This window comes from Cavia porcellus, unplaced genomic scaffold (genome assembly GCF_034190915.1).
Source record: "Cavia porcellus strain 051 isolate PalLab524CR breed Dunkin Hartley unplaced genomic scaffold, mCavPor4.1 scaffold_23, whole genome shotgun sequence".
NCBI lineage: Eukaryota > Metazoa > Chordata > Mammalia > Rodentia > Caviidae > Cavia > Cavia porcellus.
The window spans coordinates 62,007,993-62,135,356 of NW_026947506.1; the positions used below are offsets into that span (position 1 = coordinate 62,007,993).

General features: G+C 41.6%; 1 protein-coding gene across 7 annotated transcripts; it reads right to left on the reverse strand.

Moving 5' to 3' along the window:
* Nucleotides 1-678: 678 nt before the first annotated feature.
* Nucleotides 679-97,026, reverse strand: Gtf2i (general transcription factor IIi). Of its 7 annotated transcripts, none has more exons than XM_013149316.2 (35): nucleotides 96,864-97,026; nucleotides 71,082-71,185; nucleotides 68,882-69,020; nucleotides 65,867-66,001; nucleotides 64,482-64,665; nucleotides 64,307-64,335; nucleotides 56,652-56,706; nucleotides 56,335-56,378; nucleotides 54,218-54,295; nucleotides 46,379-46,435; nucleotides 44,453-44,509; nucleotides 42,594-42,656; nucleotides 34,643-34,753; nucleotides 33,482-33,547; nucleotides 30,169-30,352; nucleotides 27,171-27,229; nucleotides 26,386-26,457; nucleotides 23,334-23,517; nucleotides 22,156-22,214; nucleotides 20,519-20,590; nucleotides 18,957-19,140; nucleotides 18,178-18,236; nucleotides 17,696-17,770; nucleotides 12,483-12,584; nucleotides 11,125-11,190; nucleotides 10,664-10,847; nucleotides 9,337-9,392; nucleotides 8,767-8,847; nucleotides 8,126-8,209; nucleotides 7,631-7,814; nucleotides 5,840-5,868; nucleotides 4,229-4,270; nucleotides 2,920-2,961; nucleotides 2,598-2,672; nucleotides 679-1,788 (listed from the first exon to the last, which is right to left on the reverse strand). In XM_013149316.2, exons 2-34 carry the CDS (start codon nucleotides 71,178-71,180, stop codon nucleotides 2,614-2,616), a joined length of 2,994 nt encoding a protein of 997 aa, XP_013004770.1. In that variant the 5' UTR covers nucleotides 71,181-71,185; nucleotides 96,864-97,026; the 3' UTR covers nucleotides 679-1,788; nucleotides 2,598-2,613. The 7 variants fall into 7 exon arrangements, with proteins under 7 accessions (XP_013004770.1, XP_003461229.2, XP_013004768.1 ...); XM_003461181.4 differs by having other exon boundaries at nucleotides 46,379-46,438; XM_013149314.3 differs by having other exon boundaries at nucleotides 46,379-46,438; nucleotides 96,721-96,866.
* Nucleotides 97,027-127,364: the final 30,338 nt, after the last annotated feature.

Genomic DNA, 127,364 nt, shown 5'->3' on the forward strand with positions numbered 1-127,364 from the left:
CACGATTCTGAAACCTTTACAAAGTTACTGTGTGCCAGTGAGTCACAATGCAGGGGGAAATGCTTAAAAACAGCCATGAAAGCCAGGCATGGTGGTACATGCCTGTCACCCCAGCATTCTGAGAAGCTGAGGCAGGAGGATCTCAAATTTGAGTTTGGGCCAGACCATTTAAGTCACTTAGTGAAACTCCACCTCAAATACAAAAAAATATAAGCAACACAAAAAGGTGTGGGGATACAGGTCAGGGTGCAGGGCTGGGTTCAACAGCACCAATCCCATAAGTGGCAGCTGGGAGGTGTAGCTGAGGGTGCTGCAGCAGTGCCTGTTTTGGGGCCTGTGAAACACTCTGGAGCAGCTCCCTTACCTCCCACCCACCCTGCCGAGCAGGCTGCAAGCCAGCAGCACAGTGGGAGGCTACTCCTGCCCCCTAACAGGCCAAGCGTGGCAAGGGTGAACTTGCCGGGCTGTGCGCCACGGGTGGGGTTCTGAAGGAGAGTGCAGTGAGCTGCTCACCCCCACTTCTGCTGGCTGAGTGGTGGCTGTGGCACAAAACCCTAACACTGTAGTGTAAGTGGCATGGGCCTCATAGGCTCCAGCAGCACCAACCCAGCCCTTCACCCCCTCCGGGCCCCACCAAACTCCCCAGACATGCATGAAGACACATTGGAAAGAAAGGAGTTAGTGTGTGAAAGGCATGGATGGATTTTATTTGTTACCCTATATCTACAATTTGAGGTAAAATATAAGCAACACATAAAAATGCCTATTTCTGCTACCATGTAATATAATTCTCCATTGTGAATATCGTGATAAAGCTAATGGAAACTCTATGCCATCACATACTCTAGCTTTGACAGCTGGATTTACAACTCTTATTGTCTGTGAAGTCTCCACACAGGTAAGATTCTCCTACAAAGGTGTAGAATATCAAGGGTGCAGGATTAAGCTTACTGACCCCTCGCTCCCCACCCTAGTGCCTCAGTGTTACAAGCAGAATTAGAAAGTAACGATGGCAGTGAACCCCTCGGACCCGAGCCAAGCCAGAAGAGCATCCAGAGAACCTGTGCACCCTTGTCATGGATGGTGGCCATGGGCATCTGCATCCTTGATGGCCCAGATATTCACACCTGACCTCCAACCTCTGGGCCACATTGCATTTCAGGTGGATGCAAAGGCCACGCAAAAGAGGCTCTTGGCATCGTTCATCATCCAGAACCCGCGCTGCGATATTGACTGCGTTGTTAGGTGATTCAGAAGGCTTCTCTTTTAATTATGGTAAAAGAACAGATGAATCATGATAGACAGCTTAGGAAAAGTTTAGTCAAATATACAGATACTAACTCTTCAGTCAGTCATTAAGGAGAGCTGTGAACAAAGGATAATTTAAATGATTTTTCAAATAGAAAAACTAAAGAACTGACTGTCACAGAAATCTTCTTGGTTGCAGAAGCTGAGATGTTCCAGTAGGAGCTATCTTCACACGATGGGAAAATACACCATAGCTGAAGGTTCTGCAGAACACGTAAAAAATCTGCTGAGATTCTTCCCTGTCATCTTTCCAGCACTGCTGTAAAATCCTTTAATATATTCCAAAGGAAGCCAGCCACTCTCAATCTACAGTCACTCTGCTCTTTAATTCAATTCACAGAACTGCTGAAAAAGTAGACATTTCTATCTAAAAGTAGAAAAAAAGGTTTGTATAGAAGGTATTTCTGTTATACAAGTATATTACACAGCTTGGGGCAGTAACAGGTCCGAAAAGCTCTTCTCAACCACTGATACTTTAAGCTAAAACAGGAGAGAAAACAAACAAGCAAGCAGACAGGTTAATCTGACTCTAGAAATTTCACTATCATGTATCACAACCTGAAACTCCAATTTCTGACAATAATTACTTGAGTCAAAATATATTCACGAAATGATACGAACCTCAAGCACATGAATTGACATTGACAAATTACAACAAATGTCACTTTTTAAGAAGACCTGTCATGATATATTCTCGACAGAGCCCACCCAAGTCTAGCACTGTCACATAACTACCCTGAAGTATTAACCTACGAGGCTTGGGGATAGCCATGGGGACTGATTCAGCTTCCCGACTGTCTAGGGGACCCCACTAGCCTTCTTGGTAAGAAGCTGGTGGCACATGCCTGCAGTTGCAACACTCAGGCAGCTGACATAGGAGGATCACCTGGAGTTTGAGGCCAGCTTGGGTTACATATCAGTTTGAGGCCAGCCTACAGTTCCCAGTGAGACCCATCTCAAAACACCAGTAACAAAAAGTAGGCCAGGCTCATGGTGTCTGAATAATAGGCCTCAACTTATGATTCCACAAGCAACATGGACCATGGGCCTGTGGCTCAGCCAGACCCCACCAATCCTGCGAGGGGAGAGACGTCAGACAGCAATGGTGTCAACTCCAACTCAGGGAATTCCAGTGGATGGGGTGGGGAGCCAAGTTTAGCCTACAGAGTGTTTTCCTTTTAAGGCAGAGGTGCATTGGAGACAGTCTTGAGCTACGGAGAATATCCCCCAGTGCTTCAACACATGGGATCCAAAGGAACACAACAGGGAGGGGACACAAGGCCATTTACCCTGGCGGGGAGAGGTCTACCACGTGGGGTCTGGTTCTTGCTTGATCTGCGAGCTTCCCTCTGTCTCTTTAATTTCTATCAGGAGAAACCAAAGAGTGGCAATTAGTTAATGAATGCAAAGCTGCTTGATCTCAAGTCCATTTGTACCTCACACATGGGACCAACGTCTTCAGCCCGCTCCTTAGAGCATATACACCCACAACCCCCATGCACCCAGTGACACGCCCTGCCTAGGTGGCACAACAGTCACTTGGCTGCTTTGGCATGGTCAGGAGTAACCTGAGCAGGGCGCACGCTTTCTCAGCAGCAGTGCTTAGCTCACCTTCTGTTGGTGGCACTTCCAGCTGGGTAGACTCTGCTGACTCTGAGGAGAAGCACACAGATACTCACTCAGTGCTGTCATTCACAGAACAGAGAGGAGAAAGCCCTGGCTCTGTCCACACATCACGAGCCAAGATGAAACAAAAGAGGCTCCAGCCATGGTCACTCAGCGCTGTAGCCCAGGCCTACTCTTCTTCTTCTTCCCTCTGTGATGACTGTACACGGTACACAGCTGAAAGCTTTTCTGGTACCGGGAATGAGCTTACCACCTCGCACATGTCAGGCAGGCACTTGTGCCACTGAGCTAAATCCCTGGCCCAACACCTCAAGTATTTTTTTTTTTTTTTTTTTTTGTCTTTTTGAGACAGAGTCTCACTATGCAATTTAGGCTGGCCTTGAACTCACAGCAATCCTCCTGCCTCAGCCTTCTGAGTGCTGGGATTATAGGCATGTGCCTGACTTCACAGCTAAAGCTTTATCTTTTTCCTTTTTATCGGTACCAGGGATCGAACCCACGACTGCCTGCTTGCAAGGCAGGCGCTTATGCCGCTGAGCTAAATCCCCAGCCCCACAGCTAAAGCTTTAAACAGCAACTTCTCTCTTCTCTGGTGCCTCACAGCGCTACTGTGGTGCCACATCCCAGGCCTAAGCAGAAAACCTCACAGAGCTGTCCAAAGAAAGCAAGAGGCTCCTGTTTGTAAAAAAATTTTTTCCCTGTTCTTAAGGAATCTTGTTTATTTGGTAACAGGAATTGAACTTACAACTTTGCACTTGCCAGGCATGGGCTCTGTTGCTCAGCTATATTCTTGGTCAAGGAATTTTATTTTTATTTAATTATTTTTTTGAGACAGGGTCTTACTATGTAATTCAGATTGGCCTGGACTCACTATGTAGCCCAGGCTGGCCTTGAACTCACAGCAATCCTCCTGCCTCAGCATCCTGAGTGCTGGGATATAGGCATGCACTACAACACACAGCTTTTAAGAAATTTTAAAATCTATAATGCATACATGCCTGCCTAATACAACCTGGCTCACTGATTCACAGCAACCACTGGAAAGTGAGGACATCAGGAATAGAGTAAGAAGATGATCTTTTTACTCTGGTACTTCATTCTACTCACTTAGATCCCAGGCTTCCTGACAGGACAGCTGTTAGAACCTGTAGCTCATGTTTATGTGCACTTTAAAGGTTTTTTCACGCAGGTGTCAAGGAAACCAGCCCTGTGTTGTGTTCATGGACGCTGTGTGGTGGTGAAGCCCCATGATTACCATGCAAATGTGGCTCTGTTTCCTTCTGTGTCCACTCACCTTGTATCACTGGGCCTTCTGACTCATTCTGATCAACCAACTCTGAAAATAAAGCAGTAAATTCAGGCAACAACTCAGTGACACCAATCCACTTGGCTACTCTCATGACCTAGCATTGCCTATTTTCCTTGTAATGATAATGAACAAAACTTAAAGGTGCTGGTGTTTCCCATACCTCATCACTAATTTCAGTGATTACCATGAAACTCTGCCAGAGAAGACCACACAAAGATGAGGACAAAATTACACTGTAAAAATACAATCAATGTTTTTGGAAAAAATACATTTTTTTGAGATAAATTGAAATTTATAAAAATGGATTCAAAGAAAAAATTACGACATTTCTTTAAATGTCAAAGGTTGTTGTGTGATTAAAGCTGAATGTTGGAAAGACAAGGGCAACACTTTGGTGCGAAGTCAGTTTCCCTTCAGTCACTGACCTTAGCCAGCACCAACACACTTGCCAGATCAGGAGGCCAGAGGTAGGGACACAGCTCAGCAGCATGAGCCCTGCCCGCCAAGTGTGAAGGTCATGAGTTTGATCTCCATACCAAAAAAAAGGAGGTGAACTGAAACACAACCTCACAGCTTGCAGTACGAGCAAGTGAACACACATTCTGACAAAGTGCGCCTGGAAACCTGGACGGGGGTGCCTAACTAAGCCAGCGCAGAAGATGGGCACAGCTGCAAAGCATCAAGGGCAGCAGGAAGCAGGCCAGGCCTTGGGCACTCAAGGTAGGTGAATCGGGACTCTGCGGACGGACCGGCACTGGGACGTGGAAAAGACACAGCAGGTGGCACAGATGGACCTGCTAGACTTATAACACCAATTTTAACCAGAAAAAAAGACCAAGATGCTAAGAGCATTATAAAAGCAAGAATTGTCAGTTGTGTATATATTGAACAGTAAAGTTAACAGGACAACTATACAATATACTGACATAATTGAGTCTCATCCAACTACACCTTAAAAGTGACATAAGCATGAGGGAACTAGAACACGTGACATCTGCTTACTGAACAGCACATGGAAGCCCAACATGTGCTGGACACTGAAGTTAGCAGACAAAGCTACATTATTTGGAATGTCCCACTCATAGTGTCATTCCAGTGTTGTGATCACCTGACAGATGAAATGATAGTAAGAATAATAATCATAATGATAAACACAGACTGTATCTTCTGAACACCTACTATAGGCCAATATCGTTCTAAAGTACAGATTTGCAAATTTTCTTTTCTCATGAAGTCAATTAGTAAGTATTTTCAGTCTCTGCTGCAACTTCTCCATTCTGCCAGAAAGACATGGCAGGGTTTCAATAAAACTTTATTCATAAACACCAGCTAGGACCTTGCTAATCTGTTAAGATTATTTACAGGTAATAAGTAGCTCATTTAAAATGCTGCAAAACCCTCAAAGTAAGTACTGCTATTATGGTTTTATAACTGAGTAAACGGGGTAAGAAAACCAACTAGGAAGTGGCTACAACAGGTCCTCTGCACATTAACAAGCTACACTCTGGAAGCTGCACTGTCCACACATACACACTTATACACTCATACCCCAGGAGCAGAGAACAGAACAAAATCCGTGTTTCATGAAATACTCACGGTTATTAATCACAAGTCCTGGAAATGGTCTAAAGAGAAAAACAAATGATTAACAGTTTTTTATTTTTTTGTCTGAGACAAGAGTTTCACTATATAGGTCAGACTAGCCTCAAACTTGCAGCGACCTTTCTGCCTCGTCTGCCAACTGACGGGATTACAGGTGTGTGGCACCATGTCCAGCCAGTTTATTTTTAATCTTAAGAATATGTGCTCAAAAAAAAAAAAAAAAAAAAAAAAAAAAGAGTATGTGCTCATGCAACTGATGCTTAGCCAGCCGTGGTGGTCCATGTCCATAATCATAGCATTCCAGAGGCTGAGGTAGAAAGACTGTTCTAAGTTCAAGACCAGCCTGGGCTACATAGTGAATTTAAGGTCTGCCTGACCTACAGAATGAGACCCTGTTTCCAAAAAATAAAAATGGCAAGCTAACAGCACTGGTATGATGGAAGAAAATAACAAGGATAAACTGGAACCAGTCAAGGCAAGCGTCCCTTCTGTGAACAGTACTTATTGAGTGCAGTTTCTCCTAACATTGGCAGAGGGCAGTATAACCACAGCAGTCTCTTACTTCTTCTTCTTCTTTTTTTTTTTTTTTTTTTTTTTTGTCTTTTTCGTTTTTATCAGTACCGGGGATCGAACTCATGACTGCCTGCTTGCAAGGCAGGCGCTTATGCGGCTGAGCTAAATCCCCAGCCCCCTCTTCTTTTTCCTTTTTTATTGGTACTGGGGATTGAACTCACGACTGCCTGCTTGTAAGGCAGGTACTTATGCCGCCGAGCTAAATTCCCAGCCCCAACCATAGCAGTCTCAAAGGGCTGAAGGTCATCAGTGGCTGACCTGGGATCACAACTAACATGAAATCCACAATATGACGTCAGAGGCAGGCTGGTAACATTCACTTATAAACTGACAGTTAATATTCTAGGATTTGCAGGCCCTACTATTTTTCCCCCCACTGTAGTACCATGTTTTTAATTCTTTTGGGAAGATACGCAGAAGGGGAATAGCTGGGTTGAATGGGAACTCTAATACCATTTTGGGGAATCTCCACATTGATTTCCACAGTGGTTGCACCAGCCTACACTCCCACCAATAGTGCAGAAGGGTTCTTTTTCCCGTATCCCCTCCAGCACTTATCGGTTGATTTCTCTATAGCCATTCTTTCTGAGGTGAGATGGAATTGCACCTTGAATGACCAGTGATGTTGACTTGTTTTTTTGATGTTGACTTTTTTCATGTATTTGCTGTTTGTATTTCTTCATCTGAGAAGTGTGTATGCATCTCAGAGGCCCATTTTTGGATTTGGTCTTTAAATCTGGGAGGACTGATTTTTTTGAACTTTGTATATGTTCTAGACAGTAATCCTCTGCAGGTTCTGCTAGGTCCAACTATTTCTGCCCAACTACTCAAACTGTCCACTACAATGAAAAGGCAGACATGGATGATATGCAAAGCTGGATAGAACTGTTTCACTAAGTCTATAAAAACAGGTGACACAGAGACCAGATTCAGTCACAGCCAATGATGTGTCAACACTTGGCCTATTACAAGTCAGCTCAGGGGTACATTGCAGTGGCAAGCACTTGTCTAGCCTGTGTGAGGCATTGGTTTTGACCCTCAATATCATAGGAGAAAACTTCACCTTGGGCAGGAGACGCACTGTCACCATGAGTAGACCAGGGTCTCTATTGTTTCACTGCTCAGTGAACTCGACCTGGAGACTTCCCAACTGTACTGTCCAAGGGGACTCAGCCTCCTGGTTTCAGATCTGCTCTTGCTGACTACGCTCACCTAATGACTGTGAACTTGATAAACTCAGCAGAATCTAAGATCCTTCTCATGGAGCTTATTTCCAGGTAACTGGGGGCTTTGAATGACACCCCAGGAGGCATGCCGTCCACCACGACACATCCAGGGTTGATTGTGATTTTCCTGTAGGGGACTTTCACCGGAAAACCCATTCCGATAGCTTCACCTACAGAGAGACAAAGGGGACAGAAGCAGAGTAACCTGCACCTTAACAAGCATGGAAAAGTACAAGACTGTTTCTGCTACTAACCAGGTCTGTGCATACCAAACAAACGCAAATGTGCAGTGTTCATTTTTATACTGACCATCAACAGAGTAACACATTTAATACTTTCCTATTAAAGGCATGTAGCACAAACACATTTAATAAGTTTTTTTTCCATATGAGGATCACAATTACTGAACAGTCTACCGAATGGATCTTATTAAAACCAAGTCTTGCTTATCGTAACTGAACTTGGCTACCATGATACTCACCAAACTTCCGACTGAAGAGGTCATTCACTTGTTCTCTTAGTTGCCTTGCTTTTTCAACTTTTGACAATCTTTCATTATCGTCATCTAAAAATAGTTAAGAATAAGCCAGAATCTTAGCAACACACTTCGACTTTCAAGTCAGTTGTCATGAGATTTAAGTCAAACCCTTTGGAGTCTAAGCATCTGGACTACTCAAATAGAAAGCAGTTCAACATGGTCCCACTAGTGTGAACCATGCATGGATACATGCATGATGGGCCATCAGGTGGCTTGTATCACTAGTGCAGAAATGGATCTGATCACTTGTCAGTTTTTTTTACTAACTAAAGTAATGAAAAGCTGCCTGATGAGACAGACATGCATGTACCAGTGGTTCAAGAGAGCAGTGAGACACATGACTTACAGTCCTGTCATGAATGTCACAGTTACACTCCACCTGAAAACGGTACCCTATTTGTATCATAAAGACCTCCTCTTACTATTTGCTGTTTCACAGAGGCTTTTGAAGGACCACTAGGCCCTGGGGTGCTTAGCTGTGCTGCATGTGTGCAAGACCAGAGCCATACCACTGATCTGCACTGGCAAAGTCTCAGAGGGCTGAAGAGACTCCACAAGCTCTGATGAAGGCAGGGAAGCCATACCTGGAATTGTTACTTGAATGATGTTAAGATCTTCAACACCTGATGCAGTAGTATTAACACTGGGTGATGAGTTTATTTTTCCTTAAACAGAAACGGAAGATTAGCACATAAGAGAGACACAAACAGTCAAAGCCTTCACTAGTAAAAACTGGAGGCAATGTGCTTGCAGTCCACGCTTTCAGGGATACTTCTTTTCATGGTATGTTTCATATTCAGCTCAAGGGTTAAGCTTTCTGAAAGACTATTTCACCGCCTTCTGCCTTCTTGTGGGATGCAGTGGTATATCACACCTACTGGTGTACCACACCAATGACTGAGTGTCTTTGTCTGGAGGTTTCAGCACAGCAGGGAAGCATAGGGCTCCTCCTGGACAAGGTCACCTGTCTTGGTGGAGCACGCAGCTTCAAGAGGGCTGCACAGGTGTTAATGCAGGGCCAACAACACAGTGAAACTGTGACAGCCATATTGCCCTCACTTCGAATTACTGAAGAACTACAGACTGCAAAGCAGACAAACACCCCCACCCCCCACCCCAGGAATGAGTCTCCCTCCCAGCCTAAGGACACTTACTGGGAGGGCTCTTAGAGGAGGTGCTCTCCTTGATTGCAGTCTCAAACATTTCAGGCCTGTCAATGACAAGAGAGAACATGCACATGCCAGCCTGGAAGACCCCCTGCTGCCTCCAGTTAAACCAGCAAGGTCCAAGAACTGAAACAGGGCTGGGGAGTAGCTCTGGTAAAGTGCTTGTACCGCCCACACACCATCTCTAGTATCTTCACAACACAAAAATAAGACCCCTGGGCTGGGGATTTAGCTCAGTGGCTTAGGCGCTTCCCTGGGAAACATACCGTTATAAATTCAATCCCTGGTACCAAAAAAAAAAAAAAAAAAAAAAAAAAAAAAAAAAAAAAAAAGACTTCCCCAAAGCGCCCAACACCAAATATACACTCAGTTCTTTAGAAGAAACACCATTATACAAAGAACCCATCCAAAAACATGTAACAGCTGTGCTTGTGGCATCATCCTGGCCCTTCTTCAGATCCCCCCTCCAGCCAGGCTCATTTCCCTGCCTCTTCTTCCCACATCAAGGACCTGTCCTTAGGACTCGGAGCTGGGGTGGAGGACAGAGACAGCAAACACCCCTGCATATAGCCCTCCACGGCCGGGTACTCAGTACTGTGCCCCACCTTCTCTGCAGGAAGCGCAGTCTCAAGCTGACAGCAAACCTTTCTGATCCTGCCTCGAGGACAGTGAGCCAGGCAATGTCAGTTTCCTTTGTGTGACACAAGCCTGGGACAACTCAAAAGTATGCACCACACCTAGTAAATGAACCCTGAAATTCATATCAATTAATTTCAAGTAGCTGTTTCCCATCAATATGTCTCAATAACTATAATCATTCCCACTTGTTCCAATCACCAACCTAATTCTATCCCAGATGTTCAGGCAAATACGGAGAGCTGGAGAAACCAAAGGCCTTTAGGAAATGTGGTCAATGCTAAGACTTCAATAGCATGAACCGGTGCAAGTGTAATGGGGTGGTGGCATTAGATCTTGCGACATGAAGTTACCTCTCTGATGTGGTAGCGCCAGCCCCTTTCCACTTCTAACTCACTAAGCTTGCAGCATGTGGGTGGCACATGCCTGTGACTCTAGTTACCCAGAAGGCTAAGGAAGGAGGATGCGTGTCTTTGGCTGGCCTGAAAAGGAAAAGCTTGGGGTGCTCAGTGTGGAACACTTACATCACATCTAAGGCCCTGGGGTTAACTCTTATTATTGGGCAAAGGGCAGCTACACAAAGAGAAGGGTGGTCTTCGGCAGCTACTTGATCTATGCCTAGCCCTGGAGTCCCCAAGTCTCTGGCTGGGCCACTCCCACAACCCCCTACTGTCCTTACTTTTTAATGATGAACTTGATTTTGGCCTTGTTCCGGAGGATCTTCTCCAGCCTCGGGATGCCAAAAGTGGAGGGCCTGCGGAACGGCACCCCCTCAGGCAGGCCTTCCACGTAGAAATCTTCTGGGAAGGACTCAAACAATGCAAATGGCACCTTCACAGCTTGCTTAAGGCCAAGAGCTTCCCCTGTAAGACATACACCGCATCTGTTTCTGCCACAACACTGAGAAAACATTGCAGGTTTAAAAGTGCATTATAAAAAAAAACCTTAAAATAACAAACTCCCAAACTAAAAATGCATTTGAAATAATTTTTCAGCACTTTAAGAAATGATTCTGGTGCCCAAGAAAACACGAGGAACTGAAGTCCCAAACCTGCACGTTTTCAATGACAGTAACATTACAATGTTAACTCCCTTTCTTCTATGTACAAAGAGCTATCTTATTATTTCAAATAAACCTACCACATTTTTCATTGAAAAGATTTTCAACTTTCTGTTTCAGGTCCGTGATTTTGGCATTCCAGGCCTCTGCATTTTTATAAAAGACAGAACAGTTAAAACTGTAATACCAGTATATGCTCACAGGTAGGAATCTTTCACTGTTTACTGTGCAACTTTACGAAGTACAAAATAAAAAATGCATACACGTTTAATGTGGCAACGTTGCCACGTGGGTTGGCAACCACTGATCCTGGCGTACAATTGAACTGTTTAGTTCTTTTACTAATACAGCACATTGGCTGTAAGTAAATAACATCTGAATGACCCAATGCCCCCCCCCCCCAGTTACACTGTCTATTATGTGCTGGGTATGGTTAAAAGTACATTAGATGACTAATATTTGCAATCTTTATATAACCCTGATGGAGAAAGCAATGCTGCCCCCATATGGCACATAAGAAATGATGGCAAAGACAGCTTCCCACTACTTTTTTTTAGCGCATTTAAGCATTTTGAATTACTCAAGGGTTTTTTTTTGTCTTTTTGAGACAGCATCTTGCTATATGCAATTCAAGCTGGTCTTAACTCACTTTGTAGCCCAGGGTAGCCTCAAACTGACAGCAATCCCCCTGCCTCTGTCTCCTGAGTGCTGGGATTACAGGCATATGCCATCATGCCCAGTTGAGCCACTAAGTTTGAAATGTTATCTTTATCTTTATTTTATTTATTTACTTATTTATTCTTTGATACTGGGGATTGAACTCACAACCTTGTGTGTGCCAAGCAGGCATTTAAGCCGCTGAGCTAAACCCCCAGCCAAGTTTGAAATTTTTAAAAATTATACCAGCCAGTAGAAATGCTATAACATTATTCTTTTTTTTTGTCTTTTTCTTTTTTATCGGTACCAGGGATCAAACTCATGACTGCCTGCTTGCAAGGCAGGTGCTTATGCCACTGAGCTAAATCCCCAGGCCCAACATTATTCTTATTATTAATGAACAGATCTGTGCTCAGGCCTCACTCTCAAAGGTATGATGCATCAGGCAATCTGCTCTGTGGTCTGTTCCTGTCATCTCTGACCAACAATGACTCAGCAAACAGGAATTATTCACTGGTAAAAATAAAGCATTAATTTCCTTTATTCAAAATTCTGAAATTAAGCCAGACATGGTGGTACATGCCTGTAATCCTAGCACTCAGGAGACTGAAACAGGAGGACCACTACAAGTTTGAGGCCAGCCTGGGCTACACGGCACAACTGTCTCAAAAAAAAAAAAAAAAAACGTACAAACATCCCCCTCCAACCCACCAAACCAAAACATATACACAGACAAAGCCCCCACTATTCTGAAATTAATAAGTCCAAAAGAGACATTTACCAAAGGAAAACTCTCTCCCTCGAGGCTTGAAGGGAACATTAGAACCGTTAGTCTGCGTAGGAGTTCGAACAGTAGAGGTTTGAGGATTATTGTTATTAGGGCCTAAGAAAAATGGAAAGAGAGAAAGTGTGATCAGCACGTGTTTGTTCTGGGTTAAGTACTATTTCCGCATTCTCTAGAATAAACACTGTGGGTCCAGCACACAAGGAAACACCAAGCTCAGTGCATTTCCTGCTCACCCCCACAGTGCTCCGGCCATGTTTCTATGTTCCCTCCTGCCTACGCCATTTGGTCTCTGAAGACGGTGCCTGATGAAGCTGAGATACCACAGGGACCCTGTAAAGCCTCCTGATCTTTCAGGCACCAATGTCTGCTTAGATGTCTTCCTTTAGCCCTGGATATAACACAACTTTAGGTACTATTATCTCTACTACGAAGCTTCCCTTTCGACTGTCCAGCAGTTTTTTTTTGAATTTTTAGTACAACTTAGAAATAATGTCACAGATATCAGTTATTTCCTATTAAATGAAAATGAGTGTTCCATTTATCCACAAAAAACCCAGACCACGAATCTTTACAGAGGAGGACATCCATTTGTGATATGATATGACTTCTATCCAAAGAGAGCTTTGAATGATTGATTGATTGATTGATTGAGACAGGGTATGCAGTTTTGGTTGGCTTTGAATTCACAGTGTAGCCCAGGCTGGCCTCAAACTTGCAGCCATTTTCCTGCCTCAGCCTCCTGAGTGTTGGGATTGCAGATATGTACCACCACACCTGGCAAGCTATTTTTTAAAAGCTATTAAGCAAAAATAGCTGGATGTAGTAGCACATGTCTGTAGTCCCACCTAATGGACAGGCTGACACAGAACAGCTTGAGCCCAGGAGTTTGAGATCAGCGTGGGAAATACAATGACACTTCATCTATTAAAAAAAAGGGTCAAGATAATAGAAAAATAAACATTAAATTTCATCTGCACTCTCTGGTGTACAGTCAACATTCTCAGGATGGATCCTAAAATGTTAAATTTCATAATCTGCAGCAATGTTTGTAGATTCTGAGCTTTTGTTTCAATTACTTCCTGCAAGCTGTCCAGTACCTATGAGTGTGTTTGTACAACAGTTTTTGCTTGATGACTAATTTTTACAGAAATCTATTAATAGCTGGCCACGATAGTACATAATAGTGGCCACCGTTGCAAGCACTTTCTGGGTAGTAAAGAATTATACTGTACCACAGAGAAGAAGAGCACAGGGTTATGCAACATGGGACCAAATATCCAGCTGGTTAGCAGCAGATCTGGGATACCAACCTTCCAAGTCTGGCTTCTCAGTACAGTCAAAAACCTGCTTTCATCGATCTGAGCAAGAGGTAGAAAAAACAGAGCCCACAATTCCCTATAAAACATTAAAATCAACATCCTAGTCTTTAATCAGCCCAACACTCTTGACTAAAAAGCAATGATAGCAAGTGTGTCTGGGTGGGCCAGCCCAAGTGGCTTACACCCCGGTGCTATGTGTTGACATGCAGAATGCCAGTGTCTCATAGCAGTTCCGTAACATGTCACTAAAGTTATCTGACAATCCCTGCTCACACCCCAAGCTCATGATGCAACCTCTTGGCAAAACATGGGCAAGGCAGGAAGAGCAGCTGGCCAGGCAGCACCACTGGCCTGACTGCTCCTATCTAAACAGTTAACTGGCACTCCGGATCACCTAAGCAGGAAAGGACCACACACCCAGGAAAACAGCTAAAGTGACGATAATGCAAGTTTCAAGTACCACGAGGGTGTACCAACCCCAATGGCAGTGTAAAATGGTACAAGCGCTTGGGAGTTCTGTTGGGTGGCTTCTGAGAAAGCCCAAACCTCAGCATTCCTACTCCTCATTATCCACTCTCCTGAGGAGAGAGGCAAATGCGGCACTTTGCGCACAAAATCTCAGCATCTTCATTTGTCATAGCATGGAGATATACACAGGCAGGAGCCCATTAATATTGTGGGTTTACAAGTGAATATATAAGCGAGATGTGAATACATACACTAGACTACTACACAATAAAACAGAAACATTAAAATACGCGACAAAGATACACCCACAAATATATGGCTTGAAAGCACCCCAGGAACAGGGCCCTGAGGCTGTGGGCTGCCAGGTGTGGTCTGGGGACAAAGCCCTTCAGGGGGCCAGCATAAGCTCGTTCTGTGTAAGCCACTTCTGCTTCACAGAAGTTTCATTTCAAAGAGATAATAAACCAGCTGCACAACATGATGCACACCTGATAATATCAGTAAGGAGCAAACAGCTGTCACTCTTGCCACTGAACTTTTGACAGAAAGTCCTACACTGGGGCATGGCTTTTGGTTACTCAAAACACCTTACAAACACTAACGACAGTATTTCTGGTTTTTGACACAAGACAGTTGGACAGTATCTTAATTAGCTTCCCAGGCCCAGGGGCTGAGACAGCAACAGTCAGGTCCTGGGAAGCCGTGCTATGCCCGGCTACAGCAGGAGGAGCCCTACTGCAAGCACTGGCCTGGCTGAGAGCCACCAGCTGGGCACAGAAGGCTGGTGGACTGTCCATTCGCCCAGCCCTCACCTAAAATACACAGAAGACTCAAGTGTTCAGAATGAGGATTTCATTTTAAGAATGTTATTTATTAATTTTTTTTACAATTTAATAAATGGTCTAGCATGACAAATGAGTTTTACTGCCAAATGTAGGAAGATCACTACTATCTTATTTCCCTTGCTTATTCTGCTACAAAGCAAGAGAAGCTATGTATATTTCATTCTGGTTAACATACTTATTTGTGTTTAATAATCAAGTCATCAAATAGAATTGAGAAATGTCTACATAAAAACACAAACATGAATTTCATACTAAATTATTCACTGATGTTTCTTTTGGTACCAGAAATTCAACTCACAACCTCAAACTTGCCAGGCAGGCACTTATGCTACTGGGCTAAATCCCTGGCCCTCACTGATAGTCATTAAAAGTATGAACAAAGCCAACACAGTAGCACATGCCTGCAGTCCTAGCTGGCTATCCAGGAGGCTGAGGCAGGAGGATCACTTCATGACAAGAGTTTGAAATACTGTAGTCTTTTTTTGGGTCTTTTTCGTTTTTATCGGTACCAGGGATGGAACTCATGACTGCCTGCTTGCAAGGCAGGCGCTTATGCCACTGAGCTAAATCCCCAGCCCCTGAAATACTGTAGTCTTTTTTTTTTAATCTTTTAATTGGTACCGGGGATCGAACTCACGACCGTCTCCTTGCAAGGCAGGTGCTTATGCCGCTGAGCTACCAATGACAAGACAAATACCCAGCCCCAATGACAAGAGCCTGGGAAGTACAGCAAGATCCAGCCTCAAACAAAATGCTGGAATGACCAAAAAGTGGTATGTAGATTAGCAAAATGTGTAATCATATAATGGAATGCAATTCATCAATGAAAATGAACAGGTATAAGTCATCAGTGACTATTATTTAAAACAATGACAATAACAACGACAACAACACACAGTAAAAACTGTGTTGGTGGAGATGTGGAAAAATGCATGGTGGTGGGAACATAAAGTGATATAGTTGCTACGGAAAACACTATGGTAATCTCTTGAAAAATTAAGCAAAGCATCATCAAATGACGCAGGTCTTCTGGCTATAGGCTCAAAAGATCTGAAAGTAGGAGCTGAAATTTTTGCACCTGCATTCACAGAAGCATTATTAATGTATTTTTATATGTGTCAACTGTTTATTTCTGGAATGTTCCATGTACTACTTTTTGAAATGTGGCTAAAGTTGTAGGAAGCAAGGCTGCGAGGCAAAATCAGTGCACAAGGACAGACAACAGGAGGACTGCGACCCAGGGACGCACACACAAGCCAGAGCCCCTGAAGCTCAGCCCACTCCACTGACTCCTGAATCCTGAAACCGTCGTTGGTCAATTCAGCTCTTAACACTTGGTTTTTTCACCTGTGAAATGAAAGTGCTGGGCTCCATAGTGTCCTTAGATTCTTTTCCCAACCACATAAATACAGATTTGCACCTTGCACACCTTCAACACTCAATACCCTGAGCAGAGTATTTCTAAATGGCAAGTTACAAGGTGAATGACCATCTTCATTTTCTGAAGCCACAGGAATTAAAACACTTTTCTCTGTTCTATTTTACAGAATCACAAACTGAAGAACATAAAGTTTAAATAATTTCCCTAGGTGGTGGAACCCAGATCTGAATCTAATCACTTAGGTCTCAAAACCTATACTTTATTAATTTTTTTTTTTTTTTAAACCAAGAGACTCAAGCAAAAATTTGGTCTGTACAGTATTGTTTTTCTTTCAGGACAAAAGATACTAATGCAAAAGATATTAAGATTCTAAATTAAAATCTCAGTATTCAAGTTTAATGTTGGAGGACATCACAAGAACCACTTTATTTATTTAGAATTGCAAATAGAATTCAGGACCTCATGCTTGCCAGGCAGGAGCTGTGCCACTGAGCTAAATCCATGGTCCCCGTGGCAGGAACCACTTTAACCCAAGCTGTTGTCTAAATGATTTCTAAACATTCTTTCCTGATGAAAGTATGAAAAAGGAAATAATCCCACATTATCCTCCAGTCCCTTATATTATTATTAAAAAAGAAAACCAAGTATCAAGGTAGTCTAGGGAATTTGGATGTAAGCAATAGTCCAGGAAGATAACACAGCTTGGGAGGTCTATGATTGAATAGAGCATGGGAAATGGGTGCTGGAGAAGGAAAAGGTTTCTGTCATCACTATGATGGGATTCAAGATAGTTCCGTTATTCATTTGTTGTAGTGGAGACAATAAATGGAATAAGTAAGCATTTGGTATACCAGATAATGGTGACATGCTAGGAAGGTGAGAAGGAGGCGTTTTCATGCTGGGAGTGACAATTCTAGAATGTCCAGGGAAGCCACCCCGAGAAACAATCTCAACATAGGAAAGAAAAACATTTTAGGGATTATCTTGAAAGACTGTAACATGATCTATGATCATCATCTGAGCCGTTTTTCAAAGTTTTAATTATAAACATTTAAGAAGTTGGCTTTATCACAGGATGCTGTTTATGTATAAAGTTAGTTTTGTACATCATTTGCCTAACACTATACCTTGTAACCTCCCATAACCATATCATAACCAAGGAGCCATCAGCGACGCACCCAGAACTGGACTTACCTTCCACAGTCACCTCAATTTCAGGGACCTTGGAGTTACTCCCAGGGCTTCGGGGCCTTTTTGGGGACTGCAATGCTAGAAAAGAAACCCCTAATTATTTTTGCATTTTGCTTAAAAAAAAAAAAAAAAACAACTACATAAGGGAATGCTTTATAAAAGCAGAGTATTAAAATTCATACAGTTTGGCTCTTTTCAAAGAAACCTGAAGAATTAAACTGGTAGTGTAATCCTCCACATGAGTCTCAACAAAGCTGTGGAAACATGAATGAAGGAGGATTGCAAACGTGAAATTTTCAATGAAATGTTAAGAAAGAAAAGAGAAGAGAAAGAAAAAAAGCTTCATTAAATAAAATAGTTTAAAAAGCAAAGAAACAAAACAAAAGCCCCACAAAGATAATGGCCAATGATTCAGTATGATAGGTAATGTTGACAGTCTTTCAATGCACTGAAGCATAATAAAGAAAACTTACATAATCTCTTACCTTTAGTGTTAATTTTACTAGCCATGCCAGGAGGCAAGTAAGAGACAACAAGCTCGGGTCTAGGAAGAAAAACCACAAATAAGTATTATAATGGTCAGTGCAACAGTGAACTACACAGCTAGTACAATGATCATGACCAATGCTTTGAAAATAGAAAACTAAATACCAGTTTAGTTTTATTCTGCAGAGAGGTAAATAAAAAACTACTTATACTCAGTTATTCATAAACTGAACAGGAGCAACGAACAGATAAAAAATCAGCATTTTGTGCTGGAAGTGGTAACATATGTTTGCACTCTGGGAGGCGCGGAGACCAGAGGATTGGAAATTCAAGCTTAGCCTGGGTAACTTAGGCAGACTCTGTCTCCACATGTAAAGGGGAGAGAGAGTGTCTATACTAGGAATAGTTCAGGGTGAAGGCTTTAGGCTTGGTCCCTAGTACTGAGTGGTGACAAAGCCAGCATTCTGAACTGTGTTCAGGCACCTAAACAGCACAGCGAGGCAGTTCTTTCTCTCCTTATAGTGATCCAGAAGTGAACTGCAGAACCAAGTCAAAACTGGATACTAGCTCTGAGCTAGACTTTCCTATCAAGGACAAAAATCATCTCTCTTATTCAGATAAAAAATTTAAGTGAAAAATACAACTTTATTAATTCTAGAAATGAATACAGTAGCCATCAGAACCTTTTCCCCCTCCTTTTTGGCAGTACTGGAGGTTTAACTCTGGGTTTAGACAAGTGTTCTAACCACCAAGCAACTCCCTCAGCCATAGAACTTACTTTTTCACCACAAACTTGATTTTATTGCTCCCACGAACAATCCTTTCTAGACGTGGAATTCCAAACCAGGTGGGGCTTCGAAAGGGAATCCCTTCTGGCAAGCCTTCCACATAGAGGAACTCAGGATTTGACTCAAACACGGGATATGGGACTTTCACTGCTTCTGTGAGGCCAAGGGCCTGGGCTGAAAAGAAGAGAACACAATTTTGTCAATGTACTCTCAAATATGCTGCACATGGGTTCCTTACCATCTAGAAGTCACACAATGCTGAAGCCAACTTGCTTATTAGGACACTGTGAAAAATCTAAAAGGTCAGAAAAAGAAAAGGTGCCAGGAGGAACATTTGAACAGTTTAATTCCCAAGTACAGCTCCCTCTCTGTGGGAGGTAAGGAGAAGGGAGTCTAACTGGCCTCCTCTGTGAGCACGAATGAAAAAGGCAGCAGGTGTACTTCTTTGGCAGCACACAACGGGACAGCGCGGCAGGGTCTGGGGAGTCAGCACGGCTGACATCAGGCCGCGTACTCGGCCATCACTAGCAGATGAATCCTGTGTTACTTTTTTTTTAAATCTTGTGTTACTGTAATTGTGTGTATCACATTTTAGGGAATAAAAGCAGAATGAGCTAGACACCTGGGATTTCTTTGTCCACCAGACGCGAGCCTTCCTGCTAAACTAAATCTCTGTCTGTCCTCCTTGTTCACCCCAGAGTCAGGGTGACAAAGTAGCAGGACAAAGTCCCTGAAAGTGGCACCTGGGTGGGTAAAGACCCAAGTGGGCTGGCTCCCCATGGACGACATCTGGGCAGGGATTCAGCACTGGTATATTCCGGTTTGGTACAAACCATTCAGCCTCTTGGCTGTCTCTGGGTGCTAGTCTGCTACTTTAAAGCTGCATTTAAGCAGAACTCATTAAGACAAGAGGCTGAGGATTGAAGATGCCTGATCAAAGATACAAAAGGTCAACCCCAGGCACTAAAGTTGCTGACAGGATGCCCTGGGAAGCTGCCTGCACACCCCACTCTGCACTTCCTCAGTCCCCTCAGTCAGGACAGATGCAATCCTGCTGCTCAGTTTCCTCAGAACCCTGCTCAGAACAACACACCAAGAAGCTGTGGTTACAAATTGCAGCTGAAACAAATAATGCAACCTATGGGCCACACTGATGTTAGCCAGGTTAAAAGCACAAACATTGGGTCTGAGATGCGTCCCAACGCTTCCCTTTCCTCTCCCACTACAAGAGAAAACTGAAGGCAAGAGAAATAGAGGAAATGGTTTGGTTTCTAAACAGTAAGTTTAGTAGGAGAAAAAAAATAAAAATCACTTTCTGGGGCGCCTTCCTGGTTCAGGCCCCAAACTTTTACAGTTCATTCACAACACAGCCTTTGTTTTTTGAGACGGGGTCTCACTATGCAGTTCAGGCTGGCCTTGAATTCAGTATGTAGCCCAGGCTGGCCTCAAACTTACTGCAATCTTCCTGCCTCAGCCTCCCAAGTGCTAGGATTACAGGCATGTACCACTTGCTTGTTTTTAAACCAAGACATAATCACTATATTTTACGTACCAAATTTCAAATTAAAAATCTCTTCCACTTGCTTCCGTAGCTTGGTAATTCTGACATTCCAGTCTTCTTTGACTAGAAAGCAAAAAACAAATCTAATGATGTTATGTGGTGTATTGGCACAAATAAAAAGCAGATTCCATTCAGAGACCAGAAGGTAGATATTCTCCTTTCCAGTCATGTTCTTAGTTTATTTTGTTTAAAAATAATAATCTGGGTGGTAAAGAATGATGTGTTAACTATCAGAACTGCAGGGAGAATTCAAATTTAAATTCACACTGTAGATAAAGAACTTGTTCGTGTATGAAAATGCTCAAAACTAGTGGGGTTCTCATATTCCCCGGGAGGTCCGTCAGGACAGCAGCTCTAAGAGGCCAAGGGCTCCCACACCAGATTCCCTGACAATAGCCTTCTTTTCATTTGCTTTCTACAGAGGCACCTTTTTGGTCCACTTGTTCTATCTTCTTCCGATCAGTCATGTGCCTAGAAATTCACACAAAACAACTTCACCAATCAAAGTAAGTTTTCCCATAAGAAATACAGTATCCCTCAACCACTCCTCATGCCGCAACACACAGACTCCCTCTGGCATGCTGGCAGATCTTCACTAAGGGCTGCAGGCTTGGTGTTTCTGGACGTACCACAACCCCAACCTACACTCTAATTCACCTTGGTATTCAAAGATGGACCAACTACACCAATTTAACAGCACCTAATGCATAGTTGAGATTTAGGTTCTCTTCTACCTTGAAGGCAATGGCCATCTAGATATATACAGGCTGCCTGACAACACACATCCCTAAAGTTGTGGCAAAGCTACAAACTGTGGTCACATTTTCTTTTGAGATCTCATTCTGAGTGTACCATTATATAGTTCAGGCTGGCCTTGAACTCATGGCAAATTCTCCTGTTTCAGCTTCTTTATAGGTGTAGGCCACCCAGCATGGTCACATTTTCTGACTCTGTTCAAATGGTAAACAAAACAATGGCACACCTAAGAGTTCAAATAGCCCATTCATTCAACTGGGAGACTACAGTTATTTACGTTGGGCTGCAACATCAACATAAAGAGGAGTTATTTGCCATTTTAACAACAGAACTCATAACTAAGTGCTAAAGTGTTTGATCTGATGTGGAAAGTTATTTAAACCATAGGTAAGGGGCAGGGGGTAAAATGTGGCTATCGGGAATAAGTATGCTGTGAGTGTAAAGTACACACATACTGTCAAAGAATAAAACCGAAGACAGATGGTACAACAGTCCACTGTATATGAATCATGACCACAGGGTGACATGTACAAATAGCTTTCTACAGAGCTTAAAGACAAGTAGGGCTTGTGCTTGTTTTGTGGACAGCTTGGTCTCAATGCAGAGCGGTAGCCGTCTACAGACTGTGGTCTGCTTACGGAGATAATGAGTTGACTCTACTGAGCTTCCTTAAGAGTATTTGGGAAGAAGCTGCAGGAAGGAAGAATTCCACACACATAATTGGGGGTGAGGGGACTTTATAGGAAATCAAACTTGGGACCATACACTTGCCAAGCAGGTGCTATGCCACTGAGCTATATCCTCAGTCCCAAATTATTAAATTTTTAAGAAAATTAAATCAAAGGAAAGGAAACAATTTCACCCCATCCTACCTGGTGTGTTTGTCCTTGGTTGAGTAACTTCAGTTGTGCTGTGAGTCAGAAGTTCTGGTCTGAAAAGTGAAGCGGGTATTAGCAACAGAGCACTTAGGAACAACTTAAAGCCCTTTCCCACATAGCCACACATTGTTAACTACTTCTAAATATGGCCCAGGATCCCTTCCTTTGCAGTAAAAATAAAACCATTTTGGTGACTATCTGGAAAATAGCAGTTTTTACATACTCTGGTGGGATTACATGGGTGTTTTCTGGTTACATGTGTAAAACAGTTACCTTTTCCTCCAAACCAACTCAATTTTATGCATATATGACAGCAGGGCCCCACTATGTGGGTCCAGGCCAGTATCAAACTTGCTGTGTAACCTGGGCTGACCTCAAATGCATGACCCTCCTGTTGCAGCCTGCCTCGTACTGGGATTAAAGGTATGCTTGGCCCAATTTCTAAATCTTACCATAATAGCTAGAAATAAAAATAGCTAACTAGCTAAGTCACCTTCAACACTTCCTCTATTTTGCAGCCTTCAGCCCCCACCACAATACAAACACAGCACCATCAGCGGGCAAGACCAGGCCTGGTCTTCGGCATTCCTGTGACCACAATGGGAGCCTCTATCCCTGTCCTGCACCCAGGCCATCTGTGCTGCTGGCCTTCCTTCTGAAACGCAACCTTCAATGACTGTCCCAGCATCTGCTCCCGGGCCTCTGACTGCAAGACACTGTTTTTGTCAGTGCCATATTTGGCACCTAAGTTTGAGTCCTAATTTCCACCAGGCCACACCCCCACAGCATCCTGGACCCTGGTCCAGGGAAGGTGAACGTGCAGGCACGTTCAGCTCCTGCAGGTATACTGAAATGATCCCCTGCCCAAGCCAGCCCTGTCCTCTACTGTGTGCACACCTGCACAGTTAGGTCACCCAGCCCTTTCCCCTGAAAATACTCAACAGCACTACACTGCACTAAGCTTTGGCTGAAGCATCTCAAGGACAGGTTCCCACGGACTCAATACTGTGTATCTCCCACTTGCACTGAGCCAAAGTCTGCCAACAAGTCTAGGTGGACTGCTGAGACTTAAAATCCAAAGAGAAGTCCTGTGGAAAGGGAGCGAAAGGCCTGTCTTCATGAAATTAATCTTCAGGAAAGACATTAATTGTTTCTACACATGATTATCTTACCTTTTAATAACAAATTTGATTCGATTGCCCACTTGAATGATTTTTTCCAGCCTTGGGATTCCATACCACGAGGGACTTCGGAAAGGAATGTTTTCTGGTAGTCCTTCCACATACAGATCATTGGGATGGGCCTCAAATTTTTGGTATGGAACAGCCTTGGCTTCTGTGCTCCCCAAGGCCTCAGCTGAAGATCAAAGCAATTTGGGAGGCTAAGTCTATACTAAAATTATGCTTTTATACATTTCAAAGCAAGGCACACAGCAATTTTTTAAAATATTGAAAACACATTTAGTAATTATTGAAAGAATTTGATCTATAAAGATTAAGCATTTTTCAGTATCGGAGGAAAGGAAAGGTGGATGTGGGGCACGCACCTGTAGATCCCTTGGGGGTAATGTGTGCCCAGAAATGGATGAGGCCAGGCTGGGCAAACCAGTGCGACCACATCCCCATCCAAAAAAGGAACAGAAGGAAATTGTGACAGGTGGTAGAGAACATCACATAAATCCTATTTCAGGCATTTGGAAGCAGACTTCAGACATTGTGATGTGCCTGGTCCTCTTCTAGGCTGCTGAGCTCTAACCCAATTTGGGCTCTGTCCTCCTCTGCCCTGCACTTTCTTCTGCAGGGCTGGGGCTGGGAAATGTGACCTTCCGCAGGCTAGAGAAGGTCTGTATGAGCTACACCCCCAGCCCAGGATTCCTAAATTCTACTTTCTTACTCATGAGAAGGCCAAAATTAGCCAGTTTTTCTAAGAGTAAACTAACAGCTCCTTCCTTCAGTAGAAAGCTATCTTGCTCCTCAAAAAAATCACCATGAGCACTAGTAGGTACAAAGCTCAATTTGAGAACCAAACACAAGAGCACAGCTGATGGCTGCTCACACAGATCCTCTTTATTTAGCCTGTTGTCCCCTGTAAAGATGTCACTGTGACAGGTCTAATGAGTTCTCAGAGGATTATATTAACAGTTTAGTGTTAAAAGCATCATGAGAAACAGTAGGTACATGGATTATACAGAAAGCACAACTCAAAGACTAAGTCAATAGCACGCAAGGTGCCCTAAAAGTGGGTCCTGAAGACCTGGCAGCCTACAGCTCTCTTGAACACAAGGAACAGTATAAGAAGATTTGGCTTCATGAAGGAAACCAGAATCACAGCTCTGTGGTCCTCACAGGGATCTGTTCCAGCCACAGTCCCACCTTCCACTGTAGCCTTCCTTGCCAGGCCAGCTTGAGGCACTTCTGTGCTCTTTCAGAGTTCTAATTTGATGAAGGTCAACCTATGTTACATGATCAACATGCTCAGATTTCTGCTGGCTTGAAAAACATCTTTAGGAAACGGATTCCTACAATAAGTATGTGTTGAGCTCCTACTTGAGCCCACGCAGAGGGCCAAGCAGTAACCAGACTGTGCCAATGGGCTTCGGCTTGAAAGGGGCACTTGGGAGAACTTCTGTAATGTGGTAACATTTATGGGGATATAGTGAGAGCATTATACAAGCAATGTCGCAGTATAACAGTCCCAGCAAAGGTACAAACTCAGATTGATAACGGCACAGGTACATGATGGTCATAGTTGGCACAGGGTACACACAAGGGGCAGAGAAACAACGTGATGTTAGAAGGCAGGGCAACCTGTGCATCTGTGTCATTGAGGGCCAGATCAGGGACTGTGGCATTTACCAAGTACAGTGAGAGCCGTTACACACTGCAACAGGGCAGAATAAGTTTCATTCTACAGTTCTATGAGAGCCTCTGGCAGCACTGTAGGCCTGGCTTGGACTGCAGTCATAGCATTGAAGAAGAGGTAGGAGTTGGGAGTGTACTGTAAATGCAGAATCAGCAAGCCTTCCAAGACTGCATATGAGAAAATAAACCACTGGGTAGGTCAAGGGTCACTGGGAGAGAAACATGCCAGAGAGGGAAATCAAAAACACCTAAGGACATGTGAAACCTGATGAGTTATCAGATGAGCAAATATAAAGGTCTTCCATTAGGGCAAGTTTTCTGAGCCAGTAACTTAAGGATTGATGTCACCACAGCCAACATATTATTGTGTTCATACAGGATGGAGTGAGCATGCAAAGAAAGAAAAAGAGGGCTGTGGGCCAAAATCTGTGCAAGTGCTCTTAACCCTAACCAGTGAATTAAGGAGAGATAAAACCAATAGACTGAATCTGAGATAAGCATGAGGCAGAAAAGCCAAGGAACAGCTAACTGGACGACTTACTGAGAAGCAGAAGAGAACGACTATGACTTTTGCAATTATGAACCAAACCCGTGTATTTTATGTTTTGGAAGACCTTAAGCAGTGAGATAGGCTGGGGTGCAGCTCACAGTAAAGAAGGTGTTTTGTATGCAGGAAATTCTGTGGCTGACCCTACTACAGGGATCAGGTCAGGAACTAGGTCCCTGTTGCTTTTTGGGGTAGCCAGTGGAGAATGTGCGTGTGTATAGGCAAAGAGGTGGCCCGCTCCTTTCCTTCCAGGGCAGTAAGGCCCAAAGACAAGAGGATTCCCAGCTGCAAAGGACCACAGCTGTGTAACTGGGAATGCACAGTAGTCAGGGCTGGCAGAGGCCTGGCCTAGCATGCACAAGACATGGGTTGCAGCCCCAGCACTGCCAAAAAAGAGAACAAAACATCTCAGTAAAACCCACTTCAAGTTTCATTATTCTCTCCCCTTCTATATAGGATTAAACTTGGTAAACTCTTTTTTTCTGGGACTAGGGATCAAACTCACAACCTCACATTTGCCAAGCAGGTGCTTATGCCACTGAGCTAAATCCCCAGCTCCTGTAAATAAATTCTTATTAAAAAGTAGTATAACAAACCTGGACAAGAATCGTACTTAGTTTATTTGCTTTCCACAGGTAAAAAAAATTTAAAAAATAAAAATAAAAATTTTTTGGGGGGTTCTGGAGATCAAACTCACAACCTCATGCTTACCAGGCAAGCACTTGAACTGCTGAGCTAAACCCTGGACCCTCAAAATTTTTAAAATATTACATTACTCTGAAATACAATTGAGTTACACGGAAAAAGCAGACTTACCAAATTTTTTGCAGAAAAGCTGATCTACCATCTTTCTTAACTTAGTAATTCTGGCATACCACTCTTCCTTCACTGTAATAACAAAGAAATTTTCAATTTGATTGCTTTAAGCACCTAGATTATTAAACATTATAAAAAAAGCAAAAAGAAGTATTACTTTCCCTTTTTGCGACTAAAATTGTTCCTAAGATTTCACAATTGTTTTTATTACTAAAACAATTCTGACACTGAACAAAAAAAGAACAAAGATAATTCAAAGCTCAGTTTGCTAAAGGACAGCTAGTAGGCAATTTCTGCAATGAAAATTTAGTGCCATGATACTATTGGTAATTCTTCCACGATATCAAATACAAATATAATGTGATTTCCTATGTCCCCTTCCCATCCCACTCCAGAGCAAACAAGCAAATAAATGGCATTTGTATTTTCTTCAAAAACATCTCACAAGAAAAAAGGCTGCATGTTCTACAAAGTAGAGCTCAGTGTATCTTACAAGCACATACATACACAAAACACATTTACTGAATGATTATTCAATACATTAATGCAGTCAGACAATGACCTGTTTAATATACTTAGAAAACAGTACTTTTAAGTTCTATTTTGAAATGTGATGTTGATATTTATAATAGGCTACTAAAAAGAAAAAGTTTATTATTTCAGAGCACTAGGTAGAATTCTGCAAATGTGTATTTTCAGTATATTATGTAATTAGTACAGACATGACTTCATATAAAAGGGTTCTGTGTAAGTGGAAAGGTTGAGACTTAAGACTGGAGGCCTACCTCCTGAAGCTGGCTTGTCAAGCTGTAAATCTTCACGTGTTGAGTTCAGAAGTTCGTGTCTGTAGGTGACAGTAAAGCACTCAATATTCATCAGGCAAAACTTAACAAAGTGGTAACCACTGGTACATATTTAATACTCAGCCACCAAGGTGGGTATTTAAGAGATAGAAAACCTAGTCTTTTGAGCACAATTAACATGTTTGTGACAGGACTTTAATCTGTAACCCTTGCTACCAATCAGCTTGAACTACCCTCCAAGCCAGGTGGCTTGTTTACTGATTTTATTAGTAAAAAGACCAAGTAAAAGTGATTAGATCCTGATGAAACTTAATTTCATCAGGTTTCTACAGAGTAACACAACAGTGACAATTGAAAACTGCCACAGAAGTTGTATCACACAACATGTGTTCTCACAGCAAAAGAGGTAATTTTACAAACTAAAAGTATCTGAAGTGCATTCTAAGTTTTAATCAAGGCCCTTCAATTTCATATTACATTTGAAGACTACTATGTCTTCTATATATCTATAAGCTCTGGAAGATTTTTTTTTTTTTAAATTTTTAACTTTTTATCGGTACCAGGGATCAAACTCACGACCGCCTGCTTGCAAGGCAGGTGCTTATGCCTCTGAGCTAAATCCCCAGCCCCGCTCTGGAAGAATTCTAAATCTATTTTAAATTTATATTTGTAGAGCATGTTGTTTTTTCATAATATCTAAGCAGTCCACAAAACATATTAATAAACCACAAAATCTGTGCAAGTGAACTTACAACTCCATCACTCTCTCTAATTTCTGTTGCCCACCCTTCTTTGGGGGCAGGGCAAGGGCAGCCAGGACTATATCACCTTCCTAAAGATGTCAGAAACAGATATGGGATCCCACTTGTGAGATGCACACTATTTGAATAGTACTAGTGGGCTATAAAATAAAGCCTCTGCAAAATACAATTAAAAGTAATGCTTTACTGATACGAAGATTACAAAAGCCTTCATAAATATTTAAATATCCACTAACTGATATGTTTTTAAGATTATCAAACAAGGACAAAACCTGCAAAACGCTGTTTTCTCTGAGACAGTGTGAGCATTCTTGGGGGCTGGGGTCACAGGATATGTTTATGGCTCTAGGCCAAGGCCAAGCAGCCTTCAGAAACCTGTCTGTCTGTGACCCAGCTTCGTGGCGGACTGCCCATCACTTTCCCTTCGGCAACCCTGGGGAGATGCCAGAGCCTCAAGGTACAGACTAAGCACATGTTCTGCCACTGAGCTGCACCTCTGGCATTCGATACCCCCTCTTGTCCATCTCTGAACCCTAGGTCCATAACACTGTGGGTGCATCGTACATTAAGAGTGACTCTAGAAACAGAGGTCATCCAGCTGTTACCAATCAGGAGCATGGGTCCTCTGCCACAGGTATTCTAGTTAAGACTGACCAGAAATTTCAATTTTGATAGGAGTTTTCACGTTTTTAAGCATTAAAACAGGTGAAAAGAAAAGCTACCAATAGGAGAAGTTTAGGAAAGTGCATCCACAGTAGTGGGGCAGTGCTAATTCGGCAACTTGCAGGTACAAACCAACTGGTATTCTCTAGAATCTGCAAGTGCCTGGCTCATTTCTTATGGCAGCTCCCATCTCTAGCACTCAGACACCTCATGGTTCCTCCGTAAAGGTGTGTGTGCCATGTACAGCTGTATGCACCAGTAGCCCCACTCCTCAGGAAGCCTAAGGCAGAGGCACAGCTTTACCCCAGGAGGATGGGGCAAGCCTGGACAACATGGAGACCTCATTTCAAAAAAGCCAAAAACTAGGAAGGTATTTGTTCTGTTATGGGGTGGTGGTGGTGTGTGTCTGTTGGGGGTCAAATCTGAATCCTCATGCAAGCTGAATCCATACTCTACCATGAGGTGGCCCTTAGAGTCCTAAAATGTATTTGTTTCCTTACTAAAGTGTAAGAAAACATTGTAACAACCAAATTGGGCAAAATCCTAGGAAATCAACCTTCAATTAACACAGATACAGGCAATCTACAAACTAATTTAAAGGATAACAGGTTTAAAAATTAATTCAATGAAAACAGTCAATAATATAGAATTAAAAACTCAAAAAGGAGGGGGCAGGGATTTAGCTCAGTGGTGTAAGTACCTGTCTGGCAAGTGCTAGCTCATGAGTTCAATCCCCAGTACCAAAAGGGGAGGGAGCAGAATTAAAAACTCACAATTACCCTAATATAAATACTTGCCAGCTTATAAAAAGAACAAATGAATTTTTAAAGCATCTCATTTTCTCTAGAAAAGGAGCAGACGTTTGGTGGGGATTTTTTGTCTTTTTGAGATAGGGTCTCACTATGCCATTCAGGCTGGCCTTGAGCTCACTTTGTACTCAAGCTGGTCTAGAACTCCCAACAATCTCCCTGCCTCAGCCTCCTGAGCACACAGATTACAGGCGTGCGCCACCATGCCCAGTTCTGAAATTTGGTTTATTCCATTTCTTTTTGTTGACAGATACCAAAACACAGGCAAGAGCCCAAATAGTAAACAGGTGCTCTGTACAATGCTGCCTTTAATCCTCAGTACTACCAAGAAAAAAAAAATTCAGACTAAAAACCCCAAGAAAATGACACTTCTTTAACGTATGGAGCAGAAAACTTTAAAGGAAAACTAGCGGCTGGGGATTTAGCCCAGTGGCATAAGTGCTTGCCTTGTAAGCATGTGGTCGTGAGTTCAATCCCTGGTAGTGACTAAAAAAAACAAACAAAAAAGTGAAGGAAAACTAGCGAGTCCCACAGGCCCATCGGATACAGGTAAGTGTTCACGTGTTAGAAGCCACCTGTGGCAGGTCTGACACAACATGATACACAAATTACAATGAGGAAAATAAAAACATAGTAACTCACACTTTAAAATATAGCCCTAGGGACCGATGAATGTTTACTGACTAAAAAAAATGCACTGATCAGAACAAAGACAAGAAGAGCTCAGTAGGAGCCCATCGGCCTTACTTCTTAATCACAAAACGAATCCTTTCCTTTGCAAGCAATATTCTCTCAAGGCGAGGAATCCCATATGTAGATGGTCTTCTAAAAGGAATTCCTTCTGGAAGTCCTTCAACATAAAGATCTTCCACATGAGACTGGAAAAGAGGGTATGGGATCGTCACCGGACCTTTGGCTTTTATAGCTTGAGCTTTAAGGATAAAAAGAGAAAGCGATTATCATTAAAAGACAAAAGTCTGAGCACATTTACATTGCTTTCATCTTTACTCCTGACTCTGTAATTGAATCAGAAGAAAAAATAACACAAGATGCTACAAGAGCACCAAGGACAGCACTGCTCTGTTTACTTAAACCTACAGTAAATAATACACTCATCTAAAGCAGCGTAGACAGAAGCTAAACACTAGTGAAATCTGAAATCATATTATCAAGAAAAACATACCACTAATTCATATTATATATAAAATACAAGGGTAATATTTTAAAAATACAAATATTAGTATAATCTTTATTGGATTTGTCAAAGGATCTCCCTTAACAAAAGAAGATGATTTTCTTGACTGGCAAAATTCAACAGTAGCATAATGCAAACAGGCATAAAATGACACAGACCAGGACATATGAACAATCAAAAATACTGAGTATATGGCCAGATATGGTGGTAAGCACCTGTAATCCCGGCATTTGGTGGGTCAAGGCATGAGAATCTCTGTGAGTTCGAGGCCAGCTGCAATATGAAGTGAAATTCAAGGCCAGCCTGAACTGTACAGCAAAACTCTGTCTTTATAAAAACAAAAATAACAACAACAAAAAACCCTTAGTGTGCCCTCCCAAAGGAAAAAAAAATTTTTGGTTGGTATTTTGCGTAAAATTCACTTGGTTAAGTAGTAATACATTATTTGTAATTACTTCACATGTACACCACTACACATTTATATGGAGTTAGGATTTAAAAACCTTCCTTTGCTGATAAACTAAATTGGAATATCACTGTTTCAACATTACAGTGGAAATATCTTCCACTAAGGAAAGTAACATTACAGCTGCTTTGAAATTACAAAACATGAAAATTATCAAAACTTATAGAAACTAGTAAACATTTTTATTTGTCAAACAATCTATACTCACAACAAAAGCCATAAAATGTTGGCTTCACTTTATAAGAAGCACAAATTTATAAAACTGTTGTAATACTATTTTATTCAGAATACTACTAAACTTAAGACTAAGAAATATAAACAGTAAGCATTTACTATGTATTTATAAGCCAAACATCATATGAATCACTTTATCATCAAATCTTCAGAATTTATGACCGTTTCACAAAAACAGTACAGCACAGTGGTACATCATGAGAGGAAAAAAAGGTTCAAAGAGGAAGGACATGACCATTTGCTCCCAGTGATCCTTTATTTCCTGTTTTTATTTTCAAGTTTTGAGACAGACTCCTGCTATGTAGGGGAGAGGCTGGCCTTTAACGCATTCTGTAGCCCAAACTAATCAAGTTTTTGATCCTCGTGATTTTGTCTCCCAAGTGGACTACAGGTGTGTGTCACCATTCCCAGCTCAGCCCTGTGATCTTATCAGTATGTTATAGTGCTATCATCTGGGATAGTATGTGATTTTTTTTCCTTTGAAACAGAACAACTAAGCCAGGCATGGCACTGCAAGCCTGTAATCCCACTGTCTCAAATTCCAGGCCAGCCTGGGCTACACAGTGAATCCTTTGTCCCAAAATAACCAAAAAACAAAATGATCAATGGAAAGCACAGGCAAAGCTGGGGGTGGTGGTGCATGCCTGTAATCCCAGGGAGACTTGGGAGACTGAAGCAGGATTGCCTCAAGGTTAAGGCCAGCCTAACTACGTACTGAAACCTTATCTCAAAAAGACCAAACCAAACCAATGGAAAGAGGAAAGGAAAAAAAAGAAAGGAAGGGGAGTAGGAGGGAGAAGGAAGAGAAGGAAGAGGAGAAGAAGATGCACAAGCACAAGCACACACCAAAAAAAGTAAACTAATGAGAAGTTGAAAGAATACTAATAGAATCTAAAAATATGGAAAAATGAGTAATTTATTCTAATCGTAGATTTTCAACGAGGGATAAAGTTATTATCTATGGTAATGAAACAGATGGTACATGAAAACCTGCTAGTTTGTAGAACTAATATATACTAAAAGAAATGAAGAAAAAAAGAAATGAGGGGCTGGGGATTTAGCTCAGCGGCATAAGCACCTGCCTTGCAAGCAGGCAGTCATGAGTTCGATTGTTGGTACTGATAAAAAGGAAAAAGACAAAAAAAAAAAAAAAAAAAATGAAGGAAGGAAGGAAAGGAGGGAGGGAAAGAAGTGGATAGACAGTTGACTGACGATGGGGCCTGGGACAGCCCCTGGAACAGTGCTCTGACAAAAGCACTGGTGGAAGATCCACAGCATGTTTTTGTTATCCTTGAAAGCTTAAGTTTGTTGCCACTGGCCAACGGCAGCTGACTTTGAATAAACAAGAATAAACAACGCCACTGCAGTTTGTCAGGTTGAAATACCTCACTTAAAAAAAACTGAAAAGTGCATGACAGCTCTACAATAGTTTCATTTACAAGCAAAAATTCTGCATACTGAGCCCAGCCTGATAGCCAGCTACTCAAAGAGGCCAAAATAGGAAGACGCCTGCACACAGGAGTTCGAGGCCAGCCTGGGCAACGCAGGAGCTCCGGTCTTGGAAACCTGAGTTGTACAGAACTGTTCAGAATGCCAGGTCACTGCAGAGTCAGCTCAACAAAGAAGGCAAGACGTAATGGTTTTCAATGATTGCTGGTATTTTTAGATAAGTGTTTTTTATCATTGGGTGCTAATAAGTTGTTACTTATGTCATTGTGAAGATCAGCTATAGGACAGAATAGAAAAAAGGGTAAAAAATTTAAAATTTAACTTAAACTCAGGGTTGTATATCAAGAGTAGTATACCAACAGTAATAAGGGCATCTCAATAATGAATTTAAACAGCAGATTAAGAGAAACTACTAAGAATCTTCAAGTGAATCTCCAATGTTCAAATTTGCAATAAATATGTAACACATCTCAAAATATGCTCACTCTAAGTTTTTTTTTTAATGCTTTATTTTTTTGACAACTATTAGAAAGACAGCTTTCCTTCAGGTTGTGTTAATCTGGCAACTGTAACACCTCTAACACACATCATGAAGGACCCAATTCTCTGGCAGATCTGTACTTGCTCACATTCGCCCCTCCCCAGTAAGAAGTAGTAATTCCCATTGCTTAAATGCTTATGAATGGCGAGTGAAAAATTCTCCAGCTTACACATACCGTATTTCCTTTCAAACAACTCTTCAACTTGTTTACGTAGATCAGTAATTCGAGCATTCCATTTTTCTGCAAATGGAGAGGACAGTTAATTCTCAGTAGAGAAATCCTGTGTGGGGCACTAACATGTTCTCCAGTGGCCCTACTTCTAATGTGGCTTGCTTTTTCCCAGCGCTCCAAATCTATCTGACCAGTTTTAATCCACACAACTTCACTGCTTTTCCCTTTTTAATGGTTACAACTGTTTCCATGGGAAATTCTGAGATGTTTTGTTTATATTCAAATCATTTCACATTGACTACCTCTTTTTAAACTTTTCATTTTCCTAAAGCAAAACAGAGAAAAGACAGTCAAATTAAACACTGCAAAAAAGTGGCAACCTGAAACCCTAGCACGTGGGAGGCTGAGGCAGGAGGCTAAGTTTGAGACCAGCCTGGGCAATTTAAGAGCAACCCATTTGAAAATCAAACGACTGGAGATATAGCTCAGTGTGAAAACCCCAGATTCAATCCCCAGTATCATTAAAAAAAAAGTGGCAACAAAAAGAGGTGGGTTTCCAGGGGTCATTTAGTTAGGAGGCCTCCTATAATGTTCTAGCTGTGAGGAAGTAAGGACATACAGCAGTAACTGGTAGAAGGACACTGGAAAATATGAGCATGTGCCAACTCGGGTCTGCACAAACACAACTGAGATCAGCAGCTGAGCCTGTAGGCAGGCAGAATACCCAACTAAGATGAAAATGCCATCAAGTGGTGACCACTGCCAGCATGCACAAGACCCTGCGTTCAATCCCCAGCATCACGAGAAACAAAGAAATCAAGAAAGAAGTCCCACTTATTCAAATTATTCTATTTTGGCCATTATTGGATATATTATCAACTAACGGTTTAAATAGCTGGTAGTCACTTAAAAATGAAAATCAGTTTGTGAAACAGGTCAAATAAAAAAGACAATGCTAAGAAAAATGCCTGAATTACTAATCCACTGGCAGCAATTTAGCACTTTGCATTTCGTTAGAATCAGAAGATACAGAGGTTTAGGCTTCCATTTAGTAGACCCATTCCTTCCGGCAGCATCCACTGCACTGGCCCAGTTACAGCGCAGAGCAAGGGTCCACGTGGCTTCTCACACCACAGTTCACCAGAGGGGGCGCCGCGCACGCACCGAAGTTGAACTCTCGCACTTTCCGCTTCCCGGCATTTGCAGGCTCCGCGACTGGGGGCTGCGGCGGCTCACTGCTCTTTGGTCTCTTGGTAGGTGGAGAATAATCATCATCTTGAGAAAGAAAACCGTCATTACTGGAGGACAGGGTGAGTGACTGATCACTGCAGGCACTATCCAGCACCCTTGCTGCAGCCATGCTGCAGCTTTCCTACTCGTTTTGTGTGAACATGAATGCACTCTGCAGGTTTTCTTTTGTTCTGTTTTTGTTTGTTTCTATTTATTTTTGGAGACAGGGTCTCACACTGTGTACTGTGGGCCTGTCTTGAGGTCACAGCAATCCTCCTGCCTCAGCCTCCCAAATGGTGGGATTGCTGCCATACCTGCCTTGCTTTTTAAAAAAATCATTATAAATTTCTTCCACCCCTCAAAAAGATCTCTCAAATAGCTGAGTCAAATTTCATTATTTTCTTTCTTTCTTTCTTTCTTTTTTTTAGTTTTTTTTTTTTCTGGTACCGGGGGATTGAACTCACGACCACCTGCTTGCAAGGCAGGTGTTTATGCCACTGAGCTAAATCCCCAGCCCAAATTTTATTATTTTCAATAAAAATTTAATCAAGACAGCTGCCTAAAATTATACAAGTATATAAGAAGAGTAAGTTGGGTGTACCAGTATACTGAGGAGGGTGAGACAGAAGAATCGTGAGTGCACGGCCTGCTGGGGTCGCACAGTGAATGTGAGGCCAGCCTGGACCACACAGTGAGACCCTGTCTCTACCAAACTAAATGAAAGAAGGATGAAGTAAAGCTTGCATGGAAAAACACTTAACCTTACACAAAATTTGAATGTATATAAATGACGTTGCGTATCTGTACCAAGCATTTTAATAATACAAAAACACCATGTACATATATTTCTTCCTTTCAAGGCACTTCTCAAAGTTCTTTAACTTTCCTGTGGATGAGGGGCCTATCAGCTCTGCTATGATCTTCAATCTACCTAACAGAATTAAAGATACATGGTAGCTTTTCTTGAGCCCTCACCATCTTCTTATTCCTTAAAAATGTCAAATAACACATTAACCAAGAGTTCCACTCAAATATCACCTGTAAATCATCCAGAATATCCTTTAGAGGAATCATAAGTACAGAGTTGAAAATAACTGCGGTTGCAGACCACAGCAAGGACAAAGGCCCTCTGAATGCAGGAAGGCCTGGCTGGTCATTTCCCCAGCTCTGTGCTGATGTCCCAGGACCCAGGTCCCATCTGACAGTGGGACATGAACACCTGTGAACATCAGCCTGCTTGGGTAAGCTTCCCAGACTGCATCCTGGACAAGGGAATCTGGAGAACAGCAGAGTGGTGACCTCCTCCCCACTGTGTAGCCAGGTCCCAAAGGGCACCACCCCTGCGCCCAACCCTGGAATGTTTCCCTGCTGCCCACAGGAACCTGAAGACCTTTATTGTGAGAGCCAATCCCAGAAAATCCCAGCTCACCGATACCAAAGACTCACATTGAGACCTAGCTATGCTTTCTTAAGGGGGATACTGTTATTCAGAAAAATATATTAACAATTTTAAGTTATTAAAAAATTTTCATGTGTGAATACTACTTTAGGACCAAAATCCAGGAAAAAAAATTCAGATACAATATAAATGTACCAAATCCCCAAACTGAATGTCATTATTATATATATCACAAATGATATATTTGTGATCACAATCATTTTAAATTCAGAAAGGGGCTGGGGATTTAGCTCAGTGGGATAAGCGCCTGCCTGGCAAGCACGAGGTTGTGTGTTCAATCCCCGTATCAAAAAATAAAAAATAAAAAATAAAAATAAAATTCAGAAACAAAGCCAAGCATGGTAGCATATACCTGTAATCCTAGCATTTGGCAGGCCGAGGGTAGGAGGATCCAATTCAAGGTCAGCATGGTTATATTAAGAGTCTGATCCCAATCTGGACTAATCTGATACAAAACAATTTAAAAATCACAAATTCTGCTGGGAATGGTACCTGTCATTATTGCAGTCCAGGCTGAGGCAATAGGACTGCCACAAGTTTGAGGGCAGCCTGGCTTAACCAGCCAGACCCTGCCTCAAAAACGAAACAAACCAAAGCAAAACGAAGTTATAAACTTTCTGTAAAATAAGACAGACCTACCTTACCATGGTCTATAATTATGAAACTCCTGTAGCTAAAAATGATTAGACCAAGCATGATGATGCATGCCTGTGATTTCAATACTTGGAAGGCTGAGGTAGGAGGACTGTGGTGAGGCTAGCCTCAACTGTACAATGAAATCGTGTCTCAAAAATGGTAAACACATTTGAGTACTGCTTCCATGTTTGGACTTGAATTTTGAAAACATACACTTAAAAACCTTATTTTCTAACACTCAAACAAATTTTCAGACACTAAAGCGTATTTTTTATGGTGGTTTCCAGAGAGTAAAGTATACTCTAACTACGAATAGTGTCCTTGCATTACACATTCTTACTACTAATATACTTCATAAACTGTAAGTGCTGAATTAAAAGCCAGAAGTACTTCCCTAAAGGGTGATGCAGCCTATGTATCTGCAGACCCCCATCTACACTGACTTCTGCTCTACTGGGAAAGCCCCATCCCTGGTTGGCCACACCGCTCCAGCTGGCATCCACACTGCCTAGAAGCCAGGACATCATCCTGATTTGAAAACACAAGGGACAAAGGCATGAACATTCTCAATGAAGGCAAACTGAGCAACTGAGTGTTTAATAGTACAACAATCATTGCAAAATATTAAAATCATGAGTCAGTGGGGCAAGTAGAAACTCTTTGTAATCACAGCTACTCAAAGAGGCTGAGACAGGAAGATTGCCAGTCCAGATTGGGCAGCTCAGTGATACTGTCTTCAAACTAGAAGAGCCAGGGTGTGGCTGAGTGGGCTCAGTCACCAGTATCACTAGAACACACACAGCTGGAAGCACACTTTCCCTCCTTTGGCAAATGCTAATGTTCCATCAACAAATACAGAGAAGACTAACTTTTTTGGGGGAGGGGGGGGGTTACCAGGGATCAAACTCACCAACTCACACAGCCTGGCGCTTGTGCCCCTGAGCTGTATCCCCGGCCTGGGTTTAACTATTTCTGATAAAACATCCTCCATGCTTTTTATGTCCACTCTGTACATTAGTTATTAACTTCTCTTTGGATGTTGAGTTATATGGATCATGGAAATAAGTCATGGGAAATTAACTGTATCCTCAAGTTCTTTCCAAGTCTGTACCTGGTCTTGACATGGGAGGAGGTGTGCTGAGGCAGGGTCTCACTGTGTAGTTCAGGCTGGTCTGGAATTCACTACATAGCCCCTCAACTCATGGCAATTCTCTGTCTCAGCCTCCCAAGTGCTGGGACTGCAGGCATAAGCCACCACATCTGACAGGAAAATGTGTTACTCTTGACCTGAAATCCTTTCCACAAGGACAGAACGTACTTGTTTCTCTGGAGCAGCAGCACACCAAACACAGCTCCAGGGATCTGACCCAGTGCTCCACTCCACTTGGAGCACTGCTCTTCCAGCGAGCACTTAGTGCTCTGACAGTCACAGCCACCACTTGGTACAGAAAGACATGCACTTTGACACATTTCCAATGCAATCCCCAACTCAAAATGCTCACACCATCAGGCCTAAAATATTTTAAAATAAATTTCAAATATTTTAACATGTAAAATCTGCTCATCGAGAATATTTAGTAGTTATGCCACCAGTACCTATGGAAGCACCACTTACACCTTTAAAAACAAAGTCAGCAGCACTTTACCTAGCTCAAAATTTGTGCTGAGAAAAAAACTGTTTTCCTTTTTGCACCATATGGGAACATATTTACCTATGTGTCTACATAATACAGTACCATGTGCTTGCCAGTAACTAGGGAACAGAATAGGCGACAGTATTTTCTAAAAGTCTAATCTCCAACATAGTCAAACTGATAATATTTTAACCTACAAACTGACACTCAAGGCTTAAATATAAAAATATCAAAAGCTGGCACTTGTAGGAACATCGGGACAGTAAAGACAGGACCTGTCACCCTCTTTTCAAAGCATTTCAGTGGGTTTGCCTATTTTGTTCAATTAAATCCTCAGTTCGCAGTACAGTGCTTACCATATACAAGGTTCTAAATACAGTATGTGTCAGCAGATTAACAAAACACATCATGTGTTGGTTTTAGTTGTATGTAGTACCCAATTATTTGCCAATGTCCTAAGGATAAATTATACACACACTCACACAATACAGAATGACTCATACCCCGCTGCCAACTGTAAACCCCACTATGACATGGAAGCACTAAAGTGCTGTTATCCAAATTGTACAAAACTCCTCTAAAACTGATTGTTGAAAGCAATTTGGGGATTCATTTAAGGATAGTTTAGCAACTATAAAAATTAAAAACAAGGTTTTCATTGGAACCTACTCAACTGCATGTATTCTACAAATGCTCCAGCAGCAACCACTGTACATATGCAATGGGTGGTTAACACAGACCAAATATATGTGGAAATACACATTTTATCTTTCCAAACGTGTATGAAAAAAAACTTCAAAGACAACTGACCTAGAAAAAACAAAATAAATCAGAAAATAAATGTAGATAAAGCAAATTTAAAGAAAACAATGCAATTAAAAAACACAGGGTTAGGCGATAGCAGAATGAACATACGTGAATGACTCAGGCTTGGGAACGACGCTCTTAAAGGAAACTTCTTTTAAGCCCCAAATGGTCCCTTTGCTGGTTAAAGCTTGCTGTCACCTAACATACATTAACATTTTTTCTGCATGCATCCAATATACTTGACAATGCCCAAGTTAGCCAAAAACAGAATCATATTTATAAAATTAAGGCCTGCTGTCATACAGTTCCAAAGCTTCCCAAACCTAAGTCACTGACGCTTTAAAGGTGGGCCACTGAGCAGGGCATAGTAGTGTACAACTGTAATCTCAGCACTTAGAAGGCTGAGGTGGGAGTACTGCCATGAGTTTAAGGCCACTGGACTACACAGTGAGACTTTGTCTCAAAAAGAAGCAGAAGGAGAAGAAGCAGAAGCAGAAGAAGCAGAAGCAGAAGAAGCAGAAGAAGAGGAGGAGGAGAAGGAAGAGGAGGAGGAAGGAAGAGGAAGAGCAAGAAGAAGAAGAAGACGACGTCGTCGACGACGACGACGAGGACGATGACGACGACGAGGACGATGACGACGACGACAACGATGATGACGACAAATGAAAAGAAAAAAGACAAAGAAACCGAAGTGTGTGCCATTGCTTGAGTTCAGCAGGCTGGGTATCCATGAATACTAGGCAGATGCAGCACGTGCCCTCAGGATGCACAGCACCTGGCAGGGCCAGCTGCAGGACTGACCTGATGACACAGCGCTTTCACAGGTATGCAGATGTGGAAAGCACAAGAGGAGGAAACAGAGGCATCCTCAGCAAGAAGGAGTATCTTCGTTTTTGCCCCTCTTCTTTGGAGCCAGAGAAGCATTTCCTTCAACAAAACCAGACTGTCCTGCAGCCCATCACCCTACTCCCTGTGAACTACCTGTAAGCATGAAAGGCAGGGATCTTTTCACTAGACACAGAAAACTAGGGATCTTTTTCTATACCACTTCTTAGACAGGTAGCCTCCCCTATAGCACTGTGCAGTCATCTCTCTAAAAACAGTAAGCCAGCTGTGCATAGCAGCTTCTTATCTAACCTTCCCTAATATATTGTTCATTTTCCATAATGTATGGCTGTAACACTTAACATTTGCCTAATGACTGATACATAGTTTGTAATATGTGTTTGCACAGTGGAAAATACTACCTTTACACAGACCTGGTATTTCACTGGTGTTCTTCATATATTATGATCATCTTATACCACAACATTCTACTAGCTGATCACAAATTCTGCTGTTAAATCAGACATGGCTTATAATTTATTTCAAAAAATAAGCGATAAAAGCCAGGTGTAGTGGCACACACGTCATTTCAGTACTCTGGGAGACTGAGGCAGGAGGACCATAAGTTTGAGCCCAGTCTGGGTAATTTACTGAGACCCTATCTCAAAAAGAGAAAATAAAATAAGTAAAAACACAAAAGATTGGTAATGTTGCCCAGTGTGAAGCTTCTGGGTTCACTCCCCAGTATCGCCAATCAATCAATCAATCAATCAATCAATCCATAAAATAAAAGGAATAAAAGTCCTCACTCCCTCTACAAAGAGCTGAGGTAAAAAAGATTGACATATGCTTCAAGTCTATGAGCCATTTAATTCTTGGCCTTTGTAATATCTCTACAAGTCCTATGAAGGCATGTATGACTGACTGACTTTCTTTTTTTTTTTTAATCGGTACCAGGGATCGAACTCATGACTGCAGGCTTGCAAGGGAGGCGCTTATGCCGCTGAGCTAAATCCCCAGCCCCTCATGTATGACAATTCAAATATAACTTGTTTTAAAGTTTGATTCATCAATTTGGTTATTAGTCTTATTTAAAACATTTACTTCTATATTGTTAATGATCACCCGTTTTTCTTACCTCTACAGAATATGACAAAGTTGTATTATACTATTTATTTACAAGCTACGATAATTTTTCTTCTCCCGTTAATGAGATCTTTGACAAAAAGGACTAAAAATTCCATTATTTAGTACTACATTAAAATAAATTCAAAATAACTTTTGGGTTAAAATTACATTAACAAGAAAAACTTCTTTATTAATTAATCGAGATTAATAATATTAAGTATTGAAAAAGATTTCTTAAATTAGGCAGAAGGTACCAATCAACTTATAGAAGCAATGAAGGCAAAAATGTTGAGCAATCTGAAGTAGGCAAACACCGTAAATAGCTAAGTGACACTAGCAGGGGACAGGTTATAAGACCCAGCAATCAGAACCAATTCTGCACAGGGAATGAGAGCCCAAGCCCCCAAACCAAGAAAGGTTATGCAGAAGCTAGAAAACTAAAATAATGAAAAAACTAAATGTGTGGTGATGGACGACGCTGTGTGAAAAAAGCCTGCACTAATTGCACAAGAGCGTGTGGGGGTCACACAGGCACCCAGAGAAATGCCCTGCACAGAGCCTGTGCAAAGCCAGCAGGGTGGGCAGGGACGATGTGTACTCACGGGAAAGGGTCGTTTCTGAGGAGGGAGAGACTTTAACATAAAAGGAAAAATTCCAATTCATAGTTCATAATTACCAAATACGGGGAAAAAAAACTTTTTAAAATGGCCTATTTGTGCTTTTGCTCATCTTTAAAGAAAAAACTAGTTTTGGAGCAACTTTATAGACTGTTTTGAAATATACTGGCAGCTCTTATCTCTAACTAGTCATAAAAGGCAACCATTAAGCACTCTAGTATTTTAGAGGAGGGGACTACACTGAACAATACTGGTGGAACAGTGGCATGAAACCACAGCTGTCGCTACTTGGAAGGCTGATGCAGAATGGCCTGACCCCAGGAGTTTGAGGCCAGCGTTGGTAACTCAGTGTGACCCTGTCTCAAAAAACTGAAGAGGTAAATAAGCAGGTAAACTTAACTGAGCTTACTTTCTCCTCACTCTGCCTAATTAGAAATCAGGGGCTCCCCATCCAATTAAGTCTCTATCACAACCCAGTGGCCTATCGGGTCTGGTCATAATTGTCTTTTTCGGTCCCCACTGATCCTGTTGGGAGAACAGCCCAGTATATCTGTGGGCCAGCACCGCCTTCCTTAGCGCAGTGCTGTCGTCTAAATACCCCGAGCACGGGGCGCACTGCTGGGAAGTGGGCTGCTCTGGCCGAATGAACACAGGCCTACGTCAATTCTGCTCACAAGTTTCCTTTAAGAATGAATGATGCATACTTAGCAATGTGAATGTGACACAAATTTTTATGACCAGAAGTAAACTTTTGGAATTAAGGCTTTTAGATAACTAACCTTCAATAGTCACCTCAACTTCAGGGTCCTCACTTGTTTCTGAAGGGACATGTTGAGTAGAATCTTGAAAAAAATAAAATTCTAAAATGACATTCATTATTAAGCATTTTTCATATGTTCCAACATTTTACTGATTTGATACTCCCACAGCAGCCTACAATAAAATTTTAGTTCACTTCATATTTGTAAAAAAAAAAAATTTGACCCTTTTGATTAGATACAGGGATAAAGAAAACAAAAACTCTAGAATATTAGATAATACCAAATTACCTGCATTATGGACTCAAAAAATCCATATTCATGAATGAATGAGATTATATCAATGTGACAGTTATTTTCCTGCTATAACTAGAAAATGAGAAGATAAAAACTGGACATTTTCCATTTAGACACTATTTCTCCCCTGCCTGCAGGAATCTAGCAATGGGCTACACTAATGAGTGTAACCACAGTCAATGTTTTGCAATGGAGACCTTACCCTAAGAGAAGGACTACCACAAATGAATATATATTATTGCCTCTTTGTATAAAAGTTATCTTAAAACTATGTTATTTGTATTTTTGTTGCTACACAAAACAAATGTATATTGGAATGTTAGTGCTAGCAGCTTAGCTGAAGAGTATTTTCGTTAGCCCTCTTTCTTTTTGCAAAGTTTGAGTGGTTAATTGATTTGCCAAGGATTGTTTATTTGTTAGTAAAGGAACGAAGACCACGACCCAAGTTCAACTCAACTGAACTAAAATTGAAAAACAACAATAAAAATTTCCTCAAAAATGAAGTCTTTCAAAGCCTGCTGTCTAATGATAGGGCTGTTGGCTGTGACAAGCCTCGCTCCATGCATGTCTCCTACAGAGAGAGGCTCTGTCAGAAATGCCGCCTGGGATGCAGGAAGCTGCCATGGAGGGAACAGCAGATGACCTCCTGCAGCAAAGCAAAAAATTCATCCACGTCAATCTATAAAAAGATCGGACAAAGCTATGTAACATGGTGTTTGAGATTAGCAGAACAGCATTTCTTGGAGAAATGTATTTCAGTTATGAAAATTCAGGACTAAATTTGTAAAGATCAGCCCACATCCCAAGGACATTATAATCACTTCATCATTCACAGAAGATAGAAGAGCAAACCTACCATTTGCTAAAATAAAATTAAATAGCAAATACAAGGATTATGAAGTTATGAAACAGGTGACCTTTTGATTCTAGAAAAGATCACGTATAAGGCACAACATGATCAGCTTATGACAGAAATGTTAATTCCCAAACAACACCCAGTTACCTTTGTAATCACTTTCCTTGGGATAATCTACAATGCACAGCGCCCTCCTGTGGAATGAACTACCAAGACCTCTTAGGATTGGGAAGTGATCCGCAGGGTGACGGTTTGACTCACTATTCTACAACTAATAAGAGCTCATGATTGAAAATGCAATCCTAATAGTTGGAAAAATGAGTCGTTCACAGGGTGTTTATAAGTATAAAAATAAGAAAGTAAACTTCATTAATCAATAGTGTATTCTCTTACTAAAAGACTGGGAGGATTCAGTAGTCATTTTAAATGAAATATGATTATGGTTGGTAATTTGAAGCCATGTCTCCTTGAGAGATTTTTAAATTCGGCACAAGAAAACGAAATATCCCCCAGTGCATTGTGCAGCACAAGGAGCTTTACTCACTGCGGCGTTCCTGTGCCCAGCTGCTCTATCAGTATAGCAGAGACATATACTATCTCAGATCTTTACTGAGAAAACTGTTAGCTCAGAAAGTACCAAGATAGTCATCTGTTTGTGTCCAAGAAACAGCACCTCTTACAGTCCAGTAAACACAAGGGCAGAATGAACCCCCCTTTCCTTCCTAACCTTCTGCTGGGACTTCCACTTCCGCTCCTTCGTTGCCCTCTGAAGAGTGACGGCTTCCTAAAAAGAAAATAGACAGCATACATTAAACAATAAAAACTTACCGCTCAAAGAAGAAAACTAGGTGACATCACAAATGATTCATGACATAGTAAACATACAAACAACTGTAACTCAGAAATAAATCTGAACATTTTCTACTTCAGAAAAACATGTAACATCTATTTGAAAGCTAAAACATGTTGAAAATATAAATAGTAATACATCGTAAGGCTAAGTAGGCTTGGGAAAGTAATATTGTTACATGCTCTAATTACTGATGGATGTGGGATCTGAGAAAGCACAATTACATTCCAGGTACCATGCTCACCTGTCAATGACTAAACAACAAAAGACAAATCAAGAGTAGATTCTTGCTTTGCTAAGAGACTTAAGCAAGTCTATAAAAAAGTAAGTTTAAACTGCTGTGGAACATGTCCTGCTTTCCTGCTTTCCACATTCACTACGGTGGAAGCTAAGGAAATTCAATCCCCATAACTTAATCAAGCTGTGCTTAAAGGAAATGCATAAGTTAAAATTTAAGATACTACCTTTAGTTTCAAAAGCATTTTAATTCAGGTAATATAATCTGCCTGCTTCTAAAAACTGCAACATAAAGCAATGTATCAGGTTAGGCATTCACAAAGTAAACAGGCTCATCCCACTAGAGCAGGGTTATTCACAACAAAAATAACCCAAACTCAAGAGCTGCTCAGGATGAAGTGCCCAAGGTGCCTCCAAATGTGCCACTGAGATCCTTGTAAGTAAGCTACTACTAACAAGGAGAAGGCCAAAATATCCTGCCTTTAATTAATATATTACCTATCAGTAAAAACACATCATTTAGCAGGAAATGATTAACTGATAACTAAATTCAGAAGCTTACTAATGATTAAGGTTTAAGTTGTAAGCATATTTGATCTTGATTTTTACAGAACATTGATCATAATCAAAAACAAGTCATTAAAATGCCATCCTAAACTCAAAGTTTTCCTTCAGGATCTATCTTTATATGGTGGCACGGTTATCTTGGAAATCTTTTCCACTTAATAGTGTAAAACACTTACCTGGAACTCAAAACTACAGGTTAATCTAAATACTCATAAATCATCCTTTAATTAACTTTTAAAATATGTCCTCTCTATACAAACTCCTTCCTTTTCTTTTTTACCTTAACATCTACATTTATTGGAGCTGTTTTAAGTCCTTTGACTGCAGTCAAAGGAAACAGAGATGTGAGGTCAAAGGGATAAGAGATAAGAAGAGGCCGGTGGGAAAAAGGACAGTGAAGGAGGCTGTTGACGTAAACAACGATTTCTGTGTCTTTTTTGTTCTAGCAAAATCTGAAATAGATAATTACATTTATGTTATAAAGTAAATCTAAAGAAAATAAATCTTAAATGCTCAAAACAATAGAAATAAAAAACCATCACTAATAGCCTATGATCAGCAAGTTTGGGCACACTATACAAAATTACAAAAAAGAATCAATTAACTTAGGGATTTACAAGTGGCAGTTCACAATCCTTCTGAAGACTAAGTATCAACATGATCTTATCAATAATTACATCACTAACTATACAATAATAACCTGACTTCTGACTATTCTGATATAAGGTATAAATGTGTACTTTACCTTAAATATGAAAGTGTGTCATGTACCCATTTCGAGATTCATTACTAGATTCACAAAAGGGAAAATTGGTTTTGAAAAACTGTTGCTTGTGAAGTTCATTTATATGTTAAAAAAAAAGGCCAATACATTTTTTTTTTTTGCTTTTCCATTTGGAAAAGTAGTAACATAGTTATAAATATTAAAGCAGTCTGTCCAATATAAAGAAACATTAAATATGAACAGGATGTGGGAAGATGGAAGTGAAAAAGTTCTACCTTGCAAAGGCTTCGAAAGAGGGAGTTTTTCATCAACATCATCAGTTTCAGAAGGGCCTGCTTTGGAATATAAAGATAGCACTTTAAAAGTAATCCCCAAAATGGATTTTGGTCACTTTCGTGAACAAATCTGGATGAAATATATGAGATAATGGCCTTCTGAGAAAAAAAAAAAAAAAAAAAAAAAAAAGACAAAATAAGTGATGTTAATTTATGGTCTTGATAAATGAAAAACATGTGTTCAGGTAGATTTATGTATGAATGGCCAAAAGAAACTTTAAACATGACTAGACAAACAGATTGAATGGAGATGGTATGTCTGAAATGGTGACTGTTGTTTTTTTAACAGGAAAATGTTTATAAAAACAAATTGTAACTTTTACTTAATGCAGATTGTTATTACAGGCATATTCGTTTCTTCCTTAACAAATATTTACTCAGTCTTCTGTCTTAAGTAAGCAAGCTACCAAATCAAACACTTACACCTCACTTCCCACCTTCCAGATGATGTAAACCTACCAGTCAGTTTCCCTCTCCACTCACTCAACAGCCCTTCTTGCAGAGCCATAAGCACTCTGTAATAAGTTAACAAGATTCTTACTAATTATTAAAACAATGTATTTTGGGCCAATGAATTCTTCACAATGAAGACTTCGAACAACACACTGTATCAGCAAATTTTTTAGTATTTTGTCAATTTAAAAAAAAAAACAAAACATAGGGGCTGGGGATTTAGCTCAGCGGCATAAGCGCCTGCCTTGCAAGCAGGAAGTCGTGAGTTTGATCCCTGGTACCGATAATAACGAAAAAGATCAAACAAAACAAAACAAAACATTGCTTACAATGGCTACATCAAAATATGAGTTCTTTCATTAATGCGAGCACAAATCATTTCACTGTTTCTCAACAGCACTGGACAAACCACCTAAGGGATTTGACAGAATTCACTAATACATATATATGAGATTCACAAAGACATCTGCCCCACTACACATTACAAGTAAAGCACACAGCATAAAAGATAGCAACTATGGGCTAGTGACACACATTGGGGGCAGTGTGTTTCAAGGTCGAGTGTAACCTCTGGGCAGGTTATGTTGTCTTTAACAACAACGCTAAAAGTGAACAGTTGCATGACAAATTAAAAAGTATGTGTATTTAGAATCTCCACTAAGAGCAAGACTGTGTGGAGGGTCCTGAAGTCAAGAGCAAGAATGACTGCTTCCTGGCCATGTGACACTGGGTATAAGGGACACAATTCTAAGTCCAGGAAAAGCATTACAGTAGCTCAGTTGTAGGATGTCAACATTCTAGTCTCTTGGGGTGCGAGGTAGGGGTGAATCCAGGAGCAGGTACATGCTGGTCATTGTTCCAACACTCAACTACATTAGTCCTCAACCAAATAATGAGGTTGTCTTTAATTACAAGCGTGTTTCTTAGAATTCTCATTTTAAATAACTTCTATTATTGATTTGTATTTTAATTATATCATGTTAAGGCAATTTACTAGGGTTACCTGTCAACAAATGTTATATACAGTCAACTTTTAAAGTTTCTTAAAGGGGGACAGTAATGGGAAATGAGCTCAGTGTTCTGTGAATGCTAGGCAAGGACTCTTTATCACCGAGCCCTACAGTCAAGCTTTGTAAATGATCCAAGCTTTGTTAATATTATTCTTTGCATGTATCAATTAGCTTACACTTGTTAGCTGTACTTAAAATATTATATTTAAATCTAAGTATTCATCAGCTTAATGCATTACTAGCTAATAGTTGTTAAAACTGCCCATGTGATTATACAGATTGATAAATTCATCATGATTTTGTTAATTATTTCTACTTTTGCTGGGGATTTAGCTCAGCGGCGTAAGCGCCTGCCTTACAAGCAGGCAGTCGTGAGTTCGATCCCTGGTACCGATAAAAAGGAAAAAGACAAAAAAAAAAAAAAAAAAAAATTATTTCTACTTTTACTTTGAGGTTACACTATCAGAGTTCAACTTCAGACTTACTTACTCCTTTATGTATTTTCACTCTATGCCCCCCGCCCCTTTTGGTCTTTTTAAGACAGGGTCTCATTATGCCATTCAGGTTGCTCTGAACTTGGTTTTGTTGCCCAGGCTGGCCTCAAACTTCACCATGATCCTCCTGCTTCAGCCTTCCAAGTGTTGGATTACAGAGATGCATAGCCACACCCTGCTTATACCTTTTTAGAAATAGTTCATAAAGTTTTACTACAAAAACTGAAACCTAGAGCAAACAATCATGATGACACCTAGCTTTAACAATTGTGATGACACCGTTCACTATAACCATTGGGGGTTTTTCTTCTAAAAATACATTGTTTTGTGTTGGTTTGGTTTTTGGGTACCAAATCAAACTCAGGACTTTGTGCTTGCCAGGCAGGCACTGTGCCACTGAGCTATATCCCTGGCCCAATTTAAATTTGTTTTAGTATAAAATAACTTTTAATTGCTTTTATCCAATTACATAAACTTTTACCTAATTCTGTTTCTTTCTAAGAAAACACTTCATATTTTATAGATCCCACAGTGACTGATATAGTGCTACAGATCATCATAATTTGCTAAAAGTTTTTTAAGCATTTTCCCCATATACCCAAAAGATAATTGTGCTGGGTGATCTGAATACTACCAAGGAAGAATGTGGTAATTTCACAATATGAAGAGTAACACACTGCACTGTATACTTTCAATATACAATGTCTGTTCAACGAAATGAATACAATTGATGTCAGCAAAAATAACATGACTATGATTTCATGATGTAGCCACAGAATCTCTCCTTTCTTTAATTTTCACACAGGTAGCTTAGTTTGTACTATGATTTCAGAAAGTTTTTAGTATTAGATTTCTGAACCTTGTGGGGTATTGTTAAACTCTCTGTTTAACATTTTAGTGAAACTTACACTTGGTTCTTTAGAAACTTAAAATAGTTTCTGAGGATATATAATTTGGAAACAAGTAACATTATCATGATTTCATTTCATCCCATTTTGACACAAAGTTATATGTATGCTAAGAAAACTTTCTACATTTAAAAGCAAAAAACCCAAATAAACAAAAAGCAAAATGTCTTTTCAAAAAGACCAAAAAAAAAAAAAGAACAAAATAAGGAAGTACTAGAATATACTTGTTTACAGATAGAACAATCGCCCAATCAATCTTTACAGTGACATTGGCTAGACTATATACCATTTAGGCACAATGAACTATTGTAATGCAACTACCTAACAATCTCATAAATCTGAGAAAGGCCCTGATTATGAGCAACTTTAGTCTGGAAGTCACCAGCATCATGTCCTTTTACAGCTCTGAAGACCTACACACCAATCAGAGTCACCCACTGGATATCTCTTCTTATGAGGCTTTGTGGTTGCAAAGAACAATGTCACTGGGTTGGGTCTGTGATGTTCTGAAGGCTGAAATAAGGAACTCATCCCACCCTTTTAAAGTAAGTTTACCAGTTGTGGTGGTGCATGCCTGTAATCCCAGCACTCAAGAGGCTGAGACAGGAGGATTGCTGTGAGTTCAAGGCCAGCCGGAGCTACACAGCAAGTTTCTGTCTCAAAAATAATTAAATAAATTAAATTTGTAGGTTCACTGATTGTGTCACAGAAAAGTAATTTTCAGGAAATGCCAGTGAAAGAGACATGAAAAGATTTATTAGAGATAAGAGATACAGGATTTACTCAAAGAATGGAATGCAGGTGCTCAAAGGAATGAGACTTATTCCCTATTTTTTTGCCTGAAATTATTACTGCCAAACTACACTTTGGGGGTGGCCAGTATTTGTCTAGCATATTTTTAAAATGTCACACATTTTTAAATTACCTATGTTTGTTAAGCACCTGGATTTGAATTCACCCTGAGACAGGCAGAATATTTCTGTCTTACTCTTGAAATGCTACCAAACATTGTGAAAACAAAAATGCTATATTCACATGTGAGTGTCACTTGACAAAACACAGACCTGTGCACTAGAGATACAACCAAGGCCTTTCAACAACACCAGGGCTGGGGATTTAGCTCAGTGGCATAAGCACCTGCCTTGCAAGTAGATGGTCATGAGTTCAATCCCCAGTACCGATTAAAAAAAAAAAGAGAGACAAAAAAAAAAAATAAATAAAAATAAATAAATAAATTAAAAAAAAAAAAACACCACCAAAGGGTAAAGAAAATGTAATTATCACGTGAGCACTGACAAACGAAATGGATTATAATCATATCATGTAAATACTCCAACACTGTTTCACCTACTTATGACAAAAGAAAAATTTTGAAAGCCACAAACTAAATTACATACTGTATACAAAAAACATGCTGTATGATGCTTTGTGTTAAGTTTTAAAACTTAGGGAAAAGTGCATGTAAAGTGTATTTGTATGAATATACAGACAGACACTTTTTGGAAATCAACGCATAGTAGAAGTTTTCAGGAAGAATAATCCTCAATTTCCAAGAGAAGTAGTCAGTAGAATAATATTTGGGAGAGCCCAGCAAGGTCTTCAACTATATACTTAGGTATTATTTCTTAGAGTTGTAAATGCAGACAAAGTACTAAGATTCTGTAAACTTGAGCAGATTTGTCTAACGCTTGCAGACTTTAAATAGTAATTTTCTTTTTTGGAGGCAGGGTTTCACTATATAGTTCAGTCTGGCCTTGCGCTCACTTTGTAGCCCAGGATGACCTCTAACTTGCAGCAATCCTTCTGCTTCAGCCTCCCATATGCTGGGATTACAAAAATGTGCCACCACTACACCCAGTACTAAATTTTTAAGGAAACACTGTTTAATGCACCATTCCAAGTAAATGATCTGTAAATAAATATAATAAAGTCTCACAAACACTATGTTGATAAAAGAAGGCCAAAAGAGTACATGTCAAAACATTCCATTTATATTAAATACAAAAACAGTCAAAATAAATCTAACTGTTCAGGACACTGGTGGTTTCCAGAGAGGGATCCCAGGCAGAGGAGTTGTTCTAGAACACTGACAAACAGATCTTCCAAATGCATAAAGCAAAACTGATAAGCCAAAACTACAAAGAGACAGATCCACAGAGGCAATCCGGTATACTTCATGGGAACTAGCAGAAAAATCAGTAAGGACATAGACAACCCAAAACACTATACCAATCAACAAGAACAAATGACATTTCAGGAAAGTTTACCATGGCCAGTAACACAGGAAAATTCACAGCATGAAATGAATGCCAGCATTAGAAAAGATGACCTCAGTGGTGTAGTCTTCATTTTTAAGAAACAAAAGTAAAGCAGCAAAAGAAAAGCACATCAATTAAAATAAAAACTGTCTTATTGAAAAGAAAAAGGAAATTTAAGAAATATGCAGCTGGGATCAGTATTCTGAGTCCTCTGTAGACTCAGAACATCCAACTGCCCAGCTTAAAACTTTTGGCTGAGGCAAGAGGATCACCTTGAGTTTGAGGACACTCTGGGTTACATAGTGAGTTTAAGGCAGGCCTGAATTACATACTGAGATCCTGTCTCCAAACAAAATAAAACAAAATCCACCCCAACATTCAACCTTCATAAGAAGCCTCAGCGAACTATCAACTTCCTCAACTTCAAATGGTAGTTAAAAACAAAACAAAAGCCAGTTACAATCTGGGATCTGTGCTCTCACCACTAACATCCAACTTAACATTGAAGAAAGGTCCTAGCCATAGCCAGCACAATCAATCAATCAATCTCTCTCTCTCTCTCTCTCTCTCTCTCTCTCTCTCTGTCACACACACACACACACAATTTAAAACAAAACTTTAGGCTGGGCATAGCACCATACACTTTTATACCATGGAGGTTGAAGCAGGAGAATCACAAGTTTGAGACCAGCGGAGGCTACACATAGTAAGTTCAAAGCTGGCCTGAATTACATAGGAGGACCATTTTAAAAAACATTAAGTGTACAAAACTGTATAATGAAAACAGTAAAGTTCTGATGAAATAGGTAAGTCACATATAGCATTATAAAGATTCATTATCAAGGGGCTGGGGATTTAGCTCAGTGGCATAAGCGCCTGCCTTGCAAGCAAGCAGTCGTGAGTTCAATCCCTGGTACCGATAAAAAAGAAAAAGACAAAAAAAAAAGATTCATTATCAAGTCGTTTAATCTAAACTGACCCATAGGCTCAGCACAATCCCCATTAGAATCCCCAGGTTCTTGTTGAACAAAACAACAAGCTGATTTTTAAAAAAAACTTATAGAGGCCAGGGATATAGTGCACAGCACCTGCCTGACAAGCACAAAGTCCTAAGTTTGATTCTCAGTATCTAAAAAAATAAAATAAAATAAAAACTTATATAAAAGGGTTTTAAAAACTCAAATAGATAAAATAATTTTGAAAGAGTAATAAAGCTGGATGATTCAACTACAAGAAATACTCTAAGTTGTACGGGTAACACAGCAATGATACACACACGTATCCATGTCACAGAACATGCACAAGGACTGGCAAATGCAAAGTACCCAGTGGGAATGTAGGCCATGGTGGTACAGGCTGGTCACCTGATGCACTGTGGTTATAATTCCATTTACACAAATCTCTAGGAAACACAAAACTAAAATGATAGAAAATTCATCAGCGATTGCCCAAGGGCTACAGAAAGCAATGAATTACAAAATGACACCAGGAAACATCTGGGGTTACTTCATTATCTTGGTTGAAGACAGTTTCACAGGTGTGCACATAACAAAACCAGCCATAGGCTTCATTTGTAATGCTTAATAGACTGTAATTATGTATTGATAGAAAACCAAGCTAGTGATAAAAAAAAGAAAACATTCTCTTAAGTAGAGCACATCAATACATGAAGGATACTGCTGGGAAATTTCAGCATTCAATTCTATCTGAATAATCAAGAAGATACTGGAACAGAATGACAATAGCTAGAATTCATCAGTGTCGCAGACTTTACAGATGTTTAAGACCGTGATAATACTCAGAAATTTCTGCTATTTCAGAAGGAAAAGTAGAAGGGCGCTTGGCATACGCCTCAGTGGTATAGTACATGTCTTGCATGCACAAGGCTTTGGATTTGATCCCCAACAGTGCAAAGGAAACAAAAACAGAAGCAGAGTCAGGCACAGTGGCACACACCTGTAATCCCAGCACTTGGGAGGCTGAGGCAGGAGGACTGTGGGTTCAAGGCCAGCCTGAACTACACAGTGATATTCTGTCTCAAAAAAACAAAAGCAAACAACAACAACAACAAAACCAAAAGTGGGGGAGAGAAAGTATAAGAAAGATGCATGGACATAAAACAACAGAAGATATATATACTATGTAAGTATCACAGTAAATTCTACTAGCTTATATAACTTTTATGCTTCTATAATTATAATAAAAATAAGGAGAAGTTCAGAAGACCTTACATTTTACAAATAGAAAACTGGAACCGAATTTTAAGTTTAGCCTATCCTTGAAGAATGGTAATAGCTACTTTATATTTCTCCAACATACACTATTATTTCTGAATGTGTCTTATCCCTGTGGTGAATTACAAGTATAAATGCCAATCAAGGACCAATAAACAAAACATTTAAGAAATGCAGGTAAAGAGGTAAGTTTTAAGCCAGTCAGGGTGTTGTATGTCTGTAATCCCAGCACTTGGGAGGCTGAGGCAGAAGGATTGCTGTGGGTTCAAAGCCAGCCCGGGCTACATAGTAAGTTCAAAGCTAGCCTGAACTACATAGCTACATTTTCTCAAAAACACAAAAGCAAAACACCCAAACAAACAAAGACAAATTTTAACCTTAACTACCAATACTATTTGAGAAACCACATTACATAGTATCACCTTGAATGTTATATTGATAGTAATCAGGATCTTCCGATTCCTCCTTCACTGTCACAGCTGCCATTTCCAATGAGATGCCTATAAAAGCAAAAGCAACCCAAGAGTTAATGACAGGGCATTAAGATCACACAGAATGCACGTGGATTTGGGAAGGATAAAGCTTGGCAGGTGGCAGGGAGAAAAAAAAATCATCCATAACCCCAACCAAGTCAAAATCTTATCAACTATTCATCCTCTGGTATTTTCTCTGCTAATTTTTCTTATGAGTTCTTACCTCTGCTGCCTTTTCATCCTCTACCTACACGATATACTATTTCTAATTAGTTCAGTAACACAGGAAAGTGAACCTGTCAGCCTTGATTTATAGATGAAACCAGAAATGTGCTACATAATGTATTTTTTGAACTAATCAGAAAGAATAGTAAAATCCCAGAGCTGACAGACTTTGTAACAGGGAGCACTCAGACGTAATACAACTGGCAGCTCCTTCCTGTCCTCTGGAAGAGCTCATATGTGTGTCACTGCTATTCAAAAATGTGAAATTTTGTTGTGTGTGACTTAAGTTTTGGACCCCCACCTGCAGCCTACATGGCAGGTTATCCAGTTTATGTATTCTCTTCATGAGTAAATACCATAAAAACTCACATGCCCCTCCAACATCACTAAGGAAAAGATAAAACTACATTAACAGTAGTAACATCCTACCCTCCAAAATTACCTAATATTAAAAACAACATAGTTCTTTTTATTCTAACTCTTCACACAGTCCTGGAATGACCAAAACAAAACAAAACCAGCTTTCAATAAAATTGTAATCAGGGAAGTGACGTGTGCCTGTAATCCCAGCTACTTAGGGGGCTGAGGCCAGAGGATCACAGTCTGAACAATTTACTGAGGGATAATCTCAAAAAACAGATGGGACAGTAAGGTAGCTCAGGGATAGAGCATTCTTCAGCATGCCCGAGGCCCTGGGCTCATACTCAGCACTGAGATACAGAAAGCTTGGCCAAGGTAGAGAAACACAAAAATCTGCATGCAAAGAGCATGGGGAGGTGGGTAGAACCATATTGCATAAAAGTTTGACAGTGACTGCCAGCAATTTGCATTTACAAGAGCAATGAAATGTACTTCCCAACAAAGACACACTGGACACTCCCTGCAATGTTATTTACAACAGCTGGGAAGTGGAAACAACTCAAACATCTATTAAATGATACTCATAGAGAAAAAAGGTAACGTATCCATACAACAGAGTTTACAGCGTTTTTATTCAAGACGCTCATAGATGTAAACTTTGTTTGAACATGGGCCTCAAAACATGAGGCAGAATTAAGGAAAAATGCAAAATACATACTGTGTAATCCTACTTATGCGAAATGTCAGCTAAGACAAATTCATAAAAACTTTATTGATTACTTATGGTAACAAAGACTGATGGAAATAGGCACCATATTTGGGATTACAGAAATACTCAAAACTTGGATGGCAGGGATCACTGTAAAACTCACTAAGTTTACAGAACTATGCATTTGAACCCTAAAGCAGGTGACGGGCTAGGGTTGCAGCTTGGGGCAGTGTGTGTGCCTGAAATGTGTAGAACTCTGGGTTCAATTTCCAGTACTGAAAAAACAAACAAGCTGGTGATCCTTAAGGTGTATAAATTTAGAAATTTTACCTTTATAATGCTATGCGCTCAAAAAAAGAAAAACCTTATATGAGAAAATAGGTAAGCAAATACTAAAAAGTTCTGAGTTGAAAATATTTTCCTTGGCAAGTACAGAATGGGAGTACAAAGGGAAAAGGAATAGAATGAGAGCACTGATTTTTGTAAAAGCACTATATAACAGGTCATCTTTTACCTGTATTTAAAGCAGGCGGAGGGACAGAAGCACAGTATGTTTTCACTTATAAACATTAGTGAGCAACAACCTTTTGGCTCCATGCAAGAGCAAGCTCTCTTTATAATATGGTCGTATTAATCAACAGTCACAGTGGGCAAATATTTGTACTATCTGCCCATTTCTCACTGAGACAACACAATAATGAATAAATCAAAATATAACTTCTAAAATAAGAAAAATTCTTCTTTAATTTTACTACTGATTCTAAAAGCATACCAGAATCTTCTGTGGGTTCAGTTTTCACTTTGACGGGGCCACAACTGAAAGAAGAAATAATCCAAATGAAATTAAACAGGGGTAAAGATGACTCACACAGTACTACTCAAATGCAATCCACAACATGGTGAAGGGCATTTGCTCCATCAAAAAACAGCGTTATTCACAACAACTAAGTCAAAAAGTACATTTTCACAAGTCCCCAAAATGACTTAACTGTGTACTAAACATAGAGACCTGTGGCTTAAGATGTCTGGAATAGTCTAGTAACCCTAATAAGTATAACAATCTGCTAGTATCAATAAATGATGGTTTACCTTCCACTGGGAGACATTATTGACCTTTCGGTATCTGTAACCATTACACGACCACCTACAAACAACAATGAAAAATTACATTGAGGTTTTCTCAAAATTTCGAATATAACTAATGTGTCTCAATGCTTCTGAGGGGTGAGGGCTGGGTCATTAGAAAACTATCAGTTACACAACAGTATACTTTGTTTTTCCCTGTAAAGAAAATAAAGGTTGACAACTTCTCACTTACTACCATCTTTTTTATTTTTATTTTTTGTTTTATGAGACATATGTTTTATTTTTTGTTCTATGCTATGAAATTCAGACTGGATCAAAACTCACTATGTAGCCTAGGCTGGCTTTGAACTCTCAGCAATTCTCCTGCTTCAGCCTCTAAAGTGCTAGGATTATAGATGTATGCTTTCACACACAGCAGATTTTAGTCAGTGAAATACATACAAAAATACAGTTTCTTAAGTAAGGTAGAATAAAAACTGTGCTGATGTATAAATGATTTTGATATACGTTCCTCTTAACACCGAGTCAAATTATTTAAATATAGGAGGACCAGGGCTGGGGATATAGCTCAGCAGCACAGAGCCTGACTGGCAAGTGTAAGGGCATGAATTCAATTGCTAGCACCAAAACCAAACCAAAACAAAAACCCCAAGATGACCAAAAATTATATTTTTGCATTAATTTTTATAACAGGAAATAAAAATATGACAATTTAATCAAATTTTACCAATAATTTTTAAGTGTATGGTATAACTTAAAATATCCAATATACTACACAACACTATAATCTAGACAGTAGTATCCAGTATTTTTCCAAGTTCTTTTCACATTATTGTCTTTAACAATACGTTTTCACAAGTATTTTATGGTAATTTTTTTCCTCACTTTGATTACAAGATCACTTATCAGATGTGGGTCAACTCTGTCAGCACCACCCACAGAATTATGATAATCACTGACCAGTACTGGAATATTTTAGTTTCATTTCTTTCCAGTCTTATCATTTTTGTACTATGAATAGTTGACAATAAAGAGATGCCTTTGTCTTTCCATTTCATAGTACACACTTTTTCTCTCTGACATGCTAACATTCATCTTTTCTTCATTTTCTTTCTTCGTTCTTTCTTCTGCAGATACTTTGACAGTTCCTTCCTGTTTAGTCTCAGTGTCCCAAAATGTGTCTGCTTTATATTGTAAGGATATCGCTGAGTTTGGGAAAAGTATAAAAATTGCATCTAGTGTAATTAAGAGTTTTTTAATAGATTGTTTGTATGTCTTTTTGAGACAGGGTCTCACTATGCAGTCTAGGCTGGCCTCGAACTTGAAATGATCCTCCTGCCTCAGTCTCCCAAGTGCTGGGATCACAGGCATGCGCCATCCTGCCTGGCTGAGAGTTTCTATAGATTGTAGCACAAAATTATAGGTAATTTTTCTACAAATAAAGTAAACATGACTAGTAAAAAAACATAACCAGAACTTACTAGATTTCATTAGAAACGAACACCAAAAACAAATAAAATGTTCTAAATACAAACCTAAATATAAAGCAAGAAATAGTAGATATCAGTACTATAGTAGATAGAAGTAGTAGTAGAGGTATGAATGTTATCTTATACAAACAAGAATCAATTGGCGTGCTGCGCTGGTGGCTCACGCCTGTAATCCCAGCACTTGGGAGTTTCAGGCTAGCTTGGGCTACAAAGTGAGCTCAAGGCCAGCCTGAACTACATAGAACCTGTCTCAAAAAAACAAAAAACAAAACTAAAATGCCACCTGTTTGAGCAACATTGAGGATAGTTAGTACACAAATGCACTGCCAGAGTGATGCTCAGGGTAAACTACTGAGGACTAACTCTGGCCATGTGTGGTGGCATACACTATAAACCCATCACTCTGGGAGGCTGAAACAGGAGGACTATCCAAATGCCAAGCCAGCCAAGGCTATTTAGTGAGACCCTGTGTCAAAATTAGAAATAGACATAAAAAGGGCTGGGGAAGCATTTCAGTGTGAAGAGTGTCAATTCCCAGTATGGCGTGGGGGAGGGGAGGGAAGGAGAGAGCCGGGAGCAGCAGAGCAGCAGCTCAGGACCAGGGAGCAGTGCTGCTAACTGGTTGGGGACTTCTTTCAGAGTGACAGAAATGATCTGGAATTAGAAACAGCTGCTCAACTTTTAAGTATATTAAAAATCATGAATTGCTGCCTCTGCCTGCTATATGCCACCACCGGAAGGCTCTTTCCTAGGCGCACTCAGCGCAGGCAAAGAGAGCCAGCAGATCCAACTCTGCCTGCCAGGCACTGCCCCCGGAAGACCCTTCCCTACTGGTGTCCAGCACAAGCAGAGAGAAGCAGATCTGTCTGGCTGCCAGGCAGTGCCACTGGAGGGCTATGTCCTGCAGGTGGCCAGTGCCAGCGAAGACAAGCAGCAGATCCGCCTTCACCTGCAGGGAGCTGCCACCAGAAGACTCCTTTCTGCAGGCAGCCAGCAGGAGCAGAGACGCACAGCCAGGTAAGCCTTGTGCATCTGTAGGCCACCACTGGAGGCCCTTGGTTCCCTCAGACAGCCATCACCTACTAACAGAACCAGACAAATACACTCGTGTATGTCTGTCACCATCGTGGGCAGCGCCACCTTCATGCACCCCTGATCATTAGGGAAGCCCCAGTAGAGCTGCACAGGTCTGAAGAAGCCCACTCCAACACCCTGCTACCACTCTGTAAATCTAGGGTAAGAGGAACCCCCAGGTACTTATCCCATCCCCCTACACTGTGTAGGGGAAGCCAAAATGGAAGTGCCTGGGGACACACAACCAGCTTGTTGGGGGGAACCCAGGAGAATGTCAAAACGAAGGAGCAAAAGGCAATCTCAGACCTTTAGCCCACACAGAAAAGGCTGGGAGATACAGTCATGGAAGTAAATGGAAGTTACACACCTGAAATCTCTGAGAGGATAGCAAATGAAGTAAGGAACCAACTTCATGAGATTGTAGAAGCAGTCAAATCAGAAATGTCTCACATAAAAGAAATCACCAACATACTGAAAGAATTGCTCAGCAGGTCTAGAGAAGACATAGACCAAAAAAGAGCATAGGAAAATGATGTAAACCTTGAATGAACAATATAGAAGGGAATTACTACGCATGAAACAGATTCAAAGAGATCCAGGAAGTTAAAAATTCAATCAAAAGCTGGCAAAACCACTTGACAGACACAAAAGACTTTCAAACCTTGAAGATCGTATTGCAGCTAGTGATCATGAAAGGAAAGATCTTTTAAAAATAACACAGAATCAGGAAATAACAACTCAATGACTACAAGATGATACAAAGAAGATAAAAGAGTGGCAGGTGTTGGTGAAGAAGCAGGGGTCAACATAAATGAAATTAAAAGGATATTTACAGAAGAAATAGAAGAAAACTTCCCAAACATGGGAAATGGATCTGGCATGCAGAATAAGTGAAGTATATAGAACTCCAACTAGCCATAATCAAAATAAATCTACACTCAGACATATAATAATCAAAATCCCAGAAATTCAGCACAACAGAATATTAAAAGCTGATAAAGAGACAGATCACCTATAAAAGAAAACCAATCAAAATCACAGCAGACTTATAAACACAAAGCATCAAGTCAAGAAGAGTTTGAAGTGTTTCAAACCCTAAAAGAAAACAACTTCCAACCCAGATTGATTTACCCTGCAAAACTATCTTTCAACATTGATGGAAAAATAAGATACTTACATGATAAAGAAAAACTGAAGGAATTCATGACTACCAAACCAACCCTACAGATTACTAAAGGATATTCTAGAGATAAAAGATGACCATGGTTCTAGGAACAGCAGCAGAGGAGAATTGCCAAACAAGAAAGGCAACTGAATGAAGGGGAAAAGTAGAGGTCCAACAACAGGAGGACAGCATGGCAGGGACGAACCAATGTATTCTCGTAACCATTAACACAGATGGTCTCAGGTCAGCAATTAAAAGAAATAGAAGGGGCTGGGGATTTAGCTCAGCGGCATAAGCACCTGCATTGCAAGCAAGCGGTCATGAGTTCGAGCCCCAGTACTGGATAAAAATGAAAAAGACAAAAAAAAAGAAAAAAGAAAGAGTGGATCAAGAAAAAAGATCCATCGATATATACTAGAAACACATTTAACTGGAAAGGAAATTCACAGACTAAAAATCAAAGGAGAGAAAACAACTGTTCCATGTGACAGGAAATCAGAAAAAAAATAGGCAAGAATAACTTGCCCATCAACCACAGAATGGGTAAGAAAGACATGGTATTTTCATGCAGTGGAAAGCTACCCAGCTATAAAGTAGAATAATCTCAGAGGCCCTGTAGGTAAACGGACGGCAAATGGAAATCATCTTCATGGGCAAAACAATTTGAACTCCTACACACATGAACCTTACCATAAGAAACACAAGGAGTTAATGGGATCCAAAAGCAAAATAATGCAAGAGTGATAGGAGAGCAAACACCTGTGAGGGAAAGGTGGTAACTACTGTTGATTTCTTATTATCTTGTCTTCTCTTGCATTGTTTTCACAATTTTGTTAGGTTTGGCCTTGTTCTCTCTTGTTGTGTTAGGTTTTACTCTGATGGTAGGGGGAGCTATTTTGAATATCGTGGGATATTTTAAGGTAATCACAGTTTCCTATTATATTGATTTGAAATCTTATAATGCTTTTATTCATGTTTGATTGGTTTTATTCTGTTTTGGTTTTATTATGTGTGATGGTATAAACAGCTATTTTGAAGAAAACAAGACATTGTAATAGTCACTGCTGATTTATGATCATCTTATTTTGAAGTCCTATCATGCTTTTGTTCTTTTGTTTTGATTGGTTCTATCCTGTTATATTTTATTTGATTTTATTATGTGTGATGCTATTGACAACTTTTTTGAGGAAAATGAGCTATTATAGTAGCCATTTTTAATTTCCGGTTATCTGTTTTTTTTGGTACCAGGGTTTGAACTGAACCCCATGCTGGCGAAGCAGGCACTTAATCCACTGAGCTAAATCCCCAGCCCTTGCTAACTGTTTTTGAAGTCCTGTGATGCTTTCATTCTTTTGAGTGGTTTTATACTCTTTTGTTATGTTTGATATTATTGTGTGTGAAGGTATGGTCAACTATTTCAAAGATAACAAGAGACATTAATTAAGGTAGCCACTGTTGATGTCCTACTGTCTTGTTGTGAAGTGCTGTGTTGCCTGCATTGTTCTGTTCTGATTTGCTTTGTTCTGTTTTGTTTTATTCTCTTTAAAATAAAAAAAGGAAAAATATCATGAATTGTACACTTCAACATGGTAAATTTTACATGCAAACTACACTGCAATTGAAAGAGGAAGTGGAAGAATAAATGAGAAGCACTCTACCAGCTGATGAAGATGTAGAACTGGAATTTCATATAACTTCAAACTCAAACACTTCAAAACTCCACTTGACATTTTCTTTTAAAAAGTTAAACCTGTAATTACCAGATAACCCAGTACTTCCTATAGCAGTAAACTACCCAATACTCAACACCAGACGAATGAATAAACCAATTATGATATATCATAATAGATAGAAGTGAAATCTTACTTGGCAAAAAAAAAAAAAAAAAAGGATGAACTACTGATACATAAAACATGGATACATTTCAAAACAAACCAAAAAAAAGTGTGTACAATATGATTCTGTTCACATGATAACAGGTAAAGCCCTAAGTGACTGTAGTGACAGGCAGGACAGCCACGGCCTGAGGACAGGAGGTGCGAAGGGAAAGTCGAGGCTGAAGGAACTGGGGACACAGGCATGCTCACCTAACTGCACTGCCAGCTCTGGAGTACATGTGGGTGGCAGCTGTAAGCTACATCTCAAGAAAGTCTTGCCTTCATTGTAGAAGACTACAATATCCTAGGTACCAGCTAACTTTCAATAAGTTGCCAGGGCAACCCCCAAAGAAAGGAAACCTTCTTTAGTAAAGTAATAGTAGTGAACAATTCATTGTTTCATCATGCTGAAAATATTGTCAAAAGATTATTTAACCCAGATTTGGTGGCATATGCCTTCCAAGTAAACACTTGGAAGGCAGAAGAACTGCTTTAAGTTTCAGGCCAAGCAGGACTACAAAGTGAGTTCAAAGCCAGTCTGAACTGCATATTGAAACCCTGTCTCAAAAAGGCGGGGGTGGGGGGAGTGTTTTTGTTTTGTTTACCGGTACCAGGGATTGAACTCATGACCACGCGCTTGCAAGGCAGGCGCTTATGCCACTGAGCTAAAACCCTAGCCCAAAAAAGAAGTTATTTAAGAAAAACATAAAACATGAGCCAAGCACAGATACCTGAAATCCAGCACTCAGGAAGGCTAAGGCAGGAGGAGGAGACCAGTAAGTGCTACATAATGAGTTTGACATCAGCTTTAGCCATATATTGAGACTTTTACTCAAAAAGCAAACAAAAAAGCCAGTAGGTTTGAAGGCCAGCCTGAGCTACAGAGCAGGTTCCGGGCATCCTAAAAGCTAAGGCTGGCCTGGGCACGCCCTCCAGTGAGACTCCCTCCCTGTCAAAAACAAACAGCTTGGGCTGGGGATTTAGTTCAGTGGTGTGAGTGCCTGCCTGGCTAGCACAAGGTGGTGAGTTTGATCCCTGGTACCAAAACAAAACAAAACCAAAAAAAAACTCAATATTTTTTCCAGGTTCTTTCAAAAGGGAAATGGGAAGTAAAGGTGTTCCCCATTTAATCATAGGCTCAAACACACCAAAGACAGTAAACTGTGTGCACATAGGTACATATGTATCACTTTTTCCTTTATTCTTAAAAGGTTAAGAGGTCTCCAATGGTAACAGTTACTTATTTTCAAAAGTCTCAAATTTGGCTCTGAAGGGTGCCACTACTATACCACATTTTTCCTTCAAACGGAATGGGCACACTTCCCTACAGAAGTCCTGGTAGGATCCTCCTCATTCTTCAGGGGCCATCAAAACGTCCTCTTCCTGATCAATCCTACAGAGTGACAAAGGAAGCCCGTGCCTCCAGGGCAATGCCACCTGCACTTGCTTTAAGGACCTGTCTATCTTCAGGTACACTCAGCTCTCCAAAACTCTGATGAGGGTGAGGGTGAGGGTTAAGATAGCTCAGTGATATAGTTTGCCTTACCTGAAAGGATAAGGAACCTCAGCACCACAGAAACAAAGCTTTAATGTCATATGCAGTTCTCTACCTCTCTCCCCAACAAATCGCCTGACCAAGAATGTCTTGCCACCTCAGTGCACACTAGGTAAATTAAATCCTGCTCATATTTCTGTACAGGAACAACAGATCCAGTATGTGATACTATATACTACAAACATAAAACACTGGCTGTCTAGCATAAAACAAACAGCTCAGCGAAAACAAATTAAATAAGCCTTGTGGGGATGTGGCAATGCAGGCCCATCATCCTAGCAGTGGGAAGGCTGAGGCAAGAGAATCTGGAGTTCAAGGCCAGGCCAAGCTACACAGTAAGATCCTGACTCAAGAGAACACAAGGCCTCTGCTTTTCCAGCTCACTGAACCTTTTATACCAGTCTCCATAAAAAATGAGAAAGCCTTAAAATGTATTCAAATCTGGCAAAGAGCTAAGGAATCTAGGCAGCTATCATGTCAATAAAGCAACCACTTACCTAGATGTTTCTTTGGTTCTAGGAAAGGTCTGCATTGAAACAAAACAAAAACTATGTATGAATACATAAAACTAATATAAAGCATAAACATAAATAGTATCTGCATTAAAATAAGCTAAATATTCAACTTTATCTGAATAAACTGTCGATGCATAACAAGGGAGAAAGCATTCACCTCTGAATGATAAATGAAATCCCTGCTTTGTTCTCCAAAATCCACTTCAGTGTGGCAAGATCATAATTCTCAGGGTGTTTAAAGGCCACTCCTTCTGGAAGCCCCTGCACTACCACAGCAGACTGGTCTCGAAGCATTTTCTCATATGGAACAGGCACCACTGTGGATTTGCCTAAAGCTTTCCCTGAAGCAGGAAAAAGATGGTGAACATCATTCAACATCATTAAATGGTTAAAATTTAAAAATTAAACCATCATTAGCTCATCACAGTTTAATAAATACCATTCTTAGCCGGGCATGGTGGCGCACCCCTGTAATCTCAGCACTTGGGAAGCTAAGGCAGAAGGATCGCTGCAAATGTGAGAACAGCCTGGGCTACAAAGGGAGCTCAAGGCCAGCCTGAACTGCATGGTGACACCCATTTCTCTCAAAAAAAAAGTTTAAAAAAAAATTAAGTTTAAAAACTACTTTAAAATAGTATTTACTCCCCCGCAAAAAGTATTTACCTAAAGCTCTAAACCTGAACCAAGTCCAAATGATCAGAATGTAAAGTACATAAAATGTTTTATTCTAACACCTACACGAAAGAAAAGTAAAAATCGCTGTTTTTTAACACTATTCTATGTCTTTTTTGTTAATACTTAAAAATGCAAATTGGAAATACCAAAAACAACTTTAAAAATGAAATGGTCCATACTACCAGGCACAGTGGTATAAATCTATATCCTGTGTACTCAGGAGGCTAAGGCAGGATCACAAGTTCAAGGCCAACCTAGATGACTCTGAGATACTGTCTCAAAAAAAGAAAAGGCACAAGGATATAGTCCAGGGACAGAGGACCATGGGGTCATGGGGCAGGGCAGGGAAGGGTCCAGTCCACTATGGCTTAGCAAGTGTGACCACACACAATCCAGCCAGGTCACGGAAGCCTGACAAACCCAGCTAATTATCATACCAGGAAATTCTTAAGGTAATATTCTCACTGGAAACTTACTGGGTAAATATAACTGTCACTTCTGTTCACTTAGCAGTGAGTCCCCAAGAGGCTAGAAATGCCACTTCAGAGTTGAATTTCACCATATACTACCCCCTTCTCTTTGCTAAAATGCTCTACTGTACACATGACTAGATTAACAAAGGTAGTCTGCAGGGAAGTGGGGAGATCAGCAGCACATGTGTCAAAAATAATCACTCTACTCACATAATCCTTTCTGGGTTCCTTCAAAATGGAAACAAAAAAGGCTGTTCTTGATTTAACTGTGTATTTGAGAACTACCCTATTCAATTTGTGAAAATGTGTTACATGACTGTTAATTACATAATCTACCTCTTAAATGACAATTATATAATGTCTCTCTTCAAAAACTAAAGCATGTTGCTTTTACCATAGCAAAAGCAGAAATAGTCCTCAACTGTTTTTCTAAGTGTTTCAATTTCCACAGCATCCACACTCATCCGATTTGCCTGGGCTGTAGATTTCATTTTATGCATCTCTGCAGCCTTTTCTTCTTCTTCAACACCTGGAAAATATGGAAAATAATTAACAATGTAATGGTTCATAAAAAACTTACTATTTGGGCAATGTATTGAGCTCAAGGCCAGCCTGAACTACAGAGCAAGACCCTGTTCTCAGGAAAGAACAAAAATGTCACTCATGGTAAGAGCTCTTGTCTTGCATGCACAAGGCCCTACGTTCAATCCCCAGCACCACACCACACACACACACACACACACACACACACACACACACACACACACACACAAAATGCTTTTTTTCTTATATACTAATATGATTTGTCATAAAGAACCCTCCAGTAATACCAGCTATTCAGTATCCTAGGTCAGACTAGGCCATAAAGCAAGATTGTCTCAAAAAACAAAAAGAACTGACACAGGAAAATGGCTCAGTGGCATCATGCCTACCTGGCAAGCACAACATCCTGAGTTCAATTCCCAGTACCAAAAAAAAAACAAAAACAAACAAACAAAAAAAAAAACAAAAAAAACCTAGCAATGAATTTCAATGGTAGGGCATCCTAGAACACACCTGAGCATGCGCACACACACACACACACACACACACACACACACACACACAAACACAAACACACAGAGGATTAAAGAGGGAACTTGTTTATTTTTGAGGCAGGGTCTTGCTTTGTAGTTCTTGCTGGCCCTGAAGTCTCACCATGTAGTTCAGGCTGGCCACAAACTCATAGTGATTCAACCTGAATTACACAGTGAGACTCTGTCTCAAAACGAACAAAATTATAACACGTAAAATTACATGAGAGATATTTATTTCTATTGAATAGCACTTTCCTAAACACCCACAAAGGACTTAGAATTTTCTCAAAGAATTGCTAAAACTATTCATACAAATATTCTTTCATTTTCAGTATTCAATAAATCATAAAATATTCAACACTGATTATAAGATAGTCTTTGTATGGTGTGATTTTGCTCTACTGTGGGCTAATGTAAGGGTTCTGCCCACATTTAAGGATGAGCAGATTCACCCATGACGTACAAAAAGCTGGGTACAGTAAATGCACTTTTTACTTCAACACCATCCTACACTGAACACCTGTAATTGGTGCTAGGTTACAGAGAAAGATCATTTCCCATGGCATCAAATTACTGAAATAAAAACCATGTGCAAATACCAAGAGGCAGGTTGGTCCTGCACGTGGAAGCACCACAGAGCAAGGCAGTGGAGGGAAGGGAAGCTGAGCACAGAGGTGGTGGGATCACAGGATTCACAGGACAGGTGGTGGCTGATACACACATCAACCAGACATTATCAATCAAACCTTCAACAGGCAACACAGTCAAGCTCTAAAACTTTCTCAGAATTTAAGAAGTATTTAACAAAATTTCAAAAATAGATCACTTCCATAAAGCTTAGAGGATTATAATGGGAAGGAGAATAGAGCACGGAGCTATAGCTGAACTACAGATCGTCTTCTGGTTGGTGCTAGAGACCAGGCCAAGGCCTTGGGCAAATACTACACAGCTGAGCCCCGCTCAGCACAAGACACATCTTTCTACAAATAGAACTGAGAATCTAAATTAATTAATGAGTCAAACAACACATTTTATTCTCATATGATCTGATTCACTTAATCATGAATACTTATCTAAGAGGATAACAGAATTTAAGTTTAGATCTCTTATATATTATGTGCCTATGAATATTCCTACTTTTAAAATTTCCTTTCCATGCTGAATAAAACTCTCTATCACCAAATAAATATACGACCTATCGTAAGCGTTGGGGTAGACACACTAGAGACAGTCATACTGTGAAAGGTCACAGGTCCTAATATCATACTGTCAATTTTACTACTGGCTTTATTTCAGTGGCAATTGAATTCACTAATGCTCCAGAAATGGAAGATCACAAAACTCACTGAGGACTGTGACAGATGACTGTCCGGGGAGCAGGGGAAGCTTATTTAGCTTTGCAGGACAAAGTTGACTGTACAAAGATAGGATTGTTTCTTCAACACTTAAGTAATTATTAAGAAGCCAGACATGGTGGTGCATGTCTGTAATCCCAGCCTTGGGAGGCTGATGCAAGAGGATTGCAGCGAGTTTGAGGCCAAACTAGGATACAAAGTGAGTTCAAGGCCAGCCTGAACTGCAGAGTAAAACCATGTCTCAAAAAGACAAAAAAAAACAAAAAAAAAAAAAATCAGGAGAAATGTCAATAGAAGGCCAACATCAAATCAAATGCAGGGTCTTGAACCTCTTGAGGAATGAACTAAATAAGCCTCTTTAGCTGCATTTGGTGGTACACACCTATAATACCAGCTACTTGCGAAGCTGAGGCAGGAGAACGGCAAATTTAAGGCCAACCTGGGCAACTTAAGAAGACTGTCTCAAAAAAAAAAAAAAAAAAAGTAAAGCTGAGTAGTAGCTGAGTGTAAGAACTTGGGTGCAAGCCCCAGCTCAAAATGGGGGATATAGGGAGACCTATTTATCTGAATTTAACTAATACAAAACTTTACCTTTCTGATGTACTCCACCCAAAGCAAATGTTACGCTAAGAAAGAACACAATACAATGAACATTTATCTTTTTTTTTTTTCTGGTTTCTTGAGATACAGTCTTACTATGTATTCCAGGCTAGCCCCCAAATCATGATGATCTTCCTGCCTTGGTCTCCCAAGTGCTGGAATGACAAGCTAGCCCCACATCTTGGTATCATTTTTCTTAAACTCTTTAGTGTCTACCTTTGTATGTCATTACTTCAGTGATTCATTTTGAGTATTATGAAATGCTTCTGTAAATATTCCAGTTTCTCAGTATAAATCTGATTTAGAAAAATGATGTCTTATCTATAAATACTTAACCTTAAATTATATAATATACAAAATATAAAACATAATGCTTACAGTATTTTACAAAATCTTTTTGAAAATCCTTTCTGGTATTGACAAAAGCACGTCCTCTTTCAGTTCCGACAACAAACACATCTGTTTCATATACTGCAATGCAGGCCACTTCTGCCTTGGACTTCGCCAGTTCTTTACACTACAATACAAATAGCAAGCATTAGGTTGTATTTCGTGGCATAAAGCACCATTTCTGCTTGATGAATAAAAAAACCCAACACTTCAAAATTGTTTTCACACATCATCTGGAACCAGCTCACATGGAACATCACACACAAGAGTCCCGGCTATAACGGATCTTCCTTCCTTCTCCCCTCCGTCACTCCAGTCCTCTTCCCTATCCTTCTCCTTTCCTTTTTCTCTCATTTTAGTTTTGAGCAAGGTCTTCGCTAAGTAGCCCAGGCTGTTCTTTTACTTTCAATCTTTCTGGCTCAGTCCTAAGGACTGGGATGGCAGGTGTGCACCACCACAGCCCCCTTCATGTACCTATCTTTATAAATGGATTATGTATTTGATTTTACACAAAAGAAAACACAGAACTCATAAAAACAAAAGCAGAACCCTCCGTAATGTCACAGTTCTCAAGAAACACATACGGACATAGACTGCTGGGACACTCAATTGCCACATGGCTGGTGGGCCAAGGAGGATACTGCTGGCAGGGTAGTGACTGGTGTTTACTGAAAGGGAAGGGACGATACTTGGATGCCCTACATAGCTCCACCCAAGTATTTCCCCAGATGCACACAACTGGAGTCAGTACTTATTGACTTTTACTAAATATACTTCTATAAGATAAAGTAGTCTTTAAAACATCACATGCAGGTGTGGTGGCATATTCCTGTAGACCAGCTATTTGGGAGGCTGAGGCAGGAAATTATTTGAGTCCAAGAGTTGTGGAGGCCAACCAGGGGAACATGTCTCACTGATCTCCCATTTATGGACATATTATGATTTATTTAGTACTATCATGTTTCAAAAGACAGGTCATTTCAATTTTACCAAGAGTGAATGACATGAGCCAGGCCTGGTGGTGCACATCTATAATCCCAGCACTCAGGAGGCTGAGGCTGGATGATAGTTCCAAGTTTGAGACCAGCCTGCGCTACAAAGTGAGCTCAAAGCCAGTCTATACTGCATAGCAAGATCCTGTTTCAAAAAAGACAAAATAAAAAGATTTTTTAAAAAGTCAAAAACATAAGGGAAGATCAAAAAATAAAAAAAATTTTGTAAGTAAACACTATCTGAATTCTCAAATCTACTGAAATTTGCTAAGAAGGTTCACATACACTAGCAAATGTGACCGTGCAACTTTCTCAGAAGGAAATAAAGGTGCCAGGTATGGCAGTGCACACATTACAAACCCAACTACTAGGAAGCCTAAAGGTAGGACAACTGCAAATTCAAGTGCAAGCTCGGGAACTCCATGAGATGCTATCTCAAAATATTAACACAGCTCAGTGCTAGAGCATTTGCCTAACATGTACAAGGCTCTGGGCTCAATCCCAATACACTTAAGAAAAAAAAAAGTACCTTAGTGTCATAACAAATATACATACCATTCAGTGTTATTAAAATTAATGAAGCCAGGTATGGTAACACATACCTGTAATCCCGGTGCTCTGGGAAGACGAGGCAAGAGGACTGAAAGCTCTAGCCGTGCATGAGTAATTTAGTGACTTAGCTAAATAAAATATTTAAAAAGGTCTAGAGATGTAGCTTAGTATAAAAACCCTGGGATCAATCCCCAATACTACACACACACACACACACACACACACCCAGGGCCCATTTATAATAAATGAGCTAGACTACCAAACTTCAGAGGCTAAGGCAGGACAATTATAAATTCTAGGCCTCCCTGTGGTACATCTGAGACCTTGTTTCAGAATACCATAAATCAGTTGGGCACAGTGGCATTTGCCTATGCCAGCTACTAGAACAGCTGAGGAGAAAAGGACTATAGTTTCAAAGTCACTCTGGGCAACTCAGTGAAACTGTCTCAGAATTAAATAAAAAGTGCTGGGGATACAGTTTAGTGGCGGAACACTTGCCTAGCATGCACAAGGCCTATGTCTCATCTCCAGTCCTGAAATAACCAACAACAAACCAAAAAAAACCCTCCAAAACATAAAACTAGTGCTTTAAAAAAACAAATTGATCATAGCCACAAGCCAACCCTACCCAACCATGAGCTCACCATGGACTCAAGGGCGGACATGAGGAAGGTCACCACCATCCTGCTCTCTGAGGACTCCTCATCTTCAATGGGCAGCGTAGACATCGCAACTTGGGCCATGGTCCCTGAGCAAGAAAAACAATGAAGTGAGTGGGAGAAACTGTCAGGCAGGGAGAGCAGCGACAGTGTTTAGACAGTGTTCCAGTCTACTCGATGAGAGACTTCTTGCCTTCAGTGTTTTAAAACTGCAAACCTCTTATCTTGTAAGATAGATAAGTCATCCCTTAGCTTTCCACCTAGTGCTCCTTCATAAAATTAGCTCAGCATCACACCCAACTTCAAACTCAATTCAGATGGCACCCAGACCAATTAACCTTCTCCCAGTGAAAGAAGAGATGTGTGTCACAATCCCATGACAATATATATTCAGCACAATTCAACACAGAAAGACAGAGTTGTTGTTTCTCTGGGTTTGATCCCCAGCACCACCAAAAACAAAAAAAAGACCCTGTTTCTCTCCCATGCACCTTGATAGAGAAAAGAATGGGGAAAGTTGTTGGGATGGGCGAAGAGTTTTCATTTTCTCACAACGAAGGAAGAGGCTGCAGGGCATCAAGTAGCACTGGCTCAGAATCCCTCTCCCTTCAAACAGCATCACACTCTGGCATGCTGGTATCAGCAAAGAGCCTCAGCTGAATTTCAAACACAGTGTAGAAACACAACATGCTGGCAGGAGGTGAAGCCCTTATGAGCTGCTGCTGCTACTACCTCTAGGATGTACAACGGTGCACAACGGTGCACAACGCTGTGGAAAGAAGTTTGGCAGTTCTAAACAGAACAAAACACGGATTTATCATATAATCTGGAAAAACAAAGTGAGAATTCCAACAGATGCTTGTATACCGGTGTTTCCAGAAGCATTATGCACAACAGCCAAAAGGAGGACACAACTCAAATGCCCATCGCTAGACAGATAAACAACTGTAATATACATACACATGGAGTATTAGCCAGCCTTGAAAAGAAAATTCTATATAGACTTCAACACAGACACATCTTGGTAACATTACTCTAAGTGATATAAGAAACGTCCAATATGACATTAAAGTTTCTAGAGAAGTCAAATTCAGAGACAAAAAAAGAATGGTGGCTGCTGGAGCTAGGAGGAAGCAGTGAAGGGGAGGTATTGATTAGCAAGTATAGAATTTCAGTTTGGAATGATGAGTTTTGGAAAGAGAGGTCATAGTTGCCCAACAATGGGAATATAGTTAATGCCAATAAACTATGCAATTAAAAATAACTGAAATTAGAAATTTGACAGTATGTACACTTCGCCAAAGCAAAATTAAAAGCCAAAAAAGGCACCACATAAAGATTGCAAAGCAAAATTAAATCAATTCTTTTACAGACTGGTTTCCTATAAATACTATTCAAATTAGATCCATGTTAAAAGTTACTTTTTAATTTACTTGAAATAAATCTATTTGTAATGAGATTAAATAGTAAAATGAATATAGAAAATGACTGAAAAAATTAAGGATTGGAAACATGAATGAAATTCTAAAAACACACTTGTGTGTAAAATTAATGAACACTCCGGGTACCCTCAGCAAAGCCCCAATGTTCTGAGCCGTCAGCAGGAAAACTGTTTGGCCTAGCAATGTATGGAGATTTTACCCCCACTATTAAAGAGAATGATCGAGTTTCTTATTTTTAAAACTACAGCTTTGCTATCAACTTTCACATCAATAAAAACAAGCGATGCTTATCTCCCAGGTCTGTGAGCAAAAAGCAGCAAACCTGTTTTTCAGAACCAGAAAGAGCAGCATCAAACAAACAAAATGCTGACACCACAGAAAGTGTCTTCCCTGGCAGCCTAGGCCGCGTTCTCTCCTGGGTAAACAAACCTACGTTCAAGTGTGGCTTGGTCAAAAAGGACGACCCAGGTCTGCCTCAGACATCGGTGTGGGACTTGCTTTCGTGATCTCCCCATGCATCTTCACAATTCCACTTTTCCTTTAGCTTCCCAGAAAGGGAAAAAGCACAGTAGTCTTATTTTACAACTGAAGGTGAGAAGAGATGGAAATAGCAGTAGGCAGAAAACTCTCCTTGTTTCCTATTCTGACTCTTTGTCACCTTAAACGGCCCAAATCCTACCCTTGTACTCTTCGCACTTTCTCATGTGAATGTCCCACCCACCTCCCCCTCAGACGAGGGAGGGGGCCTGCAGACAAGGGGCCCTCCGCTTGGGGCGCTGCGATGAAAGAGCCTCTCGCCGGGCTGGTTCTCTCCCTCCCTGGGCTCTCTTCCTTCCATGCTGCCAACTTCACCCAGTCAATATCCACTCCCTCCTCTGACTCTCAGCAGCAATCACGCAAGCACAAAGGACGCAGGAGGCTGGGTGCGCAGCTCTGGTCCTCTCGAAATCAAAGCCAGGAAAGCCCAGGGTGCTGGGCCACTCCAGGGCTAGTTTCAGGGCCTCTCCTAAGAACAAAGGTGCTGAGCAGACTACTAATCAGCAAGGCTGCTTTTACCTGAGATCGTTCTGCTATCTGTAGTTTAAAATAAGGGCTTGCAGATCTTGGAAACAACCTATGTGCCCGTCAACTGAAGAACAGATAAAAAGAGATGTGGTATTTTTACACAACAGAGTACTACTCAGCAATAAAGCAGGATAAACTGGAGACTTTTACACGTAAATGGATGCAACTTTAGAATATATTCATTAGGGGGCTGGGGATTTAGCTCAGCGGCATAAGCACCTGCCTTGCAAGCAGGCAGTCGTGAGTTCGATCCCTGGTACCAATAAAAATGAAAAAGACAAAAAAAAAAAGAAGAATATATTCATTAGTGAAATAAATAAGACGCACAGGTAAACACATTGTTTCATTAGAGAATGAGAAGCTGAAAGAAGTTGTGAGAAGCTGAAATAAACAACATATGGATGGATGTATATATATAAAGAGTTAAGATCAGGGCCGGGGATTTAGCTCACAGGCATAAGCACCTGCCTGGCAAGCACAGTTTCATGAGTTCAATCCCCAGTACCAACAATAACAACAAAAAAAGTTAAGATCATTATACTACAGATTTCTCTGAGTTTACTGAAGAGAAAGATTTGTGTTGGTATTGTTTGGACAATTAAATGCAGATGTCTTGTGCTCTGGGTGAATGATTTAGGGATGACAAAGTAGTACCACTGTTGCTCCTGACTGACATTTTAGAATTTTATTGTTTTCTTCTCTTTTTTTCTTTCTTCCTTTTATCCTTGAAATAAAACAGATTTGGAAAGAAAAATAAATAAAATAATAAAATAAAATAAGGGCTGGGTGTGGTGGTAAAAGCTTGTAGCCCGTAATCCTAGTGCTCAGGAGGCTGAGGCAGGAAGATCTTGAGTTCAAGGCCAACCTGGGCTACACAGTGAATTTCAGGCCACCCTGGAATATACCGGAAGACCCTGTCTATAAATAAATAAATAATAAGATAAAGTAAGATGAGCAGGGGTTGGGATGACAGTGAAACTCAATGGCAGAATGTGTGTGAGTTTGATACCCACTATGATGGAAAAAATATAACTTTGGCTAGCAAAAAAAAAAAAAAAACACTGACTAAAGGTATCTAACATGCTTTAAAGATCATCGTGTTTTAAAACCCAGCATCTTTATAGGTCATCTTAACAAGTCTTCTGTGAGGAAAAAAGAGCAACAAGAGCAAAAAACCACACACTTGAAAACTTATGACCTAACCACTAGATGGGGCCCTCCCTGAAAGTCGCTAGAGCAGAACCCAGAGCGTCTCTGGTTCCTTTAGACAGTGCACAGGGTGTATGTGTGGTGCCCTGGAAATGTGCATCAACAATGAAGGTGGCAGGCTGTACCTGTCATATCTGGCACTATATCAAAACCCACATCTATCAGGAAAAGAACAAGAAACAAAAAACTTACATTGGGCTGGGAATTTAGTTCCGTGGGTGGCATAACCACTTGCCAGGCAAATGTGAGGTCATGAGTTTGATTCTCCCTACCAAAAAAAAAAAAATGTGGGGGCGTTGGGAGATTTAGCTCAGTGGCAGAAGTCCCTGTCTGGCAAGTGTGAGGTAATAAGTTTGATCCCTGGTACTAAAAAAGAAAATAAAATTTAAAAAAACTTAAACCAACAGGAAATGGGACATTTTGTTATGCCCTCACAAGGAACAAATCTTGACTTTTTATTTCTAGACTTTAGAAGCGGTGGCACATGCCTATTACTGTACCACTGAGGAGGCTGAGGCAGGAAGACCACAGCAGGTTCAAGGCCTGGGCTCACAGTGAGTTCAAAACCAGCCTGGAGAACCCATTGAGAGGCCCTGTCTCAGAAAAAATAAAGAAAGGAAAGAAAAATCAGATACTCTGTGCACTGCACAGAACCTTAATTACAAAAAGATCATGTCCCATTAAGTCTTTCTGAATCAGGAAAGAACTGAACTACAGGCTGCACCCACCATCCAGCTCCCCACCTGGAGGTGCCGCTGGTCATCCCCCACTGTGTTGCTGCCCCTCCTGAGGGGGCTGGGGTGGCAGAAGGGTGATCCTCCGCAGAAGGAAGAAGAGTGCAGATAGTGCACATCTGCAGTGCCAGCATTTTGAGAAGCCTGAAGAGGGCAACTTAGCCAACTAGTAAGTCTTGTCTCAAAATGTGAAAATGTTTTTAAAATGCTGGGGATGTAGTTTAGTGCCAAGGCCCTGGGTTTAATCCCCAAAACTACTCAAAACAAACACTAAAAGAGCCATCACCCACTGCAGAAATCAGTAAGGAACAACCTAGAGGTTATGCCCCTAGAGAGAGGTGCTACCCAGCAGGGGAGCAAACAGACCCAAGTAGTTAATTTTTTTTTTCTTTTTGTCTTTTTCCTTTTTATTGGTACTGGGGATTGAACTCATGACCACCTGCTGCACGGCAGGCACTTAGCCGCTGAGCTAAATCCCCAGCCCCTAAGTAGTTAAATTTAAACTGAGATTAAGTAAGATTACAAATTCAGTTCCTCAGTAGCCTCAGCTGTATTTTAGTGCTTGGAACTGCATGTGCCTAGATAGTGAATATTTTCATCATCGCAGAAAGTTCTACCACTCGGTAGGTCTCTACAAAGAAAAAAAGTATGCCACGTATGTTTACTTAAAGTCTCAGGGCTGCTAGAGGCACCACAGTGGTAGCTGGCATAAAGAATGAGTTAATCCAGGGAAATGAAGGAACACAAGGCAGCACACAAAGTCCTTTCTCACTCCCAAGTGAGCATTCTTCACAGCCCCTTGCCAGGCCTGCTGGTGCAGTGACAGCCCTAGAGAGAAAGAGCAGACAGGGAGATTCCCTGAGAAAAGGACAGGGCTAGAGTAAGGTACCATGTAGTGAAAAGGCATGGGAACGCAGGGACACACACCTTCAGGATATATTCATAACATTCCAGAAGCCTAATCCATTGTTCCTGAGTGACCTTGCCTCAAGGGATGTACTTGCATCTTCTACTAGTACATATTCTCCAACTAGTATCATTTTAATATCTACAAGGCTAGTCCAACAAAATGGTATAACATAATACTTTTAACATCTTAAAGTTACCTTTGCCTTTTTCTTTTCTTTTCTTTTCTTTTCTTTTGAGACAGCATCAAACTTGCTTTGATCCTCCTGCCTTAGCCTCCTGAATTTGGGATTATAGGTTTTATATACCATCAGCATACCCACTTTGCCTTTTTAATAGTTTAAAATTCTCCACACTGAAGTAAATAGCATGAGGGGGTTCGTTTTTGTTTTATTCTTGGTACTAGAATTGGAACCCAGAGCCTTGACATGAAGCTGTATCAGACCTTTTTTAATTTTTTTGAGAAAATGTCTAAATTGCTCAGCTTGCAATCCTCCTGCCTCAGCCTTCCAGAGTGCAGAAATTTTAAGTGTGCACTATCATTCCAGGGTGCATGAAGATCTTTATAGTTCTTGAGATGTAATACCAAAACTTTTGTTACAAGAAATGCTTAAAGTGAATATGGTGGTACATGCCTATAATCTCAGTACTCAGGAGGCTAACGTGGGAAGATTGAGAGTTTGAGGCCACACTGGGCTACACAGAGAGACCCTGTTTAAAACAAACAAAGAGAAATGTTTAAAAATAATAAACTGAACAGCCATACCACTATTTTAGAGGGCTCTGACCTACCCACTACATATGTGTTATTATTAAAATGTCTGGACTTCTTTTTTACTGAACGAGTATGTCTTTATAGTTTGTTATTTGTATTTCCTCTTGGGTGTCTCTACTTAGGTCCTGTGCCCATTACTAAACTGACTGCTGATGATGACTCCACAATATTTGCATAAACTGCCAATAATTTCCAGTCCTTCTTCCTTCTTTTAAATCTGATATTATATGGATGAAATGCCTTAATTTATCAGTATGAGTATTTTATTTATTTTCAATCTAACATTACTTTTGTTCAAAACAATTTAATTTTCACTTAAGATATTCTTTGCTTGTTGTCTTCTTGCATCTCAGATATTCCTTTTGCCTGATGTTAATCCTGTAGAATTTCCATCTGGTGACAAACTGTTTGCTAAAAAAATCTGTCATGAACGGTATTTTCACTGGAATAGAAACCTTGATTGGCAATGAATTCCTTTCAGTACAGTGATGTTATTTCAACACTTTTTGGCTTCATTAAAGTTTGGGTTGCCACTGAGAGGTTGGTCCTCTACAGTCTCTCTGAAGGTGATCCCCACACTCACTTCCTGGTGTTTTCTAGGATGCTTCCCTTACCCCATTTTCTAGTTTCACTGTGTGCTAGATGTAGGCTGCTTTCTATTCAATGGTACTCATTAGTCTTCTTGACTATTGGTTGTAACCCTTCAATTATGGGAAGCAATCTCTTCATACTCTCCCCATTCTCTATCTCCCAGTCTACTGAACCACATTAGTTTTCAGTTTATTCCCTTAGACCTCTAACCTTCTTTTAGATTTACCTAGTACTAAACTGTATTTTTTCTGACTTACTTTCCATTTGATTAATTCTCCTTAATCTGTGTTTAACTCTGATGTTAAAACCATCCAACAGGCTTTTGTTTATAATTTTCATTTCTAGGATTTCTCTCTGCCACTAAGTCATATTTCACAGTTTTACACTTCCTAAACACTTTTTAATCTTGTCCCATCTGTTCAAACCTAAGTATAGTCTCTGCCAATTCCAAAGTCTCATTTTTTTTTCCTGGTCTCTTCCTGATCATATTCCAGTACCTATTTCCTTGTATGCCTAATCATTTGTGTGTGCTGGCCATTTTAAGTTAAAAATAATTATTTGTTACATGAAGTTTAGAATAAAAGTAGCTTCCTCCACATTTCTAGAAATGCTACTGACCTGGAATCACCATAATTCAAGTCCTTGGAGCACTCAAGCGCACAGACCACCTCCCTTCTCAAAGGCCCTTGTGCCATTTTAGGGGAGGGAGTCTACCTTACTGAGAGGAAGGGTCTTCTATCTTATTTTCTCAGGTTATGAGCTTTAACTTCTGAGTCTGTCAACCCACAAGGTTTTCAAAACAAGTTCAAGTAGTAAAAGTGAGTCCCATTTTTGTTACCTGAATTCCCATTTTCATTTTATGGGTGACAGGGGTGCTGAGGACTGAGCTCAAGGTGTTGCAGGCACTCCACCACTAAGTCACACCTGCAGCCCTCTATTCTCCTTTTAATAGCAGCCTTTGGGATGGGAGGCAGTACTAGAAATTGAACTCATGACCTTGGGCTTGTCTGGCAGGCACTGTGCCTCTGAGCTATATCCCCATCCCAATGGTAGCCTTTCTTAGAAAATTCTTCTCTTACAGTAGCAAATTTTTGACATTTTAGTGAAAGTGTTGTTTTATAATATTTAAGCACTTTTGGTTATTTTTCACTAGCCCGTCAACTCTTAGAATCATACCTGACATGTTCTTTATTCTCTACAATATGACCTAGAACTATTTTTGACTGAGATTATAAATTCCTAATTCAAGCTGTTAAAATTTTTTATTGCTTTATTTAAGTCTACAGGCTGCACTGACACTACATCAAGCAAGAGTGAAGAATGTGAGCACGTAATCAGTGTCTGTTCTACTCCCTTGAAGGGCAGGCCTCACTTCCCGAGTAAATGGATTTCCTCTCCTAGTGCAGACGTGACAGCCACAGTGCAGCTATAAGCTTATCACACATCTTCCTGTACTGTGACTCTAAAGGCACTCCGTATTTTTCCTGCTACTTTTTCTACAAAAGACCTGAGCATTTGTGTCACCATCCAACCCCAAGGTCAATTACTATGACTAGTTAGAACAAAATTACAGGAGACACACTGTCATTATTAATCTAGCTAGAAAGAGAAAGACTAGAAGGCAGGCACTTACTCAAAAAGCAAAGCAGGAATAAATGATAAGAAAGCATGCCAGGCACACGAAAAAGTACAGTGCTCACTGATTATCCAGACCTGCAGGGATGGCTGAAATCCACAACAGAAACATATCCTGTGTGCCCTATGTATTTCCTCATTCATATACATCTAAAATATAGTATAATTATAAATTAGGCACAGTAAGACTTACAAGAAAGCTGAATAGTTAAAACAATATACTGTAATCAAAGTTACGGGAAAGTAGTCTGTCTCTCTCTCCCTTAAAGGATCTTACTGTACTGTGCTCACCCTTCTTCTGCCTGCTTTCATCACAAGGGAAGGCTCGCTTTGGACGGGATCCTTTCTCCTTAACCAACTTTTTCCACTCTGCCGGAAATGTGGCAGCAAGTTCTTCAAGAGTGGTCGCGGCCTCTGTGGGAACGCTGGCATTTTTCAGTCCAAACCTGTGCCTGCGTCTGTGTAACCATCCCTTGCTTGCAGTGAAGGGCATTCCCTCATGAATGCTACAGCTCTGCTCAGGGGAAGCCTGGCTGAAGTCTTCCTACAAACTCAGCTCTTTCTGGCTCCGCTGAGCGCGCTGCCGTCGATGGCAGCCACGCGGCTCCTGCTCACGGCTGCCACCCACACCCTCAGCGCCTTGTCCACCTTCACTAGGCACTTGTCACGCACGGTGGCCGTGACCTTTGCGTTCTGAGGGGCCACGCGAAGCTAGTGCGATTTCCTTTTCCTTCTTGACAATTTTACGGATAGATTTTATGGACAGAAGATTCGTTCTTACCGTACAGTTTAGCAACCTGGATGTAGGATTTCTGTTCTTTCCTGATCAAGTCCAGCACTTTTCACCTTTTCACTTCCAGGAAGCACTTTCTGGCTTCTCTTGTGCATTTCCAAATGGCCTGCCTGGAACTCTGAGCTTTGGGGCCATTATGAAAAGGAGTTACTTCGAGCGGAAACACTATGATATCCCACGACAGGGCTGCATCTGCCACGACAGTTACCAGGGCAGGGGACAAGGACAGTGCATCCCGGACAAAAGGGACAAATCATGCCCTGCGTGGGGCTCACAGGCTGCACCACGCAACTTGGAACGGCATGAAATTTAGAATTTATGGATCACTTAGTTTTGGAATTTTCCATTTAATATTTTCAGATGGCAGACTCACCCGTGGTAACTGAAACTGGAGAAAGGGAAACCTCAGATGAGGAGGGACCGCGGTGACGGAGTACCCAGACCGCCGCACTTTCCTCCGGCCGATTCCAGCGCCTTGTTTTTCCCATTATGATTTTTCATACTTCACCTTTTATTTTTAATCCTTCTTTATAAGTTTTAAAGATGAAATAACTGCCTGCTGCTGTTTCATTTTTTCGTCTTTTATTCTGGTCGACTACTGTTTAAATAGATGGGGTGACTTTTTATCTCTGAAAACAGAGCCATTCTTTAAAATCTCCTTGTGTTTCTTGTTGGAGATCCATTTCAGGGATTAGGTTTATCTGTGTCCTTGCTGTTCTGATCTGCTGTACCTCAAAACAAGCCAATAATTAATTCCATATATTTATTGATCCTCTCTGTTAATACTCAACAGCACACAAAAAGTATTTTATAGAGTCAAGGAAGAGAATGCTTCAAGATTTTCATACACTATCATTACTCTAACAAATACAGGTTCTCCATTTTCTTTTAGCTACACTTTTCTATAAATACATCTAAATTTTCAATATATTTTGCTTAAAAGTAAGCTTCAAGTCAGACTGGTAAGTGGAGAGATACTATAACATGTATCTTCATTTTTTTTTTTTAACATTCATGCCCCCTATTTCATTTTTGTATGTGGTTTTTTTTTGTTTGTTTTTTGTCTTTTTCCTTTTTATCGGTACCGGGGATCGAACTCACGACTGCCTGCTTGCAAGGCAGGCGCTTATGCCACTGAGCTAAATCCCCAGCCCCCCTTATTTCATTTTTAAATTTTCAACAAGTATCTTTCCATTTCAAACTTACAAAACAACCAAAGATTAAGAAGAAATTGAAGATATTTTAGTTCAACTTCTTCATTGTTATTTTATAAATGAGCAAGCCCATCAAATAAAAATTAGGTGATTTGCTAATACCGTTAATATATACATTTAATTTTTTATTCTATTTTATTTTGGTACCGGGGATTGAACTCACGACCTCGCACTTGCCAGGCAGGAACTTGTGTCACTGAGCCCCCCCAGCCCCACCATATACATTAAATTTTATAACAAGGAACTAGAACTCCCTTTTCTAATTCCAAACTGCCTATTTTAAACAGAGTAATAAAGACAACTTTAAAAAAAAAAAAAAAGGAACCCAAGATAAATAATTACACAATGATTAGAACTACCAGGTTAGGCAACCTTTGAGCAATAAATTTACTGCCATTCATACAAACTGCAAAAGAAGTATGCTTTGTTCATAAAGCAAAGATTACATGACATTATGGAGTATACGTCAAAATCAGTCATGTTCTATGAAGATAAAGAACTTGGTTCAAAGAAAAAACATGAATGAGTAATAAATAGATCAATCATAGATGAACACATTATTTGTCACAAAACACTGTTGACAGGCAAATGTAGGTCTTTTAGCAGTAAGAATCAGTCATGAGTTGAAACAGTTTCGAGAAATTGTATACTTAACCAACTAAAGACAAAGACTCAGTCTCAACCAGAAAGAAATGGATTTCAACTGTTCAAGCATAATTTATTTTTTTCTGCACAAAAATTTCTTCAGACTCAATTTGCTTATTTTTACTTGTAATAAGCAACAAGATTTACCCTGAATATTTACATAAATATGATGAAATAAAAACTTCATGACTGTAAAAACCATTTCCTAACTCATTTTTTCCCCCTGAGACAGGGTCCTAACTCATTTTTTTTTCCTTCTGAGACAAGGTCCTACTATGTAGTTCAGGCTAGCATGAAACTTGCTATGTAGCCCAAACTGGCCTCAAACTTGAAGCAATCCTTTTGCCTTGGCCTCACAAGTACTTGCATTATAATCACATACCACCATACCTGTCATAACTCAAAGTTTTGCACTAGAAGAATATTCACTAAACCTGATACTTTGGTCAATTAACATTGAGCAAATCTGCAAAACCAGCTAATTTGTCCATGAATGAGTACAGACAATATTTAGAACAGATACTATTTATTCAATTCTGTAATTAATTAACAGGTTTAAGGACTTAAATGGGAGTTGGGAATTTTTACCAAAAATAAAACATCACCCATCCATGCTTAAGATCTGGCTTCTACTCCAAAAGATTCAGTTTAATTTCCCTGAGCTGGGCATAGTAATGTACACTGTGATGCCTGTAATCCTGGCACTCAGGAGGCTGAGTCAAGAAGTTTTGAGTTCAAGGACACCCTGGGCTACACTGAGTTAAATAGTGAGACCTTGTCTCAAAAATACAAAACAAACAACAGTATGACTTTCCTGTGCTTGTGGATGCTCTTGCCCCCAAGCCTGCATCTGAGGTTCCCTTTGTTTTCTACCTCTTCCAGCTGTCTTCGTTCATAAGAGATCTAGTGTCCATTTACCTTTAGAACTTAAGTTAAAACTTTAAAACTTTACTTTGTCAATTCATTTTAAGTCACTAAAGTCAAACTTTCAACAAAACTGAAGGAACATATGTACTCAAAGAAACACCTTCAGTGAGAATAAAATAACTTTAAGTACTGCTTAAATCCTATGAAAAAGTGAGATCTTAAAACTTTCAAAAATGAAAATGTATGAGAAACTTCATTAAAGTGATAGTACACAAGTAAAAGTTTAAAATTCACTATCTAAGAGACTATACATTTTGTCCTAACATGGAAAGGATCTAACTGTCCTTTCAGTTGGCATTATCTTAGAAAGGATTCAGTTAGCATTAGATTATCATGTAGTATGGTAGCAATCTTCTAGTATGCTTAAAACTCTGAAATCTCCAGTGTTCTAACCGATATACTGTGTACCTAAAACCAAAACCTGCTTTTCACAACATCAATTCACTTCTAAACTATCAATATACATTTAACACAATTTAACTTTTCTTGACTTTTGAGACAGTCTCCCTATAGTTCAACTCGTTACATTGCCCAGGCTGGCCTTGAATTCACTACAGGTCTTCCTGCCTCAGCTTCTGGAATGCTGAAATTACAGACATGCACCACTACACTCAGCCTTACAATTAGTTTTTTAAAACATTATATTTGCCTTTTTTCTACCTATGTCTATCTAGTAGTTTCCATTGAAAATGTATTGTTTTTGAAAGAATTTTTTGAACTGCAAATTCTATGAGTTTGTCTTTTGAAAGACAACAAAGAAATTAACTTTGTATCTTGGAATGTTTATCCTGATGGGCTGACATCTACCTAACCCAACTCACAAAACACATTTTATCTACAACATAAGGATAAGCTGCAAGGATGTGTAAAGCTCAGTGATAAGAGTACTTCTTAGCACCCTGCATGAGGCCCTGCATTGAATCCCCTGCATCACAGGGAGGCCAAGGTCCTGGGCTCTTGGGCAATTCAAGTTACCAGTTTTTTGTTTTTTTAGTGCTGGGAACTGAAGATTCCCAAAGCCTCACACATGCAGGGGAATACTATACACTGGCTACATCCCAGCCCCCAAATTCTAGAGAATCCAGATCTAAGACTGACAGATACTCTCTCCCCATTCCTCTTTAGCCAAACTGCACTGTAAAATTCAATCCCATTTTAAAGTTTTCCAATTTCATTATCTATAAATTTCAAAGTCATTAAACCAAAACACTTTAAGCAACTACAATTGAATTTTCAAACTCAGAGAGACAGTAACTTTTTTTTATAAAATTAAATCCAAATTTTATTTAAGGATTTCAAATTACATATTTCAAAATTCTAAAATGGAATAGAACCGTCTTGGAATGAAGAAATGGCATAAATGAACACTGTTATCCCTTGAAACTCAAAATTTTATCATGAATACAATTTGCAAATCACATCCCAATTATGTAACAAGATGAAATATTGTATCTACCTCTTTCTTTACTTTGGCAATAGCTATTTCCTAAAGAATAAAAAAATGACTTTGTTACTTCTTTAATTAAAAATGGGATTCTATCTTTAGATTAAAATTTTAAAGATCAGAAAAGGCTGTGTTTAGATGAAATATGGTTACCCAAAAATAATAACACAGAATGTCTAACCAAAATCATTCTGGAGAAAAAGGAAAAAACTACTGTGATTAGTTAAGGATTTCCAGTAGTTAGTTAAAAACTCTCAAAATAGTTAGAACAGATAGTTAGTTCAAACATATGTGGTTCACATTTTAAGTGTTTAATAAATTTTCAAAAAGAAAACTACCACCTGTAAAAACATATCAACTCAATGTAATTTTATGAACAGCAGAAACTCTATAGACCTTCCTCTTGAATTAGTCCATTCTCACTATCAAAAATAAGTTCATCCCCCAAATTAACAGTAATTAGCCTGAGGTATTTTAAATGTGGCTATGAAGTCTCAAACTTAATGGCATTCCCCTCCCCAAAATGGTCACATTACCACTTTAGGCCCATAACCTCTATGGTATTTACTACAATATGGTCATCTAGAATATCTGAAGAAAAAAATCCTTGCACTTAAAAAAAAAAAAGTCCATCCCATCCATTTTCACTACAATAGCAGCCACATGAAATCTGAGTGTTATTTGGCCAGATCCACAAAAGGGTTGTATAAACTTCATTTTCCAGTTTAATTATCAAAGCTTGATGTGAAATAAAATTCTGAATATCACACTGTGGTACAAACAGGTCCAAATTTCTGAAATTTTAAATGAGACTGAGAAACAGTTCATGAAATTTAATGTATTATACCTTAACACATCTCTGAGGTAGTTAAGTAAACAGTACTACCAATTTTAATACATAGTAAACAGAAACAAGGGTAAATGACATATGTAAGCAATAAGGATCAGAACAGACCATAGGGGCTTAGGGCTCTCTCTAGTTCTAATCCAAAAAAATGAAACTGAACTTTCGTTATTTTAAAAAATGTGTTATCATTTAGAGGATTTTTACTTTTTGTTTCCCACTTTCTGATCATATCTCCCAAGTTGGCTCCTTTTCCTTAAATATGTTAACCTGGGTACGACTATCACTGATCAAAGTTTAACTTCTTCTAATCTGAATTAGTACAAAATTAAGACATTATCTTGTGAGAACTAAAATTGTATTTAATATTTTTATTTTAGACTGCAAAAACAAGCAAACAAACAACAAAAAATATATGAAAAAGGCTCATCAAATGATGTAATGTCATCCTTCCCAGGAAAGCAGAAGGTAGATCCTACCACAAAGAAAAGATGCTTAGTTAATAGATGTTGAACTTAGAGGTACACTAAAAGATTATCAGTTAACTTCTGAAAATTCTAAGTTTTATTCACCTCCCTGTGATAACTAACTGTTTAAGGTAGGCTTTCCTTATAATTAACTGTCACCTAAAATATAGAACTCCATTAATAACCTGACAGATTTGGTCTTACTGGAAATTCTTAATCATAGGTTTATGATGAATGTCTTAGTAAGTAATTGTCTTCTTGCACTTTTTTTTTTAAATCAGTACCGGGGATCGAACACACGACTGCGCTTGCAAGGCAGGCACTTATGCTGCTGAACTAAATCCTCACCCCCTAACTATAACTGAATTTAAGTTCATGCACCGACCTTCACCACACCCCTCTCCTTCTCAGTCTCTCAGAAAATACAGTTCCTTAATTCCAAAAAGAGAGGACAAAAGAAACTTGCTCCAAAGTTTGTCACACACACTGAAAAGGTAAACATGATACAAGCCACCTGAACCAAGTGCTCCCGGAGGCAAACAACCAGACTCATGTCCCACCCAACACACTGCAAGACACCTGCAGACTAGTGCAAATACTTAACCTGAGTCTAAGTGTGAGGGAAACTAGACAAGCCCACGTGCAAAGCCATTCTGTAAAATGACTGCTCTTGCTCTATAGTCATTCAAAAGATTAAGAACATGAAACTCAAAGATTAAAAACTATTTTAAAATGGGTGTGGTGGCACATGCCTATAACCTTAGCACTTGGGAGGCTGAGCAAGAGGACTGTTGAGAGTTCAAACCCAGCCTGGCCTACCACGTGAGTTCAAGACCAGCCTAAACTACACAGCAAGACCCCTGTCTTGAAATGTAGATAACTGATTGACTTATTAACATGTTCCTACCAGTATGAATCACTAGGGGTTAACATCAGATGATTAAGCAAGATCATGACCCCTTCAGGAACATGTTAAATATGTATGTACCAAGGTATTAAAATTTTCTCAACCCAATGTGATGACACACACCAGTAATCCCTTGGGCTGCTAAAGCTGGAACTAGCTGTTGAGACCTGATAGGGAGAGGGAAATTGCTCCACAGGCTCAATCTACAGCTTAGTAGTATAAAACTTTCTTATGTAAAAGACCATCGATTGGGGGCTGGGGATTTAGCTCAGCGGCATAAGCACCTGCCTTACAAGCAGGCAGTCATGAGTTCGATCCCCGGTACCGATAAAAAAAAAAAGGCCATGGATTGGTCTCCCTGAACTGCAAAAACAAAAAAAAGTTCCCCTCCCCAGTACCGATAAAAATAAAAAAAAAAGTTCCCCAGAGTTTGTGCTTTTTTTCTTTGCATGGTACAGGGTGTCCAACTCACAGCTCTGCACAAGCGAGGAAAGAGCCTCACACTACTCAGCAGCCTGGCCAACCTGTCTGCCACTTGCTCTGCACCTATGACAACTTGAAAGTAAACTTGAAGTAGAGGAAGTTAAACAGTAAGTTACTGATCACAATCAGTCTCTATTAGCTGAAGAATCTGGAAATGGGTTAGTTTTTCTTTCTTGTATTTTTAGGAAAAACTGAAAATTGATGCAAGTAAATACTCTGAAAGTAAATACTGCACTTTACCCACACATCATCAAATGAACTCTGTGCAGGCAGCCCATCAACAGGTCAGCTGCAAGTATTGTTAACGACTGTAAATGTGGAAGCTGGGGAGCTAATAAAAGAAGTCCTTCTTTCCCAGCATCTTGCATACAGGCAGCACACACCACACCCCCACTGTATCAAAAAATGAACACCAGCATCCCAGCTGAGCTGTTCACCCAACACCAAAGTGACACCATAATTATTATCACTGGCTGCAGTGTACTGTCAAAATCTACCCCAGGTGATTTTTATCAGATCTTTTAATCTTAAACCTATCATGTTGATTAATCATATAAATAAAATTACTGAACACATTATCAACTCAAATTTAACAGGTAACATTAGTAACTACACTTAAAACATTAACTTCTGAAAAACGTCAGTGGAAATTAGGGTAATACGATGGTTAAGGCAGTTTGTGTCAAAATTGTCCCTTCCTATGTTTTTCAGATAAGCCTCTTTTTCCTCAACTGGATAACCATCTTCACAGTGCACAATTGTTATAAAGCTTCTAATGTGTCTGCAGGTAGCACTCTGAATTGCAAACTCTCATAAATTCTCAAAATAAATTACTATAATTTTCTATTACTGGACCAGTTTTAAATTGGTCCTTGTGGGCTAGGGATTTAGCTAAGTGGTGTAAGTGCCTGCCTGACAAGTACAAGGTCATGAGTTCGATCCCCACCACCAAAAAGAAAAAAAAAGTCCTTGTAAAAATTAAAATTTGGGGCTGGGGATTTAGCTCAGCGGCATAAGCACCTGCCTTGCAAGCAGGCGGTTGTGAGTTCGATCCCTAGTACCGATAAAAAGTTAAAAAAAAAAAAATCAACGTGTCATTTCGTCATCCTAGAAAAGATTTCTTAAAAAAAAAAAAGTCTTTTGAATGCATTGTGCTTTTCTCCCAATTTCTTAATTCTCCACCCTCTGCACCCCAGTGTGACGCACCACCCATCTGTAACAGGGCAGCCATCAAACACACCGCGCCTCGCCCCACAACACTGAACCAGCACTCTCCACAACATGCCAGCCCCTGCACCTCCCAAAATTCCTGTCCTGCTGGCTAATTATTAGTACTGAAGCGTACTTTAGTTCACATTCCTCTCATCCAAGTACTAACCAGGCCTGAGCCTGCTCAGCCTCTGAGATGAGATCTGCACAAGCAGCCGCAGCCCCTAGTTCACATTTCCAAAAGCTTTATGGGCTTAATAGGTCTTCTCCTAAGGGAAACAAGTCAAGACGGTATTTCATTACCAGGTTGTGTTTTACAATACCTGATAGCAAGGCATAAAGTATCACAATTTGTACTAATCTATCCTTATACTTAAGACAGAAGAAATACAGCCACATCATCCATTTTAGCTGATTTACCTCAATTTTTAGAAAAATATATACAACGGCAAGTGCTTAGAAAATTAGAAATCCCTAAGTCAAACTCCTTGATAAAGACAGCTTTTGGAATTTGTATAGCAGATTACACATTTTTCTTCTTTTGGCACCAAAGATAGAACTCACAATCTCACCTCACACTTGCTCATGCTGTTGAGCTAAATCCCCAGTCCCTGTTACAGACATTTGAAAATACTGAATTCTTGATTTTCTTTTTGCTTTTTTTCTTTTCTTTCTTTCTTTCTCTTTTTTTTTTTTTTTTTTTTTTTTTTTTTTTTTTTGAGGCAGGTCTCACTATGCAGTTCAGATTGGACGTGGGCTCACTTTGTACCCTAAGCTAGTTTCATCTTGGAAAGATCCTCCTGCCTCAGCCTCCCAAGTGCTAGGATTACAGGCATGTGCCACCATGCCTGGTTTAACGTCTATCTGCTAAAATAAAACTTGCTATCATTTAACATCAAATGATCTATGCAAAATAAAAAATGAACGGCTCTACTTTGCATATTTAGTACTTTATAGTCTGAGAACCTCATTTCTTAAAAAAGGCAGACAAACAGAAAGAGCCAGGGCTCAGTGTAGAATCCCTGCCTAACCTGCGTGAGGCACTGTAGTTCCATTCCCAGATCTGGGGCTAGCAAAAATAACTGAAAGTTTACTTTTTAAAAAGTCAAGTAAAAAATTAAATGAGTAATAAAAACTAAAATAAAAGCCAAGTAGCCAGGCAAAGTGATACAGTCCTGTAGCCCTACCTACTCAAGAGGCTGAGGCAGGAGGATGATTTGAGACCAGGAAATTCAGTCCTAAAGGAACCCTCCAATCTCAAAAAATAAATAAATATCCAAGTAAAGTGAAGAATGATAAAATAATAGAAGGATCTGCCAGATTCACAGTAGCTAAAATAATGTCTTTAAAAAACAAAACTCTAATAAGCTATTCAAGGGACTTAACTTTTCCTAGCATACCAGTTTAAGACAACGGTGTTGCATATGTTTTAATTATACTTTTAAATTGACAAACTCAGAATTTTAACCACAGCAGCTTACTCTGCCAACACACAAAGAATATGTCCCTTTGACCTTACTCCAAATTTTTAAAATCACTTGGATTTAGAATAGGAAATGAAAATCAAGTAGCTATTACCCACTTTATTTTTAAAATGTATTATTCACAGATGGCAGGCGAATAGGTCAGATATGAATGTGAACTTCTGAATCAGGCACAGTTAAGAATTCAAGTCCCTCTACTGGGCTGTTAAGGAAAAAAAAAAAAAAGAATTCAAGTCTTGTCCCCAATACTACACATGCATAACCTTAGAACTTTAATCTCAAACTTAACTGGCGAATAACAATAATCTACATATACAGCTCATGAAAGTGATAGCAAAATATTTATCAAACACTTGATAAAGTACTTTGCAAAAAGCATACATACATATTTGTTTTTTTTACAGTATGAAAGCTCCAAGTCCAAGTTTGGCGATACGCCCCACCAGTTCTTTAAATTTTTTTGAGACAGGGTCTCATTAAATTGTCCAGAGTAGGTTGAAACTCAGAATTCTCCTGCCTCAGTCTTTTAAAGTACATGGGTTACTGTAGTGTTTCATATAAATTGAAAATGGCATGCTTAACCCAATACTTCAGAGGCTGAGGCAAGAGGATTGCCATGAGTTTGAGCAGCCTGGGCTACACAGTGAGCCTGAACTGTACAGCAAGACCTCAGAAAAACCAAAATAAAATGGCATGCTAAATAAAACAACCTATTCTCTGGCAAAACAGAAAATCAGAAAAGCATCAAAATAAACCACTGCTTTGAAATGCAGTACATTTACCTTTTACAGGTTTCATACAAAATCAAGCATGGTGGCACACACCTGTAATCCCAGCAGTCAGGAAGCTGAGGCAAAAGGACTGCCACAACTTTGAGGCCAACCTCAAAGCCAGCCTGACCTACACAGGGAGACCCTGTCTCAAAAAAAAAAAAAAAAAAAGTTTTCATGCATAAAAATCTGTGATGTCAATCTCATCTTCAAAGTTTGTTTTGAGCTAACTATGGTAACACACTACACTAATCCCCATGATTTGGGGAGATTGAGGCAGGAGGATTTTGAGTTCCATCCCAGCCTGGGCAATTTAACAACTTAATGAGACCTTGTCTAAAAATGAAAAAATAAAAAAGGCTGGGGGTACCACCAAATAAACAAACCAAATTTCAGTGAAAAAAACTCACAGCTACTTGGGAGCCTGAGGCAGGAAGATCCCAAGTCTGAGCCAACCTATTGTAATTTAGCAAGACCTTATCTCAAAACTAAAAAATAAATAAAAAGGATTAGATCAATTGCTGAGTTCAATCCCCAGAGACACACATACACAGTCACCTTACACTAAACATCTACAAAAAAATAAGCCACAGGCTTAGGATGTAGCTCAGTGACAGAGTGCATGCCCAGCATATGCAAAGTCCTGGATTCAAACGTGAACAACAGAAAATAAAGAAAAAATAAACCAGATTGAGTATATAAACTGAATTACACATTCTTTCTCTGAAGCTCCCAATAAACAGTGTAACTTGCCTATTCAATACTTCCAGGGCTTCACACAATGTCAGTCAACATGAAGTGCATGAGTGAGTGCCAACTGTAATAAAGAACAACCTTTTCAAAATCTGAAGAATAGGAAAGAGCTGCGGATTTAGCTCAGGGACATAAGCATCTACCTGGCAAGCACAAGGTCTTGAGTTCAATCCCTGATACCAAAAAAAAAAAAAAAAAAAAAGTACAGGAAAGTAATAGTGAACAGTAGCTCAGAGACTCATTTTGCTGAACACTTTTCTAAAAGTAAAGCTATAAATAAAAAACCATAACACAATACTAAAAATATTATCTAATGGGTAGTGACTCTCCTACAGATGAGAGAGAGAGAGAGAGAGAGAACGCTCTCGCCAGCGAGCCAGGATGCAGCTCAATGGCAATCACCTGCCTTGTGTGTGAGTCATCCCAAAAGGAAAAAAGACAAACTCACAGAAATGGAAAGCTTGAGGGGAACAAGCTGCTGGTTCATGGGTACAGAATGGTTCTATCTTGGGTGATAAAGCTTTAGAAATGGAGATGGGGATGAAATTAATTACGAATGCAATTAAATGTCATTGAATTATATACTTTAAAAGTAGTCTGGAAGGGAAGAAAGGAAACAGATGGAAGAATAGGACAGAATGAAGAAAATGGACTTTGGAGGGTCAATTTCTCCCCCTTTTCTCACATGGACACAATACATGCTGTCATCCTCTTTTGTCAAATAAGCATTTTACAAATTAGATAACGTAATTTAAACATTTTAAAGTCCAGGACTAGGGCTGAGGATATATAGCTCAGTGACAGACAACTTCCCCAACATGGGCAAGACCCTGGGTTCAATCACTAGCACTGTAAAAAAAAAAAATTAAAAATTTTATATACCGCTGGGCAAGCTCAGAGGCTGAGGCTACACAATCGAAAATTCAGGCCAGCTTGGCAACTAAGCAAGACCCTGTCAAGTCGGGTGCAGTGGTACCTGTCTGTGATTTCAGCACTCCAGGTGACTAAAGCAGGAGGACTGTCCCCACTGAGATTAGTCAGGGTTAACAGAGTTCCAGGGCAGCCTGAAACTACTTAGCAAGACCATGGCACCAAAAAAACCAAACCAAACCAAAACAAAAATTTACCTTTAAAAGTTAAAAAAAAAAAAAAAGGGGGGCTGGGGATTTAGCTCAGAGGCACAAGAGCCTGCATGTCAAAAAGGAGGTCATGAGTTAGATCCCTGGTAACAAAAAAAGAGAGAGAGAGAGAAAGCTGGAGAGCTAGTGTGTGAAGGGCGGGGAAACACCCCCAGTATCACATAAACAAGCAGTCTGGACCAAGACCACTTATTTAGTTTAGTTCAGCTGAATGCTTCACTTTTTATATGTCTTTGGTTTGAAAACTCATTTACGTTACAATTAATGGTACGATCTGTATCTATACATATAGATATATGTTATATAGATAGAGGTATATATTTGTTAGATAGAGAGAGATATAACAAATTTATTTTAGGGGAGGAATTGGTACCAGGGATTGAAACCCATGGTCTTCCCCTACAGCTACACCTCAACCCTCTCTCCTTTTTAATTTGGGATGGGTTTTCACTGAATTGTGCAAATTGAACTTGAACCTCAGATCTACAGGCCTCAACCTCTCAAGAGTGTTGGGAAGACAGGCATGTACCACCATATCTGTTTTCAAGTTCTTTACAATAGACAATAAATAAAGCAAAATTTTCTTAGGTTTCATTTTTCAAGCTGTCAAATTTCTAGTTAAAAACATTTAAGTGAATGAGGGCCTGTCCACAAATAACACAGCTAAAATTTCTTACTTCCTTTAGTACAAAATAACTTGCAATTATCCCTAATTCCTTTACTCTAGGTTTCTGTGTCAACATCTCCAGTGGAGAAAAAAGGCAGGTTAGAAAACTTACGTCATCTTTAGGGAAAAACAAATGGCAATGAATTTATATTTTGGGCAACCAGCTCCAGAAAACTTTTTCCATAACTGATTCACTATTTTCAAGACAAACATGATAAATCTCCATTACAGAAATTTATAAACTCCGGGCTGGGGATTTGGCTCAGCAGCCCAAGTGTCTGCCTGGCAAGCACAAGGTTGTAAGTTTGACCCCCGGTACCAAAAAATAATAAGTAAAATAAAAAATAAATCATAAGCTCTGCCAAGCAGGGCTCACTCCAACCAGTATTCTCAATGGGACCAGTTTTATTTTTAGACAGGCTCTGTCTACAGATGCCCAGGCTGCCTCAAACTTTTGATCTTCCCACCTCAGCCTCCAGAGTCATTGGAATAGATATTGCTAACACACCCAACTTAGAAGTTCTACAGTTTTTAATCAAGTTACAACCAAGAAACAAATGAACCAACGGCTCTATAACAATCTGACTACATCAAACTTTCACTTTCTCACTAGGCCAAAGTGGTTTAAAAAAAAAAAAAGGAAATGAGTAATGCCAGAAACAAGTAAATAATACCGAGGCTGGAGAATCACCTGGAGTTCAAAGACAGCCTAGGCTACATAGCAAGACTCTGTCTTTAAAAAACAAAAACAAGCAAATAACAACAAAAAAAAATAATAAATACTAACTAAGCCAAGGATTTTTGTTTGGTACCAGAAATCGAACTCAGGACCTTGCACGTGTCAGGCAGGCATTGTGCTGCTGAGCTATAGCCTAAGACCCAACACAAGTATTACAGAAATGTAGGAACAAATGGGGGGGGGGGGGACCCTGCAGTAGTAGAATCCCAGTAAAGTACAGAAGGAAAATGGTAAAGTGTGGGGAAATGAATTCAAGACACGAGGGAAGAGGAAGGAGCTGGAAAAAGAATTAAGATGTGTCCTATACCATCTGCCAACTCCCCAAGATGAATGTAATCATTATGTGCTGCAAACATGTACCAATATATTTTATTATACTTTTTGTACTAATATTTTTGTACAAATATATTTTATTATACTTTTATTTTTCAAATAAAGCACAAACAAGTAGTAGAATCAAACTTTAGACATTCTCATCAGAAAATACGGTGGGGGGGGCTGGGGATTTAGCTCAGCGGCATAAGCGCCTGCCTTGCAAGCAGGCAGTCGTGAGTTCGATCCCCAGTACCGATAAAAAATAAAAAGACAAAAAAAAAAGAAGAAGAAGAAGAAGAAAAAGAAAATACCAAGGGAAAAAAGACCTCTCAGTATCTTCATCACCTCAGATGATTGATGCCCACTTAATCTACTTAATCTTTACAGTGCAACTGCCAAATTCTGGCCCTTTCACCCAAACGTCAGACTCTGGTGTTGGAAGAGAAGGAATGCTTCAGGCATCACTGGGAGAAGATAATAAATGTCTTATGCAGAAGATCCAACGATTCAGCACCAACAAAGGAAAAGAAAAAAAGACATCTGTGCCCTGAATAAACTTATACAGTAAGGAGTTCAATTTGTTTTTGGTTAAAATCTAGTTTTATAAGTCATCAAAAAAGCAAGTATCTATAAGAAATGTCCCTCACTTAATTCTGCACCTTTATGAATGAGTCTCCTGCAACCTGGGAACTGCAGCCACCATGGGAAAAGCAAGCAGCAGGCCCACCACGACTTGTAAAACTCCAGGTGGGGCTGGCAAGCCGTCCAGAGAGATGAAGCGCCCACTAAATTAAGAACCATGGGCTGGGGGGTCAACAGCCACAAATCCCAGGTTCACGTGCACCGTAGGTAAATTACCCAACTTCTCTAGGCTCATTCCTCACTAGAAAATGGAACATCGGCGTTAGGAATATGTATGAAATCGCTGGTATGGTGTCACATGCCGGTGATCCTAGCACTCAAGTGGCTGAGGCAGGAGGATCCAGAGTTCCAAGTCCAGACTGAACACAAAACAAGTTCAAAGCCGATTTGGAAGACAGCAAGACTGTCTCAAAAAAAAAAAAAAAAATCCGCGAAGTGTGCAAGAGCCATCCATGTCTGCCATAAGAAACACTGAAACCTTAGCAGTAGCCAGAACGGTACGCCTAGCTCTTTGCCAATGGCAGGCTTTCAGATTGGAGAAAGACAAAGGCGCAAACCGCCTGTCCATCCAGAAGTCCGCATCTCGGGAACAGCCCAGATGTTTGTTCCGAGGCACAACCAACACTCAACACAGGTCCACGAGGAAACAAAACTTCCCAAGCCCAAAACCTAGGAGGAGGCCTCACAGAAGTGACTGCATTAGAATGGCCAAAAGAAAAATCACCACAGCCGAGAGGGTGGAATCCAAGATCCAAGATCCTAGAATCAGGCACACGACAGCCCGAGGCGACATGCCGCAGGCACAATCCAGGGAGGAACCTCAGCAATCACTCCAAACTGTAGGCCTCGGCAGGGTGCGAGGCCTGCACCTCCTCACTAGTGACCAACTGTGTCCTGTGTCCCCGCTGGCTCAGCGAGCCACAGTCAGCGGCCAAACTGCGTTTCGGGGAGGCGCACCCCTGAAACACGGACCCGAGTATAAGTCCAACAGGGTTTTCTTACATCTACAACTCTCAACCTCAAAAGTGTGCAAAACCAAAACGCTACAGAGGCTGCGGAACGTCCTTCATTAAAACACAAAACTTTAAACAAGAAAAAGTTAAAAGGCAAGGCCATTTTTGCTTTTTTTTTTTTCTGATTGTTTTCTCCACCTATCCTCGCCGTCTAGGTGCAGGGTGAACTAGACGGTTTACTCTCATGGCCTAAGGGCTGAAGTCTTCCTTCCGGTCATTGTGTTTATTTCCACCTCCCAAAAAAGAACAAGCCCTGCGGGGCTGGCGCGAGGCGCCGGACTGGGACAAAGCCCACTGGGCTCCACCTGGGAACTAGGAGGAGCGCAGGCGCTCCTCGGTCCGCTCGCTGACTCCCGCCCCCACGACCGCCCCCGTCGCAGTTACCAGGCAACGCGGCACCGCCCCCGCGCCCGCCAGCCAATCCCGTGCATCTGCTGCCCCGGCGCAAAAGCCCCAGATACACCCGGCTAGCGCGACCCCAGGGCAGGGCCTGGCACCGCGCGCGCCCCCGCACAGACGTGAGGACCAATCAGCGCACCCCGCAGGCTCGCTCACGCGCGGGGCCGCCCGCGCGAGGCGCAAGCCCCCCCCACCCCAGCGCCCAGACACGCCGGGCGGTGCGCGCGCCCCTCCCCCACGCGCACCCGGTGCGCGCGTGCAACTGTCGTCCCCCGCGACCGCCCCACCCCCACGCCTCGTCGCGCCCGCTGCCACGGCCGGCGGGAGGCCCCCGGGAGGCCTGGCTTTGGGCCTTAGGGTGGCCTCTAGTCAGCCCGCAGGCCGCTCGCTTCAAAGTCCCCCCACACACACACCTCCACGCGTCTGGCCGGCGACGGCTCCCACATTCCGCTCCAAGCAGGCCCCAGCGGGGACAAAGTCTCCCGTAAAAAACCCCGCTCGCCGTGGCACCCGAGGCAGGCGCGGGGGACACGGGTCTGAGGCGAGAGGAACTCACCCGAGTGCAGCCGCCTCCGGGCAGCGCGGGGCCGAGAAGCCGACGGGAAGCGAGAGGGGCCGCGCGCGATGCGGCCGCCGCGCAGAAAACTCGACCGACGCGAGCTGGCGAGCTAGCAGGAGGCGAGGGGGCGAGGGGCCCGTGCGTCTCGGCCGCGCTCCTGTCACCGCATGGCCGCCCTAGCAGGGCCTTGCTCTGCACTTGGATCAGCTCACGGGTACAGAAGGGAGAGGCCGGGATAACCGCGGTTAGGGAGCGCGTGCGGGGAAAATGGGGGGGGGGCAACCAGTGGCCCGCTTGCTCTGCTCCCGGAGCTTGTCTCCCTCACCCTCCTCCTTTTTTTTTTTTTTTTTTTTTTTTTTTTTTTGTTCCTCGAAGGCACGCTGCGCGTGCGCACCCGCAGCACCTCCCACCGGGAGTTGTAGTTCTTTATTGGTCCCCGGCAGCGAGGCAATAGGAGCCGCCGGACTACGACCTCCAGAATGCCACGCGCCAGCGAGCGCCGCAGCCGGAGGACGAGGCGATCGCCGAGGAGCCCGGCTCTCTCCTGCAAGGACTGTCAATGGAGGCGCGGATGGTGGGAGCAAGAACATGGCTGCACCTGGGGCCTACACGGCTGCCGGGTGGGGGAGGGGAGCTGGGGGTGCACGAATGGAAATGTAGACCAGTGGTGGCTCCAGCGTACTTTCTGCCGTGCTCTTGCCCGCCCCATTAGGGGTGTAAGCCCCGTCGAACTCTTGCACCGAGATTCTTCGCAACTGGGGAGGCTGGGAAACTGCCAATGGCCAGGGAGCCCCGGGCTGGCCTGTCGCCCTCTGCTCCGCAAGGGGAGCCTGTCCTTCCTGCACCCCCACCCCGGACACAAAGAACACTCTGCCGATGTTTGCAAAGCTTGTCTCAAAAGCATCCCCAACTTGGGGACAGGCAAAGGAATCGGGGAACTCCTGTGTCTCTCTGTCCCCTCTGCCCACACTCTGTCTCACTGAACCTTTAGAAAGCAAAGTTGAAAGCCTTGTGTGGAGGCAGAAAATCTGACTCGTGGCCCGTTTATGCTGTCAACCTCTAAGCTGTTTAATTCAAACCCCCTCCCTTGCCCCATTTTTATTGGTTTTGTGTTTTTTTGTTTTGCTTTATTTTTGCATTCTCAACTTTGATGAGCTCAGTGAGTTTCGAAAATGTGCGACCTTTACTGTTCACCTAAGTTAAACTAAAAAATTTTTAAAACGCGAATCCAGAGATTTTTCTATGTTTATGTAAAGCATAAAATTGAGTGATTTTGAGATTTTTCGTTTTGCTTTGTTTTGGTTTCCACCCCAACACTGCTGCTGGGGCTTAAAGCCGAGCAGCCCGCCCTTCCCCCACCCATTGCTACTCGGTAGGTGGCGACCACAAGGCTTTTTTTTTCCAGCCTCTGAGTCTCTTTGTCGCTCGATAGAAAACTTTCTGAGCAGCCAGTCTTTTTGATGTAGGTCCAAACCCCTGCCTTTGAATTTGGGTGCACGGACTGACATTTTCCTCCATCTACTTTGTAGACTGCAGCCTTAAAGCCTGGTTACAATCTCCATGCTGGATTTCTGTGACACAGATGGAAAAGTTAAAGGCCCCTGGGAAGCAATCAGATTACAGAAGCCTCCTGCATTTTAGGATTTCTCCCACATCACTTGGTCATTTTTGTCTTTGCCTAATTCATTTGTGTCACAACTTTCTTGACTGTGTCCAGAGCCATCCATTAAGTTTTTAGAAGAACATTTTTTCTGACACCTACATTTCACTGTTATTTGGGGATATTTAATTAAATGCTAGTAGCCCCCACCCACCAGTAGGGGCATGAGATGTGTTGCCAGGCCCCCAGTGAATACCTGAAGCCATAAAGGCTATCTTTCCTACACTTGCTTGAGATAGCACAATAAAAGAAAGACAACAATAAAATTGAATAGTCATAAACTACTGTAATAAAAGTTATGACATCCTTTCTCCTTTACCAATTTTTTCCACTCTGCCGGAAATGTGGCAGCAAGTTCTTCAAGAGTGGTCTCGGCCTCTGTGGGAACGCTGGCATTTTTCAGTCCAAACCTGTGCCTGCGTCTGTGTAACCATCCCTTGCTTGCAGTGAAGGGCATTCCCTCATGAATGCTACAGCTCTGCTCAGGGGAAGCCTGGCTGAAGTCTTCCTACAAACTCAGCTCTTTCTGGCTCCGCTGAGCGCGCTGCCGTCGATGGCAGCCACGCGGCTCCTGCTCACGGCTGCCACCCACACCCTCAGCGCCTTGTCCACCTTCACTAGGCACTTGTCACGCACGGTGGCCGTGACCTTTGCGTTCTGAGGGGCCACGCGAAGCTAGTGCGATTTCCTTTTCCTTCTTGACAATTTTACGGATAGATTTTATGGACAGAAGATTCGTTCTTACCGTACAGTTTAGCAACCTGGGTGTAGGATTTCTGTTCTTTCCTGATCAAGTCCAGCACTTTTCACCTTTTCACTTCCAGGAAGCACTTTCTGGCTTCTCTTGTGCTTTTCCAAATGGTCTGCACCTGAACTCTTTGAGTTTTTTTTTAACTTTTTTTTTTTTTTTTTTTTTTTTTTTTTTATAGGTACCGGGGATCGAACTCACAACTGCCTGCTTGCAAGGCAGGCGCTTATGCCTCTGAGCTAAATCCCCAGGCCCAAACTCTTTGAGTTTTAAGGTGACTGTCAAGTGAGACACCCTTTGCACAGTAGTGAACTCAACAGTAACCAGGTGACCGGAGAGGATGTGGCATACACAGGATGGAGATCCTACACAAAGAAATGGTTCCTGGGGGCTGGGGATTTAGCTCAGCGGCATAAGCGCCTGCCTTGCAAGCAGGCAGTCGTGAGTTCCATCCCTGGTACCGATAAAAACGAAAAAAAGACAAAAAAAAAAAAAAAGAAAGAAAGAAAGAAATGATTCCTGTCCAGGGTGCAATGATGCAGGATACCTTGAGATTTCATTAAACTAGTCAGAACCATGTGCAGTTTTAAAGACATGAAAACCTGGATGTTGTGACAGGTATCTATAATCAGAGTACTCTGGGAGGCTGAGGCAGGAGGATAAAGAATTAGAGTCCAGCCTGGGGGGTTATATAGGCTCGATCTTAAAAAAAAAAAAAAAAAAAAAGGTGGGGCTGGGGGTTTAGCTCAGCAGGCCTAAGTGCCTGCTTGGCAAATGCAAGGTTCTAAGTGCAATCCCCACATATATCTATATGTGCACATATACACACATATATGTATAATATACTACTCTTTAATAGTTTCTTGTTTGACTGATGTGATATTTAGCATCTGGGTAAATGGTCTTTTACTATATGTATCTTCCTCAAATTCTCTCAAAGGTGGGAGACATAAATGACTAAGTCCAATGCATAATTTATTCATAATAATAATTATAATTATGTGTGAGCTAAATAGATCTCCCAACTGTTTGTATGCCTTTTGTGTTAGAGTCTGTCCTAGTCAGTAAAACTAATGTTCATGTTAAAACAGTTAAAATAAAGTATTACCCACTGGGTCAATGGAATTTAGATGAATGTTATCTTTTATTTGATATTAATAATGGTGAAATTGTATAATGTATTAATTTGTATTTTACATTTAATATATAACCATATACAGAGTCCACAAAAAATGTATACATACCTCAGCAGTTCCGTGTACTAAGAAATGTCTGGAAGTTCATGGCCAGCACTTTGAGCTTTTCTTATAATTTTAAAGGGCAAAGGCAACTTGTATTAATTCCATGATGTCTCTGTAAATTTCATATTAAAATATTTATACAAGTTTTTCTTTTCCTGATGTATATTTTTTGGCTAACTATATAATATTATGAAGCCATGTAACTTATTAACAACAAATGCTTTAGGAACAAAATACTGTGTTTCTTTTTCTCTCTCTGTAGATTGAACCCAGGGTATTCATGCTGAGCTACATCCTGAAGTGTTTTTAATTTTTTTTTTTTTTAATTTTGAAACACCAATCTCCCTAAATCACTAAGCCCAGACTAGGCTCATATTTGTGATCCTCCTGCCTCAGCCTCCAAAGTAGCTGGGATTACTAGCAATACCCCCAGGGCTAGCTCCTTTCCCCCTTTTTTGTTAAATGTCACCAGTGCCATTTAACTCTTTCTTTCTTCCTTCCTTCCTTCCTTCCTTCCTTCCTTTCTATCTTTTTTTGAGTCAGGGTCTTGCTTTGTAGTGCAGACTGGCCCTGAACTCACTATGTAACCCAAGCTGGCCTCAAACCTACAAGAATCTTTTTGCCTCTGCCTCCTGAGTGCTGGAATTTTAGGCATGGGCCACCATACTGGGCTATATTTTCTGCTAAGAATAAAAAGAATTCTTGGACAGTGGATGAGGCAGGAGAAGAAAATAATATCAGTAATAATGGTGCTGTTCAGATGTGTCATCAGCCTCATCAGCCCCTCTTCAGGGGTCAGATACTTCATGGAATCGCTGACTCCTTCCCTTGGCCTTTTTCCCCAGATGAAGTTCGGTTGGCCCCAAAATGACAGAGGAAGGCGGGGGCCTCCAGGGAGCAACCAGAGAACATCTGAGGCCTCCCCAGTCCAGGAAAGCCATGTGCCCACAAGTACGAAACAGCAGAGAGAGCGTTTACCTGGTACCCCCCTTCTGGTGTGCTCACCTTGCTGTCTTTGCTCCCCCCAAGGCATGAAGCGCAGAGCTTTCCTTCCTGCTACCAGGGCTCCACAAGGTAAGCGAGTGACTGCCCGGGAGCCACAGAGAGTAAAACCGTGTTCTAATCCAAGCCTGCACCCAAACCTGTGTTGGTTGCTTTCATTTTTCCTGCAGTCTGGGGATCAAACCCAGGGTCTTGTACATGCTAGACAATCAATTCTATCACAGAACCGTATTTCCAGCCCCTAAAAGTGTCAATTCTTTTTTTTTTTTTTTTCACAGTGAGCCACGTCCCCAGCTCATTTTTAATTTTTAATTTTGAGACAGTGTCTTGCTAAATTGCTAAATTACCCATACTGGATTTGAACTTGAGGTGTTTCTGCCTCAGCCTCCCAGAGTGCTGGGATCTCACAGGCCTGCTCTGCAGCAGCTGGTCATTCTTCTTAATACTACAGTCTATTTGTAGACCTTATCATCTAGGCAGCTGTGATAAGGGACTGAATGTAGGCTCAAGTAAATGTGATAAGACAGCTCAGTGGTAGAGCTATGGCCTTACCTGCTATGTCCCCAGCAGCACAGTCATTCACTCAATCAATGCATCATCCCTGTTGTCTGAATGAAATAATGACTCTGCCTTACAGGAAATAAGGAAATTGCTTATTCTGAGCCAGATGTACATAACCATGGCCTGGGAGCACAAACTCATGTCACCTTGAATGGCATGTTCTCAATGGAAGGAGTTACACAAGCTTTTATAGTCACAGACAAAAGGTCACAAATAGTACAAACCTATTAGCAGGAACATCAGGTAGGCGACCAGGGCACCTGGGGAAATGTCTCTGTAGTCACAGATGTTATCTGACAGCTGCTGGGCATTTTTTAGCTCAAGGGCTAATGGAAACCAGAAGTGTTTATCCAGAAGTTTATCCATCAGTCAGACAATGTCAGGTCAGATATGAAAGTTAAGGTAACTGACTATTGAAGGGAACTCAGATGGTCCAAGATAATTCCAGCTCTGGATAGGCCACATTCCATCTCCCCATAGTCAAGATGTTTTGGTCAGCTGTATCTATTTGTTGCTGTTTGTTTGTTTGTTTGTCTTTTGATACCGGGAATTGAACTAATGACCTCGTGCTTGCCAGGCCAGTACTTTGCCACTGAGCTATATCCCCGGCACTCCATTTTTGTTTTCTGAGAAGCTGTCTGGGATTTTTCTGCCTCAACTTCGAAAGCGCTGGGATTACATGTCTGTGCCACCACACACTGCCCACTAAGGATCCAACACAGGGAGCTGTACCACTGAGCTACATCCCCAACCTTTATTTTTTGAGTCACTAGGTGCAACTTGAACTTGGGATGATCCTGCTTCAGCCTCTCAAGTGCAGGATCTTCAAAATAAATGAACTCAGGGTTGGGGATTTGGCTCAACGGCATAAGCGCCTGCCTTGCAAGCAGGCAGTCGTGAGTTCAATCCCTGGTACCAATAAAAAGGAAAAAGACTAAATAAATAAATAAATGAACTCAGGGAACTTCAGGGATAGAATACATATAAAGAGATAATGCTGGAACTTTGTCATGGAGGGAGTAGTATTTTCTTTTCTTTTCTTTTCTTTTTTTTTTTTTTTTTTTTTGTCTTTTTCCTGCATAATCCGGGTTGACATCAAATTCACTTCAATCCTCCTGCCTCAGCCTTCCAAATGCTGAGATTACAGAGGTATATCCCACACCTGGTTCACACTATGCATATTCTAATCAGCCCCCTACTAGTGAACACCCCTGTTCTATCTTTGTCTTTCCTGTCCTTCATTTCTTCCTTTTGTTTCCTTTCCTGTTCTTTCATGGCCCTGGGAAACAATTCAGAGCCTCCTGGTGGTAGGCAAGCTCTCCCACGGAGCTACTCTGCAGCTCTGTGGTTGTTTCTCTCTCTCTCTTTTTTGTCTTTTTCTTTTTTATCCGTACCGTGATCAAACTCACTTGCAAGGCAGGTGCTTATGCCTCTGAGCTGAATCCCCAACCCCTTGTTTCTCATATTTGGGTTGCTTTTCATAGCAGATTTAGCACTTGAAAGCCCCTGTGTACCTAAAATGTGGATGCACGTGGTCACTACTCAGGAAAAATCCCCCCACTGTGCATGCGTACCAGGGGCGGGGTGTGAATGCACTGGCTTCCTCCACACCCATCCGTGGCTGGGGAAAGTGACGCCTCACAGGGTTCTGACTTGCACACCAATTAAGAAAGTCTGCACCTTTTCCTATTTTTCTTAGCCGCTTGCACTTGGGAAATGATGTTCTCTGAAGAAGTGGCACCTCTATTAAAGATTCTTGCATTCTAATAAGAGCTAATTTGCTTCACTCTGAACATCTGCCCTAAGGTTCTCCTGTTTGATACATTTCTTGGAGCCAACCAACCAGGCAACTTAGTGAGACCTTGTCTCAAAGAGGAATTTGAGCCAGATGTGATGGCAAGCCCTGTAATCCTAGCACTTGGGAGCCAGAGGCAGGAGAATCACCATGAATTTGAGGCCAGCCTGGGCTACAGCCTGAATGAGACTGTGTTTGAAAACACCAAAAAAGTAAAAGCGGAAGTTGAAAATAGGAGTAAGGATGGACCTTGGTGATAGAGCACATGCCCAGTCCACATAAGCCTCTTGAGTTTGAACCTCAGTACTGTTAATAAATAAATATACAAATTTCTTGGAACTACCAGGAGGCACACTTCCATCTATCACCAACTCTCAGTCTAAAAATGCTATAATATCTTAGAGCGTAGAAGAGATTTCCCATCCTTCTGTGGTAGATGTATCAGGACCTTCATAGTTCTGTGTGAAACCTCTTCTGCGAGGAATGTGCCACACAAAGTCACTTAAATCTAGTTCCCAGGCCATTGTCATTCATATTCAACTCAGAATAAACTATTTCCTTCAAGAAAATCTAGTTGTGTGTGTGTGTGTGTGTGTGTGTGTGTTTTTTAGGAAAAACTAGTTTTAAAAATGTTTGTTGCAGTACTGGGGATTGAACCTAGAACCTTCACACTGAGCTACATTCCTAGCTCTTTATTTTAATCTGAGACAAGGTCTTCCTATGTTGCCCATGCTGGGCCCCAACTTTGGTGTTTGTTTGTTTGTTTTGATTTCTATACTGGGAATCAAACTCGGACCTCATGCTTGCCAGGCAGGCACTGTACTACTGAGCTATATCCCTGGGCCCTGGACCCCAACAGTGGATCCTCCTGCCTCGGCCTCCCAGAGTGTTGGGATCACAGTAAACTATGTCACTGAATTTGTATGAATGCTTTATTTTGTTTTTGTTCTGTTTTTTTTTTGGGACCAGGTTTCCTTATGGAGCCCAGGCTGGCTTCAAACTGGTGGCAATCCTCTTGCCTCAGCCTCCAGAGTATAGTCATTATAGACATATGCCACCATGCCTAGCTGTCTAAGTGCTTTAATTATGAAAGAAATTTGCCTTTACTGTGTTTTTTGTATTACAAATATTTTCCTGGTTTGTCTTTTGAGTCTGTGGCATTTTGGTGGGTATTGTTTTTATACTGTAGTCCAGGTTGGACTGGAACTCACTGTGTAGCCTCACTGTCTCAAACTCACAATGATCCTCTACATCAACCTCCTGGGTGCTGGGATTACAGGTGTGCATCACCACACCCAGCTGAAGTTCCATTTTTATATAGACAAATTTATAATTTGTTTGTTTTGTGACTTCTTTTTTTTAATTTTTTTTTTTTTGTCTTTTTCCTTTTTATTGGTACCAGGGATCGAACTCATGACTGCCTGCTTGCAAGGCAGGAGCTTATGCTGCTGAGCTAAATCCCCAGCCCCTGTTTTGTGACTTCTAAGTTTTAAAAATCAGCGATGAGAAAAGCCGCCCCTACCCCAAGAACTAGTTAACAGACAGAATGACAGACAGACAGACAGACAGACAGACAGACAGACACACACACACACACACACACACACACACACACACACACACACCATTCCTACACCAAGATTTCTGCATACTCTCTCTCTAGAGTTTGCCTCTGTACCCCAGAGCCGTCCCCTTAGGGTGGCTTCACACTGTCCCACAGGGACCCTTTCCCCAGCCATTGTCCTTTCTGGTTCAGGCCATCTCTAGGGGACTGGGTGGGTCCCAGTCCTCCTGTCTCGGCCTCCTGAATGCTAGGATGACAGACATGTACCACCTCAGCTAGCCATTGTAATTCTGTTTTACCTGTACAATTCAGTAGCGTTAAAAGTACTGTACAACCATCACCCTGATTTGCAAGACTTTTTCATCACCCCAAACAAATCTCTGTACATGCACAGCCTTTGCTAACCTCTGTTCTACCTCCTGTCTCCGGGTTTGCCTGTCCCAGCACCACACACCAGTGGAATCATGATGTAAATATTTTTTTTTTCTTTTCTGTCTGCCTTATTTTACTTTTAGCATATTTCAGAACTTCATTTTTCTTAAATAAAGAATTGGGAATTGGACTTCCTGGGGTGTTTATACTCACTGAGTTGTGTCCTTACCCCTTTTTAGATTTTTAAATTTTGAGACAGCATCTTTTTAGGTCACTACATTGGCGGGCCTGGATTCAGTCTTGTGATTTTCCTGCCTCGGCCTCCCTAGGATTACAAGTATGCATCACCACACCTAGCGAAAGTTGCTTGAGATTCCATATCAGTTTGGGGATGAAGTCTTTTATCTCTGCAAAGACACCTTTAAGATTGCTTTTTCTCTGGTGGTTTACACAGTGAGTTCAAGTCAGCCTGAACTGCATCGTGAAACCCTGTCTCAAAAAGACAAAAACAAAAACAGAAAATAAGCATTCTAAGGGACTCAGTGATACAGTACTTGCCTAACATGCACGAAGTCCAGGGCTGTGTCTTTGTCACTGTCTCATGGCTGAGCCACAAAACATGAGGCCCACATTGGGAAGAGGTTTGAGTCCATAGTGGGCTGGCTCCAAGGCAGGGCGACACTGCAGGGGCATCTCAGAGGAAAAGTCTCTTCTTGGTGGGGTGGCAGGAAGTGGCGAGCGCAGGGAGAGCCCAGATAACCCCTCCTGCACAACCCGAGTCCCACTGCCCCCACCTCCTCTCACCAGACCCTGCCCGCCAACAGCAGTGGGTTCTGAGCCCATTGTCTGCCCGAGTCACACAGCTGTTAGTGTGGGCAGGGGGTCACCGCACTGGGATGGCTTCAGCTCTGGGGGAGCTGCCCAGGAAAGAGGGATCTGGGTCCAGTGCAATTTCTAATTTTGGCTTTTTTGAGGAATCTCCATCCTGATTTCCACAGTGTATGTACTAGTTTACATTTCCTCCAACAGTGGACAAGGGTTCTGTGCCTGGCCTGGACATTTTTTATGTACTTTTTGGCCACTTGCACTTCTTCTTTTGAGACATATTTATTCATTTCAGTTGCCCATTTTTTACTTTTATCTTTGAGAGGCTAATATTTTAGAGTTCTTTATATGTTCTTGATGTTAGTCCTCTGTCTGAGGCGTAGCTGGAAAATTGTTTCCCATTCTATAGGCTGTCTCTTTGTCCTGTGAGTTTTTTTCTTTGCTGTGCAGAGGTTTTTATGTTTTATTTATTTATTTATTTATTTTTTAAATTTTATTTAAGGAGAAAAAAAACAGAAAAAGGGTACAAGTTATACAGAATTTCAGAAAAAATAAACAGTAGGAAATCACTAGTTAATTACATATTGTCATCTTAGAAATAGTTGTTGAAGTTACAAAATTAAAGCATACAGAGGGGACTTTCAAACAGTGAGACTGCAAACAGTTTTATTCAATGATCCAACAAAACTCAGTAATATGGTTATCTATCTTATACACTTAAATATGTACGCAGTTATATCATTTAGAGAACTTTCTTTTCCTTTCTTTTGTACAATGACAATTACACATTTTGGGTTTTATTACTCCCACTGTTCTTATTACTTTTTTTTTGAAGAAAGTAAAACCAAATGTGACATACCAGGACAGAGTCAGTCAAATCAAAAGGATGGACATAATACATAATGTAAAAACAAAATACAAGGTGATCAACAATGGTTACCATAATGCCTCTTGTTATCTTAAAAAGAATTGCCTATATCATCAGTTATAATAAAATTGAACAAAACGGTAAAGAATAAGACCAATAAAACCAAAACATTGGAGACATTCAAAAGAAGATAATAGTCAACCAGAATGGGCGTCACAATGAATCTTATTGTCTTCATAGTTGTTGCCTATACTTTCAAACTTGGTACTATCAAGCATAACAGAATAGAGGAAAATCAGTCAAAACAAGATGGTGAGAGCAATACAGAGTTTCAAGTCAAGTTAATAGGAAATCAAAGTGGGTAACTATAATATATCCTGCTATTTTTTATTTATTTTTCCCTTAATTAAAAGGATAAAAATGAAAAAGTAGATAATAAAAAGGAGATTGAGATAAAAAAAGAGGGCATAACAACAAAACAGTGCAGGTCAAAACATAGCCATTTAAGCAAAATAGTGTTTCACCACAAGATAATCTCGACATAATAGTAGTTACCATAGTGTCTCTTCCCTTAAAATCTTTGGGTATAACTTCGTATACTGTAGCATCAAACATATCAAGACAATGTAAAACCGTTCAAGAGAATGACAGTATTACAGGGTATTTAGAATCAACTAACAGAAAATGACCAATGGTTTCTGTATAATCTCCATGTCTATAAAAGTTTTTGTTTATATTATCACATATAATAAAATCCAATAAGATTAAAACCGATGGAGACAGAAGAACAAAAGCTTGATGGGACTTCAAAAAAGAGGATATTAAATCAGCACTAGCTATTATGATGTCTTGTTTTCTCCAAAATAGCTGTTCCTACCATCCAACCTTCTCTGCCTCAATTCTGTTGAGCTCTTTTTTTTTTTTTTTTTTTTTTTTAAAGTACCGGGGATTGAACTCACGACTGCCTGCTTGCAAGGCAGGCGCTTATGCCTGCTGAGCTAAATCCCCAGCCCTCTGTTGAGCTCTTTTTCTGTCATTAGTTGTCAGTTTGTCCTCTTCATTTTGCTTCCTGCCCATTCATTGTGGCCTCTCTGCCACTGTTTCTGGAATCTTGGTATTTTTCATTTTTAGAATATCCTGCAGTAATCTCTGTAGAGTTGAATTGGTGATTGCAAATTCCCCTAGTTCGTCTTTATCCTGGAAGCACCTTGTTTTTCCATCAATTTCTAGGGACAGTTGTGCAGGATATATCAATCTTGGCTGGAGGTTATTAGCTTTCAAAGCTTGAATTATTTCCCCCCATGCTCTTCGTGATTTGATGGTTTGTGCCGAGAAGTCTGCTGTAATTCTGATGGGTGTTCCCTTGTAAGTGATCTGTTTCTTGTCTTTGACGGCTTTTAACATTCTGTTCTTATATTGGATTTCTGGTATTTTGATTATTATACGCCTGGGTGTAGCTCTATTTGGGTTGTAGATGGCTGGGGACCTGTATGCCTCATACATCTGAGTATCTTTACCTTTTGCTAAATTAGGGAAATTCTCCTGGATTATTTCTGTGAATAGCTTTTGTAGTTCATTTGTTTGAGTCCCTACTTCTTCTTTTATGTTCTTAATTTTTAGGTTATAGATCCTCTTATGATCTTCTAGTCTTTGTATTATTGCTGTTTGTTTTCTTGTTATTTTTAAGAAGTTTTTCATTTCATGTTCCTACCTTACAAATCTGTCCTCCAGTTCTGTTAATCTATCCTTAGTTTCTTTCAAGCTGTTATGCCAGCTTTCAATAGAGTTTTTAGTTTCCTGTTAATCTCTTTGAACCTGCTTCACATATTCTATGTTTTCTCTATTTTCTCCATCAAACAATTATCCCCTTTTTTTCTGTTCTTCCATTCCACTATCTGTTTTTTCTTGGGCGGTGCTTAGCATTCCTCTAACTATTCTACTTATTTCTTGCTTTATTTCATTAAATACTTCATTTTTGAACTTGTCTATGAGGCTCCGGAGATACTGCTTTATGTCTATAGGTGCCATGTTTGATATTGCATGTTTTCTGTCTTCATTCTCTTTTGCATTTACCTTTCCTGGGTCAGTGTTCTCAGGATTGGGGACTGAGGACCCTTTCTTGTTGCTCCCTTTTCCCATACTTTTTGTTCCTTCCATACAAGTGTATGTAGAAGGCCCAGTTTTTTTTTCTCTTTGTCTGTTACAGTTTGTTTGAATCTGCTGGCTAGGTATTCCCGCCCACTGCAGTGTACTAGGGAGACACAGACCTGGGCAGCCTCTGCTGGGCCTGCCCCTCGGGTCAATGTACTGAATGCTTCACTGCTAGGGTACACCGCCAGGCGCAGGGACCTGATTTGGGCTAGCCTACTGGATCTTAGTCCACGCGTGACCAGGCCAAGCGCTTCCCACCACTTCTGCTTGAGAGGGGAATATGCGACTAAAGTCACTGCAGGGCCCTGTTCCGGCTAGTCTGCTCATTCCCAGAATGTCCTCTGTTGGAGTCTCCTAGTCTATGAAAGGGTCCCCATTTCTCTCACTCACCGCAGGTCGATGCAGGGCTCCCTGCCAGTCCTGCTCTCAATGCCATTTGGTTTGCCGATTCCAGCTCTCAGAGCTTTTGTATGTCTCTCTCCCTGCCGTGTGGATTGGGACGCAGTATGGGCAGCAGGAAATTCAAATCACGGCTTCCAATGGCGCAGGATCCAGCTTCTACACTGAGATTTTATCTGTTCCTGTTATAGCATCAGGATTGCATTTCCAGTTGGTTTCTCTTAGCTTAGTTCGTTCTTGGGTCGACAGGGTACATCTCCCCTCGTGTAGGACTCCTCACACGGCACCGCTCCTAGATTCTAAACTGGTAATCTCAGAGAGCCTCCATGGCTGCTGTTACTTGTCTGCCATGTTCTCCTGGAAGTCCTGTGCAGAGGTTTTTAGAATGCAATGTGATGCCATTCACTTATTCTTGGTTTTCTTGTGCAACTGGGGTTTTGTTCAGAAAATCTTTGCCTACACCAGTGTCTTCAAGAGTCTTACCTATTTTATTTTCCAGAAAATTCAGTGTTTCTGTTTAATAGCTAAATCTTGGGTTCATTTTGATTTTATTTCAGTATAGCTTGAGTGACATGAATCTAGATTCATTCTTTTGCTTGTGGATAACCGATTTTCCAAGGGCCACTGATTAAAAAGACTCTTTTCTCTAACATATTTTTTGGCTCCTTTGTCAAATATCAGACAGTTGAATGTGTCTGGAGTTATTTCTGCAACCTCTGTTTTGTTCCATTGATCTGCATGTCTGTTTTTGTGCCAGTACCATGCTGTTTCAATCACTATAGCTTTGAAATGTAATTTAAATTCTAAAATTGTGATGTCACTTTTTTCGTTCTTGTTGCTCAAGATCGCTTTTGCTATTTTGGATTTCTTCTGGTTGCATATAAATTTTAGGATTTTTTTTCCCTAGTTCTGTAAGGAATGATGTTAGTTTATTGAGATTGCATTAAATGTATGTATTAGTTTTGATAATATGGTTATTTTGATAATATTGACTCTGCCTATCCAGTAACAGGAGATACCTTTCCATTTTCTGATGACTTTTTCAATCTATTTTTTCTAGATAATATAGTTTATGTTATAAATATTTTCACTTTCTTAGGTAGGCTGATTCCTAAGTATTTAATTTTTTAAAGCTATTACAAATGGGACTGTTTTCCTAATTTTGTCCTCAATGAGTTCACTGCTGGTGTACAGGAACGCCGTTAGTATTTTTGTGTGTTTACCTAGTGTCCCGCTACTTTGCTGAATTGGTTTATCAATTCAAAGAGTATTTTGGTGGAGCCTTTTGGGTCTTGTAAGGAGAGGATCATGTCATCAGCAAAAAATAATACTTGACTTCTTTCCTTCTATGCCAATCCCTTTTGCCTGATTACTCTGGCTAATGTTTTAAGTACTATGTTGAACAGGAGTGATGACAGTGTGGCCATCCTTATTTTTCATTTTAGAGAGAAAGCTTTTTCTTCATTTAATATGATGTTGGCAGTAAGTTTGTCAGAAATGGCTTTCTCAGATTGAAATAAAGTCCTTCTGTGCCTATTTCCTTCAGTGGTCTTTTTAAAAATCATGAATAGGGGCTGGGGATTTAGCTCAGCGGCATAAGCGCCTGCCTTGCAAGCAGGCAGTCGTGAGTTCAATCCCTGGTACCGATAAAAACGAAAAAGACAAAAAATAAAAAATAAAAATCATGAATAGATGTTAGATTTCTTTTTTTTTTTTAAACCAGTCAAATTTAGCAGTAGATGTTAGATTTCATCAGAAGCTTTTTCTATACCTATTGGTTTTTTTTTTTTTTTTTTTTTGTACTGGGAATTGAACTCACAACCTTGCTCTTGCCAGACAGGTGCTTAGGCCACTGGGCTAAACCCCGGGCCCTGATTTTTTTTTTTTAAAGACAGGGTCTTACCACGTAGCTCAGGCTGGCCTTGAACTCACTGTGCAGTCCCACCTAACTTCAAACTTGTGATCCTCCTCTTCAACTCCCAAGTGTTGAGATTACAGGTATGCACTACCATGTCCAGCTTTTCTGCAGTTATTGAGGTGATCATGTGATTTTTGTCCTTGCTTCTATTTATGTGATGGGATACATTTATTTATTTATTTATTTGATAGTAGGGATCAAACTCATGGCCTCATGCTTGCTGGGCAGGCCCTCTGCCATGGAGCCATATCCCTGGCCCAGACTATATTTTTTGATTTATGTATGTTGAACCATCCTTATATCCCTGGGACGAAGCCTGCTCGGTTGTGGTGTATGATCTATTTCATGATGTGTTGCGCTATGTTTGCAGGTATCTCACTGAGGATTTCTGTGTCTGTTGTTCTTTAGGAGACTAGCCTGTAGTTTTCACGAAGAGTCCTTGGCTAGTTTTGGAATCAGGGTAATGCTAACTTCAAGAACAACTTTGGCAGTTCTCCGTCCCTTTAAGTTTCATTAAAGAGCTTGAGGAGTGTTGGTGTGAGAACTTCCCTGAAGTTTAGGGAGAATTCAGTGGTGAATCTACTGAACGTCCTATTGTGAGCTTCCCTCTCACGTGAGCTCTGTGAGGGCGAGGGCAGAGCTCATTCACTGTCCCACAGAATAGTTCTTGGTATATTAGGTAAGCACTTGACATTTGTTGATTGAATGAGTGAATGTGAAGAGTTCAGGCCTTTGTTTAGTTTAGTTTTTTTTGTCTTCAGAGATAAAATCTTGCTGTGTAGTTCAAGTTGACATTGAATTCATCCACATGATGAATTCAAGGCCCAGGCTGGCCTTGAACCTGTGGTAATTCTCCTGCCTCAGCCTTCCGAATGTTAGAAGTACAAGCATGAGCCACCACACCCAGTAAGAGTTCAGGCTTTAAAAAAAAAAAAAAAAAGTTCACACTTGAAGCTTAAGCTTCCTCTCCAACACAGCCTTTCTTTGGCACCTAGAGTAGTATTGCCCGAATGCTCGCTCGCTCTCTCTCTCTGTCTCTCTCTCTGCTTTTTCCTTTTCCCCCAAGTACTGGAGAGTGAACCCACAGCCTCTGTACTGAGCTGCAGCCCAGTCCTTTTTATTTTATATTTGAGAGAGAGTCTTACTAAGTTACTAAGTTGCCCAGGTTGGGTTCAAACTTGCCAGCCTCCTGCCTCAGCCTCCCGAAGTGCTGGCGCTCTCTAAGCGGCACTTTCCTCATCTGCAAACTGGAGAGCAACTGTGAGAACGCGGTGGTGCTGTGTGTGTGAGGGCCCTGCCTCCCGGCCTGGCAGCTGTCCAAGGAATGTGTCTGTACTGGGTTTAGGGAATGTGCCAGGTGCTCTGTGGACACCACGATGAAAATGCCCCTGTCCTGAACCTCAGGACTCTACAGACTTGTGGGAGGGTCGGGTGGCACACAGGTTGCCATAGGAGGGGACCCACTGACTGTCCTAGAAGTGCAGGGCCGGGGCTACAGCTTGGGTACAGCACATGGTAGCAGGGTAGAGGCTCTGGGTTTGATCCCCAGTACCAGAGAGAGAGAGAGAGAGAGAGAGAGAGAGAGAGAGAGAGAGAGAGAGAGTCAGAGAAAGAGACACAGACACAGAGAAAGACAGAGACAGAGACAGAGACACAGAGACAGACAGAGAGAGGGAGATCAAAGGAGGTGGGCAGGGACAGCCAAGCCTGGTCTTGGATACCCGAAGAGTTTCCTAGCAAAGAAGATAGGGTGGAGAGTCCGGAAGGAAGAGAGAAACAGACTGAACTGTGGAGTGTCCATGGGTACAGCAAGGGGACAGTTCTTTTGGGCTGGACAGAAGCTGTAAGGTCACAGTGGGTCACAGTACAGTCGGTGGCTGGGGTTGGACACAGATGCTCGACATTCTAGCTCCACTTCTGGGCGAATGATGCCACCCACTCAGGGAAGAAGATGGAAGGACCACATTCAGGAACTCATGGAGAGGGTTGAGGAGTGACTCGGGGGCAGGGTGATGGCCCTGGGCATGCAGAGCTCTGGGTTTGATCCTCCACACAGTGAGTCAGATGTACAACAAGCACCAGCTCTTGCTCTGCCCACCATTTTGGAGATTCATTCATGTGACTATGTATTAGTGGAAATTCTTTCCTTCTTTCTTTTTTTTTTTTTTTTTTGTGATATCTAGGATTGAACCCAGGACCTTGGTTTGAGCTACATGCCCAGTCATTTTAACTTTTAAATTTTGACACTAGGTTTTGTTAGATGACCCAGGCTGGGCTCCAACTTTGAGATCCTCCTGTCTCAGCCTCCCAGAGTGCTAGGATTGTGTAGACATGTCCCACCACACCCTGCCATAAGTTCCGTGGTTTTCCTTTGTGTGGATTTGCCACAAATTGTTTATCTGTGATAAATATTTGGATGGTTTCTGGGTTGGGGACAACCTGGATAGGCTGCTATGAGTGGTTTTGTCTAAGCCTTATGTGGACCTTTTCACTCTCTTGGGTAAACAGTGGGGCGTAGAAATTTTGGATCTTAGGGCACATCTACATTTACATTTTCTTTTGCTCTTTTTTGGGGGGCCAAATTAAGGATTGAACCCAGGTGTGTTCTGCCACTGAGCTGCAACCTGGTCCCTTTAAAAAAATCTGTTTTTTATTTATGTATTTGTTTGCTTGTTGGGACAGAGTCTTGCTATTTAGTCCAGGCTGACTTCAGACTCACAGTCCTATGCCTCAGACTCTAGAGTGCTGGGATTGCAGGGGTGTAATAACCCCCAACCTGCTGCATTTACGTTTAACTCAAAAGTCTGGCAGAAGAGGGCCGGGAATTTAGCTTAGTGGTATGAGCGCTAGGCAAATGCAAAGTCCTGAGCTTGATTCCCTGGCAGATGAGTGCTTGGGACAGGGCTCTGTCTTACAATACTTGCCTCGCATGTGTGAGGCCCTGGGTTTGATTTGCAGCATTGTAGATAAGTAACTACATAAATAAATATAAAAGTTTTAGAAAGAGAGATACTAACTGACCATGGTTGTATACACATGAGATCTCAGCATTCTGGGAGGCTGAGGCAGGAGGATTGCAAGTTCAAATCCAACCTGGGCAGCTTAACCAGTAAAGGAGACCTTTACTTGTTATAAAATAAAATAAAAAAGGGCTAGAGATACAGCTCAGTGTGAAGGTCAGAAGAAGCCATGGAGCCAGGAAGCAGCAGGGCTGGCAGGAGGAGGCACGTGGGGTGTGCCCAGGTTACTTACCCAGAGACCCACATCTCTGCCCCAACCCAAGTCACCATGCCCTGGCTAAGGCCCTGTCCCCACATACGGGCCACATAAGACATGACACTGAGCCAGGAGCCTGGGGTAAGCTTCAGAGGGCGAGAGTAGTGTACAGGTTGGGGCTGCTCTGGGTCGTCCTGAGCACCAGGCCTCAGAGGGATAGCTGTCACCTCATGGATTGACCTAGGGCCAAGTAAAGAGGTGGCCAGGGTCCTGGCAGCCCCCACGGGCGACCGGTCAGTCACAAGTGTCCACCGGTGGGCAGGAAGAAGATGAAGCCTGAGTCTCTCCACCCTCATTCCTCCTGTCCCACCATGGGGACATGGACAAGGGGAGGGGACAGTCATGGGAGAAGCCACAGCCAGGTCACGCCATTATAAGGCCAGGGTTGCCTGCTGCCCTGAGTTGTTTTTGGATCCTCTGGAGGAGCCTGAGCCTGAGCTCTTCAGGCTCTTCATCGAGTGCAGTCTTCCTGTTGCAATCCTGCAATCTGGGCATCTACTTTCCAGTCCCTCCTGTCTGTCTGTCCCCACCCACTCTGACTCTTTGCCAAACTGGAAAGGAGGAGTGGCAGGTGGAAGGAAGGGGCAGGATCAAACCTGTAAAACCAGATGGGCTCTGTGAGCTTCCCAGACTGCAGGGCCCTTTGCAATGGCTTTTATGTCCCTTTTGACTCTACCTGTCAGGTCCCAGCTTGTACCAGATGACTGGCACCTGTCCCATCCCACACCATGCTGGCTGAGAAAGGTGGATGAGGACACAGCGTCATGGTTTTACAAGGCTGTTTTCCTGTAGCATGGCACTTGGCAGCAGCACTCACCATATTTTTGGTCACATTTCCTAAAGACACTCGGGAGAGAGGACTTCCAGAATTGCTTCAAAAAATGGCAAGAACATGGGGTTAGTGTGTTCACAAAGAGAGGCAATAATTTGAGGAGAAGTCATGGCAATGTGTCTTTTATTTTAATAAGTTAAAAAAAATTAAACATTCAGCTCAGTGTGGTGGCGTATGCCTGTAATCCCAGCACTCAAGAGGCTGAGGCAGGCAGACCTCAGTAAATCTGAGGCCAGATTAGGGTACAGAGTTAGTTCAAGGCCATCTTGGACTATATAGCAAAACTTTATTTAAAAAAAATAAACATTTACTGTATTTGTCAATCACCCCTTATATGTATATGTGTACATGTAAGTGTATATGTGTGATGGTGTATGTGTGTGTGAATGCGCGTATGTATATGCCTGGGTATGTATGTATATGTATACTTGTGTGTGAGTGCGCATACATGCCTGTGATACTCTGCATACATGTATGCGTGGTATACATGTAGGAGTGTGTACAAATGCACGTGCAAGTGTGTTTTACTTACTTATTGGTGAGGTTCCAGTGTTCAGATCTGCCTTCCAGCCGTGAATTTGACAGAACACAGCTGAGGCTGGCATTTGCTTGCCTGGAGGATGAATCCAGCCTGATCCTGCTTCTGCGAAGCCCCCACTTGGTTCCTCCTGGAGACAGAAGAGCAGGGGCTTCGGTGAGGGCAGTCAGCCTGGTAGAATTTCAGTTCCTTGAGGTGGAAACAGGTGCCTCACACTGCGTGTGCCTGCATTGCTCCTTTCGGGGGCTGGGGCTGGAGCCCAGGGCCTCACTCAGGCTGGTGCCCGAGCAGTGTATTGAAACTCAATGCGAGGCAGGACGAGGTGTGCTGAGCCTGCGTGACACCCTGGGCTCTAATTGCCCGGGCAGGTATCCTACAAGTGACCTATACTCTTATCCCAAGAAAATTATTCTTGACAGGATGGTGTATGTGTTAGTTTTCATTAGCTGTAACTAAATGGGTGAAGCAGGCTGACTACGGAAAGAAAACAGGTTTAAAGTGACTGTGGTGGTGCCCTTGGGAGGCCGAGGCTGGAGGCCTGCAAGTTTGAGTGCAGCCCGAGCAATTTAGCAAGAGACCTGTTTCCAAAATAAAAATAAAAAGGGGTTGAGGATATAATTCCGTGGGAAGGCCCTGCTTCAATCCCTAACACCTCAAACAAACAATACTCTGAACTGAAGCACCCTTTGGGGGAAGACACAAGAGTACGAGGCAGAAGTACTTTGGCTTTTTATTTTTCTTGCTCAGTGTTTTCAGGGCACATTGCAGGCACTGTGGGGAGTCATCACATGCGCACAACACTGCTTCAGCCGTTTGGGATCCCCTAGTCTCCCTCCCCTGGCAAATGTTGAAGTCATGCATCTGAGGAGTCATCTAGCGCCTTCGATTATCTGGCCAGGGATTCCAGGACTGTCCTTATAATTACATTAAATTAAAGACCTCGCAAATTACAGGTCACAGATAATCACTTACACTGTTGGATAATTCTCCAAAGACGCCTGTTAAGATGCCTCTGTAGGACCAGATTGGAAGCCAGCCCAATTCACCCTGAGGCTGCTGCACACCCTCCTAGAGGGTCTGCCAGGTCGAATCTGAAGCAGTTGTTGAGCAGATTCATTTAAACCAAAGCTTTGGAGCCTCAGCTGGCAGAGTCCCCAGGGAGAAAATCACATGCCCACTCAGGGCATAGCAAGCAAAGGGCCTTCAAGGACAAGCAGAGGCTCACTATTTATTTATTTATGTATTTATTTCTCAGTACAGGGGTCAAACCTAGGACCTTTGCACTGAGCTACATGCCCAGCCCCTTCCTCCTTTTTAAAAATTTTTATTTTGAGGCAAGATTTCACTAAGTTACCCCAGCTAAGTGAACTTGCAATCTTCCCGCCTCAGCTTCTCAGAGTGCTGGGATTGCAGGTGTGCCAGCACCATGTGGAGGGTTGAGGAAGTGGTAGCTCTCAGTGCACATGCACCCCACCCCAGAACCAGAGGCACAGTTCTGATTGCCCTGGCACAGAGGGGAGGCCAGCCTGGAGACTTTGATCTGTAGTCCCAGATGGAATCAGCCAAAGAACTGGAGAGAAAGACTAGTTCCTTTGTCTCTCAGGTGTAAGAGACAAGCAAAGGAGAAAAAATGTGGGTGATCTGACTGGGTTTTCTCAGGAGGCTAAGGCAGGAGGGTTGTGAATTTGAGGCCAGTGAGAGAAGTTTTTCAGGTGTTTTCAGGCTATTGTTCCCTTTGGAACCCACAATTCTAAAGAGAGGTATTGCTGTCAACATATTTACGGCTGCAAAAAAGCAGCTTAGAGAGGTCAGGTGAGGGGCGCAGCTGGTGGCCAGCAGCGCCAGGCTCACTCAGGCTGGCTTAATCTGTTCACACTTTTCTTCCTGGGTGGATGTGATCCTTTTCCAACACTGCCAGACCATTTTTCGTCTGCCGCAGTCCAGTTAGCCTGCTTATTTTCTTACTGTTTTTCACACAGCAAAAATGGACATCAGTGTAATTCTTGGGAAAACAGCAATTGCTGGGGAGCTAGCCTGAGACTGGGAAACCAGGGACAAGCTCGGTTGCGGCAGAGACGCCTCCGGAAGCCAAGCATGCACCCTGCTTCCTTCATTTTTCTTGGCAGGGCTAAAATTAAACACGGCTTTCCAGTGGTGGGAAGCGAATTCTGCATCTTTTATGAGATCATTTGGAAATGACCTTGAGAGATTCCACGAAAGGAAATACTGTTGAGAAAACAGCGGCTCTTGCAAAGAGTTTTAAGCTTTAAAATCTTAGATTGTAGGGAAAGGCAAGCAAAGCTCAAGTTCTCTCCAGCAACCAAAAAATAAATAAATAAAAGGTCAGACGAGAGCATTTTCCATGAGTGCTTGAAGACCTGCTGCCACCTCATGGAAAGTTTTTATAAACTTCCAGTTTAGGCAAAAATCTATTTGCATTTTCTCTGGGCCTGCCGCTCGTTGGCAGGGCTGTGTCTGCACACTGCAACCCCTGGGAATCTTTGGCCTGTTGACACAGTTTTATATATTCGTGGGTCATTTGCAAAAGTTAGACTGTTTGCTTTTTTTTTTTAACTTTTTTTTTTATCGGTACCAGGGATCGAACTCAGGACCACCTGCTTGTAAGGCAGGTGCTTATGCCACTGAGCTAAATCCCCAGCCCCTACAAAAGTTAGATTGTGATAAACTCATTGTAAGTTGAAAAATATTGTTGTGGGGGTGGTATTTGGAATTGAACCTGGGGCCTTTGTACTTCCTGATCACTAAAGCATCCAGGCTGGGCTCGAACTTCTGATACTCCTGCCTCAGTCTCCCCCCATGCTGGGATTATAGGTATGTGCCACTGCAACTGGCATAAGAAGTATAGTTTTGTGCTGGGGATCATGCCTATCTAGGCAAATGCTCTATCACTGGCCATGCTATACCCACAGCCATGGAAAAGCCTTAAATTAAAAGGTGCCTTGGTGTGTATGTAGGACATGCCTGGAATCTTAGCTGCTCGGGAAGCTGATGCAGGAGGATCCCAAGTTTGAGGTTGAGCTGGACAATTTAGCAAGACCTTACCTTAAAAGAAAAAATAAATAATCTTAGTTGGCTTTATTCTGTTGTATTTTACCACTTTAAAAATAAAATTAAAAAAAAAAAGGTATGGGGATGTAGCTCAGTGGTAGGGTGTCCCTGGATACAATTCACTAAATAAGTAAATAAGTGTAAATAACTAATAGGTGGAATACACCAAGCACAGCATACATTGTGGCTTAACAACATCTGCTCAGTACAGTGTTAGCTGTCTCCCTGATCATTGGTTAACAGAAGATGCAGCTCCCTGCAGCACTCAGCATCGTAATGCATATCAGTAAGCTGGGAAAAGATCGATAGTCACAATCTGAAGGACAGTTTCTAGCTATGTCTATTGATGTTGAAGTATAATAATATCAGGAAGTTGTAAGTAAGAAGCCACCTGTGACTGAAATCAGCAAAGAAGATCTAATCTGAAGGAAATTATTCTCCAGCCAGGGAGGATACTACATGTCTGTAACCCAGTTACTTGGGAGGCTGAGACGGGAAGATCTCAAATTTGAAGCCAGTCTAGGTAATTTAGCAACTTAGCAATAACTTGCCTCAAAATAAAGAAAATAAAAATGGACTGGGGATGGGGCTCAATGTGAGGATCCTGGGCTCAACCCCCAGTACTGGGTGGGTGGGGAATAAATGGCTAAGGATGCAGGTCGGTAGTAGAGCACTTGTCTAGCATGCCTGTGGTCAAGCACTCCAAAAAGGGGGGTTGCTTCTATCACAGCTTATGCTACAACTGAAGGAGAACATTTCTATAACAAAGGTTATAGACACTTGTTGAACATGGTACTTCATGCCTGTCTTCCTTTTTGGTACTGAAAATCAAACTCAGGTCTTTGGGCTTGCCAGGCAGGCACTTGTGCTGTTGAACTGTATCCCTGGCCACTGTCTTCTTTGTTTTTAGGATTTTTTTTTTTTTTTGAGAGGGTCTCACTATGTAGTTCTGTTCAACTTTGAACTCAGTGATCCTCTCACCTCATCCCTGACTGCTGGGATTACAGCCATGCACCATAACCATGCTTGGCTTTTGTGTGTTTTTTTGAGACGGGATCTTGTTACATTTCATAGGCCAGCCTGGCAGTTCTGGGCTCAAGTGACTCTCCTGCCTCAGCCTCCCAAGTAGCGGGAACTACAGCTGTATGCCACTGCACCTGGCATCACATAACTTTTGTTACAGTAAATTGTTAGCACTGTTCACTTTATTGTCAGGTATTGTCATTTGGCACTCATTGTGCCTAACGAGACAAACTGAACTTGCTGGTGACTGGTAGCAGAGGAAATAGACACATACACAGGTGGTCCAGAGCTATCATCAGATTTGGGTGTCCTCGAGTCCCGGCACGACATCCAGGAAATCTGGGTCTCCAGTGGCACAGGCCGTGCTCCAACGTGCAGCAGTTGATGTGCACGCTTCCCTTTGCTTTCTGTCTCTTTCCCACCCCAAACCTGAAGTCCCACCTCAGGAGCAAAAGCACCATCATCAAGGTGACCAAAGTCACATCGAGGGAGGGGGAACAAAGAAAGAGATGGAGCCCACAAGGCGTAGTGGTGTGCAACTGGAGTCCCAGCTACTGAGTATGAGGCCAGCTTGGGCAACTTAAGGAGCCCTTGTTTCATGGGCCCCACCAGCAACCCAGCACTCAGGAGTCTCAGGCAGGAGGATCACTGGTCAGCCTGGGCTACATAGTGAGTTTAAGGCCAGACTGAGTTACATAATGAGATCTTATCTCAAAAAAAATGGAGGAAATGTAAGAGATAGAGCATTGCTCAGCAGCCTCTTGTCACCTGAGAACAGTAGAACTCATTGCTTATTTAAGGTGATCTTGGTACATGCTGAACACAAACCTGCCGGGCCACCACCAGCTCTGCCTATACAGAAAGGAACAAAAGGAGGGTTGTGTGCGTGACGCGCATGCGTCGGTCACAGTGTGAAGAGGCTGGAGGATGCAGATCCTTGTTAGCAGGTGCAAGTGAAGGGACAATGACAGAGATATTACAAAATGGGCTCCCCCCCATTTTTTGGCAGGACTGTAGATGGAACATGGTCTGCTGTTGAACTGCAGCCCTTTTTATCTTTTATATTGAGATAGACTCTTGGTTTAAGTTGTCCAGGCTGGGGTCACATCTGTAATCCTTCTGCTTCAGCCTTTGAAATAGTATCCACCATGCCGGTTCCTGGCTGAAGTCTGTGATATTTTTCCGGTGTGGTTCATATTGTTGAATCAAACATTTGTGAACGCTGTAATAAAATATAACAATGTCTAAAAACTTTAAAAGAGGAGGGGAAGGAACCAGGCTTGGTGGTATAAACCTATAATCTTGGCACTCTGGGAAGCTGAGGCAGGAGGATCGCAAGTTCTGTTGCAGCCTGGGCAACTTATTGAGATCCTGTGTTAAAATCAAAAATAAACCCAAAAATTATATATATATATTATAAAAAAGGACTGGGAATGTAGCTAGGCACAAAGGCACTGGGTTCAAGATGCAGCAGAGGAGGGGGAACAAGAGAAGGAGGAGGAGAGGACCAGGGTGTCGCTTAGTGACAGAGCATTTTACTACCCCAACAACACACACACAGGAGAAAGGAAAAGGTCTGCACTGTGGGCATCCCCTGGTGTCACTCAGCAGCTGCTGTGCCCACAGGCTGCACCCGTGAGATGGGCCCAGCACAGGCCAGGGACTAAGCCGAGGACATGGGGTGTCCTGAATTGCTCCACAGTGTGAGCAGCCATGCAGCTGCAGGGTTCTGCTGTCTTCAGTGGGAGGAGGGGCCAGCAGGCCAGAGGCATGGGTACTGCAGGGCAGAGATGCCAGGCCTGGTCCGGGGCAAGGTGTTCATCCTGTGGTTGAGCCAACAGGGGTGCAGGAAGGACAGCTTTGGTCCTGGGCCTAACCTGAGCTCCCACAGGCAAGAACAGGGCCCATTGACCTCCCTGTTCTAGGCACCCGGGCTGGTGACTCCATCTGTGCCGCAGAGTGGGCCCCATAGGAGCGGGACTCAAGGCACCCAGGAAGTGGTTTTGCTGGCTGAGCAAGGACCTCTGTGGCCGTCAGGAGCTCTCAGCTCCAGGGCTCATGGCACCTGGTGAAGGAGGGTGACAGTGTCATCTTGAGCATCTCAGCATCTGAGCAGCGGTCCAGGGGTTCAGTCAATTCTGCTTAAGGAGACTTGGCCTGGCCAGGCTGAGTGCCCTCCTGTGTTCAAAGGCCAAGTGTCTCATGGGCTAGCAAAGACCCTTGGGACAGTGACAAAGGGGCGATCTGTCCTAGCCACCTGCCTCTCCCCTTCCCACTGGGGCCTTCTCTTTGCAGCCCTTGCTCTGGGACCAAGCATCCCTGGGGGCAAGGTCGCGGTTGCTGAGGTGAGGTAGGCCTGCCCACAGCACCAGGGACTAAACCCAGGTCCTTCACTCTGTGCTGCATTCCCCAGCCCATGCATTCATGCATTCATTCACCATTCATTGATTCATTATTTTGGCCCAAGTTCTCACTAAATCACTAAGTTGACCAGGCCAAGCTCCAACTTGCAATCCTTCAGCTTCAGCATCTCTGTGTTGGGGTCACAGGTGTGCACCTCCACACCCAACATTGTTTTTCTCGCATAAATTATGTCCCAAAGAGTGCATGGCAGCATATGACTACTAAAGAAGTCTTTGTTGGTGTACGCCTATAATCGCAAGAGGCTGAGGCCGGAGGATCATGTGTTCTAGGCCACTCTGGGCTACACAGCAATATCCTGTCTCAAAAAAACCAGTATCAGGGGCTGGGGATTTAGCTCAGCGGCATAAGCGCCTGCCTTGCAAGCAGGCCGTCGTGAGTTCCATCCCTGGTACCGATACAAAGACAAAATCAAACAAAAAACTGCCAGAATTAATTGTTGTTTATCTGACATTCCTGTTGAACTTCACCCTCTATTTTTATTGGGTAAATCTGGCAACCGGATCCTAAAAGAGCTCAGTTTTCAAAGTCCTAATCAGATTTCCCAGCAAGGAAAGAGAGGGCAGAAGGGAGAGAACAAGACAAGAGACCAGACCCCCTTCCCTGTTCAGGGAGGGGGGAAGCTCAGGAGACTCCTCCTGGGGCTAGGAGAGGGCTGGGCTGGGAAGGGCCCCAGGGCCAATGCTGCTCTGCCCCCCAGTTCCTGTGCCCAGAGAAGCTCCTGGCCGCTCTCTGCAAGAGATGTTTGGGTGCAGTCCAGCCCGGGACATGTGGGAACGCTCTGGGCCCTGTGGGGTTTCCCTGTAGCCTAGAAGTGGCTCCCTGAGGTGCTGCTTCTCTCTGGGCCTGGAAGGGTTGCTGTCCTCATGGGCAAAAAAGCCCTGCTTAAACTGGGTATAAAGGTGCACACCTGTAATCCTGGCTTGGCGGGAGGCCGAGGCAGAAGGATCAAAAGCAGCCTGAGCAATTTAACAATTTGGTGAGCCTCAGGAAACCCTGGGTCAAAATAAAAATAAAAACAGGCCTGGGAATGTAGCTCAGCCCCCAAAGCTCTGCATTTAATCACCAGTAGCCGGGGAGGAAAAAAAAAAAGGGAAAGGGCAGGAGGAGGTGGCTTCAAAAGGAACAGCAGATTTCTAATTTTTTGAGCAAGGACCAGTCTTTGTCTAGGACTTGAGCTACAGCCACAATTTTTTATTTCAAGACAGGTTCTTGCTAAGTTACTGAGTTGCTCAAGTTGGGCTCAAATTTGCAATCCTTCTGCCTCAGTCTCCAAAGTAGTTGGGGCTACATGTGTGGGCCACTGCCCCTGTCCCACACTGGCTATTTCCGCAAGGGTCAATTCCTGTGCTCAGTGCCCGGAGCACCTGCTGGGCTGCTCTGGAGATCCTGGGCGCAACCTGACATCCTTTGCCATGTAGGGGAAGGGGCTGGGGGCTGGGCAGGGCGCCGGGTGGGGGCACGGAGCAAAGCAGACTGAGAGCTTGAGCTCAGGGGTCCACAGGGAGGAGGATCCCTGGGGTGGAGGGGCAGCAGAGCGGCTTTGTTCTCTTTTGCAGGTGCCATTCCTTCCTGTGTATATGCTAGGCGTTGAACCCAGGGTCTCCTCCCTGAGCTATGTTCTCCAGCCCTGTCTTTTTTCTTTCTTTCTTTCTTTTTTTTTTTTTTTTTTGAGACAGGATCTAAGTCAATAAATTGCCCAGGCTGGGATTGAACTTGTGATCCTCCTGCCTCAACCTCCCTGAGTACTGGGATGTTTTCTCTTTTCTGTTCAGATGTGCCTTACTTGTTTCTTTCAAACAGTTTGGGGAGCAGCAGAGATGCTCCCCTCGGCCTGAGTTCCTTTTTGGGGGCCCTGTGGTGGCAGTCTCTGTTGCAGTGCTAGGTGGCCTGGCTGGGGTATGTGTGTGTTCCTGGCTTTACTTCAGTTGCATGTCCCGGAGGGCTCCATCTCTGAAACCCGACTCTTGGCCTATGAGGTGAAAAAACACTGACTCACAGCAAGTAATGTGGGTCAGCAAAGTTTTGTGCAACAGTGTGACATTGTCCACTGGTTTGCAGTTTCTGTTTGCTTTTGCGATGTGGGGGTGGAACCCAGGGCTCACATGCCTGGCAGGTGCTCTACTGGGAGCTGCACCCTAGACCACAGTGAGCTCCCTTTTGAGATAGGGTGCTACTCTTTAGTTCAGCTGCTCTTGAATTCACAGTCCCCCTGCCTCAGCCTCCTGAGCAGCTGGGATTACAGGTGGGTACTATTACTTAAATCTGGCTGCCCTAACCCTTGGAATCTTTCTAGGGCTGGGAAGTAGCTCAGCAGTAGGTCTCACGATCCCAGCATGCACCAGGCCCAGCAACAGCAGCAACCACCACTGCCACCACTGTTCACCCTTTTTCTGCCCTTGTCTCACTCACATTTAGTATTTCTTATGTCCTGGCTCCATGGGAAGGTGCTAGAATATAATGGTGAACAAGATAGATCCAGTTTCTGCTGTCACCAAACTTTAAAGTGAGAGTCAGGTGTGGCAGTGTGAGCTTGTGACCCCAGCACTTGAAGCTGAGGCAGGAGGATCTCCACAAATTCAAGGCCAGCTCAAACAAACAAACAAAAACTTAAAAAAAAAAAAAAGACTTTAAAAAAGCTTACAGCAGGAGACAGGCAGGAAATAATGACAGAATGTAGTTATTATGATTGGGTATGGTAGCATGATTTTTATTGTTTCTTTTTTTTTCCAGTACCAGGAATTGAACTTACGACCTAGTAAGGCAGGCACTTATGCCACTGAGCATGGCTAATAGGATGATTTTTAAAAAGGAGGTGACATTTTACAATCATGAGGCAGGGAGTGCCTGGGATAGAAATTCAGTGGTGCAACCCTTGTCTAGCATGTAGGAGACCTGCGTTCTATCCCCAGCACCGCCCACCCCAAAAATGTTTGGGTGTGGCAGCACACACTTGTAATCCTAGACTCTAGGAGGCTGAGGCAGGAGGATCCCAACTTTTGACCAATTTGGAGAATTTAGCAAGACCTTATCTCAAAATAAGAAACAGAAGAACAGATGGGGTCATGGGTCAGTGTGAGGGCCCGGGCTCAGTCTCCAGGAGGTGAGGGCATGGGACACAGACTGCAGGAGGGAGGAGGAGGGCTGCAGGTGCGGTGCTGGGCCCCCTTCCACACCCATGCTTTTGCCTGTGCTGATTATTGCTTTATTATTGTTTTCGCTCATACACAATCCCGACATTTCCTATAATCTTGATCTTTTCGTCGACAGCAGATTTTGTACAAAGACTCTGTATATAAAATGATTGCTTTGCACTCGGCAGAATCCACCCGGCAATTAGGACGTTTTGCGACTCAGCTCTGCGCACCCCTCGTTTACCACTTTTCAAATGTTTTGTGTTTTTTTACCCTGGGGGGGGTGATGTTTACAAACCCAGTAACAATTCTCATTTACAGTTGCAAAACAGGGAGCTGTTTTGAAAGAGGACAGATGGCGGCTAAATGAAGTTTAATTAAAGAACCCGCGCTCAGGATGAAAGCATTTACAAAGCCAGAATGAGGCGGTTGGGGCTTCAGCAGCGGTTGGGGCTTCCCCAAAGCCCAGAAGCTCCACACTGGGTCAGGACAGCTCAGGCCAAGTCCCTGGCACTGGCTCAGTTGGGGCACAGGTCCCAGAGCCCAGGGCTCTGTGCTGGGCATAGTGGTGCATGCTGGTAACCTCAGCACTCCAGAGGCTGGGGCAGGAGGATCACAGTCTGAGGACGGCCTGGTTGCCTTCATCTCCATCCCACTCCCACAGTGCGCTGGGCTTCTGGGACAGCTGGAGTAGGTGAGAATTGGGATTAGCACCTTGCACTCTCCAGGTTCTAAGGCTTGCTTCTGGTGGGTAAGCAGGTGCATGTAGGGGTGCTTTTCTCTCTTTTTTCTTCCTCCTCCTTCTCCTCTTCTTCTTTTTTCAGTCAGAGTTTTGCTGTATAGTCCAGGCTGGTCTTGAACTTACTGTATAGCTCAAGCTGGCCTCAAACTCTTAGCAATCCTGCCCCTGTCTTCCTCGAATTGGGATTATAGCTGTTGCACCATGCCTGGCTTTTATTTTTTCCTTTCATGAGGTACTGGGGAATTGAACCCAGGACATTCACACTGAACCACATCCTTAGAACTTTGTAATTTTTTATAAATTTATTTTTTATTTTATAATGAGGTAGGGTCTAAGTTGCCAGGCTTGAATTTGAGCCC

Bases quoted from the DNA above. Each gene is read 5' to 3' on its own strand.
- Gtf2i (XM_003461181.4), bottom strand. From the start codon at position 71,180: ATGGCCCAAGTTGCGATGTCTACGCTGCCCATTGAAGATGAGGAGTCC. The intron at 56,707-64,306 runs GTAAGTGGTTGC...TGTTGTTTGTAG, and splicing joins AGAACCAAAGAAACATCTAG to GTGGTCGTGTAATGGTTACA. The intron at 30,353-33,481 runs GTATGTGTAAGC...TTATCCTTAAAG, and splicing joins GTTGTTTGAAAGGAAATACG to CTCAAGCTATAAAAGCCAAA.